This window comes from Carya illinoinensis, chromosome 8 (genome assembly GCF_018687715.1).
Source record: "Carya illinoinensis cultivar Pawnee chromosome 8, C.illinoinensisPawnee_v1, whole genome shotgun sequence".
Taxonomy (NCBI): Eukaryota; Viridiplantae; Streptophyta; class Magnoliopsida; order Fagales; family Juglandaceae; genus Carya; species Carya illinoinensis.
Window position 1 is genome coordinate 4,232,377 of NC_056759.1, and position 144,179 is coordinate 4,376,555.

General features: G+C 35.8%; 10 protein-coding genes across 20 annotated transcripts; 4 read left to right on the top strand and 6 right to left on the bottom strand.

The window, feature by feature from the left end:
- Positions 1-2,543: 2,543 nt before the first annotated feature.
- On the bottom strand, positions 2,544-3,630 carry LOC122274333 (EG45-like domain containing protein). The gene is made up of 2 exons (XM_043083380.1): positions 3,488-3,630; positions 2,544-3,292 (listed from the first exon to the last, which is right to left on the bottom strand). The coding sequence occupies exons 1-2, from the start codon at positions 3,594-3,596 to the stop codon at positions 3,009-3,011; spliced, it is 393 nt and encodes a 130-aa protein (XP_042939314.1). The 5' UTR covers positions 3,597-3,630; the 3' UTR covers positions 2,544-3,008.
- A 9,369-nt stretch (positions 3,631-12,999) lies between these two features.
- Positions 13,000-15,188, bottom strand: LOC122317874 (RING-H2 finger protein ATL13-like). Its single transcript, XM_043134924.1, has one exon. It carries the CDS (start codon positions 14,785-14,787, stop codon positions 13,303-13,305), a length of 1,485 nt encoding a protein of 494 aa, XP_042990858.1. The 5' UTR covers positions 14,788-15,188; the 3' UTR covers positions 13,000-13,302.
- Positions 15,189-24,679: 9,491 nt separating this feature from the next.
- On the top strand, positions 24,680-31,014 carry LOC122318472 (probable E3 ubiquitin-protein ligase XBOS32). Of its 3 annotated transcripts, none has more exons than XM_043135843.1 (11): positions 24,680-25,591; positions 25,712-25,976; positions 26,090-26,149; positions 26,338-26,409; positions 26,508-26,683; positions 26,774-26,934; positions 27,972-28,030; positions 28,111-28,157; positions 28,615-28,755; positions 29,602-29,693; positions 30,260-31,014. In XM_043135843.1, the coding sequence occupies exons 2-11, from the start codon at positions 25,782-25,784 to the stop codon at positions 30,766-30,768; spliced, it is 1,512 nt and encodes a 503-aa protein (XP_042991777.1). In that variant the 5' UTR covers positions 24,680-25,591; positions 25,712-25,781; the 3' UTR covers positions 30,769-31,014. The 3 variants fall into 3 exon arrangements, with proteins under 3 accessions (XP_042991777.1, XP_042991778.1, XP_042991779.1); XM_043135844.1 differs by having other exon boundaries at positions 24,680-24,895; positions 25,082-25,976; XM_043135845.1 differs by having other exon boundaries at positions 24,680-25,976; positions 28,651-28,755.
- Positions 31,015-36,413: 5,399 nt separating this feature from the next.
- Positions 36,414-38,922, bottom strand: LOC122274139 (VAN3-binding protein). 3 transcript variants are annotated; one of them, XM_043083109.1, is made up of 8 exons: positions 38,647-38,922; positions 38,395-38,466; positions 38,235-38,303; positions 37,775-38,144; positions 37,322-37,489; positions 37,131-37,180; positions 36,829-36,877; positions 36,414-36,707 (listed from the first exon to the last, which is right to left on the bottom strand). In XM_043083109.1, the coding sequence occupies exons 1-8, from the start codon at positions 38,824-38,826 to the stop codon at positions 36,490-36,492; spliced, it is 1,176 nt and encodes a 391-aa protein (XP_042939043.1). In that variant the 5' UTR covers positions 38,827-38,922; the 3' UTR covers positions 36,414-36,489. The 3 variants fall into 3 exon arrangements, with proteins under 3 accessions (XP_042939043.1, XP_042939044.1, XP_042939042.1); XM_043083110.1 differs by having other exon boundaries at positions 37,775-38,132; positions 38,395-38,469; XM_043083108.1 differs by having other exon boundaries at positions 38,395-38,469.
- Positions 38,923-43,345: 4,423 nt separating this feature from the next.
- Positions 43,346-44,267, bottom strand: LOC122319103 (transcription factor IBH1-like 1). 2 transcript variants are annotated; one of them, XM_043137006.1, is made up of 2 exons: positions 44,114-44,267; positions 43,346-43,980 (listed from the first exon to the last, which is right to left on the bottom strand). In XM_043137006.1, the coding sequence occupies exons 1-2, from the start codon at positions 44,181-44,183 to the stop codon at positions 43,424-43,426; spliced, it is 627 nt and encodes a 208-aa protein (XP_042992940.1). In that variant the 5' UTR covers positions 44,184-44,267; the 3' UTR covers positions 43,346-43,423. The 2 variants fall into 2 exon arrangements, with proteins under 2 accessions (XP_042992940.1, XP_042992941.1); XM_043137007.1 differs by having other exon boundaries at positions 43,346-43,976; positions 44,114-44,243.
- Positions 44,268-53,437: 9,170 nt separating this feature from the next.
- LOC122318732 lies at positions 53,438-56,297 on the bottom strand. The gene is given in 4 exon segments (XM_043136315.1): positions 53,438-53,498; positions 53,728-53,959; positions 55,894-56,007; positions 56,087-56,297. Coding segments are annotated over 4 exon segments (618 nt in total).
- Positions 56,298-77,910: 21,613 nt separating this feature from the next.
- LOC122274287 (very-long-chain aldehyde decarbonylase CER3) lies at positions 77,911-84,041 on the bottom strand. Of its 2 annotated transcripts, XR_006228271.1 has the most exons (12): positions 83,539-84,041; positions 83,154-83,377; positions 82,765-82,997; positions 82,453-82,672; positions 81,935-82,062; positions 80,683-80,939; positions 80,463-80,570; positions 79,640-79,846; positions 79,056-79,166; positions 78,746-78,919; positions 78,352-78,491; positions 78,103-78,245 (listed from the first exon to the last, which is right to left on the bottom strand). XR_006228271.1 is itself a non-coding variant. In XM_043083327.1 (11 exons), exons 1-11 carry the CDS (start codon positions 83,587-83,589, stop codon positions 78,063-78,065), a joined length of 1,896 nt encoding a protein of 631 aa, XP_042939261.1. In that variant the 5' UTR covers positions 83,590-84,040; the 3' UTR covers positions 77,911-78,062. The 2 variants fall into 2 exon arrangements, 1 of the variants encoding a protein (XP_042939261.1); XM_043083327.1 differs by lacking the exon at positions 78,352-78,491 and having other exon boundaries at positions 77,911-78,245; positions 83,539-84,040.
- A 27,724-nt stretch (positions 84,042-111,765) lies between these two features.
- LOC122319126 (uncharacterized Rho GTPase-activating protein At5g61530-like) lies at positions 111,766-117,252 on the top strand. Of its 2 annotated transcripts, none has more exons than XM_043137045.1 (10): positions 111,766-112,130; positions 112,665-112,733; positions 112,839-113,104; positions 113,958-114,020; positions 114,124-114,142; positions 114,480-114,578; positions 114,684-114,761; positions 114,836-115,080; positions 115,994-116,153; positions 116,645-117,252. In XM_043137045.1, exons 2-10 carry the CDS (start codon positions 112,673-112,675, stop codon positions 116,815-116,817), a joined length of 1,164 nt encoding a protein of 387 aa, XP_042992979.1. In that variant the 5' UTR covers positions 111,766-112,130; positions 112,665-112,672; the 3' UTR covers positions 116,818-117,252. The 2 variants fall into 2 exon arrangements, with proteins under 2 accessions (XP_042992979.1, XP_042992980.1); XM_043137046.1 differs by having other exon boundaries at positions 111,769-112,130; positions 112,842-113,104.
- Positions 117,253-118,597: 1,345 nt separating this feature from the next.
- On the top strand, positions 118,598-139,138 carry LOC122318134 (ceramide kinase). Of its 2 annotated transcripts, none has more exons than XM_043135305.1 (12): positions 118,598-119,324; positions 121,259-121,414; positions 121,507-121,674; positions 122,740-122,832; positions 129,306-129,398; positions 129,963-130,173; positions 130,572-130,659; positions 136,685-136,834; positions 137,144-137,245; positions 137,602-137,982; positions 138,351-138,417; positions 138,497-139,138. In XM_043135305.1, the coding sequence occupies exons 1-12, from the start codon at positions 119,127-119,129 to the stop codon at positions 138,632-138,634; spliced, it is 1,845 nt and encodes a 614-aa protein (XP_042991239.1). In that variant the 5' UTR covers positions 118,598-119,126; the 3' UTR covers positions 138,635-139,138. The 2 variants fall into 2 exon arrangements, with proteins under 2 accessions (XP_042991239.1, XP_042991240.1); XM_043135306.1 differs by having other exon boundaries at positions 130,575-130,659.
- Positions 139,139-139,264: 126 nt separating this feature from the next.
- Positions 139,265-143,643, top strand: LOC122318135 (derlin-1.1-like). 3 transcript variants are annotated; one of them, XM_043135307.1, is made up of 7 exons: positions 139,265-139,857; positions 140,361-140,496; positions 140,613-140,686; positions 141,061-141,154; positions 141,392-141,520; positions 142,658-142,818; positions 143,136-143,643. In XM_043135307.1, exons 1-7 carry the CDS (start codon positions 139,841-139,843, stop codon positions 143,377-143,379), a joined length of 855 nt encoding a protein of 284 aa, XP_042991241.1. In that variant the 5' UTR covers positions 139,265-139,840; the 3' UTR covers positions 143,380-143,643. The 3 variants fall into 3 exon arrangements, with proteins under 3 accessions (XP_042991241.1, XP_042991243.1, XP_042991242.1); XM_043135308.1 differs by lacking the exon at positions 139,265-139,857 and adding an exon at positions 139,887-140,051; XM_043135309.1 differs by lacking the exon at positions 141,392-141,520.
- Positions 143,644-144,179: the final 536 nt, after the last annotated feature.

A 144,179-nucleotide genomic window follows, 5' to 3' on the forward strand; every position in this document is an offset into this window, starting at 1 on the left:
ATCTAAAGAAAAAACCCTTCTCACTCACTCTCTCTCCCCCCCTCTCTTATCTCTACGCCGAAATCAGTCTGAGAACTCTCTCCGAAACCCTAGCCATCATCTTCAACCTCGTGCCTTGTCTTCATCCGCGTGCCTGGTCTTCATTGTCGTGCCGTCTTCTTCCTCACGTCGCGCGATCGTCTTCATCAGTTTGCTGTGTGCCGTTTGGTTAGTTTTTCTCCTCTCTCTGGGTCTTGCTTAAATGCTTTTCTACTACGTTACCTTTGCTTTGTTCAGAATCTCTGGTTTGTTTGGGTTGTTTTTGCATTTGAAATGGATTAGATGGATGATTTTTTTTAAACAGAAGTATTTTTCAAAGAGAGGTTGTAGGAGAAACAGAGGACTCTGTTTAGAGGCTTTACCGGAATATTTCTGGGTTTTCCTAGAAAATGGAAAATGACTTGTGGGAGATGACTTCAGGATTAGGGTTAAGGAGGATATATTCAATCCAACCCACGTCACCGTTGGAACCGATTCTCTTGCTGCCATAGCCAAATGGGTCAGGATTTAATGTAGAATTTAATGTATTAATATTGAGATCTTCACTATTTACAGTAGTATTTAATATTGTAAAGTTCAATAGATCTCTACCTAAATTATAAAAAATATTTTCAGTTTCAATTTATGTCTAAATTAAAATTTGAACAATATTTCTTTATTTTTCGCCTCATTCTTCTAGACCCAATAAGAAGAAAATTTCATCGAATCATTCAACACCCCTTTCATTTTTACTCTTTCCCATCTCTCTTACCTAACTTTGATCTGATTTTATATTATTTTAAATGGTTATCTGATCTGAGGATTGGATTTAATTTGCCATGGGAGATCACTGAAATGATTTGGTTACTGGGTTTGTCTTTGATCACGGGCCTTCGTTGGTGGGTCTCTTAATTGAATTAAATATGTGAACCCAACCTTTATTTTTTGTTTGTTTGTCTTAGTTGGTGATTTTGGTGATCAAGATGGGGTAATGCTGTGGTTAGTTTGATTCTGCCTTGATTTGTTATCAAAATATTTTTACCTATTGCAACTTTTTCATGAACTCCACTGGGACTCCATGATTCACCACCTTGAAGATCCCAAATTCCAAGGCCTCAACTATAAGGGTCTTGGCATCAGGGTCTGAGAGGTCCACCACTGGAATTCCAGTGAACAAGCCGGGGGGCTTGCGTGTCTGTATCAAAGAGTAGTTGTCAAATGCTGCAGGCTGAGAAAGAACCACCATAGTAGTTGTTTCTACTGTTTTGGTTTTTCAGAGAGAAGGAGGAGGAGGAAGAGGAGGAGAAGGAGAAGGAGACTCGTTTGGTTGAGAGGGTGATGAGATTGATGGATCAGGTAAGGTTTGTGCTGCGACATTCTGTGCTAGATCTGGGTTTGCTTATGAGATCCTTGTGTCTGAATGGTTCTTTGTGAATGTCACTCTGAAAACGTGTATAATTCAACACTATTTACCCATCCTCCCCATTCACACTGAAACAGAACAACAGAACAAAGCTCAAATATTTTAGTCTAGAAGATTTGCACACAGAACATTCTGCAGCATAATTTGGCTCAGTTATCATTGTTTATAATGAGTGCTTTTAGTTGTCTGTTACCTGTTATGGCATTGTAAGGTCATTTTTAATGTATTTAATTCTATCAGGTAACCTTCTTTTTTCTTTCCCGTGGATTTTTTCCCCTTTTGGTTTGCAAGCCTGATTGTCTTTTGACCTTTTTTCTTCTAACCAATTTTTGAAATCAGGTGAGGAGCTTGTCTCTTAAGACCACCATGGGGAGACCAGTGCTGTTTAGAGGCCGTTTTACCTTTTGTTCATTAAATGCGTAGATGTCACACTTCCTTCGTTGGAGAAGTGAAGCCTATTTATCTTTTTCACTTGTGCTATTTGGTGTGGAAATTAAATTACTGATTTTGTAATTTATATATTGTAATTTGGTATTTTGTAATGTAATGTATAAATAACAAATAATATAATATATAGTAGATTGTATTGTAATGCATGCATACTTGCATAGATGAATATTGAAATATTTTTTAGTTTTACATGCATTTTTATTGAATTTTGATATAAGAGTTGATATTTTTTAACTTCTAAAGTGCACAATCAAATTTTTTCTTTTGTTTTTTATAAAAAAAATTAGAGCTATATGTGAAAATATTGGATGCATTTAGGCTTTTATATGGCCTTAAAAAAAAAAAAAAAAAAAATCGGATTCAATCCGGAACCCGGAATCCGGGTTTTGAAAAATCCGGATTCATCCGGGTTCCAACCCGTTTCTGATCAGGTCCAGATTCCGGCCCCGATTTGAAATCCGGGTTCCGGTTTGGGTCTACCCAGATTCCCGGGTCGGAACCCGGATGAACAGGCCTAATGTTGAGTGACAATTAAGCAGCCTTGGCTCTGAATCTTCTTGCATGGATGAAACTTACTTCTAGACTTTGAGAAAGAGAACAACGAATGAAGGACAGAGATAGAGTTCGAGAAGAGGCAGATCGAGAGCAAATCACCAAATCTAAACACTAGACTCCAATTTCGAATTTTGAAGAATAACGTTTAAAAAGGAAAACGATCATTATACTGTAGATTCAAATATTTGTTCTGTATTACGGATTTTAGTCGTCAATAATGGGGTATAAGTATTTGCAACAGATGCTGCTCATCGCAATTGACCTATCATCGCTGCAAAAAGAAACAATGACTGTTTATTTTACCGCATTACTTTTTTCCCGACTAACGTCTAATATGAAGACCAATTCATTTCAGTCGCAAAAGGCTACATACTGCGATCGACCAGTTATTTTCCCCGTTCGTTGCAATGTTAACAGCTCCTTTTTTTTTTGAAGTTGTTGTACTAAGTTTCCGTACCTTTTTTTAAAAAAATTTTAAAGACATATATATATCATTATTCTTTATAATGCACGTTAACCAACAGAAAAACATTAAATTAATGTGCAATTGCATGGAGGCCACTTACTCAAGAGTATACTCAATATTGATTTTTCCAGCATCAGGATTAGCTATTGCAGAGAAAGCTTCTTGAAAGAGATCGATGGTTGCCTGACATCCTGTTGGACAATAATCGACTATTTTAACCACAATGCTTGTACCCTTGCAATGATGTGATACACTTTGATTTGTTGCTTCCGTGCATCTGACTCTATAACTTCTCCCACAGGCTGTCCGATTCTCCCATATTGCATCGCTTGCAGCAGCTACCATGACACCATTGTTTTGATATCCGTAGCACGAAGAGGCTGCAATCAACGATAGTACATGTATTTTCAACATTATTGACATAATAGATGATGATTGAAAAGAGAAGTTTAAGAAGAATAAGAATTCTGAAAGATATAAAAAATGTAGACATGAAAGTTCATAAAAATATATATATCTACACATATAGATGCATCGATGTTAAGTAATAGATACATATAAATGGATATACTCACGAACATAAGGAGTGTAGAAAGTAGCCGTCCCCTCTGCAGCATTTGCCACTGACGTGAGAGCAAATATGGTCATGGACACCATGATCAAAGCACGAATACCCAACCCCATCTTTTTTCCCGGCCTGTCAAAAGCTACACGAAGAAGTAGAAATAATGCCTCCAATTTATAGAAATTGGCATATTTTTTCACATGTGGTGTCCCTTTCGTCCTTATCACCTCAAATTATATTCTTTCACTTGGGCCCACCTTAATTTCTTGTGGTCTCCAGTCAACCGGCAGCGTACCGCGTACGTGACTCCTAGCTTTACAACATCACATCATCATCGTCAGAGTAGTGTGATATACAAATTTTAAATAAAAAAAAGGTTTGTGCAGGTTTTTATAAAAATAAAAAATTATTTATAAAATTGAATAATTTTTTTGATTTGTTTTTTTATAAAAAATTACATAAAATTTATTTATTTAAAATGTATACAAATCTATATCGATTTCGAGAACAGGTTTGGGAAGGACAGATCAGAGTACTGGAGGTTGCGTTTCTTTTTTATTTTTATTTTTTTTTTTCAATTTTTGGACCACAATGTGAAGTGAGAACAAATTGCCGTGCTCGTGAGGGACTCCATAATGGTTCGCGGAATATATCTAATAATATTCTTCATGAATTAATATTACAAAGAATAATGCTAAAATGTCTATAAAATGCGATTAAAATGTGTATATTAGTATGAATAAGTCATTTTTTTAATTTTTTTTCTTTAAATATTTTTTTTTGTTGAAGAATGCTCTGTTTTGGAAAACTCTTGATAATTTATTTGTGAATTACAAAGTATTTAAATAGAATTCAGATCAACTCGTTCTGTTACAGAATAATAACTCTTAACTCAGTAGCCTATACATGATCTGATTTGAATTCAAAAATAGATTACATGCCTAACTAATAGACTTTGCAGATAAGAGGTTTGTTGTAGAAGTTTTAAACTTTTGAATTTTCAGTTGAACTAGTCATGTTGACTTGTTCTTCCACACACCCCCGCAATCGAAGGGGTAAAAAGTGGACCCTGAGATTGTCATAAAGAAGTTGAAAACGCTGAGAAGGCAAGGGCTTTGTAAGAGCATCTGCATATTGATCCTTGGTGGAGATGAGCCGAACATTTAGTTAACCACTGAGAACTTGATCATGGACATAATGAAAATCTATTTCAATATATTTCGTAAGTGCATGGAATAAAGGATTACTTGTGAGATAAGTGGTTTCAATGTTGTCACACCAAAGAATTGGATGGTGTATAGCTGAAACATGAAGATCTGAAAGCAAAATTTTGATCCATTGAATTTCGGCAAGCCTTATATTCCGCTTCAGTGCTACTATGGGCAACAGTTGGTTGCTGCTTACAACTCTATGAAATTAAGTTTTTGTCAAGACATACACAATAAGCACCAATTGATCTTTTATCATCCTGGTCCGATGCCCAATTTGCATCACTAAAAGTCTGAAGTTGAAGAAGGTGATCAGGTTGAATTAAAAAGGCATGGGAGATAGTTTCTTTTAAATATCGCAAGATCCTTTTTACTGTCACCCAATGAGGTTCTTTCGGATCATGCAGATATTTACTAACTTTATGAATAGGAAATGCAAGCTTTGGCTTGGTGACAGAAAGATATTGAAGTCCTCCCACAATACTTCTATACAAATGTGGATCATGAAAGGAGGCACCCTCTGATTTGTCAAAATCTGGGACATGGACATAGGGGTAACACAAGGTTTGGACTTGTCCATCTTGCTTCGAAGAAGAAGATCAAGTATGTAGCGGTGTTGAGACAGATAAAGGCCTTTATCACTTCGAATAGCCTCTACGCCAAGAAAGAAACTGAGTTCACCAATATTTTTGATTGGAAAATCAATCTGCAATAGGCTTATCACATGATTAATGAAATTTAGATTAGCACCTGCTAATATAATGTCATCGACATATATTAGAAAATAAAGAAGAATAGAACTATGCATATAAACATAAAGAGAGTGATTTGCTTGCCTTCCTTTAAAACCGATGGCTTGCAATTTGTAAGTTAAGTGAGAGAATCACGCCCGTGGTGCTTGACAAAGGCCATATATAGATTTATGAAGTTTACACACATGCTGTGGGTATTGAGGATGAAGAAAACCGGGAGGTTGTGTCATATAAACATTCTCATGCAAAAAGTCATGTAAAAAGACATTCTGGACATCTATTTGACAAACATGCTAACCATGTGATATAGCAAGTGATAAAACCATGCAGATTGTTGTAGGTTTTACAACAGGACAGAAGGTTTCTGAAAAATCAACACCCTCCTGTTGATGAAAACATTTAGCGACAAGCCGAGCTTTGAAACGTTTAACATCTCCATCAGCTATTCTTTTAATTCGGTACACCCACTTGGAACCAACAATATTAACATTAGGAGGAGAAGGAATTAAAGTTCAAGTACCATTTCGCAGTAAGGCATCGAACTCCTTGATCATAGCTTCTCTCCAATTGGGATGTTTAATTCAAAGTTTTAAAAACCATTCCGTTCTGGCTAGAATGGCCGCAATTTTTCTTGCCGGAACAGTGACCGGTATGAGGTAGGTATCTATTCCATTTCGAGTCAAATTCCGGCTGTCCTTGCCAATTTCGCTTAATTTCAATTGAATTTCAGTATTCCAGCCAGAATAGTAATTCGGTCCGAAATTAATATTCACATTGAAGGAATGATTCTCTTGTAAATAAGTTGAAAAATAATGGACAAAATTGTACTTTTAGAATCCAAATACCCATTTTTGTGCACTAGACTCCAAACTTCTGTCAATTACCGAATTGCTTTTTACTTTTTACTTGTTTTTTACGTTTTCCTTGTCAAGTCAAAATTTATATATATATATATATATATATATATTTATATGTGTGGTTTTAAAATTCACCAAACAACCAGTTCAAACAAAAGTTAAATTTATTATAGTTTATAAAAATTCTACATGCAAGTCAGCTCTAGGGATTTACTATAGTTTTAAAAATAAAATAAATATATTAATAAATATGTGTTTTATATATATATATATATGTATATTTTTAAGATTTATATTAAAAAATATTATTAAGTTTCTTAGTATGTATATTTTTAAAACTTGCATTGATGTTACTTTGAAATATAATTTTTATATATATAATTTATTCATTTATTTTCTATCCCAAAACGATACATCGAAACGTATCGGTATCGAAATATTCTATTCCAGTGCCTCAACCGAAACGCTGAACGAAATGGATTTCAAAACTTTGGTTTAATTGCCTCCAAATAACACGTTGGTTCAGCTTCATTGTTTGTGATGGTGGCCATAAGAGATTTTGGAAGAGGGTACCTGATGTGAGAATCTGAAGGTAGTTTGGGTTTGTGGATATAATTTTTGTTGCGGGTAGTCATAGGGTGGGTATTCTGAGTTTGTGGTGGAGTAGGAACTAAAGAGGGAGGTGGTGGTTCATCTGCATGCTGAATTAGAGTGAGGTCTTGAACAAAAGTCTTTGTAGAAACATCATGATCAAATTGAGGTTCTGGTGGTGCTGGCATATTCTGTGGAAGTGGTGCTTCGGTTTGAAAATTAGAACCTGTAGAAAGACTTGAACGAGCATATGATAATTGAAGATTTGTAGGTAGAATGACAAGAGTTTCATGAGTGGTAGGAGCAACAGATTGTGGTGGTTGATAGGGAAAGAGAGACTCATCGAATACAACATGATGAGAAACATATATTTTGCCAGTGGAGACATCTAAACATTTATACCCCTGATGGCCAATGCTATAGCCGATGAAGATACAATTTTTGGATCAAAAATTCATTTTATGTTTATTATATGGGCGTAAGTAGGGCTAACAAGCACATTCAAATACACGTAAAAAATTGAAATTGGGTTTAGAATGATTGACCATTTCATAAGGTGATTTTTGCTTTAAAATAGGAGTAGGTAAACGATTAATTATATAAACAGCAGTTAAGAAGGCATCTTCCCAAAAAAATATTTGGTAAATGAGAATGAGCAAGTAAGGCAAGTCCAACCTCTACAATTTGGCGATGACGCCTTTCAATAGCGATAGCTTGTTGATGCATATAAGGACATGTTATTCGGTGAGTAATTCCTTATGTTTGTAGAAATTGATTTAAGCTGCAATATTCACCACCCTAGTCGATTTGGATGGCTTTAATTTTAGTATTAAATTGACGTTTGACTGCAGCTTGAAATTTTAGAAAAATTGGTAAGGCATCAGATTTAAGTTTTAATGGGAAGAGCCATAAAATTTGGTGGAATCATCTAAAAAACTTATGTAATAACGTGCACATGTAGTAGATAATATGGGTGCTGGCCCCCAAACATTCGAATATAATAATTCTAACGGTTTTTTGAAACAAAAATATGTGAATTGGGAAAAGGCAAAGCAAAGCATGGCTTTTGGCCATTTGACAGTGAGAACAAATAGAGCTCTTATTATTGATAATGGGAAGGGAAATTGCCTTATTAATAATAGGAAATGAAGCATGGCCAAGGCATCGATGCCACATAGTGGTAGAGACTCGAATACTAGAAAGAGCTTGCGGCTTTGCTCGACATTGAAAAATTGTAAAGGCCGTTACGAAGTGGTCCCCGATGCAGGAAAGAAAGAGGCATGAAACTCAAAGAAAACGTTATTATCTTGACAAAAATGGTGAACTGAAAGAATATTCTTTTGAATATCAGGAACAAGTAATATTTAGTTAAGAACAGAGAATTTGGGTGGGGAAGAGCGGTTGGTAGAGCGGCCACCTCGACCTTTGCCACGATAGCTATGACCACGACCGGTTAGAGGTTGGATAGGTGTTACCAGGGCGAGATTGGAAAAGAGGAGGTTGTTTTGTGGCCATATTGACTGACATAGCGACCTAAATGGTGTCATGATGCTGATTGATCCTTCTCAGCATTTAGAAGAAGGGAATAAAGCTCCTCCAATGTGATAGCATCAAAATGAGAGATAATGGTAGAGGCCAATGAGTCATATTCTTGACCAAGGCCAACAAGAACAAAAGTGAGAATTTCATTAGACTTGAGGGGTTGTCCAGCAAGCGCAAGTTCATCAGCCATGCGTTTGATGGAAAGAAAATAATCCTTGGTAGTCATAGCTCCTTTACGTGTAGTGGCAAGCTGAGTACAAAGTTGAATAGCTTTAGCATGGGAAATGGAAGAAAAATTTCGTTCAAGGGCAAGCCATACATCACGAGAGGTAGTATAGGACATGACTTGAGAGAGAACATCCTCAGTAAGAGAAGTATTGATGACGGCAAGGATTAAAGAATCTTGATGAAGCCAATGGTCATATTGAGGATTGAGTATTTTAGTAATGACACCTGTGATGGGATGAGGGGCATCTATCTCTTGTAGAGGGGGTTGGATAGTGCCATTGAGATAGCCAAAGATAGCTTGACCACGGAAATATGGTAGGGCTTGAGCTTTCCAAATAGGATAATTAGAGTGGTTGAGTTTGACCCTGAGGGCAAGAGGGAAATTTGAGAGAGAGTGAATAGGGGGAGAGAAGGCCATCAGATGCCAAGAGAAAAAAAAAAAAAAAAAAACCAAAACAAAGAGAGAGAGAGAGAGAGAGAGAGGATTAGACATTAGTCTTTTTCGGCCTCACTGATACCATATAGAAGAATGCTCTGTTTTGGAAAACTTTTGATAATTTATTTGTGAATTACAAAGTATTTAAATAGAGTTTAGATCAACTTGTTTTGTTACAGTATAACAACTCTGAACTCAGTAGCCTATACACCATATGATTTGAATTCAAAAATAGATTACATGCCTAACTAATAGATTTTGCAGATAAGAGGTTTGTTGCAGAAATTTTAAACTTTTGAATTTTCAGTTGAACTGGTCATGTTGACTTGTTCTTCTACATTTTTTAAATATCTTTAACTATTAAAAAAATAAAAAATATATAAATTCACTAATAAATACTTCTTTAATTAATAAGAATATATATATATATATGAATAGGTATATTTGATAGGCATATTTGACAGTGTTACTATCATTTTCCTATGACAAATGAATTAGTCTTGACCGAAATTCGCAAAAAACAAAATAAAATAGAAAAATACGTACTATGCTCATAGTACGTATTTTGATGTATTTTCAATGTTGTCGTGCTTATTTATTTATGGATAAATAGGGTGTTAACTTTGAATGTTTTCGTTACGTTGATCATGATATTTATTTATCTGTTTGTTTGTTTCGTTGCATTCCGATTCTAACTTCCTACTTTGTTATCTTTGTCGTTATGTTTAATTATTTTCTGGATAAGTAGGTCCTGACTTTGATTGTAGTACTTTCTCATATTAATTATCCTTATAATTCATTTTGGTTAAATTGTGATCCTATGGTAACATTTCTCAAATAGTCATCTTTCTCTCTAACTAGTAATGCCAGATAGTTTTAGGATGTATAACTCTCTCGCATTTTCATTAAAAAAAAAATGAGATTCATCATAAAAAAAACTAATTTTTTCATGTGTTTTTAAATTTGTCTATTTTTTTCAAAATAATGAACAAAATTTGCACACCGTATAACTGTATAAATAATTTCTTCTATTTAATAATTATTTTGTTCCATTGAATGCTATAATTTGAAAATAGATAAATATAATATTAAACATGAGTAATTATAAAAGATTAATGTTATTTAAAGTTAAAGTCAACTGACATTAAAATGAAATACTGTAAAATCATATATATGTTGTATTTATCCATCCATTTTAAAATCTTAAATTGATCGCTCTTCCTCCCTCCAAAGTCACAACCCCTAATTAACGATAGAAAAAGTAGTGTAAGATTCTATATCGATGTAGAAATATTAAAATGTAGAATTGGACCGACCAAGTAAGTCTCGAGCAATCCTATTTTTTTCCATTAAATTAGGCATAAGTTAGCTAGCTGTCTTTTGACTCATGGTCACTTCAGCCCAAAAGTCACTTAAAGTGAAAATATATTCTTTACGTCAATATATAGCACATACCGACGATTGCATTGTATATCTAAAAGGGAAAAAACATGAAAACCAATTTATATGTGAAAGTATTACAATTATAAAAAAATTTCGTAAAAGTAAACATAAAAATTAATATAATTTTATATAATATATTACCTCTATTTTATAATAAAAATAATTTTATAATATGATATAATACATCAAACTACGTCAATTTATAAATTTATTTTTATAAAATTTTTTGTTAAAAATATTTCTGATTGAGTCATTTATATAAGTAGTTAGTGCATTTGCCTTTGCCTTTGACTATACGGGTAGGAATGATTCGAGGTTGAAGATGGGCCAATCACAGGCCTATCCTGGTTTGAGCACAACTGGACCTCATTTTACTAACAAGAATGGTGGGCCGAGATATGGATCTCAATAAAATATTAAAATAAAATAAAGAATGATACGACCATGGTTGGAAAGAGACCAACCTGCCCCCATTATGGTGTCTTCCACGTAATAAAAGGTCTACTTATCAAATCTGTTTCATAGGTCAGTCCACATACCTATCTTACATATAGTTTATGAAAACCTACAAACTATCAAGCGTTCTCAAAATGGAAAATTATATATATCATATTATTATTTTATTTCTATTCACTTATATAAGATATTTTATATTTATTATTATTAAATAATTTTTTATTAGATAATTTTTTATCGTTCAATTATGATAAATATACTAAATCTTATATAGTGGGATGAAAATAAAATAAAAATATAGAGTATAACTTTACTCATATAAATAATGTGATAATTATAATATATTATATAATTAAAATTAATTATATAAATATCGGTTTAATTGACTTGGCATGATATATAGGACAGTCTTCAAGTTTTTATAAAATTGCTAATATTTACTCTATAGATTTTACTTTTTTCCATTTTGTGATAACAATTGCCCACCCTCATCAAGTACCTATGTGTATTCATTGGCGGTGATTTAGCATAAATACGTTAAAAAAATAAATGTGAAATGATATATACATAATAATTGCACAACTTTTTAACATAATATTATTATCCATAACAATTCTCTTATTAGATAAATTCTTTTTTTTTTTTTTAATATACATCTATTGATATGTCATATTTTGAAGAGAAATGTTATAATTATAAAAATATTATGTAAAAGTAAATATGTAAATTAACATGATTTTATATGATATGTTAGGTTTATTTTATAATAAAAATAATTTTGCAGTTTATTTAAGTGGGGTTTGGATAGTGAGTTGAGGTGAAATGAAAGTTAAATAAAATATTGTTAGAATATTTATTTTTAATATTATTATTATTTTAAAATTTGAAAAAATTAAATTATTTATTTATTTTGTGTGAAAATTTGAAAAAATTATAAGAATTAGATGAGATGAGTTAGAACCCTTTTTGTATCCAAACGAGTTCAGACTGCCTCGTTTGCTTTCAGAGATGGAATAAGATGAGTTGAAATTAAAGTTGAAAGTTAAATAAAATATTATTATAATATATTATTTTAATATTATGTTTGTATTGAGATTTGAATTGTTTATTTTATTTTGTATAAAAATTTGAAAATATTGTAATGAATAGATGAGATGAGATGAAAATTTTTGTAAAAGTGAACTTCCGGGGGCTAAAAGTACGCCAAGTCATACAACAGCAAACCCAGACCTCTCTCTATGCATGAATTGGCAAAGAAAAGCAAGAAAGTGAAAATTGAAAAGGGCTCAGTGGGTATTCGAAGCCGGCAACATCCAGTATACTCGGCATGTATGAGTAACAAGAATTAAATATGGATAGAGATTCTCTCCAATTTTCTGTCCCACAAGTACTATCTATAATTAAACATAGACACAACACTTGATGACAGTAATCCATATATTTCTCCCTTGTTTCTCTTCAGGCCGAGGCCACTGAGAACGGGTTCATTGCCATGAATTGAACCAGACAGCAGCTTCCAACCGTTCCCGTGACTTAATGCATTTGCCATTAATGCATATATGTTGTAGTCCTTTCACCCTCCATAAATGCACCAGCCTGTAACCAAAACGACCTTCCTCGGCATTTCCTACTAAGCTTTCAAATTCGATTAAGAAAGTTGAAACTTGAAAGAAAATGAAAGAGTGATACGTGTTCACTTCGGATTTGAATTTCACCCGCTCGCTTGCATTTATTTTGCAACTCAACAACCATGTATATAGGACCCAACCACACTCAAGTTTCTGTCACAAGTATTTATAAATTGTTGTTGCGTTAAATTTCTGAGATTTTTTTCTGCTTGGGATGAGAGAATGAAGATGGTATAAAGCTCACAACTTTATACATTAAAACAGAAGGACGACAATTTCCTAGTTATTCCACAATTATAGAAAATATCTACAAAAAGTTGGGTGTGTTCAACAGAGGAACTCAAAGAACAGATACAATACAACAATGGAGACAAATAATTCTAAATAGAACTGAAATAATACTTCCAAAAAAAAAAATTTATTTGCACACTTTTTGGGCTGAGACTTAATGAAAATGATAGCATTTTTTGTTTCTGAGTTTAGGAGAATATATATATATATAAAATAAAATAAAAAATTATAAGTGAAATGCAGAGTCTTGTGTGCAGTTCAGTACTTCAGATCTCTTACACGCTTGAAATCTCTTTTTTCTATTCTCTATTGCGTTCTGATTATACCTTCCATGATTAGCCAATCAAATTTAACTTAATCTAAGAAAGAAATCGAAGAAGATATAGAACGAAACTAGACATTTGATACTGAGGACGAGTGAACGACTTTGTTCTGTTTTCCCGTGAGCCAAAGTAATGTCCGCCTTGCAAAAGATGGTACCTTTGCTTGAGAATCCAAATTGTTATAGCTCTGCCTATCCTCGTCACAACACAATTCATTCCCTCCATTTTCGCGCCTCCCAATGTTAATCTCAGAAATACTCCTCCTTGCACCCCCATCTCCATTCTTGGCCTTCAAATCTTCTTCGGCTACAACACTCTGGTGCACCGGAAACCGGAACGAGACCGCACGCCTCGATGCATCTGCTGATGCATTCGGCTTCTCCTTCTTCCCTTGGAGCCAAATCTTTGAAACAGAGAAGCTCTCTCTTTTGCTCCTTCCAATAGCACTTCCATTGCCGTTGGCATTGCTGTTAAGATTAGGACCCCGGTCTGCTTCAAAATTTCCAATCGCGTCAAACCCGTTGAAGTTGAATTCCCTTCTGGATTCACCATCATATTCAGACATTGCTAGCCTGTGGCCGGGCGTTAATGGCAAAGAAAGCTTCTTGCTTGATTGCTTCTTCACTGGGGTTTTAATGGGTACTTGCAACGAAGAATTCTCATCCATTACATACTCAAATGAACCCATTGAGAAACATCGTCTTGCATCCACGTTGTTGCCGCTACTACCTTCACCTCCATCCACGTTCCTGAACTTTCCAAGCTTAACAGGCACTACTTTCTCCTTTGAATTCACCGTCACTGTTGGTCTGGGATCATCTTTTGCACCCAAATCACCGGATTTATGCAATAAATCGATGCGTGCGGACCCAAATTCAGTGACACAATGCGAACCCAGACGGGGATCGGTTCTTCCAACTGAACTGGTTCGGCCAGGAGCAGCCTCTGGGATAATCTCTCTTGAGCTCTCACTTCCCGATTCAAGAACAAGTACAACGGGTGAGCAGTTACGATTTGGAGAGAAATCAGGGAGCAAGCTAGCTCTACAAAGTGGGCAAGTGGAGTGAGATAAGAGCCATGTGTCAATGCATTCCATGTGAAAGGCGTGGCTGCATTTTGGCAACAACCTGAGCTTGTCTTCGGGCTCAAATTCACAGAGGCAGACAGCGCAGTCAAAGGGGTTCTTCAACCCTATAATGGCTTTGTAATGGAAGATAGGGAGGGTGTCTATGAAAGACTGGTCAACCCCAGCATCATGGAGGAGGAAGAGTTGCTGCAATTGCCCTTGAAAAGCCGTCACACTCTCCAAATCATGTGGGTCTCTATTTTGGGGTCTCCTGAGGAATCTAACAAGAAGGTGAAGCAAACCAGAAACAAAGAAGATGATGGCAAGAATTATAATGATGAGCAGTACGCTTGGGTTAACCTTGTCGTTCAATCTGAAGATATCAGATTGAAGAGTGGGTGGTGGACGTGGGGGTGGCTGAGAAAGGAAATATGATTGTGTGGGAGGAGCAAAGTTTCGGTCTTTGATTTCAAGTAACAGCCGTTCCATATTTTCTAAAGAATGAACACGGAAAACTCACCCAAAAATACCGCTTTCAGAACGAATAATTAAGTATGAAGAGTTTCATGCAGTACCACCAAAAAACAAATCCAAGACCAAATGGAGAAGCCCTGAAAGAGCAATACTTCAAAGGATTAGTTCACCTCAATCCTTTTTTTTTTCCTCTCTTGCTGGAGAGAGAGAGAGAGAGAGAGAGAGAGAGAGAGAGAGAGAGAGAGCGAGGAGAGAGAGAGACAGAAAGAGGCCGCGAGAGAGAATTCATTGAATTGAATGCTAGTTTTAGAGGGTAGAAATAAATGGTGCCAGAAGGTGAGATTTCAAAAGGAGTAACCACTAACCACAAATCAATCCACAGAGCCAACATAAATAATAATATTAATAACCAGAATACGACTTTTTAGCTACAAATTAGACAGTGAATCCTATTGATTGGATAAACAATAAAAGGAACGGAACAAAATGGGATCACTTTACTGCTTTGTTTTCATGAAATGGGCTATTCTGTTTGACTTCAAAGCAATCCTTGCATCAACCTCGATGCCCATTTAATACCTCAAGAACAAAAAAGTAGACTTCGGAACGTATTTTATTTTTTTATCACACGTTTCGAAATGTGAACTCAAGTGGGTTTGCTGTTTTCCCTCTTTTTAAACATTTCCTCACCCTGATCACACTTCTCGGTTCTTCTATTCCACTCGTAAATTCTAATCCGTGAAGCCGGTACCGAGGAATAAGGATCATCAATCCCTTTTCTGCGCAGGATTAAAAATGGGTGGAAGTCACCAATTAAGTTTAGAGAGAGAGGGAGTATTTGGAAAGAGTAGAAACGGATGCTTCGAATATGGAGTTTTTTGGCAATTGAAAAGTGAGGCAGTTCTCTGGAGTTTGGACCCCATATCCTGGGAAGTGGTCAGTGGAGCACTTTCCTCACCTTTCTCATATGGATTTTGATCTAAGAAATTTTGGTTGCTGCTTAAAGAGGAGTCACAGGTCAGTGCTAGAAGAAGAGGTCTCCATCTTCTGTCTCCCTGTGATAATATGCTACTTTGGCTTTTATTAACTTCAAGATTAGAGTAAACCAATTGAGTATTGATGATTAAAAAACTGGTAATGTAATAGGTAGAATTACTCCCTGCCTCATTTCCCTAAAAAAAAAAAAGAAACTCCCAAAATTCTTTTTTGAAACTAAGAAAATGAAAGGCCTTACATAACTTAATTTCTGTTGTTTTCTGAAGTTTGAGACAGACATAAATACAAATTCAACACAATTAGTGGACAGACAAACGCAAGGTGTTAGGATCTACTACAAGCTTAGAATCTGGAAGACAATTACTGCTACTGGACAAAAATATTTTAGCTGCTCTCTGTTAGGACGTTGTGGTATAGGGCATACAATCCCATTTTGAAAGAAAAATTTAGAGAAAGAGAGAGTTTTAGAGAGAAAAATAGTGAGGTTTCTTCTATATATTGTCTCTCCTTTTATAAGAAAGAGTGAGTTTTCTCCTTTTATAAGAGAGGGTATTGTCAATTGTGCTCTCCTTATTCAAGAGAGAAATTCTTGTAATCCTTTTGTTATAAGTGAAATTCTTCTATAATTGGAGTTCCTTATTATTTCTTTTATTCTTTCTCATTTCTACTTCAGTTGTAATTATATGTCCCGTACCACAACGTCCTAACACTCTCAAACTCTCTAACCATTTTTTGGAGTACTAGATGTGAATGGAGGAGACGTGTGTTAACGTGAATTAATAACAGATTCGTGGGAGAAGAGAAAACTCAAAACCCTGTACCTTTTCCTATATCCCTAACCCAAAGAAAGGACAACCTCCGCTTTAGCCATCGATTTTATAGATTCTGTCGGATTAGCAAAGTCAACCTTGCTGCATCCAAAAACGATTTAAACAAAAAAAACAAAATAAAAGGGACCATGCAGTTTAAGATTCAATACGCCTATGCATGCCTAGTCGATGTATCTCCGAAAGGAAACAGCTGTGTAGCCACGGGATTCCCACCCCCTTTCACGTACATGCGGTGAATAGAAGGATGCTTCTCCAAGCGGGTGTTATCTTTTTGTTTCGTTTTTAGTACACCAAATCGAGCCCAGAGTACTTTGTGAATAAGAATCCCCCATGACTACGTTGTCTAAGCATTTTTGCGAAAATCTATGCAAGATGAAGAAAAGTACAAGAAATACATCGCGGACATTCGTGTACAATTGTACGTCCTGTGGGTATGAATTGAAAACCTTAAGAGAAATGTTTGGATTCTGATAATGGGTCGATCATTTTTTGACATTTTTTATTTTTATTTTTTTATTTAATAATTAAGTAAGTATTTTTTTTTATTAAAACTGTTAATTTTATTTTATTTTTTAAAAATATTTAAGTGTATTTTAAAAAAATGTTTAAATTAGTTCACAATTTTACTAATATATAGTAAAACTCTAAAATGATATTTTGTTGATGTAATTTCCAACTATGCCTACTTTACCAACATGCAACTAGAACAAGAGACTTGGAAAATTCGGTGGAGGCCCACTACAAGAAAAAGGGTCTTTTACGACCAATTTATTGCAACGAAAAGACTAATAGCAACCAAAATTGGTTGCTATTAGTCTTTTCGTTGCAATAAATTGGTCGCAAAAGACCCTTTTTCTTGTAGTGGCCGATGTCTCCTATAGTTAAGTTAGAGAATGAAATTAGAATTATTTTTCTTAGTTTAGAATATAGATGGTAGGGTGTTTAAAGGAGTTGAGATATTTTATTATAATATGGGTTTTTTAAGGGCACGATTCTTGGTACTTAGTTAGATTGAGTTCGATTATGTTGTTGATAGTATTTTCTGGCAAGGATACCTCGTTCGGATTTATTCTGCAGATCTTAATCTTACAAAGATATGATTGTTCAAGATTAGTCATGATAAACATGACATCCTAATGGATCTTATATCTGAATTCGTGTAATGCATTTATGTAACTTTATCCTTTATTTGCTTGAGATCACACGATCAATCCCCTGGCCCGTGACTTCAACCTTCTTTGCTAGCTAGCTTTTCTTCACCAATGACATATCTATTCGCACCCAACCTACATCGTTGACTATGGCAGTTCAAGGAGCTAGGCAGAAATTTGTTTGACATGGAATGGAGGACAAGGAGATCGGATAACCTGTTGACCATGGCAGGCTAGAACACTTGATCGATGACATGGATCGGTACCGTCCTTGTAAATCAAATAATAAAAAAGAACCTTTAACTTTTGAGATTTTCTTTTGGAAATTTGCAGTAGCATGAAACAGATAACATATATATGGTATGAAACGCACGCCCATGTGGATGTGATGAGGCAGATTTAAGTCCCAGTCCCAGTGTCCCACCCATTAATTGCCTTTGTAACGGGTTTGTTTGTATACGACGTTGACGTGTGAGAAATCACCCATGGACCTCTTTTTTATTTTCAGAAGAGAACAACATCACTCAATTATGGTGGAAGAATATTTTATACAAAAAAGAGTACGGAAGTTACAGAAATTTCAAAACTGAACTCCTATAAAAAACTATAACTTTTAATAAAACTAGTTACAATTGAAAACGAAATAAAAGAAAATTAATGACGTAACGTAAAAGTTTTTGCATAATCCAAAGAAAATATATCAAAAATTGATATGAAAAATATCATTCTAAATATTGAAACAGGACCAAGGGGGCAACAAATTATTCTTGAACCAATTAACAATAAGAAGAGAGTCTAACTCCACAATACGATGATCAGTAATATGCGGTTGATAACATAAGACATGATATTCCAATTTCAGAGCAGAAATTTCAGTATAAATATTAGTACTACCAACGCCTAGAAAAGAGGAAAATCCAACAATAAAATAACCATCACGGGAATATAGATCTCCCCGACCCACAGCCTACAGGACCAGTGTTGCATTTGGAAGCGCCATCTATGTTTAGCTTAAACATACCAAGAGGAGAATGAATCCATTTGGCTAAGATAGGTCTTCTAGATCTAATATCGTGAGGATAAGAAAATAGAAGGTGTTCAAGATGGTAACACTAGAGCGGGATACAATACCTTTCGATTTGAGAAGAAAATTGAGATCTCTCATCCATGTTTTGACCCATGTACTCTTTTTTTTTTCACTCCTATTGATTGATTGTGCTAGCTAAGACTTCATAACGATCACCTCTTTCAAGAACTAAAGGGCTAAAGGAAGCCTAAGTTCAAACTCATGTGACGCATGCTTTAACGACTGACAATGCGAAAGTAATTACCTCATTAATTAATTCATGAGGCAAACCTAATCAACATTAAGTTTTAGTTAGGCAAATGGTGAAAAGATACTACTCTATATTTTTATAATTTATATATGATTATGTTTTAAAATTTATAATTTTCTTTATAAAAAAAAAAATCTTCATTTAAACGTAAATACTGATCAATAAATAGGTGGGCTCTTTCTTTTTTCTGATTTAAATGTCGAGATTAGATTGAAATCGATCCATCGGGCCCTAACCGACATTTACTTAATAATTAATTAATGAACCCGGCCCGCTGCCCATTACTCGATCCAATTACTTTTCAAGTTTCTATTATTATTATTATTTTGTGATGAAATTTTTGCATCTATCATTAACAATTCTCACAATGGAAGAGATTTCTCAACAATAATGATATCATGAAAAAAAAAAAAAAAGGATAGCCTTCCATCAACATTTCTCCATTATACCCTTTATGCTTATAAGTAATATTTAAGCTTATAAATTAAAAACCCAGATGATGACGACGTGTTATATGTCTTCACGTCAAAATTCAAACCTCAATATGTAATTTACCTCTAAAACCCAAAGGAATAAACATTAAAAAAAGCACGATTTAAAAACGGAAAGTAAGTAGATCTAGTTCATTTAATTTCTTGGCTAAAACACAATTGGACTGAACTTGCTTCTCTTTTATGCAACTTCAAACGCAGAATGATGGGCAATCAATGACCGGGAGGTGCTCATGCTAGCAAAAGGATATCATTTTTTCACGGGTAAAAAACGTGCGCGCCTGATATGATGGCAGGTATCATATATACTTGTGAAGTACTGTTGACAGTACTTTTCATTTATTTTTTCTTATATTCTTAAGAAAAAATAAGGCAGAATTATTTTTGTTATCTTTCTTTTAAAGCGTAATTAGTTATAAATTGAGATCGGTAGAAAAATATATAGAGAATAGAGCAGAGGAGGGAGAAAGACAGCGAGGGCTAGCTATATTGTTACTATTCTCAATTGTAGTACTAATTTACTACATCATATATATGTCTGTATTTATTGGAGAATGAGGCCAGGCCTGAAGCTAGAGAGACATGAGTCTGCATTAGGAGCACAACAGCACAAGTGGACGCGTTCAAAAAAGTTTCCAACGGCATCTCAATAACAACGATGGTAGAAGGCCGGAGATGGCTGTTCACGCTACAAGAAATTAGGTTTTTTGTAATGATTTTTATTTTGTTGTAATTAAAATTGTTGCAATAGGTGAGTTGCAGCGATTTTTATCTCATTGCAATCTTTTCATGAGAATATGTGATTTAATGCTAGTGGTCACTAACTTTATTTTTTACAACAATTGTTTTCTTATAAATAAGAAAAAAATTTCTTGCAACGGGTTATTATCGTTGCTAATATCTTAGCGCCAACTTACACAAAATACTTCTATTTTTTTCTCTGAAATCATACCTCACTCTGTTACCAAGTAGCCCCTTCTCCGCTTCAACATTCTTGCCGATTTTTCTTACCTTCAATGCCCAGGTGACCAACTTGATACACATGGCTGGAAATCTACCTCCATTGTCGATCGCGTCCTGAATCCTAACACATCCACTTCATTTTCCTTCTGTGAAAGCTACGGTCATTGTTTCCTCCCCATACAAGCTCTATTCCTCCATCGTTACTATCGAAAAAAATACCATAACCGATTGCAAATTGTATAAGAGGTTGACGTTCTCGAGCGAGACTCTTGGGTATACCTTCTATCACCACAGGTATCTCTACAACGATTTTGTTTCTCTCTCCCCCTTCATCTACGCTCGTTGCTTTACAAAAATGCTAGCTTTTTATTTGTAGACTATTGATAGTTGTTTGAATATGAAAGCATCTCCTTTCTTGCACCATTTTTAATTTTTTTTTTGGCTACGGGTTGATGTGGGTATTTGATGTTCATAATTTTTAGGTGATAGTTTTAACTTGTGTGTCATCTGATTGGTACACGTTTTGGTTGAAATCCCTAATTAGATGACTAATGGTGCAAAATATGATTTGAAAACCGTATAACTATTTCAAACTTACTCCACGTTCTCTCTTAAAAAAAGCTATGAGAAAATTAGAATAATGAATGATACTGGTTGATTTACACAATAAAGTAAATATATATGATAGAGAATAAGTCATATTATCATACATACTAGAATAGCATAAATATATTTTAAATATAGAAATATTCTAATATATATAATATTCTAATTAACAAGGTCAATGAAGTGAAAGTTTCAAGTACTTCGACTCCCTGGGATGGGAATTAGTTCCATATATAGGATATTGTTTCGAGTTTTCCATGCATATGGGGCTGGCTTTGGGTCATCCTTCCATCCTGTAATTCTGTTAAGAAGTAATAAGTTATAATTTGACATCTAACCCAAAACAAGCTCATAAGATCAGGTATAAGATATTTATGGAAAATGAATCATTTTAGATGATAAACTTAATTGGTTCAACTTGCCGGCCAAAAAAAGTTAAGGGTCCACTTTGTACTCATGCTTGAAAGCCGATCGAAGATGGCATTTTAAACTTTATTCAAAGTAATGGAAAAATTAGAGAAGTGGCCGGCCATATTGTCACATTAAGGTTTTCTTCTTCTTCTTCTTCTTCTTCTTTTTTCTTTTTCTTTTTTATTTTATTTTATTTTATTTTTGTCTAAAATATTGTAAAGAGAGAGCAAAAAAAGTAATTATATATTCTGATCACCTTGAGGGCCAATTATTCTTTCCATATCTCAGATTCTCAACCCTCAACTTCCAGACTCTATACATTGCATGCCCAGCCAAAAGATCATGCATGCCATGCATCTAGCTTGTTGCATCACCTCGTTATCTTGAGAGCCGAATTAATAAGTTCGTCATTTTCTTGTGAGCATTAGTTCCAGAGCTGGCAATCGAACGTACATGTTTGTGGTGAACAAGTTCTGCAATCATCAATCAGAGAAATAAGATCAGCACTATTTGCTTAATTTTTGGTTTCCTCTGCTACCTGTCCATCGTTTTCCAATTATAGTTCTTAATTATCTTCTTTTTTATATTTTTTTTTTTTGCTGAATAGTTCTTAACTATCTGTTCATTCCAGCGTCGGTAGAGTGAGTATATACGTACGGCAACAACCAGCTAATATGATATTAATTAATGTGTGAAGCGTTGTCCACGTAGCTTTGTTTAAAGGAAAAATTTAATTATAAGATAACTGCATATTAATATATGCATAAATTTAATGTGATTAATTAAAAAATAAATTTTATTAAAAATAGTATTAATTTAAATTTTAAATATGAATAAATTAATATTAATATACAGATTAATATGTGACTTTACTTGTATATAACAAAATTCTTATTTAAATAAAAGGCCATTGCAATTCTACAGTGCTTATAATATTAGTCATGATCCCCATCTTGATTTCATGAAGAATAAAATTTTAACATAGAATACGCGAAGATTCCCCATGTCATAACCCCGCCACGCAGCCCACCGGCATATTATATAGAAAACACCTAATATATATTTCAGCTCATCATCATCATGCTTTAGCATGTTGGCCTTTGGTTGACATTTATATATAATTCGTGTACTTGATCAAGGACACCTCTTTCTTGTAATTCATTATTCTAAGTTCATGTTGGCGTTGAAATAGTTATTAGGAACATGATAAAGCTAACTAGCAAGGATTATTTTTGGGTTTTCTATTTCTTCATCCATTTTTATGTTATGTTTTTTTTAAGAGAAAGGTACTTTAATTGTATTTTAAAATATTTACTTACAACGGAAAAATATCAAAGTTAATAATTTTAGAATTAGTAGTTGAGACTATTGATCTTTACTTTCTATGAATCGGTTTAACGAAAAACAAGAACCTCCTTGAAAATATTTTAAAATATGGAGCGAAATACTTAAGGTAGGTTTGATAAAAATATCTTAGTTTAAAATTTTCATCTCATCATTACAATTTTTTTAAATTTTCACACAAAATTTAATAAATAATTTAACTTTTTTTAAATTTCAATTCAACTTTTTCAAATTTCAAAACAATAATAATATTCAAAAATAATATTTTAAACTTTCATCTCAACTCAAAATTCTCATCTTACTTGCCAAACATTCTCTTAATATTCATCCTTTGTTTTCTTTTGAATTAATTCACAATTATAGAGAAGAAAATAGCTTTGCTGATGCTTTAGTAAATTTAGTAATTGCTGGTATAGATGCCTCTTTTTATTCAATGTTTCACTCACCAAAATACTTATATGACATATATGTTTTGGATAATTTAAGCAGGATTTCCTCATTTTAGACACTAGTTATATACTTTTATGTTATGACATACAATTTGAAACAATTATTTTTTGTTACATGAATGAGATGAGATAAGATAAAAATTAAAAATTGAATAAAATATTGTTAAAATATAATTTTTTAATATAATTTTTATTTTATGATTTAAAATAGTTGAATTGTTTATTATATTTTATGTGAAAATTTAAAAAAATTATAATAATTATATGAGATGAAACAAAATAATTTTATCTATATAACCAAACTAGACCTTATTGTCAAGATTAATTTTCATAGAATATATAATTTTTGTAAGAATTTTGATTTCGGGATTTATGTAACATCAAAACTTCTCTCTTATTTATGATTGATTTTAACACATAACCAATCATATTACTGAAGTGCACAAAAGAGTGTATAAAAATGACTTCACATAGAATTTTTACATTAAAATTAAAAATACTGCCATCTCATTTTACAAAAAATTACAAATCTCGAACGCCTCAACTATTTTGTGAAAAACACAACTTAAACCCCTTAGTGCTTTAACCTAACTAGATTTAAAATTAAGAAATAACATTACAATCTGGTACTTGAAAAGTTCCCGAAAACATTCTAAAACGCAGGAGTCGGGAAATATGACACTGTAGTTAAGGATGAAGAAAAGAGATCTTGCAAAACAATGACTCTGCCACGTACCGCGTACGATAGATCAGACGGCAAATATACCAGAAAAGCCCAAAGAAGACGAGAAGACGAGTGAGCCGTGGGTACGACGCTTTTGGTTTGTCGTGCAGTGTCGTCTTTTTTACTCCGCAGGGTAAGGGGAGGAGAGTGAGAGTGAGAGTGAGAGGAACAACCCAACTCCCAACTACCTACCAGGTGACTGGCCTAACAGGCTAGGAAAATGATAGGATCTCGTTGGGGATTCAGTTAATTTTTACCGTTTTAATTTTTTATTTTATTTTTTAATTTTTTTTACGAAGTGATTAAAAGAATATTGTTTAATAATATTGTGATTTTTTTTTAAATATTTAAAAATGTTAAAAAAATAATTTACATTATTTCTTTAACACTTTTAAATATATATTTTTTTAAAAATTCAAAATATTATTAAACAATATTTTCTTAATCATTATTTTAAAAAACTAAGAAATAAAATAAAAAATTGGAACGGTAAAAATGAACGGATTGGGGGATCCTTGGCATTGTCGAATAGGCTAATATCATCCAATCATGAGAGACGCGCTTTTGTTGCAATATGTTGGTTGGGGTTGCTGCAAAAAGTCAGTTTCCCCAATTAAACATCTCGCACTTCTGATCCTCTTTATTTATGATCCTCTTGCCTTTTTATTTTAGGCAAATTCAGCTAACCATATGACTGTACATATATGTAGGTTTTTATATATATCATGCCTTGCACCTTTTTTTGGGTCAATTCTTTGCTATGATCATTCTCTCCAGCAAAGGAGATTACTTATCTGGGTGTAGCAGATTTCATTCTTTAGGTACATCTGGGTTTGGGTATTGGGATATTCTGACTTTTGCTTGAGAATTTGGAAGTGGGTGTTGCGTAGTTTGAATCTTTTTGTTGCTTTTGTGTTTTTATAAATAGTTATTACGGATTTTTTATTTTGAGGGAAAACTTGGAAGTGGGTATCGCAGGATTTTGATTCGTTTAGGATTATGTACAGGTGGGTACAAGAAATTCGGGTTCTTGGGACATATTCACCAATCGTTGAGGGGGATTTTGGCAGTCATCGGAGATTTTGATTCTTTCAGGATTATCATGTAGAGGTGCGTGTCAGGAATTCGGATTCTTGGGGGATATTCACGAATCGTTGTGGCCATTTGGGGGCGAAAGTATAAAGGATGATTTTAGGATCGATTAAGAATATAGTACGCTGTTGAAAAGGAATTTAAAGTTGTCTGTTTTAACTTGTATGTTTGTTGGGTTTCTCGACGTTTACGAGGACTTTTAAACTAATCTATAAACAATCACATCTATGTCAATTTTTCTAATGGGTAGTTTCAGAGTGGGTTGCTCCTCATTTTCCCAAAATTGAGGATGTGTGCATGACGAAACAAGTCAGTTCTGTGTGTTTGTGTGTGTGTGGGAGCATCAATGCTAGTGGGACTCTGACCGTTACAACCAATACTTCTGCTGTCCTTGAGAGGCTTTGTCATGGGTTGTTATCAGTTTGGTAAGACTAAGAAGTTTTGTGAAGAGATTTAAGGGTTACTTTTCAGTTTCTATTTATTCCTTATGCGAAATTGCTGATGGATTAAGGATCAATGTTCTTTGTATTCCTCCATTTATGAAGATTAAGGGACATGAGCTAGGCAGCAATCTCGTTTGGTTTGGTTTGGCTTATTTGAAAATCTTTGTGGGTCATGGGGTTTCTTAGCATAGTGGGGAATTCATTCGGATGTTCAGCATCGGGGGAGCGCTTAGTTTCAGCAGCAAGGGATGGGGACCTTCAAGAAGCCAAGGCATTGTTGGATTATAATCCCCGTCTTGCGAGGTACTCAACTTTCGGTGTTCGTAATTCCCCACTCCATTACTCTGCATCTCAGGGCCACCATGAGGTACTCTATAACTTAATTTAGGCTGGAAACTATTCTTAGAGAGTCTGAAGTTGTACCTTTGTTTTTTAATTGAACAGGTTTAGATCTAATATTACGTTTTTCCATGTCTTCAGATAGTCTGTCTCTTACTCGAGTCTGGAGTTGATATTAATCTCCGAAACTATCGTGGTCAGGTAATATGAATCCTCTAGTTTGATCTAGTTCTGTTTGATTATTATATATAGTCATTTCAGTGTCTCTACGATTTTGAAACAGATTTCAGAAGTGGCATTTTGTTTAATTTGAGGACGTACATTATTTGGATATCAAAAATTAATCTTTGAGGAGTTAATAGATGCATGTTCTTCATGTTTGCGAACAGACTGCTTTGATGCAAGCTTGCCAGCATGGTCATTGGGAAGTCGTTCAGATTCTGGTTGTTTTTGGAGCAAATGTAAGACTTCTATTCCTAGTCATCTTCCTATCTTTCAGTACCTTGAGTAGTTTAGAAGGTTAATGCAATACGATCTTGACAACTCTGTGGGAATCTAGATTCACAGAGCGGATTATCTGAATGGGGGTACTGCCCTCCACTTAGCTGCTTTGAATGGTCATTCGCGGTGCATTCGTCTCCTCCTTGCAGATTATATACCTAGCATCCCCAGTATCTGGAATGTATTAAGGAAAAGATCAGACAGTGAAGAATCAATCTTAGAATTTGATGACAGGTACCTTAACCTGAAAGCCTTCTAGCACTTTTAATTTCTCTGACTAGTATACTCCTTTGATTTACTTTCTTGTTTTGTTGCTTGCAACAGTGATCTCTGTCATGTAATTAATAAGCCTGCTGATGGAGGCATCACTGCTCTCCACATGGCAGCACTGAATGGGCATGTCGAGAGTGTGCAATTGCTCTTGGACTTGGGGGCATCTGTCTCTGAGGTCACTGTGGAGGATGGAACCACAATCGATCTAATAGGTAAACCCTTTTAGCTTTGGCCTTTTTGGTCAATAATTTCTATTCACTCCTTGTTTAATCAAATGTGGTTCTCTTTCGTATTATAAAATAATATGCTTGCAAAATCTGTTGTGTGCTGCTGTTTGTGATTGAATATTCAGATGGCACACGATCTCATGAAGTGTTTTCTCTCACAATAAATCGGGCTAATTTTCTGAAACTATGCCCAGCTACCCTAAGAAGTTGTGCATCATTAAGTTTAAAAAGGTATGGCTCAATCGGGATTGAAACAGGATTTAGAAGCCTAGAAAAGTCAAATCCAGACTAGTTTGCTTGATCGCAGGTCTCATGCATGTCTAGTGAACTGCTTTGTAGAGGTTTGCTGGACCATCTCATGGGTGTCTAGTGAATGCTATATTGTATGTCTCACAGGAGTCTAGCGAAGTCCTCTGGTTCTTAATTTTTTATCCAATTTTGAACTAAACTCAGCCCAAGCTAATTACAACTCTAATAGACTGTAAGTTTTGTCATTAAAATATGCGAACAAATATTTTTACACCAGCAGTGGTGTTGGCAGTGAGTCCCACACGGGCACCCGGTTTTCTCTGATTTTCTTTTTCATCTGTAATGGTTTATCACCCAATTGAAACAATAATTTGAACTCAGGATTGAATTAGGACAATGGCATTTTTGTTTCATTTAATTGAAATAGATTATGGGAACTTTTTAGTTCATTTGATGACCATTTTCTTTCCTCTATTGCTTTAATTGCAGTTTTCTGGAGATGCTACATCCATGTGTCATATAACTGATTTTTGAATCTGTTCATATGATGAAAAAATTTGAAGCTAGATTCTTCTTGGATAAACTCTTGTATTTTGTCTTGCCGCTATGGTGCAGACACAATCTCACAATCGGTTTAGTTTGACCCATTTTAATCCTTAAGTGCCTCAGTCAAACATTTAACCTTTTCTTTTTTCCAGGCTTGTACATGGATTAAACTATAAAAATAGTATAAACATGTGCTAAAAGAGTGTACATTTTTCATGGCTTTGCAGGTGCTGGAAGCACAGCTCTGCATTATGCTGCATGCGGGGGAAATGCACAATGTTGTCAAGTATGTTTTCATTTACTCTGAATTTGAATACACCATTGGTATTTATGCTGAAGTTTCTAATTTCCTTTCTTTCTGTTCAGATTTTAATTGCCAGGGGTGCCAGTCTGACTGCTGAAAATGTGAATGGGTATGCATTACAAGTTCCTGTCACTTCTAATATATCCTATGATTTTATTCTAGTTTAACTGGGAAGATTTTTTGTTTTTTAAAACTTTTGACTTTATTAATTTGTTGTTCAATTGGTTGTGCATATGAATAAAGTGTCTGGTGATGACATGCCATTTATTCAGGACTTACTCGTGATGATTTCTTATAGTGCTTGCAGTAGTTTTATGATAAGGCTTATTGAATCTGGTTTATTCTAGACTTAATTTGTAAACTTTTGGTGTTAAAATGTCTATGGGTAATTCAATGCATTGGTGACATGCTGAATGACATCAATTTTCAGCGACTCCCCTCTAAAGGATGGATCATGGAGAGTCAGTTGAGGATAGCTCGTTTTTCATTGGTTTAATCACTATTTCTGTTATTTTCTCATCATTGCTCGAATTTTCTAAATATCCCTGTTTCTTTTCTGTTCAAAGATGGACTCCCTTGATGGTTGCTCGTTCATGGCATAGAAGTTGGCTTGAGGAAATTCTTAGAACCGAGATGGCAGAGCAGGCACGAATTCTTCCTACACCCTATCTGTCACTTCCCCTTATGAGCATTTTCAAAATTGCTAGGTGAGTAAAGGTTGTACGGTACCGACTAGTTATTACTTTTGTTTCCACGTCGATGCTCAGAACTTTGAGTTTTTCATAATTGTAAGTTACCTCAACAGCCATTCATGAGAATTGCATCACAATTGCTAATGTAAAAGATAACAAGCCTCAAAGTCAATTAAGCATATATTTCCCTATGACATTTAAAGAGTGTCTGAATCTTAACTCAATTCTTTATCCCTAGGCTGCATTCATTTCAACTTAAAAATTGTTTGCAGAAGAAACTAAAATTTTGCATTTTGTTTTTGGCTAGATTGACCATATGCAATTAGTTACTTGAAAGTTCTTTCTCCGCGTTAGTTTGAGTCCTTTCTAGTTTTGTTGTTGTCACTTTGATCTTGGAGCCATTATAAGTTCATAACCTCCTTTGACAAACATATTAGGCTATATAACTTAATGTCTGATGCTTTCCAAGCTAAATTACAACTTTAAATGCTGAATTCAGCGAGACAATGTTAGTAGTTGTCCTTTTTGCCATTCAGAGAGCTTTTATCTGCTTCCTAGAGACTCTTGTTATAAGAAGGCCGATTTACCTGTTGTGTGAAGCAAAGGCATGGATGTGTTTGAAGCAAAACCTACTATTTAATTGACATGCTATACTATTTGCATGGTGAAGTTATCAAAAATTTCCTCATTGCTAAGCACCTCCAAATTTCACAAGTTTTCTTAGGTTATTTTGTTTCCACTTTTCTTGTGTTTTGTTGAAATTCCACTCTGCCATCAAGTGGGAAAAAATGGTATTATGTCAAAAAAGGTTGAACCTTGTTAACCTTATTGCCATTTTATCTTTTTGGGCACCATTCGCAGAGAATGTGGATGGAGGACAGGTGAATCTTCAGCCGCATGTCATGATCCATGCGTCGTCTGTTTGGAAAGAAAGTGCACAGTAGCTGCAGAAGGTAAATGAACTTTTTCTAGAATAAATTCTCTTCTTTGATCATGTGCTTAGCATATACCAATTTCAAGATATGTAGAATTATTTGAAAAGATGGTGTTGATTTCTAAAACTTGTTTTTGTTGATTACCTGTTGGGCATGAACCTTGACTTTAATGCTTCTTTTGGTTGCCAAGAATACATCAGTGTAAATGCAGAATCTTTCAATTTTTTCTATTGTTACCACATGGACACGTATTTTTGCACACACATTACTTGGTTCAAGTTGCCGGCGGTGGCATTTGGCGGTGACAGTAAATAGTGATGGCCAGACTAGTTACCTGATGATGTTTCTAAGCGGTCATGACTATGAGGTGTAGGCAATGAGGTGAGTTCTGCAGGGCAGCAGTGGTGGCATATTATGGTAGGAACAGGGTTTATAATGTTCAGTTGACGATTAGGCAGCGGCAATGGTCCTGGTGGTTTTAAGCTCAGTCCTTAACATCTCTACTTTGCGAGCTACTGCTATATAATAGTCCTGTTAGTATAAATCCATTAAGCACCGACACAATAACATGTCCCATGGTGCAGGTTGTGATCATGAATTCTGCACACGGTGTGCCTTGTACCTTTGTTCCACAAACTGCACGTCAAACGTTGCTAATGGTCCCCCGGGCTCGATAGCATGTCCTCTATGCCGGCATGGGATAGTTTCATTTGTCAAGCTTCCTGCAACTAGACCAGTTGTTAAGGAGATTGCGAGAACGAGTTTGTCCCTAACATTTTGCACGTGTTCTGGCGAAGAACCAGAGTCATCTTCACTAGAGACCCCATTTTGCAAGCCCGAGCTATGTTGCTCCAGAATTTCCCCTCTAGGATCTTCTTTCCGCTCTCTGAGCTGCCAGAGGTTCCCGTCCATGAGAATTAACTATAACTTTCTTTGCAAGGGAGCTCCAGATATTTGTCGTTCTTTAGTTCCCTGCATTGTAAACCGAAACTTGCGAAGGTGTTCAAGATCAGGCTTTAGGCGATCGGCTTCTGAGGGCAGAAGAACATGGCTCACTGCTTTAAATCACTATGTAACTTCTGGCGGTGGATGATGAAAATTTTTTACTTTTACTGCATTCCCTTTTTTTGGCATTCCAAAATCCAAAGCATGGTTTCTCCTCTTTTCTTTTTTGCTCCTGATAAAATAATGAGGAACTCTTTGGAATTAAATGATGATAATTGTGCTTGTAGATCTATTAATTATGTCAGCAACTAGCTAGAGGATTCATTCTTCTTACTCTTTTTATGCTAATTTTTGAACTTCCAGAAAAATAAAGACTTTCGAATCTTTTTATTTTCTTCCTATTGCAAAACTGATCTGGACTATTCGGCCTGCATTTTGTCCCAAAGTCAAGTGATTTTAGCTGTCATTATTGTTTCTTTTTCCTGGGATTTCAACATCGAACATGCATTGCAGAACAGTGACCTACGCATGGAGAAATTGTACAAACTACAGTGAGTTCTTATATTGTCAACACTCATGCCCCTCTCTTTGTGAATGCAGAATACGATTAAACAAAAGGTATTGGACGTGTGGAACTGCACAACCCAAGCCCTTTCTTAATGCTCTGCACCTCATTTTGGCTGTTTATTCTCTCTCATTATCATTGCCTTAATCGCTAGCTGCATGCTTTTATACGTTGCAAATATGGAAACTAAACATTACTGCAACTGCAACTAAATCATGGAGATCGTCTGTCTTCTTTTATATGCAGTGGTTAGCGGGCGAATGCAAGAAACTAAGAAGTCCTTTTAGCTCATTGCCATATCTTAATTCATCGAACGTGTGAAGCTGCAATTGCCAGCTTGGTTCGTGGGTCATTATTATTGCTTTAAGAAAACGACATTGCTCAAATGAGGGAAAAATACAATCACTTTCAAATACAGCACAGAAGATAAGATTAGAATCATATATACAGAGATATGAATACATCAGATCAGATGGTGTCACTCGAAAAGCTCAGGAGGAATAGACCAAGACATATAATATGAGAGCATTGATGAGGATGGAAAGAAAGTTTAAAATTAAAAATAAATTAAAAATTAAAGATAATATTAATCTAAAAAATAAAAAGTCTTGCAAGATCAAGAAAAATATTATAAATATTTTATTTTTAAAAAAAATAAAAATAGCTCAGTGGGATAGCACCATCAGTAACTTCATCCTCCTACCTCATCCTTCATTTTCCATTTGTGGGGGAGGTGTTCACTCCCGCAACTCTCGGGTGGAGGTGAGTTTATGTTTGACAGGCAAAAACGAACAGAATGATGAAGAAGAAAAGACAGGCTTGGAGAGACTCTTGGGTTCAATGACATGAAGGCGTGCTGTGAAGTGATATATGTATGCAAAAAGGAGAGAATCGAGAGATGCTTTGTTGAAGAGATGGTCGTAGTTTATATAGTGGTGAATAGAAGAGGGAAAATAAATGAGTGTCAGAAAGGATTGACATTCCAAATATGCGTTGAGTTGGATCAGAGAGTTGAAAAGAGCACAACAGTGGACCCAAAAACCATGAATCAATTATCTCTCTCATTCCCTTAATACTGTTTGAATTGTCAGCCATTTTTATCAGAAAAATGGTGACTGATTTGAGAGAAGGGGGAACAGAGAAAGCAGTGTTCGTAATGTGACTTGAACGTCTCTGCTCCTGTCCACTGTCTTCACATCTTTTACCCTCTCAGTTACGTAAATTCAGAAGAATAGGAGCAGCATGGGAACTCGGTATCTCAAAGTTTTTTGTTTTTATAGGAAAAGAGAAGGTTCAAACACAGAATGGGGTGTAATTAATATGGAAAATATTAATATGTTGTCTCGTATTGTTATTTTATTTTGATTGTTTATGTATTTAAATTTTTTTATTTTTATTTAATAATTAAAAAATTATTTTTTAACATATTAATATATTTTTTTATTTTTAAAAATATTTTTTTATTTTTAAAAATATTTTTTTATTTTTAAAAATATTTAAATATATTAAAAAATATTTAAAAAAAGATAAAATTTGTATTAGGTAGCAGTCGGCAGCCCAGCATCACTCGATTAATATTGATGACAAATTAAAAACTTGCAATTTAGGAACTGTTCTAGTTACACAAAATAAAACAATCTCATTTTTTTTAATTATTATAATTTTTATATAAAATATAATAAATAATTTAATTTTTTAAAATATCAAAATAAAATTAATATTAAAAAATTATATTATAACAATATTTTATTTAACATTAAATAAAACATCTCTTCCTATTTTATCGTCACTGTATAATCAAACTAGGCTAATAATTTGTCTTTCCTTTTCCCGGCTCTTCGGCTTTCCTAGAAAGGCTTTATCTGACCAGAACAGTCCTTAGTCCTTACAAATTTGTTTCTACTCATCCACATGCCCAAGGAGATCAATTTCTTAGATCAATCTTATTGGAATAGGTAAACTCAAACCCATGTTTAAACTTGCTATCTCATTTTCATTTGCATTTGCATTTACTTTAAAATGCTTTTATCCGGTAAGTTTTCTTGAAGCGTATGTTTTTCTGAACTGCAAGTGCTCGTAAGTTAATAATAACAAATCAAAACGCAAAACAAACATTTTGAGAGAAGAATCTGCGAAGCTTGAATCTTTAGACATTCAAGTGGTTTTCAGATTGGATGCATCCCCGAAGAGGGAGGGCGGGAAGAAAGAAAGAAAATTTATGCATGCAACTAGGCCATTCCTGGAGTTCAGAATGAATGTGAAAGGGCTACATATGAGCCGCACCCGCTAACCCAAAAACGTATATAGCAGAGACTCCTTAGTAATGGGTTGTAGGAACACTGTCCAATGTTGAATAGACTGCAAAACAAGATCTACTGTCACTGACCCTTCCTAGAGGTTGTGCGACAGTAAAAATGCTTTATTCTATTTGGTTTTATTATTATAATTTTTTTAAAATTTTTCATAAAATATAATAAATCATTTTTCAAGTTCTAAACCATAATATCTCATCATATAAAACAGCTGCTCAAACAAGCTTACGAGTGGGAAAGTGGCCAGGATTTGGGTTCTGATTTTCAACGTTGTTTTCCTTTAGAGCATAGGAAGTAGGGTTCTATCTCGTTGACGTGCTGTTGCTTCAACTGAGCAGGAAGAAGACATGGGAGGAGCAATTATTCCAGTGTGACGGACAACACGTAAGAGAGAAATTTCTGGTTCTACTCTCAACCAAACAGGGTGGTTCTCCAACTCAAATTGCAGAGGTTGCAACAAAATGAAACGTGCGAGAGAATGACTGAAAATGGCGCGTGTGACTGAGATGGCTTAGGATCTTCTTCATGTGTTTATGTCAGCTTTTAATACGTATAATCATCATACCTCTTTGACAGGACAACACATAGTCAATCCATCAGTCTCTTCTCTTCTCCTCCCTCTGTCTGTGTCTCAGAGAACACCTTTTCCTTTCTTTCTACTTCATGGTTGAAGGCTGAAGCCGCCCACGTAAGACATATTTGAACATAACATGCTGGTATTCGTACATCATGATGATTCTCTGTGCGTCCTGCATCTGACGCGCTCACTGCGTGCCTTTGTGTCTCTTAAAAATTAATGGACTTATACAATTTAAATTAATTTATTTATTTTAATTAACAATTTTCAGATTTTACTCTATATTCATTAACTTGATTTATTTCAATATTATTTTAAAAAATTAGTAATATTAGTCTATTATATATATTTATAGAGTACTCAAGTGTTCGATATGTAATCTTTTTGTAAAAAAGTTCTTAGGTACTTTAAAATTATAAATATTATTTTTCTATAATATATATAAGAATTATTATTGACAAAAAAAATTATATAAAATAAAATCATAAATTAATATAATTTCATATAATTCGTTAGATTTATTTTATAATAAAAATAATTTTATAATCTAATTTACCACATCAAGCCATATTAATTTATGTATTTATTTTTATATAATACCTTTGTAACTAAAATATTTTTCATTATATAATTCTTTAAACAATTATTTTTAAAATTGGGATATTTTTAAATAATGTTAGTTTTATAAGATATTTTATAAAAATATTAGTAATTTTAAATTTATTTGTGTAAAACAGTTGTAAAATGAGCTGTATAAATATCATTTTCGACGTCTTTCGAATGGATTTCAAGCATATGGCCAGGTCTATATATATTATATATATATATATATATATGAGCGGTGCTACTCTGCCTCTCAGAGTGTACTGTTTATTTTGACCGCATGCATATTTTTTTAATTTTTTCTTTTCAGATTTTTTAATATATTTAAACATTTTTAAAAAAATATCAATATACTTAAAATCAGTTCCTTAATCGTTAAATAAAAAAAATTAAAATTTTTAATTTGTAACCATCGATAACTTTGAAGGGATACAGAAAGAGGGCACACAAGCATTTTCATATATATATATATATATATATATATAATTTCTCATTTTTTAAACTCCCACGACAATGAGCACCAGATTCGGCCACACTTTGCCCATGGCTAAGGACTCGGTGACTTGGCCCAAGGGCCAAAGTCGAGCCAGTTCTGGTTGGTGGTTCGGAAAGTTCCCATGCATAAACAGGGGGAGAAAAAGATGTGCGAAGCCCATATATTATTATTAATCAAGGGAAAGATTCATGTATTAAATCAGACATATGGGCTCTAATATCCGTCTGTGCCAGCTTCTTGAGAGGTCACGTAGCGTATTCCTTTACATCACACAGACTGCACTCACTGGGTAGTTGGAAGAGACTCAACATGTCAGGATTCAGCATCCCTAAGGTAAAACAGAGAAAGCTTCATTGATTTTTATCTGAAATTAGGCGAATCGGGTCTTCTTTTGGAAAATGGAAATGAGATGACATAGCTGAACGTGAAACCAGATTGGGAGACAGGTTGTGAAGAAAAGCCCACCAACCTAACCCAACACACTGTGGTGGTCCTGTCCCGTCTTTGGAAATTTTACATTCATGCAGCTCATGAAAAGAATCTTCACTTTCAGCTCCCCATCCATGCCTTTTGGCATTTTATTCTCGAAGATTTCCTCCCACATAGCTGAGAGAGAGCTGAACATAGTAGGACCCTTTGACACCAGAAAGTGGTAGTGCTACATAAGATGTAACATAAAGCAGTTCACGCATATCCAGCTGAGCTAGCAGCCATGAAGTTTAGTTTAGGAATCTTTAGTGAGTAATTAGGGGTTTAATTGTTGTTTACAGAATTAATGTTTTCATCCTCCTTCCTTTGTAACTGTCACCTTCAAAACATGTTAGTATGTTGTGTCTTATACTGGAAAAAGACTTGAAAGGAAGAGGGCAGTGTTAAACATGGGTGTATAGCAGCTCTCTCTATCACCAATGATACAGAAAAAGACATTATAGCCAGCTGATGTTTCTTTGTTTAGCATGCTTTAATCCCTTCTAATACCGGTCATGTAAGGCATGCTATATCCTGGTTTAGTTTTACTTGACTCCAAATTTTGCGTATTTGAAGGGTTCTTTTCTCTAATTAGACAGTTGGTGCTGAAGGATCAAAATCTTTCAATATTTATTTCCAAAATTGAAAACAAATTGCTTGAACCCACTTCAGCTTGTTTGTGATCTCCCCCCAGCCAAAATTCCCCTGTTTTTGTACTTCAGTCTTTTGTTTTAGCAAAAGGGCTAATTTCATGTGTGTATTGAACTGAAAATTCATGGGCAGAATTTTCTGTAGTCATAATAATTACACAAATTATTAAGTAACAACATGTCAAAGACAGAGTAACATTAATTTTTGTAAAATTGAAGCTCATATTTTGTGAATGAAGTAGAGAGCATCAGCATATGATTGATGGCCGTAGCCCAAGTCTTGTAACGCTGATAATCCTCCGCCATGTCTAGCTTGAATGTCCCCCTGCTCGTTGTTAACACAATGAGATAACATGTACTGCTTTCCTCGGTTTCTGAATCTTCATACAGCTCAGCATGCAGGTCCAGCACAATACCTTAAACCATTTCTTAATTTATTAGTATGGTTTTTTTTTCCCTTTTGCTGTTTATATAAGAGTTGTTTCTCATTTCCTATTAAACAAATCAGAAAGCGGAAAGTGAAAAAGAGAGACATACTTTCTTTTTTACTTTTCCAGAGATTGTGCCTCCTTGTTTTCAGAATAACCTGTAAAGTTGAAACAAGAAGTAACAGTTCAGATTAAGGCTGGGGCTAACCAACAGGTAGTGGCTCAGAAAAAACAATGAATAAATGAAAGTGAAACCTAGCATGGAAAATTGAAAAAAAAAATAAAGAAATAATGACAAAAAGACGCACAATTGTGACTGTGCCACTGATTTTTGCAACAAATTTACATTAGTACATATAGAACAGTATAAGCAGAGCAGATGCAAGTGAAATATTATAATGTGAGTGAGACCTTGGCCTGGCTGTTGAGGATGACTGACACTGTTTTCATCGAGTACTTCCCTGTAAACATAATTATTCACATAAAACGAGTAAATTTGAGATAAAACAAAAATGATTTCGTTGAAACACCAAAAGGACGAGGTGTCATTGTGTAGCATCTGTGCTACTACTTAATAGGAATGACTTTATATTTGAACGTACCTTCTGGTGTTTCCACACTGAGCTCTGCACCCTTTGCGAGGAGTGCCCTATACTTTTCATAGTTGAAGTCCAAATCATTCTTCTCCGCAATGGGCAGCACAGGTGCGCTCCCATTTAATCTTTTCTTGCATTCTGATCTTGCTTCGAGTGTAGCAGCTCCTTTTAATGCTTCAACAAGTTCATCAACACTTAATCAATCAGACAAAGATAACTGCCACTGCTAGAATAAGGTAAAACTTCTTGGCGAAGGCCAGATACATGCTTTTCTAAGATAATTGCTAATCTTCCTTTACATTTTATCATCCTCAATTGTACTGTTTCAAGTATCATATTTTAAATGGTTTTTTCTATTTAAAAGGTCGATCTATAAAATCAATTGAAATATAACACATTACTATGACTGAAAAATGATAATATTTAGTATGAAATATAACGTAGTTTAGAGTGTTTTACATGTTGCAGCTGAAGCTGTGAGCGTCAAGATGTCGCTTGCATTTGTACCACTCACGGCTGAAGCTATCACGCTGCTGAGCTGTTCCCTCTTTGCCCCCATTGCTTCTGCCACTTTCGCACACTGGGCAGCAACCAAAGCAGCCGCAGAGGCCACGGCGGCTTCCTTCCCTGTGCTTGGCCCCTCCTTCTTAGAGTTTTCCTCCGCAATGGCGGCAAGTGCTGCTGCCACGCCCGCCACTGATATTGCTGCATGCACTTCAGCTCTCTGTAGCCTCCCTTCTTCTTTGCGCCTTGCTTTAATTTCTTTCAACCATTTCCTGATCGAGACATTCTTGAATGGAACTATTTTCCATGGCAACTGCATGAAATGCTGTAGTTTATTACAATTATATTTTTTTTCGTAGACAAATGCAAAAGCATATACGTCAAGGTGAAAAAAGCAAAGCAAAAAAAAACGCACCCATTTCTTTTGAAAATAGCCGTTGTAGTTCAATTCAGGGTGCATTGCTTGCTGCATCCATATCCATGACTGCAGAAACATTTAAGAGTCCTGAACATCTCTATCGTTTTCTGATCATCACGTGAGTGATTAAAAGTGAATAAGTTGCAGATGTTGTTACCTTCACATCATTGGAATTCCATGGTGGTAGAGACTTGAAATCTGCATCATCCATCTTAACGCTCTTGTCTATCTTCTACAAGTTAAAACGTAATAATAATAAAAATAAGACATCTATATATCTTAGCTTCAACTTCTCTTGGTGCAAGAAGTGGATCTAAGATATAGGTTTAATTCCAATAACTAAATTCCATTTTATTTCCTTTTTCGATCCGGAGAATATTTTAATAGGGTAGCTAGCAATTCTACTTACCATGATAGGAGCTCGGGCATAGCTCTCAATTTGCTTGATTGAATTATCAAGGATAATGACTGATCTGTCTTCTAGCTCCGGTTGGAGGGCTTGAACTGCAAAGTTGCACCAAGCAAGTGACAGAAAATCCATGCTCTCGGGATGTGCATCCGAGGGTGTTGGATTGAAATTTGTATCCATGGAATTAGCTAGGAGCTATAATTATCTTAGAGATGGATCTTAGTCAATGAGCAAATGCTTCTAGGCTTCAAATTATATATGTATATATAACTCTAAATCACCATCTTATGAATGCTATAATGTGGGTTCTGAGCACCCATATAAATAGTGGTTAGTATGCATGGTATGCCTAATTCAGATGGGACCGTCGGTTGGACATTGACCCATATGATGAGAGATCATCATCAAGTCATTTAGTGATCTTACATCATGTATTGAATTGAGGTCATAAATTAAGGCCTCTGCTCCCATGTGTACCCAAAACTTTTCTCAAAAATGATATTAATGTAGAGGTGGCATATTACAGTTGGAAATAGAATTTGATTAGAGATCGAGTCCCCTAAAGATTCAGTGTTGGGAGAGAACACATGCAAACCACTACACGAGTATCGTTCCTCGTGGGAGTAAATATTATAAAATTGGTGACGGAGGCCCTATCCTTTTTAAGCTTTAAATGAAAACCATGAGTTCAGGCTAACTACGAAAAATCTGATCTAGACATGAATGAAATGGTCGGATTACTAGCTAGAGCTGTCCGGGGCCACCAGCACATTATCAACACCGGCCTTAAGGCCGCCTTAACCAAAACAGATCACTAGATCAAAAGGAAGAGCTAGCGGCATCATGAACAGGCATGCACTTGGGACCAACATTGATAAAAAGGAAGCAGACATGTATGATTGATGTGTACATTGATGAAAAGGAAGCCGACATGTATCATTGAGGTGAAGAATTAGAGCAGCATCTTCTTGATTAACTTGTTATATAATCTCGACAAAGATTAGCTTTTTCTTAATAAATAGGGTATTGAACGTTTGTTGGGTAGCTTTTCATTGTTTAGCCTTTTTTGTTGTTGGTGAAAATCTGTGGATCTCTGGAAATTTTGGTTAAAGTTGTGCTCATTAGACTCATGTGACAGATAAATAGTTTATTATCTTGAACACTATTTAATTGGTATTTCAAAATCGTGATCATGGTATTGGTCATGATGATGATCAGCATGCAGGACCACTAAATACTAGTCTAGGGTCGATGCACTGTTTTTCTTTTCTTTTTTCTTTTTTAATGTAGAGATAGGAAGTGTTTTAATCTATATATAACAAAGTAATTATGGTGTGCGACAAACATACATGAGTAATTATATAGTGATCGAATTAATGCCTCTACTGGCAATGCTATAGACTATAAGGTGGTCCGAAGATATAAGAACGTGCCTGATCAGCTGGATTATAATTTATTTTGTTAGATAAGATTATGAAGCTACCGTTTAAAATGTAGTACAATTTACTTCTCAAAGGGAATGATGATCAGAGAGAGATGCCACTTGACGACACAAAGTTTTGACGATCAGTAACTGATTAAATTGTTAAGAATAGAATATAAATAATTTATTAGATCTACTTTTTTCTGTCAGTATAACCTTTTGAGACAAATGATGATTTTATCTTCAGTTAGTCTCATCTACGCTGCTGATCATGATGATCACCAATTTCTTCCCCATTCTCAAGACGTGAAATTAAGTTGATCATGCCCCCGCCTTATATATAACCTTTGGTATGTAGCTGGCTCGATCCAGCTCTCCTCTTGTTCACCATAATAATATTATAATTATATCACTTTACAGATATAGCAAAAGAGTTACAAAGACCCATCATCAAGGCTTCAATATCTACCCTTACCTTAGTTATCTCCATTATCAGTTGATGAAATTAACCATGCAGGAAGGTCAAACCTGGGCGTAAAATTGACCTGGACCTGGTCCTAAAATTGAGAGGTAACCCATCTGAACTCTGGGCCAATAAGTAGTAGTAATACCAAGTGGATCATCTAATTGGTCTAATTAGGGGTGTAATCGATTCAGTTTGATTCGATTTTATATAAATTTTGAGACCAAACTGGTGTACACCATTTTTACATTTTCAATAACTGATCCTGGATCGATTATCCTTATAAATCCGGACTTCCAATTTTACAGATTCTGGTCAAGTTCGGTCTGATTTTTCGATTTTATTAAATTTTCAATGTAATTATATATATTATACATAAAAATTATATATCTTTAAGGTTAAAATTTTTATGTTATAAATTATAATATAAAATTTATATACATATATAAAATACTTTATATAATATTAAAAATTAATTTATATAAATATATGTTATAAACTAGTCACATCTGTTATTGAAAAGCCAAGAACCGATTCCAAATCGAATTTAATCGATTTTTAAAATGCAGAAACCAATTTTAGACCGGATGAATTTAAAACTGAGCCAATCAATCTGATTCCGACTGATTCTAGCTCCAATTTTTTAATTTAAAATTTTGCCCCTAGGTCTGTCTAACCCATATTATTATTGCGAATAATAATATATGTGGTGTATGTTTGGTTGGATTTTCAAAAGACACCGACTACATTGGGCCGCTCGAGCTTCAATTTCAATGACTTGGGCCCAAATTAGAATACAAGGCTACCGCAATTCCAGGAGGCCTAATCATTTCGTTACAGAAAGAGAGACAACTTTAATGCACCTAAGCGGTTTGTTTAAACAAAAATTTTGATATGAAGTGATTTTTACGAATTTTTTTTGTGTATTTGAGTGATATAATTAATTGTATGTTAAAAAATTTGATCTAATCAATTATATTAGTAGAATAGATAGAAAGTATGGAAAAGTGACTGTACTGTATGTCACATTACTAAAAAAAAAAAAAATCTTATTTATGGATAATTATAAATAATATTATGATAATTAGTTTGTATATATAATAATTATTTATTATTTATAATCGTCAGCATGCACCTAATTGATCACTCCTTTATTAATTATGTAGTCATGATTCTAGGCAATAAATGATATATTTTAATTTGCTCATTTTCTCATTTTATTTCATCAATTCTATAAGGTTATATACCCACCTAATTCGTATATATATAGAAGTTGTTGTTGTCCAACTCAATCCGGTGAAAGAGATGATGGGGCATAGACCGCATGCATGGCCTCACCTCCCTTCCAAGTTGCCAAGTGTCACCCACCCCATTGCCATTTTCACTTTTTTTTTTTTTTCCTGTCCCTCTCTTCCCTATATTTATCCATTTTTTGCCACTTTTGAACCCATTAATCCCGTTCGACCCATGTGCTTAATTACGTACGTGCCGTTGACGTCGTTGGATCGCATGGTGCCCACCAACCCGGCCAATAGACTGATCATAATCAGTACTACTCTTAATTTGCATTTCATGCATGCTCAAGTCAAAAAGCATGCGCTCAAATTGCTTGCTTTTGAGGATTTTATGACACTTAAATAATTAATTCAACCTTTTGAATCCAACTTATAATTCGTTGAAAGAATTTCAGGCATTGAGTTCAGACTAATTAACGGGGAAATCGAGACTACTCGTACTACTGCATTCTCAATCCTCTTATATGGACATCTGACATCAATCTAGGGAATGAAAATTTAAGATACAATACCATCAAATAATAACAATAATAATATCAATAATAATAATAATGTTATATATGTTTTCTTGGCGCCCGGCCTAGCTAGCTGATCGATCTACCGTCATAATCATGCAATATATACTGAATTATTTGTGTAGGTAGGTGCGCGCGCATGGGCGTGCGCGCAGTCGATTGATCTGGCGTTCTTGTTCGTGGATGTCAGACACCATGCATGCAATTACCTTTCGTGAAAAAAAAAAAAAGAACGAAAATCTTTTGGATGAAATCAGATCATACGTACGTATCTGATCGATTTCTGGCCAAAAACTGGCAGATGATCTAGTAGAATAGCACATGATTCTGTATAAAAAAAATGCATATATACATGATTGATTAATTGTATGTTTCTTTTTTCTGAACGTACATTAATTGAATTTCAATCACAAATTAGCTCACGAAATTCCTTTCGGCCCACCCTAAATCCCCCATTTGCCTCACGTACACTTCTCTGTTCATGTAATACGCGGTTTAATTGCATACGTTATTTACATATAATCTTATAAGAAATGTATAACCATAGTATATAAATACTTTTAAATAAACAAATCTGAGCAGGCGATAGTTGATTCGCATCACAAGTTTTAGATTATATTTGCAGAAACGATATCGTTATTTTTTTGGCTTCTTTGTAATCACATTGGAGAAAAGGCGACAATTTTGCAGAAAATCTTGTGCGAACAAAATGAAGCAATTTACATGAAATAAAAGGAACAAAAGTTGAATATTGGCTTTTCAGTAAGAGCTACGTACGTACGCATCATGAGATATTGAGAGATGAATGCAAACATAGTGAAGCAGGTCAGCCTTGACGTACATGGAGGGAAGAGGGGCAGGAAACAAAAGCTTTGAATCAATCGCTCACATAGCGATATATTCATCTGTACATGATCGCCTGTACTGCCTACCACCTTCTGTTTTCCTTCACACACACACACACATATATATAGAGTACTCTTGCAAAATTGAAAAAGGAAAAAAAAAAAAGAAACACATAAACATATATAACGAAGTAAATTACAGCTTGTTTATACCATATATAATTAGCTCGGAAGAACTAGCAATACGTACATGATCGCATTACATCAACCTGAACTCGCAGATATGCGATATAATCTAGGGTTTCTTCCATCAAAGTTGTCTCATCCATAAATTCTCCTCCGGGGACAAGACTCTTGAGAATATGTGTTCTCTTCTGAATTAATCTCTTTGCAATACAGTTGGCAAGAACCTTACGAGGCACAGTTTTTCTTACTCTACGGATTGCACTGCTGCAGCTTCTTTTCAAGATCCTCTTGCTTCTAATCTTCCGCCTGTTGCAAGTCTTGAATGGCATAGTTGAAACTCTCTTTACCAAAATTTCAGACTCCGGGCCCAAGATTTGCTCAGCCAGGATTCTGTTATCATTGTCTCTTGTAGCATTGGCAATGAGGGCACGGCTCCACGACGTTGTCCCATTTCTAGCAGAAGCCATGGCTAGGTCTGCGGACAACTTTACGACCTTGTTTCTCTCCAAGATGTTCATGTTTTTCTTTAAAGAAGTGCATCTTCGAAGAGCAATTATCCATCTTTTAAGGAATTCTTCTTTGATTAAGCTAGGATTGCGCATCCTAGCTAGGTAGAATGAAAGAAAGTAATACGTTTCTGAGAAGGAGATACTGGCAAATATATATAGAGTACTGCTAGGGTTTCATTGAGATAAAATGGTAATGAATAACAAGCAACAAAAACCGTAAACTAAACTTACGTTCTGTTGGGCCGTCAGAAGATCGAGAGAAACTCCAGGTATACGAAAGACAGCTTACAGAGTGATGCATTTCTAGTGATGCAGTTCTGTGGATACAAGGAAGTGTATCAGAATCAAAAAGAGAGAGAATAAGAAAGAGAAGAACGTGACGAACCCCAATTTATGTTCTCAAGGAAGAGAAAGTGGTGGGCCTCTGGGAGAAAGACACAGCACATGCAGGCACATGGTGTCAGTGGCCCACACGCCAAGTCATGTAAAGAATAAAGGTCCCCATAATGTAATGCAAACCTAACATTTGTAGCTTGTGGTAAATATACAGTCAAAAGTCATGACTCTGCCTGTGGCCCCTATACATGTGTAAATTGGGATGGATCGGAGACTACACGAACGAGTCGTGGAAATTTTCTCATAAATATACTGTTGTACAAATAAACTGCAAGTAAAAAAAAAAAAAAAACCGAATGCTTTAAAAATTCTTGCATACTCAAACTTATAATAATATATAGATATTATCCATATCATGTAATATATTCAATATTGATTTAATTTCCTTCATCATGTCTCTTCACCGAACTGAACAACTTTGTGTCTTTATTATTTATATGGGCATAATCTAGTACGATCGATGTTGCAGAAAGTTGATCGCCTTAATTAATGGAGTGGGGAAAGTAAGTATATATGCTGTACGCATTCCCTTTTCCACAAGGAAATGATATTTATATATTTTGTTACCTGTGTTGGGTTTTGACTTGCACCCACTTCGTAATTACTAACGATCGATCAGGCTGGCTGGCTGTTTAAAAAACAAATTCGCAAGCCTCTTGAATGATAAATTAGGGTTTGTGGTTTTAAGTGTGTTAATTTCGTCATTGATGCAGATGAGATTGAAAAGGGAGGCCGGGGAATTGACCAGATCCAGAAAACATGTTAAGGCTAATGCGTTGCCGAATGGTTTCCATATGAAGAAAAATCCTAAAGCATAAAACTTGGCTTTTTCATTGAATGGGTCGTAGCGCTAGCCTTAATTTGTGGCTTTGGTCTATCAGGTGGACTGTGGGACCTCCTTGTCAACGACCGAAATCTCGTTCCCAATGATCCCCCCCTTCTCTTTATCTCCTATGTGTTACCCTAATCAGCCATGCAGGTTTTGCGTTTCAAACCAGCATTTGGCAAAATTTATTAGCTAGGGTCATTGATCACGAAAAATTTTAAAAAGAATGTACTAAAATAAAATATACGTTTCCTTATACACTTTCACCGAAAGCTATGTGAACAGCTGATTCAAAAACTGTAGTTTCTAACTAAATTTGTGAGAGAATTATAACAGAAGTCAGAAATGAATAATATACATAACAAATTAAGAAAATAACATACGAAAAGACTTAATAATAAGAAATAGGGGAGGGGCCTGCTAAGGCCAGGAGCTGACGACACAGTTGGAAGGAAAAGGTCCAAACCGTACGTCCCGTCGAAGCAAATTAGTGAGGTAGAGAGCTTTCTGCCCCCGTAATTTACGGCTATCCTTACGTTAATTGACTCGCGCGCTGTCAGCATGCTGCAGTACAACATGTGCAACATGGATTTTATGACTTTATAATCATTATAAGTCCACGTCTCCAGGCACGTAGCATGCATATCCATGACCAATTTTATATTTATCAAGGGGTATATAATATATATATATAATATTAGCCAATATAAATATGTCTCTTCAAATAAAATGGAGATTTGTTGACCATCAAAATTGTTAGAAGTTTGGTTTCTTCTCTGATCTCCCCCCTCCTGAAGGAGTACTAGGAGTGAACCCGCGCGGTCTGCAGAGGCAAGTAGAAACTAGTATTTTCCAAATTTTATATCAGAGATTGAAGAACTCGCATGCATAAAATTGAGTGCGCGCCTTTGCCATTAACTGGAGGTGTTTGTGCATTCAACCACACACGGTAACACACGCATGTGCACACGTGGATGGGACCCCCCCCGTGTCCTAACAAAGGTTTACAGCCCTACATGCTTTTAATGATTTGGGCAATCCCAAAAACACATCCTTTCTGATGCCGGACAGGTTTGCATCACTTTCGCATGTCCAAAGTAGACTACAGTAGCCCTCTTTGTCAAACAAAGCAACCGACCCTTTGATAGAGCATTTGATTGGCTAGCCCCAACTTGCAGTCTTGAGTCACGAAAATTATATAGAAGACCGGGAAATTAATAAGCTAGGGAGATCATTTATCAATGAGGATGAGATGTCAGTCAAAGATTTAAACGGTGATTTTCGGCTCGCAATTCCAGACGGTTGAGGTCAATTAAGGAGAATGTCGCGATAAAGAGAGAACTTTGTTTTCACAAGTACTGATTATTCCAACCATGTTGATGAGGATTTTTATTTTAAACACTTGAATTTCACGTTAAAATGATAATGATCAGGCTTCCTAGCTTGTCGATCGAGATGCATGCATATATGATAATTAATTATAAAGAATTAACTGATCCTGTCCATGGTGGAAGTGGATAATTTGAAGTACTGTACCCTGAATAGCTAGACATGATATATATATCGAGTCACAGAAGTATCAGGGTCAAGTCCATTATAATAAGACATCATTAGCCATGAGAACTAATTATATAGCTTGTTTATTATCGTACAATCTTTACAGCTAGATTTAGTCCATTGCATAATTAATTACTAATTAGGTTTCTTTTGATTTTCAAAATATTTGATATTATATATGCATGATACATTTGATCTAGTGATTATTTTTTTCCTAAGCAGTCACATATTATGCCCTTAGAGCATTCTCATCCCATTTCTCATCCCCATCCCTATAATTTAACTCAAAATCACATTTTCTCAAAATTTTCCCTAAATTTTATTCATCTTTCAAAAACTTCCTACATCTCATTCCCCATCCCTATCTCTATTCTATTAAATAATATTTTTCTATTCTTTTTTTATTACTTTTTTCTTTCACGTCTATTTACAAATTTAACTACTCAATACTTTTTCTTATTTTTTGAACTATTAATCTAGTGAATATTTTAAACAAAAATTTAAATTATTTTTTTGTGAATATAATAATATTTTTAAAATTAATTTTTTTATTTTTTCGTAATTAATTAAATTATTTTTAACATTATTATTTAAAACTATAATAAATATGAGTATAAAAGAAAGTGTAGATGATTGAAAAATTATTTATTTTATATATTAGAATAAAATATTAATAAAAATGATTTAGGGAATGAATAGTGAGTCCCCAAATATGGGGACTTACTGTTTATTCCCTAAACCTTTTCCTTAAAATAGGGATCCGGATGTGGGGGATATTTTGACCAAAACCCCAAAATAAACCCTAAATTATGGGGAATATAGAGCTTTGGGGAACCGGATGGGAATGCTCTTAAATCAAGGGCTTGCATTCCAAGCCTTATAAACCATATGAGGTTCCTATATTGATCCAACGTACGCATGCAGGAAATGGCACGTATACAAAAACATTAAATAAAGGATAATGTGCGCATAGTCGCGTCATCTCTCATTCTAGTGAATTTTTTATGAGTATTAATAAAGGATACAGTCTTATAGCATACAAGTTTCGAGCCCTCCTGTTAAAAAAACAACGTGACTCAACATCATTAAAAAAATGAGATTATTCTGATGGATTACAAATTTGTCTAATTTTGAGAGTGAGCAAACCTTACATACACTACATTTGTATAAATCATTTCTCGGTTTTATTAATTAGTAATCAAGGATCAATTGATCCTTTAGATCAATTGGCAACATCTTGATTTCTCATGAGAGAACCAAGGATCGAATCACCCTCCCCCATGTATCAAAAAAAAAAATTCAAGAGTCATTCCGAAACATATGGCCAGCCGGCCAGAAGGGAGTTTGGCACTTTGTGTTGTGTTATCCCATTGTTTGGATATGTTTGAGTTGTTTTTATTGATTTTATATAAATAGATTCTTAAATTGAGAGTATCGATCTTATCTATTTCAATGGTCATTGTTATCTTTTAATTAGATCTAGAAACCTAAAGAAATATTATGTGGGTTTTGCTATCCAGCTGACAAAACCACACAACATACCTGTTTTATTTTTTATTCTTCTTATTTTCACGAAGATGAAAAATCATAGAAGATAAGACAAAAAAGAAAAAAAAATTATTAAATTAATTGAGTTCTTTTTCTTATTATTCATACATAACGTACATATTTATTAAGAAAAAAGATTAAAAAATTAAAAATTAAAATAAATAATGAAAAAGAATCATGATTAGAATTTTTCATACATGTGTGTGTGAGAGCCGTTGTCTTAGCCGGCCTGGTTATAATGGCCTGAAATGATATGAGTACCGCATGGGGAAAAGGGTTTTTTAGTCCCGTGCATGCATGCACCTAGCATCTAAATTGCTCTGGTCTTTGTAAAGATAATGACAAAAACAAGGAAACAAACAGACACTTTCGTTGCAGCGCCCATCAAATGATGTGAGAGATTTAAGAAACTTTTTCGTATTTTACAAATTACCTGACACATATAAATCTATTACAAAAATTTTATCTGCAGTTATTTTTGTATATTTTTTTATATACTTCAGTAATTTTTATGCACTCTTTTGTGCACTCTAGTAATATAATTGGTTGGATATTAAAAAAAAATTAATCCAGCCAATCATATCAGTGGAGTGCGCAGAGAGTACGTAAAAGTGACTGTATGTAGCATTGCTCAATCTATAAATATTAGTTGAGACTAAGATACGGAAACAATAAAAGAACGGAATTGCTAGATGCAGAATAAAAAAAAGTTATAAAAATAATTTTTTTTATGTGGGTCTCATATTAATTCACTTTTTTTAAAGTGACAACACGCCGCTTGCACAAACACGACTGTAAATATCATTTCTCTAAAAGAAACGTCAGAAAATGTTATCATGTGCATAATTATATGCAAGGTCCATACAGAGACGAACATTAATCCATGCAATTGGTTTTAGTTTTACCCTCTAAATTACTTATAGTACCTCCTGATCTGGTTTGCAAAAAACTAGATACGGCCAAGAGAAAGAAAGTAGCAGACAATGGTTCTTAAACTAGCTAGGGCTCAAAAGCTCTATTAATGGCAAATTGGCAATTGTATCAAATAAATAAATAAAAGGACGACTTAAAAGATGAAACATGAAATATTGACCTAATTTTCTAATACTTGAACCATATTAAAGCTGCAGATCGATCAATATATATGCAGTTAAAAGAGAAAACAAAAGAGAGTAATGTACTTAGAGATATATGCATGCAGGTGCTTGCTATATATAAAAATAAGATTCTTAATACGTACCCAATAGTACTACATGAAGTAATGATACCAGTACTAGTACTCGTAGTTGCATTTATTCACGTATGCAACGACGTAAAATACGTACAGTCACTACTACTAATTTATTGGCACATGAAGTTATAGAAATATAGCTGCATGATGGAAATTAATACATTTCTAATTCCGCAAATGGAACCTGCAGCTTTGAGTTGAGGATGATCTTGGAGTACTAGTACAGCTTGTTCTATATATTCTCCTTAGACCCCATATAAAGTGGACAGATTCTTAAGAACATTCACCTTTTCTTCTAGTAAGAGAATGTAATTTGCAACCCTTGGAAACAAGTTTTCCATATCCATTTCAAGACAACCCGGAATGATCCTTTGCAGCTGCTTGAGCTTTCTCTGAACGGATGATTTGACAGTCGTCAGCTTACTGCTTTCAACAAAAGAAAGCCTCAACTTTTTCTTCCTTCTGGTCCTCATGCGCATGGCCCCGCCTCTTCTCCAGGGAGAACACCTTCTCATAATTCTGAGAGAGAGAGAGAGAGGTGTTGATTGCCTGATTAAGGGGGTCAAGGTGGATGTTTATAAAGGAAAAAAGGAGACCCTACCTCAATCACAAGGAAAAATCTCATACGTGTGTTGAGAGAGAGAGAGAGAGAGGGGGGGTTCAAAATGGGTAGCTACGGTGATTAATTAGCATGTAAAAAGCCACAAGAGGTTTTGTTTCAATGCGAGCCATTTTTACTTAATGCCGCACAAAGACTGCATGCATGAAGTACTGGTGCGAGAAAAAGAGCGAGGGGCTCATCATTAAGGGTCGGTCATGTCTTTGATTCCATTCACTAGGGGACTAGATCGATGCTACAAACTGAACTTATCATTATTACAGCAGCTAGCCTTCAGATCAAATAATTCGATCAAATACCCCAATTATCTTTAAAATTGAGTACAAAATCTATGTTTTTCTTACACAAATACCTATTTTGGACTCACTCTTTCTCCCCCCTAATTAATTTATCTATACAGGATGTTTCACCTCATCAGTTCCAAATTCTAACAAAATACCCACACACATAGGACTCGGAATGCAAAACATGCATGTTGTGATCATTTTTTGGGGTCTTCTTTGGACCCTACATAATTAGCTAGCATTTAATGGCAAAATAAATAGACGAGCGGCTGATAAGATGCTACGTGATCAGGTGCCTCAATTTCATAAAGTGATCACGAGCATACCACATGGAGGGAAAGGTACTAACTAGCCTAGCCTACAGCCTATGATCTACTTGGTATCAAAAGTTTGCTTGTTTAAAAAAATTAAAAATAAAATAAAATAAATTCTAAATAGATAGTAATAATAAGTATAGTAGTGAAGTATATAAGTGATGTATAATTATTGTAAAAATGAGTATAGTTTATCAATTAATAATTAATTTTTTTTATGTGTGTTTTGTATTTATTTTTTTAAAATAATTGTGTAGTACTGCTTGTATATATACTCAAGACTGTAAATTTCATTTATGAAATTTTATATATATCTTTTATAAAAAAAATGAATATTACTAATAAAAATTAGTTTTTAAAATTTTTAAAATAAAATTCATTTTTTTACAAAGTCTTGTCACTACAAGAAAAATGACCTTTTGCGGTCAATTTATAGCGGCGAAAAGACTATTAACAACCAATCTGTACGAAATTGTTAGAAAAAAAATTGAAAACGTACTCCAAAAGCAATGGACATGGTGCTTATCGGTTTTTGTTGTATTAGCATTCAGTACTGATCGATTGAGCTTCAAATTTGTTCATTACCCAGAATGAAAAAACAAGAAGAAAAACGTTGAAAGGTTTGTTTGGTAACATGATTATCTTCTGTAAAGCGAAGGATCGAGTTTGGATATATATATATATATATATATATGAACTTAATTCTTTGATCAAAACATTTTTATTTCAATATTTTCCCCTTTTTTGCCACCACCCTTTCTCATGGAATATGATTTTTTATTTTTTTTTGGCTCACATGAAACCCATCCGATTTAAGTTCTGCTCGACAGACAGGATCCCCTAGCTTGGAGAACAAGTTCCAAAAAGAAAAAATAAAAACCCAAAACTTTTGATCTCCTTTTTTATTTTTTCCAAAACTTTTCTCCCATTTCATTAATGGGTGATGGCGAAGAAGATGATTCATATTTATTTTAAAAAATACTAGTGGAACTACGGCTTGATTATTTTAATTATTTATTTTTTACTTAATAGTTAAATAAGTTATTATTAATGAAATTACGTATTTTTCTTTCTTTTTTAATAATTAAGGAGGTTAAAAAAATTTTAAATATACTAGCAGGTATGCTAGCAGTATCCATTTATTTTAACGGAAAATAATAATCTTAATAAAATATTATTTTTTAATATTATTATTATTTAAAAATTAAAAAAATTAAATTATTTATTATATATATATTTTATATAAAAATTTAAAAAAATTATAATGATAAAATCATACACTGACAAATTTTATTTGAACGGGAAACGATAATCTAATCGACATACTCAGAATTGTCGGAGGATTGTATAGGGATGAATATTAATTGTACTTCTTAGCGGGAAATGACTTAGAGAGATGAATAATTGTATTGTGAAATGAAGCTCTAGCTCCATGAAATCACCTCAACTTCACTGGATTCGCCTCGGATTCTGAATTTGGATGAATGAGAAATCCAGCCTCATGTCAGTGCTGGGCAACATAAGAGTGGGACATCATTGGAGAACCGAAATGAATGTCCATCTCAGCTGATTTCGACAGCAGACTTCAATATTTCCCAGGTACTTTCAATGAAGAGACCAGGCACGAGCTTCCCGTACCAAGGGCACGACTCAAAGAAAATGGCTGTTGTTCTGGTTCAGAACTCCCGGAAGAACAAAACAAAGACGACAACAGAACTAGAAGGTACACGAAATGACGTAACAAAAACAGGGCCTAGCTAGAAGAACGTACCCCCACCCATTTAAAAATGAAAAATAATAAACACGCATAACTTTTTACAATAATTTCCACAACAATGTTTTTGTAAAATACCTTATAAAACTAATATCACTTTATAAAAATATGTTTATTTTATAACATGTGATGTGAAATCGTTATAAAATTGTGTTGGTATCTTTAAAAATAGAAGTACAGCAAAAACAGGATGAAAACACAAGCTCCTCACCACAAATGTTTGGCAGAGTACACTCTCTCAAAAGTCTCTAGCCATTCTTAACGTTTCAAGCTCAGTTCCAACTTCCTGCCAAACCATTTCACATGGTAGTGACACAGATTATTCAGCGAGCACGCAATCATTACACTTCGATCCCTCACTTCAGTAGGTCAATCGAGAGAAAATAAGCCCCAGATTCATGTCATTTTGATGTTCTGTCTAATCATTCTAAAGTTCATTTTAGTACGAAAGAAACGGATTCCATCTTCGAAAAGACCTGCTGGCTGCAGCTGCTGCCGCCCCTACGAATGACATCTCATCGTTAAGTCATCATTCAAATGATCTCCCAAAAATATATCTGTACCTAGCTCGGAAGTTCAGTTCTGGAACTGACCTCACAGTAGTCAATTACCAAAAGGTTAATGATATTTTCACAACACATTTCAAAATGACTATAACCGTCGACCGCAGCCATTATCTTCCCTTCTGAAATCCATTTCAGCACCTTGATTCAGATGAATTAGGAAAGCGACAGTCAGACATTGCATCAGCCTTCAAGTTAAAACTTGACTTCAGTCTTCAAGTTAAAACTTGACATCAAGACAGCTTACCCAAGTTCGAAAAAATGAAAGCATTGTAATAGTTGACTATTCATAATAATGCAAACTGGTGGAAAATATAACAGCCTAGGTTTTACCAACAGCCTCACTATCCCATTTACAGTAAAAATAGAACCAATAAATATCGTAAACATGACATACACATCTTATAAGTACAAGAAACAGTTCGTTAGTGCACCTTGATGTACTACTTTCTCAATCCACCACGAGTTTCCTTGGCTGTGCCTGTGAGTTGAGCATCCCCTTTCCTGTGACGCCAAAAAACCAGTTAATGCCAAAAAGACTTGTCACAGATAGTGTTTAACGTGGCATCAAAAAACTGTCAGATAAGTAAAAGATAATAAATATTGATTTTTTATTGATTCAATGCCTCGTTTGGAAACAAAGAAAGGGTGATGAACAACATTTTCTATCGAAGGAATCAAATAATGAGCGAGGAACAGACAAGCTGGAGCTTGTCATAGGCAAAGTAAGGACCTGAAACTGATGTTGTGCGGCAGTTTTTGGTTAACCATGTGCTTCGTCGCCGTCTCTCTGTGCCCAAAAGTTTGTTCTTCCAAAATGCTTGTTTCGTGTACAAAGCTTTGGGAGCTTTGATCCTTCGCCACTACATTTGATGACTGATCTCTTGGTTCATTGTCTACCATGCATGGAGACTTTCCTCTCATTGAAACTGCCATCGTCACACTTTTCACATACAAAGAAGATCCTATAATATAATAAAATAAAGAAAAACACTTTAAAAAGAGATCTTACAGGCTAAAGTTGCATGATGTACTACGTTAAACTGGAAAGCTAATTTTATTAATGTAAAATAAATATAATGTATCGTATGAAAGTCTGTCAAATTATGAATTTATTTTTATGAAATCTTTTTATCATTATAACACTCTTATCAAATATTTTATACATGTAAAATTTTTAAATTCTAAGATACAGTTTGAATAGTGAGAGAAGATGAGATAATATTAGATAAAAATTGAATAAAATATTATTAAAATATTATTTTTTAATATTATTATTATTTTGATATTTGAAAAAGTATTATATTTTGTGTAAAAATTTAAAAAAATTATAATGATAAAATAAGATAAAATATTTTTCCTATCTAAACCGGGCTAAAAAATAAAAATAAAATAAAAAACGAAGAAGAAGAATAAATTTTTTTAACAAAAAGAATGCAACATTGACTTCCTGGAGCTAACAGATGGATGGAAGCCCACAAGCATTCAGTCCATAACAGAACATAGTTTCGGGCCCAACTTAAAACAAGAATCAAACTTAGTCCGCGTTCAGATCCATTGGCGACATCAAAATACACCGTTGTCAGATGTTTAGGAGCTCTTTTAAGCCCAAATTCCATTATGTCTATCACTTTCGGCGTGGTGCGGTCCTTTTTAGTTGTCTGCTGGACTATTTGATAGTTGAAGGGTCTAATGCGATTCTCCTTCTCTCTACCCCCTAAAGAAAACAGCAATATTTTACTGTGTTATGAATAGGGTTTCTAATCCTTACAAACAGGCAAGGAATTTGAAAATTCCCTTTCATTCGGAACTGCTTTTTGCGTAATATTTATACTGGGTTTATAACATTTTATTTTATTTTTTTAATGTTTTGGTTAGTTGGCTTGGTAGCTTGCTTGGTCTGATTGTTCATGTCATTGCTAGAGGTGTACAAAAAATCGTGGAACTGGTCGTAATTGACACAAACCGGCTGCCGGAGGTTGAAACCGGCCGAAACTGACAAAGAACCGGTCGGCGAGCGATAACGTTTTAACAAATCGATTGTCGTCGGTTCAGTCACGGTTTGAGACAAGCTCAAATTGCTGAACATGCCGATGCAATAATATATAATTTTTTAAAAATTATACCAATCTGAAACGACTCGTTCCACTTAAATTTAAGTGAAACGGCATCGTTTTATTCTTTTATTTGTGTTTTAAATACAAATTAAACGACGTCGTTTTATTTATAAGGTACTAAAAAAAATAAGTAGAACAGTATTAAACCAAATGGCGTTGTTTCAATAATACGTTGTCTTCTACCTTCCCTTCTTATTCCCCGTTACGCTGCTCTATTTCTCAACCTCTCTCTCTACTCTCTCAGGCGAACATTGCCGCTAGGAAAAATCGAGAATCGACCGTGAACCACCGGAGTTGATACGGCCACTTTTTATCCTCCCCATTGACCGGTTAGAGTCGGTTGCTCCACCATTTTTCCTCTCATCGGTCGGTACCAGTTTTACCCAAAAATCTCGTTGAATGGGTCGATTTCCACCCCTAGTCATTGCTGGTCCCGCTGCTCTTTACCTACGCATATCTCCAGATCAAAAGAGTCGTTCCTCTTCCCTATTCATCCTGCTCTTTATGAAAAGTCCAGTCAATGGGAAAGAATCCATGTTCGAGTCTTTCTTGTTTTTGGTAAGGGTAATTGATTAAATGGGAGGATAGAGTTTTCATAATTATTAAACAGTATGAGCATGGCTTTCCATGAAATCAGCGAAAATCTTGGATGTTTTAGGCTCCTCGAATTATCCTAGCCCTTGCTTTATTTTCACTATTATCCGCGAGTACCCAATAGAATTCATAGAGTTGTAGTGGCATATCATAGAGAGGAATTATGTGAAGAGGAATACGAAAAGTACCTGTTGGGAGAGGACTAGTTGATTGAAGCAAGGGAGCATACATGTAAGAATCAGACTTCAAATATTCCCCAATATTCTTGAACAACTTCTTCTTCTTGGTTTCTCTGATGGGTTCTCTTACTTTGGTGCCCAAGAGAAGTAGAAATTCCAATCCATCAAAGAATATGATCTAATAAAACCCACCAGTAAACACATTAAAGCCCAAATTTCTGATCGAAAAAGGAAAAAACTTGATTACTTGGAGGAGGAGAAGAACGAAACATCTTAGGTGGGGAAGAGATGAGAGGAGCAAACATGTAAGAATCTGATATGAGATAGTCTACTAATTTCTTAAGTAGCTTTTTCCTGCTGCGCTTAATGGGATTTCTCTTCTGTACTCCGCACAACTCTCTCTTTCTCTCCATTTTTCTGCTTGATTATTTGGCCTTGGTTTGGGTGATAAAACTCCCCATCGGAAACACATGAATGGCGGTTGGGATTTTGGGTCGTTGGGAACATGTGTCTATCTCTATCGAGAGTGTTCGCGTAATCATGTGTCCTTCTTAGTCTATATTTCAGAGAAAGTGCAACATGTGGCAAACTATCACAACCCCTAGGAGGATTGCCCGGGACCACACCTCAACACAGCTCTTGGAGGGTCAAGATAGTCACATGGCTAGCCTGCAGGCATGCCTTGGCTCAAATCAGGACACGCAGCAAGCGCCCATAGAGGCTATTGGCCGCACGCAATCCCTGGGTGCAAGCATGCACATTCCCTTGTTCATGCGCCTGGGCACTCTAGCACCACGCATAAAGATTAGTGTCAAGCCCTTACAGGCACGCCATCCAATGCACAGTTCCAGCCATCGCCTTGCAATCCCAGCACCCAAACCATCAGCTTGGGCCATGCATGCCCATCGCCCAGGTCACTAGTTCGGGCCATGCAGGACCACCATCCAAGCCATTTGACTAGGTCTCACAACAGCAGCACAATACCACCTTGTGCCCACCATCAGACCTAGGCTTGGCACCATGCCATACCACCATCAACAGGCCACGCACAGCGCCATGTCATGCCCACCACCAGACCAACATGGCACCATGCCATGCAGCTAGCCATCAGACCATACCAAGACTAGCCCAATCGTGGGTCATGCACTACCCTAACCCACCATGGGCCATGCATGTCACGGCCATAGGGCCATTTATCCATTTATTATTTTATTTATTTGTTTTGTTTAATTATTTATTTTGCTAGGGACCTTTTGGAGATTTTCAATTTGTAAGCTCTATAAATAGAACCTTAGTTATTTCATTTACATCTTTTAGCATTTATCCTAGAGGGAGATTATTTGTTTAGGAGATCATATTTCGGTGCCTTTGCACTTGAAATTTTTGAGTGAAATTCGTGAATCCCAAAGAGGGGATCATCACCTTGCAATTAATTAAAATAATTAAATATGTGTACTTCAATTTATCAATATATGAGGTATTCTTTCATCTTGGTGTAATTCTTGAATTGGAGTTGAGTTTTCATGCGTGCTCATCATATTTCCATCATGTTCATCATTTTTCTTACATAATTCTCATCTCCCAATCATCAATCATGCCCAACACATTCTCATTTCAATAGCTCTATAATTCTCACATGCCATAGCCAAGATCTATAATTTCATATCCTTTCCATACACTTACTCACTTACCAAACACATATTTAGCCTCTATAAGACCCAAGTCCATATCATACCACTTCCATAAAGCCAAAAAACCCTAGATCTAACCTAAATCTACTTTCCCCACAAGCCTAGCCTAAAAACCCTAGCCTCCATAAAGATTTCCTACATTTTAGGAAACCCTAACCCTAGCTTCCAATTCCTAAATCTTAAGATCTACTTAAACCCACTTAAATCCTAAAGATCCTATCTCTTCTTACCCTAGCCAAATTCCCATAAACCCAAAAACACTTCCTACATTTTTGGATCTCATCCTACACGTCACCAACCCTAAGAGCCATTTCATACTCCCAACCCTAGGAAAACACCAAAGTGGCACCAACCCTATTGTGCCTCACTATTGTTGTGCGCCCCATCACATGCATTGGAGTTCTGTCACTTCCTTCATCATTTTCCATCATTCCCATACATCAAACCAATTCTAAACATTTAGCCTCACCTTACCAAAATTACCATCATTGCCATTGTTGAGCAATAACCAAGCAAGAGGGCTTAGGCATTCAGTTAACCCAAGGAGAACCAAAGCAAGGACAACTTAGCGTTTGGGGACTTGACGGTTCCCAACACTAAATTGGTGCTTTCATTGAGAGAATTTTTGTTTTGTATTTTTTAGAAGTTTTCACTTCTCCAAGAGGTAAATGGCGCGTTAACTCAATCCCTTATGAATTTGATTCGAAGGTCCACTGAGGACTTCGATATTGTTTATTTTTCTTGTTGGTTGTGAATTTGTTTATTGAAATTCAGGGGTTGAGGAGGTGGTCGGAGTAGTGTTACTTGAAGGGGTATGCCACCCTTGAAGATGGAGGACCAGTAGTTGGACCCGTAACTGGACCCTTGAGCTTGTGCAAGAGGGGTTGCCCACCCACAAAGATAGACAACTCAAGATTGGACTCTTGAGGCTTATTCTACCATCCAAGAGAATCCAAGTTGTTGCCCAAGTTTCACCAAATAGAAAATTTCATTTGCACGTCAGTTTGCAAGTTGTTCAAGTTGATAGTTCGCAAGCGTCATGTTTAGGAGCAATCTAGGAGCCGAAGGGAATAAGAGTTCCAACCGGGAACGTATAGAGATGCTCGAGGGGCATACTTCCAAAGTTATAGACATTATTAGTGAGGTTAACACTACAATGGCTGAACTAAGGATGACCTTGAATGCCACTAGTCGAGAGAGTTAGGAAAATATGAGAGCCATGGATACCATGAGGAGAGAAACACATGAGAGCATAGAAATATTAGAGATGAGACTTGTAGAGGATCAAGGGCAACGCCATAAGAGTAATGGACAAAAGCAAGATGCTTTTGTTGATGGTGTAGAGACAAGTGTCACCGATTCTATGCATGAGCCACCAAGAGTTGAAATGGGAAGAGGTGGTCGTATTGAGAATGACCGTATTACGGTGGAAAGATGGATCCAAGATGGTAACCGCAATAGAAGTTCGAGTATAAGAGAGAGACATCAAGATATGAGATATGAAGAGCCAAGACATGATGATGGCCATGAGGACGAGTATGATCAAGGTGAGGAAGGGCCATATGATCATGGAGACCAATTTGGAAGAGGACACCACCACCAAGGCAGAGGAAGAGGCTACCATGTGAGAAGACACTGTGATGACTGTGAGTATTTGTAACAGCCCGCTAGAAATTCAATTAAGGAATTTCTATTGACTTTAGGAACCTCGTGAAAACTCTGTAAGTTTACACGAATCGACTAATCGCATAAATTTTAGCCTGTCAACATAGTTAGTGTTATCACTCACTATGGTGCCAGAAATGCAATTTTAATTATTTGAGATAGTTAAAAGTGTCAGAATACATTATAGTCTACACCACTAGGCTTAATTGAATATTTAGAATTTTTCAGTACTAAGTTTATTACGTTTATTTTTGGAGTGAATAGTAACCTCGGTAAATGTACTGAGCGCAGTGTTTTCAAAATCATAGTGTGAAATGTCTAAATTAGGATAGCGATATTTTATTTGGACACTTGGCAAGATCTTAACCACACATAATGAATAGTATTAGATACTTGGCACAAAGAGAAACCATTAGATGGAATTGTGAAGGAAATCAAGGTGTGAGATCATGACACCTAAGCAAAATACACATTTGGAAAATATCTTAAGAATAGAGATTTAAAATACACATAGAAATATTTTAGCCACCTTACTCTTCCAAGTCTACTCCACATTTGGAAAATATATTGAGCTGATTTTTATAGATATTATTGGATAGAATATTTTGAGATAATATTTTATAGATATTTTGGGTAGGAGAAAACCACACTCAACTCTCAACTCCAGCCTTATCATCTCCCTTATCTCTTCCATAAGCATCTCCAGCCATCACACACGAACTTATCTTCATTTACACGTTTCTTTAAAAGAATATCAAACATTCTCTCTCGGACAGCTTTTAGGAGTTCTTTTGCATGCCCATTTCGAAGCTGTTGTAAGTGTTTTATCATAAAGTCTCCTTCATATAAGTTGTTCCCTTTTGAGTCTAGTTTACATGGATATCTTATTTTCCCCATTTGAAGATCATTTGGTCAGTCAAATATTGTGTAACCTATAGAAAGGTCATTCTGGGAGATAAACTGGAGAATATGTTATAGTTTGGAGTTTTTGACCAAGCTAATGGTTAGATATTGATCCGAAATTTTTATGGAGTATTGTTAACATGTATATGTGACTATTGGTTGAGGATTTTTGCATGATTAAAGGTTTTGATGAAAGATGTTCTTAGATTTAGAAACTTAGAAACTGGAAGAGGAAAAACAGTTTCTGTTTTGAGAAAGTTTAACTCTTTGGTGGTCTAAACCTATTCTAATGACGTTGATAATTTTATTGGAGGATCCTAAACATCTTATATACATGTTATATTATTATTTTGAAGATATTTGATGTTAGTTTCAAAGATATAAAATTTTATGCAAAGAGATATTCAGATAAGCCAAAGTGTGGATATTCTTGGCTAAATTTATGTTTTGGTTAATTTCTAACCATGTGATCTTGAATTAGAAGCTTGTATATGTTTTAGGACATCTTTTTAAACCATGTAATGGTTTGGTTTGAAGATCATATATTTATAAGTCATAGATCAAGAGATTTATCAAAACTAGTTGAGGAAAAAGTTCCTGTTTTTGGACTAAGTGTAAAACCAAAAACTCCAAATGTTATTTTGTGATTTTGGTGACTTTAGTTTGATGATTTAAAGCATGGTTGATGTTAGGATGATATTATGAATATGTTAGAAGTAAGATTTGATTTTTGAAATTCTTGGAGATGTTTTGATTTAAGGTCAAAACTTGTGATTCAAGTGCTTAGATCTTTTTACAAAAAAAAGTTTGGTGTTGATTATTAGATTTTTCTAAATGGATGTTTTAAGTATGGTTTTGAACTTAGGATTGGAAGATGTTTGTTGCAAAATTTTGGTTTAAGCATGAGTTTTGAAGTTGGAAGGAATTGCAACAAAAATAAAGGGAAATGACCTATGGATGTTTCGACCATAGTGTGTTCTTCATGGTTGTGTTTTGTTTTAAATTTTTATGAGTTGATATTTAAGTTTAGGACAAAATTTACATGAGGAATGTAAATTTTGGAAACTTTTGAAGTTAGTATGCAAAATCCTTAAGTTATGGGTAAAACGGTCAATTTCCCACATGTAGAGAGTAAAATGAAAATTTTACTCTTTAAGTTAGTATTTTCCATATTTCAAATTATTAGTGATTTAGTTCTAATTTTTAGAATCACTAATTACAGTTCCTCGTGATCGCACTTGAAGTTTTATAAGAAACGCGGAGATCGAGGTAAGTTAGCTTTTAACTTACTAGCAGTCTACTGTGTATGTATGCTAAGTAAAAGAACTACAGTGTATGTATGTATGTTATCATATGTGTCATGCCATGTCAAGTTATCATGTAATTGTCTATTATACAGAATTTATTCTGTCATCAATTTTTATCTGTTACATAATATATTCTGTTATGTATTACTATACATTACAAGTACGTCATGCTAAGTATGTCATCTATTACATGTAAGTCAAGTCATGTAATATTCACTGTTGCAAGTATGTCATGTTAAATATGTTGTCTATTATATGTTATGCCATGTTACGAAATGTTTCTATCTCAAGTTGGTCATGTATTCTAAGTTATGTTCAAATCACGTTATGTTACGTCAGGACTTTAGTCCTTTCGTATTCCAGTCACATTTCATCTTGAGTACATTATGATGTGTAGAATACATGGGGCCACAACAACTGTGGAGTATGTATTTAACTACAAATGTGATGCGTAAAATACATGGGGCCACAACAACTGTGGAATATGTATTTTTTATGTTGAGTCAAGTTTGTGTAGAATATATGGGGCCACAACAACTGTGGAGTATGTATTTTTAATGTTAAGTCAAGTTTATGTAGAATACATGGGGCCACAACAACTGTGGAGTATGTATTTAACTGCATTGTGATGTATAGAATGCATGGGGCCACAACAACTGTGGAGTATGTATTTACACATAGAATACATGGGGCCACAACAACTGTGGAGTATGTATTTTTCATGTTAAGTCAAGTTTGTATAGAATACATGGGGCCACAACAACTGTGGAGTATGTATTTTTCATGTTAAGTCAAGTTTGTGTAGAATACATGGGGCCACAACAACTGTGGAGTATATATTTTCATGTTAATTCAAGTTTCAGAGCAAGTTCATGCTAAGTCAAGTTGCAAGTCAAGTTCAGTTCATGTTTCAATTTAAGTTATGTCAATTATGCTATGTTGTACTCCAAGTTATGCTTTAATTTCTTATGAATTTGATTATGCATTTATGCTTTTACTGACATCCATGCATCATTAGCTTGTATGGAAGTTTTTTGTTAACTTACTGAGATTTGTAATCAAATCTCACTTTGGTAGTCCCAACTACCATTCCCCCCGAATGGTAAATCTTGTTACAGGACCTGAAGGAGAATCAGGAACTGATCAACTAGACACAGTTGACTAAGTGACGGTGCGACATAAATATTGATATAGTAATTAACGTAAATTACTACTTGTACGATTGAGTTGCATCTCTACTACTTTTTGGATCATAACCATTTTGGACTAGTGTTGTGATCTTAGTTGTTCAATGGATTTTTATGTATGAAGTATGTTTTAAGCATTTGGGATATTTTCAATTTGGTGCATAGTATTGCTAAAGACAAAAAATTTATCCGCTGCGAATATTGCATATTGTTAGATGCATGTTAGGAATATTGCATCTTATATGTCATGAACGGGGGCAAGTAACCTTGTGTTGCATGTCTCGACGCTTCAAATGTCCGTCCGATCCCAAACGGAATTTGGGGGCGTCACAGGGTGGTATCAGAGCAATACGTCTCTGGGCAGTAAATCCACATGTCCTTAGGAAATGCACCAAACATTAGGCTTGAATTTCTTAAGGTATGAAGGGTAGTATGTGGTTTTAATATATATGCTCGTGTGTTTCAAGAAGGGACACATGACTCGTGATAGAATACCTCGGAATCCTAAGAGAGATAACAATCAAGAAGATCAGAATTTCCCGATGGATGAAGAATTAGTTGAGGTAAACATAGTTAACTTTGATCTGATTGCAATTGATGGTAGTATTGCATTATTGTTATTTTGGAGTAGGTCAAGTCATTGGAGTTGGTAAATTGTACATTGTTTGATTCAAACGAGTCATTGTTTCTATTAATTGTGGTGCTTGAGAATTCAGCTTGGAAGTTAAATTGTTACCCTAGTGGTAAGAGTAACAATTTTCATTAGAAGTATTATTGTTCATACCAATGTAGATATAGAATACATTTTAGTAATATGAGAAAGGATATGTAGGATTGATGAATGGTATTCCACATGTTTGGAGAATTGTTTTGATTCTAAAAATACGATAGAAATTGTGTTTGGAAGAGTAATTTGATTAGGAGAAGCTTTAGCCTTAGTAGGATTCATTTATGATAATAGTATTACCACGCCGCCAGTAAATGATTTCTGACAAAGCACTATCTTTATGGATACATAGATCGATCTTCTTTTGAAAACTATTATATAGAGAGTAAAATATTGGTCTTGAGGATTTATGTGAACATTAGGAACAAATCATTTAAAGTTAGAATAATTGATAACTTATGATGGATAGAAGAGTTATGACAATCATAAGAGAGAAAGTTTCAAGTTTAAGTTATTAACTGGTCAGTTATCAAAGTACCACCTAGGAAGATGACTGATTGTTGCGATTATAAAGAAATAAGTTAGTCCTAGACCAGTAGAACTCCTTGAGGTTTTTATTAACTTGAAGATTACTGAGAGTTTGGATATGCATGATTAAATGCATATTTATATGAGTCATTGGATCATGTCATATATATGAAAATCCCTGAAAGAAATAAAATGGAGTACATAAAACATATACCAGAAGATAAAAACACAAATATGAATATTTGTGAAGTATTATTTTATTATCATAAAGCAAAATTACAGAAATTTGAGGCTCTTTGCCTCAATCTTTAAACGTTCTTGCTCTTCAAAAATCTGCATGCCTCTCCTATCTAAAGGAGTAGCCACTCGAAAAGAAGAGTTAAGCAAAGATTTTAAATCTCTATTCTCTCGCTTTACTGCTTCTATCTTCATGTTGGATTCCATAAGAAGCCTCTGAAGCAGAGAAATACTCTCGTGGAGTTTGTCAACCCCACCAGTCCTGGATTGCAGTCTCTGAGAATATGCGACAATGGCTGATGAGTATCGAGTACCGAGACTCACAAGCTCGTAGATAAGTTCATTTTCTGACTTATTAGTCAGATCATTATTTGATTGCATAATAGCACCTATGGAAGAAGCAGAAACAACTGGGGAACGAGGTGCAGAATACCTCATGTTTTGGCAATGAGAAGATTGCTGAGCCATTGCAAAGTGAGTAAGCAGAAAGAGATTGCAGAGTAAGAATGCAGATTAATTTCAGAAAAGTGAAGAAGATGAGATGAGAAAGAAGATGAACTGAATAATTCTTTTATAGAGAAAATTATGACGAATCACCTCTCGTGAATCATTTCCCTACAAGAGACAAGAGCAATGTAATATCATAGCTGCGGTGCCTGACAATTACAGAAGAACAAAGTAGTGTCGTAGCTATGCGGCGCCTGACAACTACAGAAGACTTATAAAAATCACGCGGATCAGAGTTGTCTGGTCTAAAACAGAGTGCCACCGATTTTGTTAAAAAGAGAGAGGTTAACGGTTTAATTTTGATGAATTCTTTACTAACTATGGTATTTACAAAAACATTTAAAGTATATCACCTATGCTTTTCTAAAGAAGAGTTTCGGAAGATTATTTACTTAAAGTTTTAGGTTTGGAGAGTATGTCGTTACAACTTGGCCAACCTTGTGCAAAGAAGTATAATCTAATTGTTGATTAAAGTAAGAGAGTTAAGGAATGACATAATCTCAAAGGCAAATATATACGGGATAGACAGTAGGTTGGTAAGCAACACCTCCTTATTAAATTTCTATTTCTTATTTAATTCGATTTCGAGGACGAAATCTTTTTTTTAGGAGGGGAGATTGTAACAGCCCGCTAGAAATTCAATTAAGGAATTTCTATTGACTTTAGGAACCTCGTGAAAACTCTGTAAGTTTACACGAATCGACTAATCGCATAAATTTTAGCCTGTCAACATAGTTAGTGTTATCACTCACTATGGTGCCAGAAATGCAATTTTAATTATTTGAGATAGTTAAAAGTGTCAGAATACATTATAGTCTACACCACTAGGCTTAATTGAATATTTAGAATTTTTCAGTACTAAGTTTATTACGTTTATTTTTGGAGTGAATAGTAACCTCGGTAAATGTACTGAGCGCAGTGTTTTCAAAATCATAGTGTGAAATGTCTAAATTAGGATAGCGATATTTTATTTGGACACTTGGCAAGATCTTAACCACACATAATGAATAGTATTAGATACTTGGCACAAAGAGAAACCATTAGATGGAATTGTGAAGGAAATCAAGGTGTGAGATCATGACACCTAAGCAAAATACACATTTAGAAAATATCTTAAGAATAGAGATTTAAAATACACATAGAAAGATTTTAGCCACCTTACTCTTCCAAGTCTACTCCACATTTGGAAAATATATTGAGCTGATTTTTATAGATATTATTGGATAGAATATTTTGAGATAATATTTTATAGATATTTTGGGTAGGAGAAAACCACACTCAACTCTCAACTCCAGCCTTATCATCTCCCTTATCTCTTCCATAAGCATCTCCAGCCATCACACACGAACTTATCTTCATTTACACGTTTCTTTAAAAGAATATCAAACATTCTCTCTCGGACAGCTTTTAGGAGTTCTTTTGCATGCCCATTTCGAAGCTGTTGTAAGTGTTTTATCATAAAGTCTCCTTCATATAAGTTGTTCCCTTTTGAGTCTAGTTTACATGGATATCTTATTTTCCCCATTTGAAGATCATTTGGTCAGTCAAATATTGTGTAACCTATAGAAAGGTCATTCTGGGAGATAAACTGGAGAATATGTTATAGTTTGGAGTTTTTGACCAAGCTAATGGTTAGATATTGATCCGAAATTTTTATGGAGTATTGTTAACATGTATATGTGACTATTGGTTGAGGATTTTTGCATGATTAAAGGTTTTGATGAAAGATGTTCTTAGATTTAGAAACTTAGAAACTGGAAGAGGAAAAACAGTTTCTGTTTTGAGAAAGTTTAACTCTTTGGTGGTCTAAACCTATTCTAATGACGTTGATAATTTTATTGGAGGATCCTAAACATCTTATATACATGTTATATTATTATTTTGAAGATATTTGATGTTAGTTTCAAAGATATAAAATTTTATGCAAAGAGATATTCAGATAAGCCAAAGTGTGGATATTCTTGGCTAAATTTATGTTTTGGTTAATTTCTAACCATGTGATCTTGAATTAGAAGCTTGTATATGTTTTAGGACATCTTTTTAAACCATGTAATGGTTTGGTTTGAAGATCATATATTTATAAGTCATAGATCAAGAGATTTATCAAAACTAGTTGAGGAAAAAGTTCCTGTTTTTGGACTAAGTGTAAAACCAAAAACTCCAAATGTTATTTTGTGATTTTGGTGACTTTAGTTTGATGATTTAAAGCATGGTTGATGTTAGGATGATATTATGAATATGTTAGAAGTAAGATTTGATTTTTGAAATTCTTGGAGATGTTTTGATTTAAGGTCAAAACTTGTGATTCAAGTGCTTAGATCTTTTTACAAAAAAAAGTTTGGTGTTGATTATTAGATTTTTCTAAATGGATGTTTTAAGTATGGTTTTGAACTTAGGATTGGAAGATGTTTGTTGCAAAATTTTGGTTTAAGCATGAGTTTTGAAGTTGGAAGGAATTGCAACAAAAATAAAGGGAAATGACCTATGGATGTTTCGACCATAGTGTGTTCTTCATGGTTGTGTTTTGTTTTAAATTTTTATGAGTTGATATTTAAGTTTAGGACAAAATTTACATGAGGAATGTAAATTTTGGAAACTTTTGAAGTTAGTATGCAAAATCCTTAAGTTATGGGTAAAACGGTCAATTTCCCACATGTAGAGAGTAAAATGAAAATTTTACTCTTTAAGTTAGTATTTTCCATATTTCAAATTATTAGTGATTTAGTTCTAATTTTTAGAATCACTAATTACAGTTCCTCGTGATCGCACTTGAAGTTTTATAAGAAACGCGGAGATCGAGGTAAGTTAGCTTTTAACTTACTAGCAGTCTACTGTGTATGTATGCTAAGTAAAAGAACTACAGTGTATGTATGTATGTTATCATATGTGTCATGCCATGTCAAGTTATCATGTAATTGTCTATTATACAGAATTTATTCTGTCATCAATTTTTATCTGTTACATAATATATTCTGTTATGTATTACTATACATTACAAGTACGTCATGCTAAGTATGTCATCTATTACATGTAAGTCAAGTCATGTAATATTCACTGTTGCAAGTATGTCATGTTAAATATGTTGTCTATTATATGTTATGCCATGTTACGAAATGTTTCTATCTCAAGTTGGTCATGTATTCTAAGTTATGTTCAAATCACGTTATGTTACGTCAGGACTTTAGTCCTTTCGTATTCCAGTCACATTTCATCTTGAGTACATTATGATGTGTAGAATACATGGGGCCACAACAACTGTGGAGTATGTATTTAACTACAAATGTGATGCGTAAAATACATGGGGCCACAACAACTGTGGAATATGTATTTTTTATGTTGAGTCAAGTTTGTGTAGAATATATGGGGCCACAACAACTGTGGAGTATGTATTTTTAATGTTAAGTCAAGTTTATGTAGAATACATGGGGCCACAACAACTGTGGAGTATGTATTTAACTGCATTGTGATGTATAGAATGCATGGGGCCACAACAACTGTGGAGTATGTATTTACACATAGAATACATGGGGCCACAACAACTGTGGAGTATGTATTTTTCATGTTAAGTCAAGTTTGTATAGAATACATGGGGCCACAACAACTGTGGAGTATGTATTTTTCATGTTAAGTCAAGTTTGTGTAGAATACATGGGGCCACAACAACTGTGGAGTATGTATTTTCATGTTAATTCAAGTTTCAGAGCAAGTTCATGCTAAGTCAAGTTGCAAGTCAAGTTCAGTTCATGTTTCAATTTAAGTTATGTCAATTATGCTATGTTGTACTCAAAGTTATGCTTTAATTTCTTATGAATTTGATTATGCATTTATGCTTTTACTGACATCCATGCATCATTAGCTTGTATGGAAGTTTTTTGTTAACTTACTGAGATTTGTAATCAAATCTCACTTTGGTAGTCCCAACTACCATTCCCCCCGAATGGTAAATCTTGTTACAGGACCTGAAGGAGAATCAGGAACTGATCAACTAGACACAGTTGACTAAGTGACGGTGCGACATAAATATTGATATAGTAATTAACGTAAATTACTACTTGTACGATTGAGTTGCATCTCTACTACTTTTTGGATCATAACCATTTTGGACTAGTGTTGTGATCTTAGTTGTTCAATGGATTTTTATGTATGAAGTATGTTTTAAGCATTTGGGATATTTTCAATTTGGTGCATAGTATTGCTAAAGACAAAAAATTTATCCGCTGCGAATATTGCATATTGTTAGATGCATGTTAGGAATATTGCATCTTATATGTCATGAACGGGGGCAGGTAACCTTGTGTTGCATGTCTCGACGCTTCAAATGTCCGTCCGATCCCAAACGGAATTTGGGGGCGTCACAGTATTAGAGGAGGGGAAACTGGGCTCTTGACCGGGGACCCAAAAGGCCAAAAGTGGACTTCTATAAGTTCAATGGGGGGATCCATATGAGTGGCTTGATAATGTAGACCACTACTTCTATGCATATAAGGTACCAAGGGATGAGAGAGTGTCTACGGCATGCTTCTACCTAGAGGGCAAGGCAAGTAAGTGGTGGAGATGGCTAAGAGATCAACATGCCAAAGAGAGAAGAAGATTGGGATGGATGGCTTTTGAGACGGAGTTTATTCTTCAATTTGGACCATCCCCGACCATTAATCATCATGGTCAATGTGATGACCCGCTTTTACGTGTATTTTCACTGAAAGGTTGTTTTTAATTTAATTAATATATTGGTTTATTTATTTTAAATTAATGTATTTTAAATTAGTTTTAATTTATTTTATGTTGTGTTTAATTTATTTTAATCGTTTTATGCTTTTTAATATCGTTTTCGGCGAATCGGTTTTTGGTTTCCGGAGTGAGGATTGGACCTCATTTCTTTTCTTTTCTCTTTTTCTTTTTCCTTTTTTCCTTTTCTTTTTCTTCTTTTTTTTTCTTTTCTTTCTTTTTCTTCTTCTTTTTCTTCCCGTTTTTTCTCTCCCCGCACAACTCTCCTTCTCTTTTCTCCTTCCCGTCGTCGTCCCTTTGACCGCCCAGTTCTCCGCCGTCCGACCACCGTTTAGTGCACCACCACCACCATTCTCTTCCCCTTCCACCAGAGATCATCCTCACCAATTTTCAGAGCCATCGGACCAGCCGTTAGCCACCACGAGCCCCTGGAAGTCACGGCACCTGCTCTATTTTTCCCCTGTCGCCGGTTGCTTTCGCAGCCCAGAACCGCCGCTCGCCGGTGGCGTGGCCTACATCACCCACTCAATTTTCTTCCCCTCTCACCGGTGAACATCCCCATCAAGTTTCACCTCCATCCAAGCCACCGTTAGCCACCACTAGCTCTTCCAAGCCACACGATGTTTTACCGATTCCGGCGCCGTCGCACCACCTCTGGCCACCATCTCTTCACAGCTTCTTTCCCCACCTCTTGCTGACCTAACCCACCCATTTTCAGTCTCGATCAGTTGCCGGAGCAGTTCTCACGAGCTCAACTCCGTTCAGCCTCTTTTTGGCCTTCGACCGCCGTTTCCACCACCACCCACGGCCAAAAATCGTTTCCCTTAACTTCATAAATATCTCAAAACCTTTCCTTATCAATTTCATGCCTTGGTTTGTCCATGTTCGAAAGTGGGTAATTTATTACCCACGACAACAGTGTAAATTACACTGTTACGTTGTTTTTCTTCCGCCGTTTGCAACGCCACGAACTTTCAAAAAATACCATATAGCGCTGTAAGTATTTTTCAAACCCTAATTTTAGATTTAAATATATTTTGCTCATTCAATAAATATTTACTGTTGGTTGGTTGATTCCGGACTGAGTCTGAGGAGTTCGGGAGTCGGTTGGATTTGAGGACGGAGTTGTTTGTTTGGTTGTTTTGAATGTTTGGAAAGTGTTGGTTAATTTGTGTAATTTTATTTGCATTGCATTGTGCACGCATATGCATGTATTAAATATTGAAAACTGGGTTTTCAAGCGAGAAATGTTTTTGGTATATATGAACGTATAAATTGATTGGTTTGATTCAGAGGCACGTGTAGGGATGGTGGTAGAGTCCCGCTTGTGATTCTTGCCTACGGTGCACGCGTAGGGATGGTAGTGAGTAGGGATGGTGGTAGAGTCCCGCCTGCGATTCCCGCCTACAGTGCTCTGATGGTTTAGTTAATGGGCCATTTTCTGGGAAAATGGCGAGACTGGTTTTTGGGTCATTATCTGGGATAATGGCGAGGATATGATTAAAGGATATATTTTGGGCCAAATGAAATTTTGGCGTGCGTGGTAACAAATATGGCTTTACGGGACACGTGTATTGGCTTTTCTTTCATGCATATTGTTTGAGTTTTATATGTTTTTATCTAGTGGTGTTTGAATTTTACTTACTTGCGGCACCATTTCTGGTACCGTAGATTTTTGGTGTAGAGATCGAGGAAGAGAAGGAAGAGGCTGAGCCTGAGGATGCGGCTCCGCCGGAGTTCTAAGTGGAGTTTATGTTTTGTATTGGGCTTTGAAATAATATTTGTGTTTTGTAATATCTTATTAAGTATGTTTTGAACAGTTTTGTATTAAATAAGAAAAATTCTGGTACTAGTTATATGACTTTCATTATCCGCTGCGTTTTCTTTTGCACATTTGTTGCTTTTACACACACTTGGCATCGTCGATAGGGTGGTGACCCGGGTTGTCATCATCCGGACGTCTCGATTTTCCTGTGTCCGTGCGTGGGGATTTGGGGGCGTCACACTCAACTTGCCAAGTTGAAACAAGATGGCAAGGTTAAGGCATACATAGAGGAGTTCCAGCAACTTCAAACTCTTGTTAGAGTTTGGTCCAAGGAGGCCCTTGTTGAGACATTCATTGATGGATTGAAGTCTTGGTTAGCCAAGGAGATTATGTTGAAACAGCCCACCAAAATCCAAGAGATCATGAGGATGGCCGAGATATTGGAGGAGAATTCCTCCTATGATATGTGTCAATCAAAGGATGTGGGGAGCAAATTCACTACATCATTGCAAACCAAAAATCCTTAGAAAGGTGGGATGCTGATGAAAGGACTTCCAAGCCTAAGCCGAATGAGGTAAAGAAATTGTCAAGAGAAGAAGTTCAAAAGAGAATTAAGAATGGCCTATGCTTCAAGTGTGGAGAAAAATGGAATAGAGAGCACACAGGCAAGTCGGTCAAAGCTTATGTATTACTTGAGGATGATGATCTTGATGAGTCATCAAGCCATGAGTTGGAGCATGAAGAGGCTGAACCTAGTGATGATTGTGGTGATGCCGAAATCTCACTCAATGCTATGTCAGGAGTCTAAAAACCCACTTCCATGAGGGTTATGGCTTGGATTGGAAAGTTGGAGGTATCTTTGTTGGTGGATAGTGGGTCTACTCACAACTTCATCAACACCAATATTATAACTAAAGTGGGATTGAAGCCGAGTGCTATTGAACCCTCTGAAGTGAAGGTTGCAAATGGAGACAAGTTTAAGTGTGAAGCACTTGTGAAAGAGGTTAATATGAATGTGCAAGGGGTGAGAATAGTAGCGGATTTTCATGTCCTAGCACTTGAGGGACTTGAAATTGTGTTGGGCAACACTTGGCTTAAAGGCGTTAGGAAGGTGATGAATGATTATGATAAGATGACCATAGAGTTCAAGCTCAGGACTAAGAAGCATACATGGACAACATTGATACCTAAGAAAGTAGAGTCTTGTGAGGCTTTGATATCCAAGGAGAACTACCTTTTGTGGACTACTCATGAGGAAGACGATTCCATGTTGATGATCTTGAGTGAGGCCGAATGATGAGTGTAGGACAAAATTAGGAAGGCCACACGCATTGATGCCCAGGCCTTGGAGATCATTGAGCTACTTGATGCCCAAGGTGGAGGAGTGGTAGGTTTCAAAGTGAGGGATGGCCTAATCTACTACTAGGGATATGTGTATGTCCCTAATGTGCTGAATATGAAGAAAAGAATTAGGGACCCAAGCCTTATAGTGGAAGAGCTTTCTAACTTTGATGATGAGGGAAGGATGCTCTTGCAACCTAGAGCGGTTCTTAAATATAGGGTAGTGACCCGAGGGAGGAAAATTAGGAAAGTATGGCAAGTCTTGATCCAATGGCAATGGGTACCAAGAGAGGAGGCATCTTGGAAGGACTATGACAATATGGTGTCGAGGTATCCACACTTGATCGTTGAGGGCAAGGATGTACTTAAAGAGAGAGGGAATGTCACAATTTCTAGGAGGATTGCTCGGGACCACGCCTCGACACAGCTCTTGAAGGGTCAGAACTTGCAGGCATGCATTGGTTCAAGTCGAGACACGCAGCAGGCGCCCATGGAGGCTACTGGTCACGTGCAATCCCTGCATGTAGGCATGCTCATTCCCTTGCGCATGTACCTACGCGCTCCAACACCACACAAAGAGGTTAGTAGCGGCCCCTCACAGGCAGGCCATCTAGCGCACGACTCCAGCCTGTGCCTTATAGGCGAGGCTAGTGGGATGCCCACTAAGCATGCCATCCAGCGCACGGTTTCAGCTTGTGCCTTACAACCCCAGCGCCCATACCATCAGCTTGGGCCATATATGCCTATCACCCAGTGTAATAGCTTGCTAGAAATTCAATTGTGAAATTTCTATTAACTTTAGGAACCTCGTAAAGACCCCATAAGTTTTCACGAATCAATTAATCGTATAGGTTTTTGTCTAACTACATAGTGTTATTATTTACTATGGTATTAGAAGTGTGTTTTTTTATTATTGGAGATAGTTAGAAGTGTCAAAATGTATTATGGTTTGTGCCATTAGACTCGGAGGGTTATTTAAGGTCTTATGGCGCAATAACATTTTTTCATATTTTCGGACAAAACGTCTGTTCAAAACTGTAGATATTATTGGATAAAAATATCTTAAACTAATTTTGTGGATATTATTGGATAAAAATATTTTAAGCTAATTTCGTGGATATTATTGGGTAAAAATATCTTGAATTGATTTTTGTAGATATTATTAGGTAAGAGAGTCCTACAATCCACTCTCACTCCGAGTAAGAGAGTCCTACACTTAACTCTCATTTCGGGTAAGAGAGTCCTATACTTAACTCTCACTCCAGCCTCATCTCTTCCATATCTCATCCATAAGTATCTCCAGCCACCCCTCCTCACGAAATTATCTTCATTTATACTTTACATTAAAAGAATATCAAACACTCTCTCTCGGATAGCTTTTAGGAGTTCTTTTGCACGCCCATTTCGAAGCTTTTTTAAGTGTTTTATCATAAAGTCTCCTTCATATAAGTTGTTCCTTTTTTAGTCTAGTTTACGTGGATATCTTATTTGTCCCATTTGAAGATCATTTGGTCAATCAAATATTATATAAACTATAAAAAGGTCATTCTGGAAGATAAACTGGAGAATATGTTATAGTTTGGAGTTTTTGACCAAACTAATGAATAGATATTGGTCTGAAATTTTTATGGAGTATTGTTAACATGTATATATGACTATTGGTTGAGGAGTTTTGCATGATTAAAGGTTTTGATGAAATATTTTCTTAGATTTAGAAACTTAGAAACTGGAAGAGGAAAAACAATTTCTGTTTTGAGAAAGTTTAACTCTTTGGTGGTCTAAACCTATTCCAATGACTTTGATAATTTTATTGGAGGATCATAAGCATCTTATATACATGTTATATTATTATTTTGAAAATATTTGATGTTAATTTCAAAGATATAAAATTTTATGCAAAGAGATATTTAGATAAGCCAAAGTGTGGATGTTCTTGGCTAAATTTATGTTTTGGTTAATTTGTAACCATGTGATCTTGAATTAGAAGTTTATATATATTTTAGGATATCTTTTTAAACCATGTGATGGTTTGGTTTGAATATCACATCTTTATAAGTCATAGATCAAAAGGTTAATCAAAACAAATTAGAAACAAAAATCAATGGAAATAGCATATGGAAATTTCGGCCCTATGGAGTTTTAATAGTTGTGATTAGTTTTAAATTTTTCTAAATTGATATTTGAGTTAAGGATAAAATATATATGAGACATGTAAATTTTGGTGACTTTTGGAGTTAGTATGCAAAATCCTTAAGTTATGGGTAAAACGGTCATTTTCCTACATGTAGAGAGTAAAATAGAAATTTTACTCTTTAAGTTGGTATTTTTCATATTTCAAGTTATTAGTGATTCAGTCCTAACTTTTAGAATTACTAATTACAGTTTCTCATGATCGCGCTTGAGGTTTTATAAGAAACGCGGAGATCGAGGTAAGTTAGCTTTTAACTTACTAGCAGTCTACTGTGTATGTGTGCTAAGTAAAGGAGCTACAGTGTATGTATGTGCGTTATAATATATGTCATGCCATGTCAAGTCATCACGTAATTATTTGTTATACAGAATTTATTCTGTCATCAGTCTTTATCTATTACATAATATATTCTGTCATGTATTGCTGTACATTACAAGTACATCATACTAAGTATGCCATCTATTACATGTATATCAAGTCATATAATATTCACTGTTGCAAGTATGTCATGTTAAATATGTTGTCTATTATATGTTATGCCATGTTACGAAATATTTCTATCTCAAGTTGGTCATGTATTTCAAGTTATATTCAAGTCACGTTATGTTACGTCAGGGATTCAGTCCTTTTGTATTCCAATCACGTTTCATCTTGATTACTTATGTATGGGGTCACAGCAATTGTGACGCATACACTACGTGAGACATAGCAATTGTGACACGTAGAATACATGGGGCCACAACAACTGTGGAGTATGTATTTAAGCAGTTAAAGAATAAGTTTTCGTAGAATACATGATGCCACAACAACTGTGGAGTATGTATTTACACGTAGAATACATGGGGCCACAACAACTGTGGAGTATGTATTTTTCATGTTAAGTCAAGTTTGTGTAGAATACATGGGGCCACAACAACTGTGGAGTATGTATTTTTCATGTTAAGTCAACTTTCAGAACAAGTTCATGATAAGTCAAGTTTCATATCACGTTCATGTTAAGTCAGGTTTCAGAACAAGTTCATGATAAGTTAAGTTTCATACCATGTTCATGTTAATTCAAGTTTCAGAACAAGTTCATGCTAAGTCAAGTTTCAGATCAAGTTCATGTCAAGTCAAGTTCAGTTCATGTTTCAATTTAAGTTATGTCAATTATGTTATGTTGTACGCCAAGTTATGCATTAATTACTTATGAATTTGATTATACATTTATGCTTTTACTGTCATCCTTGCATCATTAACTTGTGTAGAAGTTTTTTGTTAACTTACTGAGATTTGTAATTAAATCTCATTTTGGTAGTCCCAACTACCATTCCCCCTGAATGGTAGATCTTGTTACAGGACCTGAAGGAGAATCAGGAGCTGATCAACTAGACACAGTTGACTAAGCGACGGTGCGACGTCAATGTTAATAGAGTAGTTAACGTAAATTACTACTTGTACGATGGAGTTGCATCTCTAGTACTTTTTGGATCATAACCATTTTGGACTAGTGTTGTGATCTGTTCAATTGGTCTTTATGTATGAAGTATGTTTTAAACATTTGGGATATTTTCAATTTGGTGCATAGTATTGCTAAAGAAAAAAATTATTCGCTGCGAATATTGCATAATGTTAGATGCATGTTAGGAACATTGCATCTTATATGTCATGAACGGGGGCAGGTAACCTTGTGTTGCATGTCTTGACGATTCAAATATCCGTCCAATCCCAAACGGAATTTGGGGGCGTCACACCCAAGCCACTAGCCCGGGTCATGCAGGACCACCGCCCAAGTCACTTGACTAGGCCTCACAACAACAACATGGCACCACCCTATGCCCACCATCAGGCCTAGGCTTGGCACCATGCCATGTCACCATCAGTAGGCCACACACAACGCCATACCGTGCCCACCACTAGACCAATGCATGACACCATGCCATGCCATGCAGCTAGCTATCGAACCTGACCAAGACTAGCCCAGCCGTAGGCCATGCACTACTCTAACCCACCATGGGCCATGCATGTCACGGCCATAGGACCATTTATCCATTTATTATTTTATTTATTTGTTTTGTTTAATTATTTATTTTGCTAGGGACCTTTTGGAGATTTTCAATTTGAAAGCTCTATAAATAGGACCTTTAGTCATTTAATATACATTTTTTGGCATTTACCCTAGAGGGGGATTATTTATTTAGGAGATCATATTTCGGTGCCTTTGCACTTTGACTTTTTGGGTGAAATTCGTGAATCCCAAAGAAAGGATCATCACCTTGCAATTTATTGAATGTGTAATTCAATTTATCAATATATGAGATATTCTTTCATCTTGGTGTAATTCTTGAGTTGGAGTTGAGTTTTCATGCGTGTTCATCATATTTCCATCGTGTTCGTCATTTTTCTTACATAATTCTCATCTCCCAATCATCAATCACGCCCAACACATTCTCACTTCCATAGATCTATAATTTTCACATGTCATAGCCAAGATCTATAATTTCATATCATTTCCATAGACTTTCTCACTTACCAAACACATATTTAGCCTCTATAAGACCCAAGTCCATATCATACCACTTCCATAAAGCCATAAAATCCTAGATCTAACCTAGATCTACTTTTCCCACAAGTCTAGCAGAAAACCCTAACTTCCATAAGGATTTCCTACATTTTAGGAAACCCTAACCCTAGCCTTCAATTCCTAAATCTTAGGATCTACTTAAACCCTAAATATCCTATCTCTTTTTACCTTAGCCGAATTCCCATAAACCCTAAAACACTTCCTACATTTTTGGATATCATCCTACACGTCACCAACCCTAAGAGTCATTCCATACTCCAAACGCTAGGAAAACACCAAAGTGGTGCCAACCCTATTGTGCCTCACTATTGTCGTGCGCCCCATCACATGCATTGGAGTTCCATCACTTTCTTCATCATTTTCCATCATTCCCATACATCAAACCAGTCCTAAACACTTAGCCTCACCTTGCCAAAATTGACATCATTGCTATTGTTGAGCAATAACCAAACAAGAGAGTTTAGGCATTTAGTCAACCCAAGGAGAATCAAGGCGGGGACAACTTAGTGTTTGGAGACTTGACCGAAGTTTCCAACACAAACATGGATATTGTAATTGTTAGTGAGGTTTTTTTTTTCTCAAATTGGAGAGATAAAATGATTTATTAAGTTTCTCCAAATCTAACGTATTTTCTTGAATGGTATAAATGGTGTATTTTTTTAAAAATGAAATTTATTATCAAAATTTTAATTTCTTTATATAAATTTTAAATTTATTTTTATTTTTTAAAATACGGTACATACTCGATCTATAACTTAAATATCATTATTATATTATCTTAAATAGGTGGCACAACTTGTTTGCGTTCGCTTACATATAACTATTAAATGGCATTTTGTTGTCCTCTTTTTTTTTTGTTAAAAAGAAAAATCCACTGGTTACAACAATTGCTTTCTTGCTTTCATTGAGAAGTTTTTGCCTTGGTTGATGAGACAGGCCTAATACCGTGCTTCAATGCAGAATCCCAGACGAGGTCGATCCGGTCGACGTCAATCGCCCCGACTTCGTGGTGAGTCCAACCTTCGAGAAGATGAACCACTCCCCCGGCATGGCATGCATGCACCACTCCTCTCTCCATCGTATACTGTTTCCACGCACGTACAGATTAATTAGTATTATAATTACTAGCTAGGATGATATGTAAGAGATAATGTTCTCATGTTAGGCACATGCAGCATAACAATACGTACCGTCCATCGATGGTCGATGTTCATGGCTGGTTGAGTGTGGAAAGCATCACAAAACCAAAAAACAAAATGAAAGATGTTTCGGTCGGGAAAGATTTTGCTCGTTGTTGTGAATCAAATGGGGCTTAGTCCTTCATCATGATCTTCCATTAAGGAAATGAAATAATGATGTTATCAAATTAGACGACTTTGGGACATTAACAATTGAAGAGTTTAGATATTTGATCTAAGAGTACTGTGAGAACTCCGTTAAAGATCATCCCATGTTTTTTTCTTGTTTTAAAATCGAATTTCAACCTCATCAGCTGCACTTCACATGCATTGTATGAGTAGGTTTGTGAAAAATTAGCCATGCCCGCTAACACAAAAGAAGAAAAATCAAGCGAAGTGTTCTCACCTCGCAACATCCAAGCTCTTGGACATCGTCAGGTAATCTCATGGCTGCAAGATCAGAATAAATGCAATCTCTTCTAATGGGCAAGATTGGAGGGACAACGAATTGATGGAAATGTGTTCCACGTGGCGCCCAGCTTTGTTGCCTTGGTGTGATCCATTTCCCAACAATCCACGTCTGCAAGTAGTGATCAATAATCATATAAAAATCACAATCATTTCAAAATCGAGGGAGGCTTATAACTACCTTTCATATATATTTAGCTTAAAAACATAACTCATGATCGAGGAAATAGACGATGTGATCAGAATACCTTGCAATTTCGTGCTGCTTGGTGCTTTGTCACTTGTACTAGGTTGCTCTGACAATCCATTGGAGCCTCCTTCTGTACTTTTTGAAATCTTTCTCCCGATGTTGTCAGCATCTGCAATTTTTCTCATCGAGTAAGAATTCATGATGTACGTAATAATATACCACATACATATTTATATAGCCTCACCATGTCACTTGTACGTGCTACAAGAAAAATAGATAATTGTAAATAATTTTTTGTAATGAAAATAATTATTTGTGACAAAAACAGATTCATTATAACTAGAAATAGTCATTTCGCTAAAAGTAATTAATCACAAATAATTAATTTTATTATAATTACATAAGTTTGAGCGTAAATATATATATATATATATATATATATATATATATATTATGCTTTGGTAAAATTACATCAGTCATAAAACAAATACAGAATACACTTTTCTAGCCATGCTAGACGTTGATGTATCGGGTTTCTATATATACGAAATGTTTGACCCGTCAATAAATAGGTTTGTGAATATAATTTGAAGTGTCGATCATTTTGAATGTGTAAGGAAACTAACAGGAGATAACACTTACAAGGACTCTTACTCTCCTTCGGCAAAGGTAGAGGGCAATGGCTCTACCGAGCTTCGAAGTAGCGCCTGTTAAAAATACCTCTTCCACATCCTTAGGTAGGTCATTGAGGATAACAGCCGCCGTCAAGGTGTTTCCATGGACAACTCGAACTTTAAGGTTTGGGTGGTTGTTCACGAACAGTGTTCCACCCCCGTTGAGAGCTTCATTCTGCAAAAGTATTTGATGAGAGAGAATGATTTATACTTGATCAGTGATGAAAAGAAAAATATTAATTTACAATTCATTTAAGAAAATTTTATGATGATTTAGGTCTGATCGAATATCGATCTCCAAGTTACAATTAATAACTATATTTTATAATTAAAATAATCTATTACATAAAGTCCTAAAGCATTTAATCTTATCCGTATGAGATTTCGAGGACTATATATAAACCTATTTTACGTTTAATACTTTCTAATTTCTTCACAAAATTAAACATTTTCTTTCTAACTGCTGTTTGGCACGCATTTTCTCGTCAATATCAAGTTTTTACGGCCTGGTATAAGAGTCGGAATTGAATAGTAGACGGCGCTGTACTTAAATGAATTGGGACGGTGTACGTCTAGAAATTAGAGTGGCGCATGGCTTGATGTAGGAGGAAATTAAGGTTCACCGACGCTCTTATCTTGAAAATATTAATTTCCTCCAACAACCATTATCAGAGAGATGATCATGACTAGAACAGATCTCCCAAAACTTTTCTTTATTTTCAAGTAGTACGTACGAAGAGGAATTAATATTAGACAAACAGCTAGCCAACGTCAGGCTAGTAAGTACAAACCTTGTTTAATGCAGCAAGGCTAATGACTTTAACCCCAAGTTTATCTGCCCTGAGAATGGCCTGCTCAATGTGCTTATTGATGCCCTCACTTGCAAATGGTAAGAAATACTGCATAAAATAAGCAAGCACCGGCTCATGATCACGATCAGATTGATGTTAAAACACGTACATGAATGGTACGTCGTCGAGAGATTCTAATTTTTGATGTTAAAAAGCAAACCTGGAAGCCACACCTAGGCACAACCCATGTCTGGTGCAACCGGCCTCTGAGTTGGTAGAAAGAGTAAACAAAAGTTTTAGACCAAGCCCACATCATGAGCACTACCGAAAGGGTGCCGGGCCACAACGGGATTAACAACAAATTCGTCGAGAATGGCATTGCTGCAAACGATCGGAAAACGAAGGGCGCGTGCAGAGCGGCCGAGACATCCACCACATGGGCTAGGAAGACAAAATCCGGTACTCTTGCAGATTTGCCTGCAGCAAATATTAATTATTTTTTTTTTTGAAATAACAAATATTAATTATTTATGTGGGTGAAAAGTTAGTACCTCCAACAACTACTGCACGTGCATTAAAATCTGAATACAGTCGTGAATTAATGGTGAATGTTGTCAATATTACTAGTACAGTACTGCGCGTATTTGGTATATCATGTCTACTTTTCATAATTTCAACCATCCAAAATAAATATATATATATATATATATATATATAACTGATGAATATGTGTAGCCATTGGTGTATGTTTTCGCAGGCCGACAACGTAATTGTCGATCGAGTGGTTAATTAATTGACGACCGAAGTTTATTAATATATATATCAATTTAATGAATTTGTAAATTTTATTAAAAATAATATTAATTTAAATTTTAAATATAAAAAAATTAATATTAATATACAGATTAGTACGTGATTTTGTTTGTACATAATAAAACTTATTAGTTAAATAATAATAATAAAATTCAAAAATTCTACTCATCATCCTCACGACACGCACCGCATAAATTTTTTTTATTTTTTTCTCTTATCAAATATATGTATAATATTGGATGAATAATTAGTGAAAGAATTTAATTAGTTTATGAAGAATAAAATTAAAAAATAAAAGTATGGTGTACGTGTAGTGTATGGGGTTAATGATAAGTAACAAAGCTCAATATAAAAATCTTTTTTTTTTCACCTCCTTCGTAATATTTTTGAAAACTTCATCATTGACACATATACGTGCCGTCAATGTGAACTTATGCTATATAAATTTATATAAACATAAATTATTGATATTTTGACTCCTTTTATAAATATAATAGATTCTATAGTAAGGCGTGTGATATATATTATACATTCGACCTCATGTGTAAATAACATAATTTATTTTTTAATTATTTAATCACATAAAGAAGCTATATTTAAAAGAATTATAATGATTAATATGAGGATGAATGTCATTAAAATCAAAGTACCGAACACACCTAGATTTGAACTTATTTTCTTGTGCAATTCCCATGATTTGCCGTTGAGTGTCTTCCAAAATGAATCAAACAGGGGCATAAAAAGGCAGAAATTGGTACGCATATCTTGGTGGTGTAAACTGTGGTATCTGCACAGCATGAATAATTATAATTAGTAACTAAATCGGTAAAATTAACCATCGTATGATAATTAACTACCAATTAACATGCAGCAGCTCCATGATTTAAAATGAGAAAAAGTTACTGTTATTATTGTTATTATGATTATTATTAGGTGATCTTGTAGATGGAAGTTTCCTAAAGCATTTTCTAACCACCGTATTCATGAAGAAACCATTTGTCAGATGAGAATAGCAACCACAGATGGCTGATGGTAAATGCAAAGTAAATCTAGATCTTATGCATGCCTTAAAGTTCATTTCCTTTTTATGAGGGGTTGTAGATAGATAGGCCTACCGTATTCATGAAGAAACCATTTGTCAGATAAGAGTGGCAAAATTGAATGTATAATTGCTTACGTTGGTGTATATATAAGATATCTCAGAAAGGGAATGGTCTCGAAAATTTGGTACGGAACAACTTCGACATTGCAATGCCCCAAACATCTCAGAAAATCAAAGATTAAAACATAGGCATAGATCATGCTTATCGATCCATATCCCATTAAAGAAGCCCCGAGTATCGGAATTCCAATAATTCCGGTTAATACAAGATGCTCCAACAATGTTGCATTTCCAGCTGCAGTAAAAAATAGACAAAGATAAGTAAATAATGATCTAGTTGAAGAAGGGAAAAGAATTGCTCCTGAAGTAGTTTTCTTTAGCTGTCACCTGTAAAGGGCTGGGGAACAGGAGACGAATGGTGAAGGTAATGATAATGAGTAAAAAGATGGTTCCCATGGAAGCACCTATGCATCCAGTAATAGAGAGGCTCTGAAACAGCCATATGGAGTGTCAGAAGAGCAATAAATCCTTTTGTGTTCCAGAGGGGAAGATTTTCAAGGAATGGAAAAATGTAGCAGGCGATGGAGGCAATTAATGCTTGAAGAATAATGAAATTGTCCCTGTAAATTAAATAAGAATATAAGTTCAAAACTAGTTTGAAACTAAAATAAAATTCAGCTAAATATATATCATTCATATGCTGCAAACCCTTTTCATAGATCATAAAACTGGATTATTGATCAAGCTTCTTGATATCTAGCTAGGAACATACGTACCAGTCCCATTCCATGTCAATCTGCTTGAAATCAACCCCTTGATGAACAATCCTGCGATTTCTCTTCAGGAAAAGCATGTTACTGTAAGAACTCCATAACTGATGAATTAAACCTCTTAGTGCACATATTATCAGAATATGGAGGCACCAATTACTATCTTCGGGACCATCCTCTTGAAATCTCGAACGCACAACTTTTGCAAGAAAAGGTCCATATAGTAGATACTTCAACATATAAAAGAGAGAACATGTTAGGAAATTAAACAGAGAATCATGAAAGACAGCATATACTGATCAATATAAGACGTAAATCGATCAAAAATTCAACACTAATAAGGGCAGATCAAAACGCAACTCAAACCTTCTTTCGGTTTGCAGTTTCATACCTTGAAGCGGCCAAAGTTCTCCCAAGGCCAAGCTGACAAAGGAGCAACCATTTTACCCTACAAAACAACAAACTCAACCTAGATTCTTCCGATTCCTGGCCCTTGTCGCTTCCTTAAACGTCTCAAAAACGTGTCGAAGAAAAATAGCAAGCTGAGAATAACAGAAATATTGAAAAGAGTGGACAAGCAAGAGGCCGCGCTGCCAGGTGTTGGGAACTGATCCCTGGAATGTAGGAGGAGGAGGGGGAAGAAGAGAGGGGGAGGGGGCCGGAAGTGGGTGCAAATCTAATTTGATTATCTTTCTTCTAAGAAATGGCCGGCGCGGGGCCAACAATACATACAGATTTTATTTCCGGTCCCAGCACTCCTCCTCGAGTCATCTACTTATAGGCCATAGACCATCCCAAGTAGTGTTGCACCGAATACTGTAGATCGAGCTAGACCATGATCTGTATCTCTGTTAATGATCATAATTTATTACAGCTTTCGTCAACAATGGAATTAGGTATAAATGTTTGGATGTCACGGCATTGGCAATGAGTTATGCATCTTCATATCTATCTTTATATTTATATAATATTTTTTAAAATTAATCTATATTAAATTATGCATATTTAAAATTTTACATAATTATAAATAATATTTCTTTAATAGTTATGAATGGTATTTCTTCCAATTTGAATAAGCACAATTCATTCTTTAAATATTATTTTATTATTTTTTCTCTCTCCTACTCATTAAAATTAATTTTGTAAAATTTATATTAAGATAATTTTGATATATTAAATTTATACTAAGTTGATGATACAAAATATTTTTTTAGTATATATTAATATTTATTAATAAATATGGTCATTTTGATATATAAAATTGGTAATATATAGATATATAGAATTAGTATTTTTGAGCACATTGTGCTTATTGTAAATTATATAAAAATAATCATGTTAAGAAAATAAAAATAAAAATAATAATATTTTTTTTATTATTTGGTTCAAAAATACATAATCTAATGTGAAAATTTTTTTTTATATATAAAATTAATCTTCAAAAAATATGATTTTAAAGATAACATATAAAAAAAATCAATGCTAATGCTCTCAACTCGTCTAATTTTCACATGCTCAACCGATCATCATCGAGCATAACTGTAGGCACTGTAGGTATGGCCAGCAGAAATTAATGCATGCTTTCCTCATATGGTTGGGGAGCAGCGGTTGGCGTTGATCACTAGCTGTTTCGTGGCTTGCTTGAATTGTAATTTCGAGCGTTCAGATCACGCGGTCGGTTGCCTCCTAATAATAATAATAATAATAATAATAATAATATGGAATTAATACAAAGAAGGAGCTGACTTTAATGTATAGTTAGCTTTGGGTTGGTTTCATTATTAATTAACATGGTTTGAAGACTTGAAAGCATGGCAGATTTCAGCTCAACATCAAGAGGTCATTTGGGCCTGTCAGATCCGGCTATAACTATAAGCACATGGACATGCAAGACTTTCCGATAAATACATGGATAATAAGATCCCTTTACTAGTATTTGAAATTTTTATTTATTATTACTATTTTATTTTTAATATTTTTTAAACATCCTTCAATAATTAATAAAATATTTTAAAAAAATATACAGTTTCAATAATAACCACTTTCTTAATTATTAAATAAAAATAAAATAAAAAATAATAATAAAATAATAGTTAAAAGGTAATAAATTTTTTGTTATTCTAAACAATAAATTAATGAATTTTGCTACATACAAGTACAGTCGTGTATTAATCTGTATGTCAATATTGATTTATTTATACTTAAAATTTAAATTAATATTATTTTTAATAAAATTTATTTTTTGATCAATTACATCACATTAATATATAAATTAATACATAATTATATTTATAATTATATTTTTACTAAATTAATATATAAAAGATGCTCCACTACTGCTTGGAGTTTTAACCTCAGATGTCAGACCGTGCAGTTTCTTAATGAGTTTTGCAGCCTTTTTTGAATATCTCTTGTTATAAAAAATAATAAATAAGGAATGAATCGGGAAAGCTTTCGACTGGGCGACCTAAATTGCCTGCGTCGCCCTTTTTCTCATTAGTTCTGGTTGAACAGCCATTATGGTCATCAGCCCCAACCGGACACACAACATAACAAGAAGCCGATAACAAATTGACGGCATGTTCAAATCTTGAAGACAATGATCTCTCTCCGAGGCTAGATCGTTTGTATTTTAATATCTTCTCGTGTGTTTATATATATATAAACAGATATATGTCCCCCGTTCTCTAATTTTTTTTTATCTAGAGTGCATTCACCCAAATTTTATGGATTCTAATTGGAAGAATTAGTTAATGATAATTGATTTTTGTATTATTAATTGGGAAAATATTGATTTTATTATTTGAATTATCTTCTTAACATTTATCTTATGTGTGGGTCAAACTCTTTCAATAATGAATCTAATACGTAAAATATTTAATTAAATAAAATAGAGTACAGAATCGAATATTCGAATTCAAAATTTCTACTATAATATTATAAGTAGAGTATAGATTTTATTAATTGTACCATAAACACCTATTTCAATTTTGCGAAAGCCCACGTCATGAATCCATCCTTCACTTTGAGACCATGAAAATAGTATGAGATGGCAAGTTAAATGCCTTAATCTGCATAATAAAATATGACGGTAGAAACTAACAATAAATAAATATGATGCCTCATTTGTACTAAGGCTGTACAAAAAACTAAAAAATAGCAGGAACCGATCAGACAAGGAACCAGCTTAAACCGGCAGGGAACTGGCCGAAACCGGCAAAGAACCGATCGACTGGCAGTAAGATTTAAGCCAAACCAATGTCGGTCGATTCGATTCGTGGTTCAACCTAGGGAATATCGTTGAACCGGCCGACATTAGCTTATATATATATTTTTAAATATACTTATATAGAATGACGTCGTTTCACTCATTTAAATGAAACGGCATCGTTTTTAGGATGCAGTGTGTCAAAAACATATGTATAAGTCAAATGGCACCGTTTTAAATTAGGGTAACTATATCCCTCTCTTCATCGTCTTCAATGTGCATTTGGAGTTGCCAGCAGCTTCTACACTCCCCAGCGGCAGTCACCCTAGCCTCTCCCTCTTCGAGTCTCCGTCGTTCCCCAGCCACTGCGTTCTAAGGGCTATATGGCTAAGCCTCAGTCTCGTCCCTCGCTTTCGAGTTTAGATTTCTCTCTCTCTCTCTCTCTCACGAGCAGCGCAGCCATGGCCAACCTCTCCAACGATGTGATTCGTTACATCAAATCTTACTTCCAACTTCATTTTTTTCTTTTTCTTTTTTATGGATTGTGTTTGGAAAGCCTTCTGGTTTATAGATTGTGAATGGTGATGGGAAACCGATTTTCAAATCGCAGAACCGACCGATGCGAATCTATTGAACTACGGCCGATTCCCTTCCCCTCTGTCGATCGGTTTCGGTCGAGAAAGATGAAAGTTTTAGGTGTCAGTGGGTTTTGGACCGATACCGCACCGAAGGCATCGGTTTTCAGGCCTAATTTGTACGCTAGAGCAAGTTGTTGTGAAATGGTGTAGTCAGACTATTTTTGGTAGAAAATGGCATAGGCAATGTCTCCTTTAGTAAGGACGTGGACATAAAGTAGGCTGGGTTGGTCTTGGGGTGGGCGGGGGCACTTGTCTCTGCCCGCACATGGTCCAAATCCGCCTAAATATTCACCAGTTGACCCAGTCCAATATATATAAATAAAACTTTAAAATAAAACCATGCCTTTTTTTCTTATGTTTTATTTATAAAAATAAAAATAAAATAAAATAAAATAAAAAAACCCTCCCCCTTGTTGACTTCTCTTTCTGTTAACTAAGGGCCAAACTCTCTCGCCTAACCCATGCGGGGGTAGGGTCTAGAGTTGCCACCTAAGAGGTGCTATCCTAATATGCACCTATGGAGGGAGATTTCAAGTATGTAAGATGCATGCTCTCAGGTCACTTGAAATTAATTAATGTTAGGAAATATATTTTCAAAATTTTCAAAACATTTAACATCACACTCAACAAATCTATTTTTATAATGGTCTCAAGAGTAATATTGTGTGTTGTGCTTCATGTTGAGCCTGGTTCTATTCATGTGCGACCAATTTGATACCCCGACTTGACAAAGATTTGTTGTGGTTTTTTTGTATATCTTTAATGAGGCTTTTTAACCCCTTTTTCTCTTAATCCTATCCAATCCACTAATTATGATTTACTATATATTTTAACCTTTCAATGGCCGCTGCATTATATTCTTAATTTTTATTTAAATAAAATCATCTACAGCTTCGTAGACGTAGGCACATTGTTGAAACACGTAAAATTTTTGCTATGTGTGATTGATTCCTCTTTTTATTTATTTTTTTCTTATTGTTGTGGACACGACTCAACAGTGGCTAGTTGTTAGTTGTGTTTATAGTTTTGTGTTGCTGGTTGATGGTTCCAAATATCGAGTTTTGTGTTGCCATTGCTTTCATTGCTGGCTCTACACCTCCAAGTTACTTTTGTGTGTCTACAACTTTAGGTTTTGCATTGCACTAGTCGTGGCAACTATTATATTTGCACTCCCAATCACTCGTGCATTTGTTGCTCTTCTGCATGCACTTAATGTGGCTACAGGAACTTGTCCGCTATGATATGTTGTTAATGATTCTCCATGTCGTTTTCACCTATTATGTGCTATAATATTTATGCATTCTTTGTATTCGTTTTAAGCAAAACTCTTCTTACAATCGGATCGGATAACCGCGACACAGTTACAATCTACATGGAACAAATGAAACGGTTAGTTTCATTCAAACTAACAAATGGTACATTTTCGTTTTCCCCCATCTTCTCCGTGGGGCTTATCTTCTCCCCTTTGAGCCCTCTTCCTCTCCAAGGCCTTATCTCCACATCATATCAAAATCCAAAAAAGAATGCACAAAAGAACTATGGCCATGAAGGACAAAATTACTTCCGATAAAAGTGCTTGTGAGACAACCTATTCTTCTTCTTGTAATGGTAAGCCTAGTAGTGCGATTTGGTCCAAATGCAAACTCCTCCAATGGCAACTTCCTTTATTTTCTTGTCCCCATCTACCAACAACTATAGGTGCTCTCTCTCTCTCTCTCTCTCTCTCTCTCTCTCTCTCTCTCTCTCTCTCCCATATTTTCTATGTTTGTGTCTTGAAATTTAGCCCGTGGAAAGTTCTCTGTAGGTTTTGTTGGTTAGCCTTCTAGGTTTCTTAGGTAGTTCTATTTTTTAGGACTCTTCAATATTGGGTTTTGCTCCTGCTAGATATTTTTCTCAACCATTTGGCTCGTTTAGGACACCTATTTCTCTGTGCTTTTCTCTCTCTCTTCGATATTTATGGTTGGTCTTGAATTTGGGTTTATTTTGCTACTCACATGTTTTCCACCCATTTAGCTTCTGTTTTCAGCATCCTTGCCAAAGTCTCTACTTCCATATCTCTCCAATATCCTCACTCTTTTCCCTTGTAATTTTGTAAACGAGGTTGATGTAAATCCATGCCGTTAGTGACTCGTTGAGTCTACTCACCCACTCAGTTTTTCTTGTAAAGCATTACGCCATTAGATTTCAACTGATTTATTTTTGCCCTTTTCATTTCATTCTCCAAAGAAGTTCATCACTCGGTCTTCGGTTAGCTTCAAAATCCACAAAGAAATAGATAAGCTCCAACCCATGAAGAGAATCCACAGGAAACAGATCAAAGAGAACCCATCGCTCATTACGCATGAAGAGAATATAACCCAATTACGTATGAGAAGCTCCACCCACGACACCCATGAAGATGAAGGGAGAATCCACCTACGAAGATGAAGAAGCTTTGCATTTATGTATTTCTCTTATTGTTTTCTATTTTTATTTTTATTTTATTTTGCTAATTAACTCTATTGATGTGGCATTGTCGATTGCTCCACAATTACGCATGGCGACTGTTATAGAAGAGCTCTTGTTCCAAATATACGAACAAGTGTGATTAAAGCCCATTAAGGCGTTGAATCCTCTCAACAAGAAGTCATCTTATATTCATTTTTACCATTCATATTAGCAGAATGATTCTCTCAAAAGAAAATATTACGGTATGCAATAAATTTTATAAAAATAAATTAAATGATGTGAGTTCATGTGATGTTTTAAACTTATTTTATATTAAAAAAATTTTATAATCTTATTTATCACGTTAATTTATATTAAATTATGAGTTTATTTTTATAAAAAAAAATTATGATAAATATTTGTCATTTGAAAGTCATCTCATATTATTTGTATGAATGGTCAAATAAGAATAACACATGATTTATTGTCAGAAATGATTCAATGTACTTAAGAGTAATGATTACCCCAACCTAACGAGAGGAGTCTTTCTACCGTCACTGAATGTACTCTCGAAAAAGAATAAATCTTCCCAACCCCCAACCCCCAACACCCCACCTATTTTCTATTTTTTAATATTTTTTTAATATTTTTTTTTAAATTTATTTTTTTTAAATTAATTTAATTATTTTATTTATTATTTATATATTAAATATTTGATAAAAAATAAAATAATAAAAATTAAAAAATAAGTGAAGTATTGGAGGGTTGGGGAGTTGTGTAGCATAATCCCTCGAAAAAACGTTTTAAATTATGCATTTCATTTTTTTTTATACATTTTTTTAATCATAGTAAACATTTAAAAAAATTACAATATTATTTAAAAAAAACCTTAATTACTAAGTAAAAAGTAAATAAATAAATAAGAGAAATCGCAACACACATTCGAGATATTTTTTCTTTAGAGATAGTATTTCTCTAACGAGATTGGTAAATTTTAGAAACTTTTCGTTTATCTCTTTTGCTCCCTTTTTTGTCTACCCAACCGTAGGTATCTCGACTGCCTCTTTTTTTTTTTTTTTCTCAAATGATGCGTGTTCCTCACATGTCATTACACATATTGATGATCTTTCGTCAGTATATCGACGTATCTTTCGATTGTTACGTTTTTATATTCAAATTTTTTCTAAACGATGATTAAGAAAAAATGATTTTAAAATCCTCTTCAGCAATGCGAAATAAACAAGCTGTAGCACACTCAATTTTACAGTAATTTTTAGTTGCAATCTATTAATCTATTTATCATACTATTCTAAAATTATTTTAAGTGACTTTTTCTTAATGAAAAATGAGTATGAGCTAATTTTTACTCCAAATCTCTCTCTCTCTCTCTATTTATTGATGTTGTGTTTTTTCATTTTGAAGTGATTGTTGAGAACTTCTCTTATAAAATCTTGTATCATGTAACCATATGGTTTATTTATAAAATTATTTATTTAAAAAAAAAAAGAGAGAATAATGATTACTAATATATTTCACAATACATTAAACATTTTACATGTATTGTATAACGTGAAACGTTTACATTATGTCAATTTGTTACCACTTATTGATTGTCTTTATGGACTTCACGTGAAAATTTTAGTTCTCTTTGCGAAGGATTTTTCAGACAATTAACATTAATATCGTGGAGATGTACGTATTGAATGATCACATGCCTCCTCACTTCTGGTACGTCAAATATGTCCGTCTTTACCGACACATGTAATTGGCATTTACCGTTGTTCTCATGCTCCTCGATCCTCATAAATACTGTGTGTTGAGTTTTACTCTTTTTTTGAGTCCGACGTTGATAGTAAGAAGACTCATTAGTTATAAATAAGAGATTTAATATTTTAATTTAAGTATATCAATTAAATGTTTAGTTAATAATTTTTAATTTTAGTTAAATTTTTTTATTGTCTATTTTTATAAAATGAAAAGAGGTATAAATTAAAGTTTTGTTAGTGAAAAAAGTTTTGTAGGTGTGTTTGGGTAAAGAGATAAATTATGTAATTGTAGCAATTTTTTATATAGTGAATTTTCTTCTCTGGATCTCTTGGTTTTTCTCTTGTTTTGAAATTTCCACGTAAATTTCTTGTATTGTTATTATTTCTTTATTTTTCTTGTTATTTCTGCAAATGGTAAATCTTAGAGAGTGAATTTGGAAGGTCTAAATTTTCAACAATTAGTATCAGAGCCACTAGGTTCTTTTTTGTGGGGTGGAGTTTTGGTGTGATAGTGTGGATATGTACAGTCTAAGAAGGTTCTGTCTAGAAGATTGAAAATTTTAAGTATGACCATTGTGACCCTCCAATCTTTCTTGAGAATTGATTTAGTGAGGTACTATTTATTTTTACAGTAAAATTTATCAAAATAATGTCAGGAAGTAGGGTTTTAAATCTTATCAGATTTGACATGGAGAAATTAGTTTACACAAGGCATTGAAGGCAGATCAACCTCTGAAGTCAGCAGTGATCCTAGCAACTGGTGAAACGGCTAGTACAAGGAACGGATTAGGCAAGTGGCTCCAAGTCAGTAAATAGAGATACTGATATTAATGCTAATGTTGTATCTCTCTCTATAAAAAAGAGACATGTATATCCTCATGTCATACCGCTAATTCCTAAAGTTGCCATAATAGAGGATGTGTTAATGTTAGCGGATCCACAAGTTTGCACATAGATATTAGTTTGGCATTGATGCATGGTTTATAGTGAAAATTCATGTCGATGGCTGATGAACTTCCAGGAAAGTCAAATGTGAAAGTTACACCATAATTTTCAGCAAGATTGTTTTCAATATGGGCCAAAGTGAAATACTTGGAATTGGTTTATTCTGAGTGTGTATGCTTTTATGGTGCATTGATGCATGGTTTATAGTGGAAATTCATGTCGATGGCTGATAAACTTCCAGGAAAGTCAAATGTGAAAGTTACACCATAATTTTCAGCAAGATTGTTTTCAATATGGGCCAAAGTGAATACTTGGAATTGGTTTATTCTGAGTGTGTATGCTTTTATGGTGAAGCATGAGAGTGTAAGCTATAAAAATCTTCATTGAGGTGGAATTTTGGCTGTAGGACCAGTCAAAATCGTAAAGTGGAGATTGTTGAGTTTTGCTCTCTGGAGTCCCACATTGGTAGTGAGTGAAGAAGAGGCAAGACTCATGAGTTATAAATAAGAGGTTTAACCTCTTAGTTTAAGTGCACCAGTCAAATGCTTAGTTAGTAACTTTTGACTCTAGTTAAATTCTTCTACTGTTCATTTTTGTAAAATGGGAAAAGGTGTGAGTTAAAATTTTGCTAGTGGGGAAAGTTTTGTGAGTGTGTTTGGGATGAAGAGAGAAATTGTGTGATTGTAACAATTTTTCACATAATGAATTTTCTTCTCTGAGTCTAGTGGTTTCTCATATTTTAGAGTTTCCACATAAATATCTTATATTTTTATTATTTTTTTATTATCTTGTTATGCCTGCAAATGGTAGATCCTAAAAGGATGAATTTGAGAAGTCTAAATTCTCAATACTGTGCGATTATCCATCAGATTGAAAGTATAAAATGATAGAAATTGAAATGAAGAACCTCGAGGAATGGAAAGGAGATATTTTAATCGCTACATTTTGCTATTTGATATAAAGTATGGATCCTTAATCTCAAGGTGAAGAATTTAAGGATATTGAATTTGAAATTTAAGTGTAGTTTTTATATACATTAATTGTTTGCCGATGAAATGATGAGAATTTAATATTCCATTATATCAGGATCAAATCAAATTCATAATTTAATATTACCTTCAACACGGATTCTCTTGTGACGTTCAAGCATTTTTCTTTTTTAATGTTCTTTAAAAATAAATCTTCCCAAATTTAACAGAAAAATCCGCAAAGTTTGTAATATATATCATGTAAGTTAACTCGCATTTGGAGCACATTCCACACTAGTTTCGGTACGCACTACGTACCATCGATGGATTGACAGATAAGTAACTTTATCGATTACATATTCCACAGTATGTATAGAAGCATTTTAAATGCAAGCACGAGTGTGAGTGTGCGTGTGCATGTATATACGTGTACAGTGTGTAGTCTCCACCCATGGTCGAGATTCGACACTGATGAATGATAAGGTGTGTCATCAGCTGTGAGTCTCCACCAGCCCAGTACCATTGCTGAAGCTTTTAATGCAAATGTCACCTCAAACAACGTCCCCTGCAACTGCGCAGCCACAAAACTTTAAGAGCGGTCCTCGCTTAAGCAATTGACCGTTGGATGTTATTGTTAGACTAAAATATCCTATCATTTTTTTAATATTTTAATTTATAATTTTTTGTCATTTTAAATTATTTTTAAAAAATATAAAAACAAATAATTAAAACATTTATAATCACTTTCTTTAACTATTACACTAGGCCACGCGTATGGTCGGTCTGTAAACACGTATGGTGGGTCTCAAGATTTTAATTCGCAGCTGAGGCATTAAATGCTCATTATTTTTCGAAGAAATTACACATGTTTGTTAGGAAAAAAAAACATGGCTGTGTTGTACCAAGAAATAATTATCCCCGTTTGGATGCTAAGAAAATTAGGACTCTTTGGATAAACTTACTTCTGTAAAATTCTTTTACAGACCGACCATATATCTTTACAAATGCATCCGTCATGAAACTAAGAAAAACTTTTTAAATGTTTTTTGATTGATGGAAAGAAACTTATGGCCAACGTGGATAAGAAAGGAACCAAACTCGTTAAACTCTAATGAGGCAAATTTGTTGTTCAATTTAGATCCATAATATCACTTGCTTTTTAGGGTCCACTCCTAATTCATTGTCACTTTGGAATTTAGGCTCCATTTGTTAAATCAATTACTTTCAAGTATTTTTAAATATTTATAAATACATATTTCTTAAAAATCACTTAAATATAAAATATTTTTAATTTTAAATATTTATTTTTTTAATCTAATTATTATCTCATCGTTATAATTTTTCCAAACTCTCAAATAAAATATAAAAAAATAGAAGAATTCTAAATATTAACAGCTGTTCATTATACACCATTCACCTAATGTCGCTTTTAATTTCTTATATTTACCTAAAACGCGTGTTTTACGTTTGCGTCTAGAAGAGGGCCATTTCGAATTTGAGGACAGCTTCCGTCCCGCGTTTGCCCCTCCACTTCTCTGCCCAACGCCCGCCTCATTCCTATGCCCTGAGTTCACCCCTTCCATTGATAATTGCTAGTCAAACTTCTTGCGTTTACATCCCCTATAGCACAGACTTCTTGTTAGTCAAAATGATAAAAAAGGTTGTATAATTATCAACACAGAGTATGATAAAACACAAACATAGTACTATATCACAGATCCAAAAATAATTATATAAACAACTTGAAGAAGATTTTGTAGTTAGGAAAATTAATATTACCGCAGCGAGATGCGGATATGGATGCAGGGACGTGTTCTTAGTTTTCAAATGTATGTGTTTACCCTAGAATCACAGAGAAAAAAGAAATAAAGAGATAGAGTGATAGAGTGATAGAGCAAGGATCATGCAGGGCTTTGCCCTATAATCGACTTTTACTTCGACTATTGTGCATCGGCTCTTTCACTTCGGCTATTGTGCACAATGGAGTCCAACCCTCAATTGGATCACATATATCTAGGAAAATTTCATAGAAAGAAGAGGGGATGAGATTTTGGAGCATAAGCCAATTTTGGAATTTTAGGGCAAAGACAAATAGATTTGGAAATTTTAGGGAAGTCTATGCTTTGTTTGTCTCAGTAAGCAAGGAGGGGAGATTCACAGAAGAGATGAGACTTCAATTCCACATGGGGAGGAACAATTGTGAATAAGAAATGTAATAATTTCTTAACATGGTATCAGAAGAAATTAGGGTTTCTTTCTAATTTTCTCTTTCGTTCAGCTTTCCTCTTTCATTCAGCTTCCCTCTTTCGTTCAGCTTTCCTCTTTTGATCATCTTTCCTCTTTCGATCATGGCTGATCTTGATAATATTTCCAATACTTCCACTAATAATGTTGAGTCTGATCCACGAAGTCCATATTTCCTCACAAATGCTGATCATCCTGGAGTGCTTTTGGTGAGTGAAAAATTAAGCAACAATAATTACCATTCGTGGTCCCGTTCTATATTCTTATCCTTGAAGGCACGGAATAAACTTGGATTCATTGACGGATCCCTTCCTATTCCAGACAAGGCTGCTGTTTTGTTTCCTTCTTGGAGTAAATGTGACACCATTGTGTTGTCTTGGTTACTTAATTCCTTGGCTTCGAAGATTGCTCAGAGTGTAATCTATGTTGATTCCTCTCGTGCAATGTGGCTTGAGTTGAAAGAACGTTTCTCACAAGGTAATGGACCTCGGATATTTGAATTGCAAACTGCTATTGCTGCATTACGCCAAGAGAAGAATGATGTTAGCACATATTTCACAGATTTAAAGGTACTATGGGATGAACTTTTGAATTATCAACCCTTACCTGTCTGTCATTGTCATGGTTGCACATGCAATTCTTCGAAGATTTTTGCACAAAATCATCACCAGACCTATGTTATGACTTTTCTCATGGGGATCAATGATGTTTTTGATAATGTGAGAGGTCAAATCTTGATGATGGATCCTTTACCTTCTATTAACAATGCATTCTCTCTTGTTATACAAGAAGAGAGGCAGCGACTTGTTAGTCATCGTAATTCTTCTTTTGCCTCTGTTGAATCTGTTGCTTTGGCTGCTAAATCTGAGAATTCCTTTAGAAATTTTAAAGGAAATGCACGTAGCAGACTTCTTTGTAGTCACTGTGGACTTGCTGGACATATTGTTGACAAATGTTTTAAATTGCATGGATATCCCCTAACTATAAGTTTAGGGATAAATCCAAAACTGGATCTGTCAATTCTGTTCAACAATCCTCTATGGTTGCTGATAATTCATCCACAACTTTGCCTATCACTGTGGATCAATATCAACAATTGCTGGCTTTACTCCAACCATCCCCTGCTGTCACTCCTTCAGCCAATATGGCTTTGGTTCCTAATTTCTCAGGTAATCTTACTTCTTTCTGTTTTGCTGCACCTTTGATTGGATCATCCTCTTGGATAATCGATAGTGGAGCTTCAGACCACATGGTACATTCTTCTAGTTTATACACTACCCCACCTACTGTTGTGTCATATTCAGTTCAATTACCAAATGGTACTTATGCTGATGTTACATACATTGGTGACATTATTCTGAGTCCCACCCTCACCTTAACCAATGTACTCTGTGTCCCCACTTTTTCATTCAATCTCATTTCTGTTAACAAACTCACACAATCCTTAAACTGTTGTCTAATTCTTAAATCTGATAAATGCTTTTTGCAGGACCTAGTCACTTGGAAGATGATTGGGATGGGTGAATTGCACAATGGCCTATACAAGTTGACATCCACTTTCCCTGCTATACACAGTGACAATTCTTCTTCTACTTGTGTTTCTGTCCAATCTAATGCAGCCTTGTGGCATTTTAGATTAGGACATCCATGTTTTTCTCGTTTACAGCTTTTGAATAAACACATTTCTGATTTGTCTTCTAAGTTTGATTCATGTACCACTTGTCCCATTGCTAAACAAAAACGCTTACCTTTTCCCACTAGCACTAATAAATCTACTGCTTCTTTTGATTTAGTGCACTGTGATATATGGGGTCCAATGTCAATTCCCACAAAAGATGGATTTAGGTATTTTCTTTTCATAGTAGATGATTTTTCTAGAGCTACTTGGATATACCTAATGAAGTCTAAGTCTGAGACCAGTTCTTTTCTGCAGTCCTTTTTTGTTCACATAGAAACTCAATTTTCTGCTCGCATAAAAGCCCTCAGATCTGATAATGGACCCGAATTTGCTCTCAAGTCTTTTTTTGCTTCTAAAGGGGTACTTTACCAATTGAGTTGTGTTGCCACCCCACAACAAAATTCAGTTGTGGAGCGTAAACACCAACATATTCTCAATGTGGCAAGGTCACTTCTTTTTCATGCCAAAATTCCTATATGTTATTGGGGAGACAGTGTACTTACAGCTGTCTATCTCATTAATAGAATTTCAAGTCCCCTTCTTTCCAATAAAAGTCCTTTTGAACTTTTATATAATAAAGTTCCTTCTTATTCACATCTTAAAGTGTTTGGATGCTTGTGTTTTGGCTCCACACTTTCTCATAATCGATCAAAGTTTTCACCTAGAGCTATCAAATCTGTTTTTCTAGGATATCCTTTTGGTGTTAAGGGTTATAAGTTGTTGAACCTAGAAACTCAGACATGCTACATTTCTAGAGATGTAGTATTTCATGAAGATGTGTTTCCTTTTGAAACCTCTTCCTCAACACCATTTCTGTCTCAACCTCAAAACACTTATTCACTCCCACTTTCTGCTCCAAACTCTGACCTTCACATTTCACCTTCTACTTCTGATTCTATTCCCATTCTTGAACCTGAGACTTCTATTTCAGTCCCTTCACAACCTACTCAGCTCGATCCTCCTCGAAGATCAACTAGAGAAAGACATCTTCCTTCATACCTTCAGTCTTATCATTGTCAACAGGCTGCCTTGCAATCTTTTCATCCCTCTCATCACCAAGCTGCTGGGTCTTCTTCTCAGATCACTTCTCATCCTCTAAGTAAGTTCTTGACCTATGACAAATTGTCTCATTCCCATAAGCATTTTGTTCTTCCACCTCCACCTTCTTTGAACCCAAAACTTTTTCTCAAGCTATTTCCTATCCTGAGTGGAGAACTGCCATGCAATCAGAAATATCAGCCCTAGAGAAAAATCATACATGGGATTTAGTTCCTTTACCTGTTGGACAGCACCCTGTTGGTTGTAAGTGGGTGTATAAACTGAAGTTTAACTCAGATGGTAGTGTTGAAAGATGTAAGGCTCGATTGGTAGCTAAGGGTTATACTCAATTGGAGGGTTTTGATTACCATGAGACCTTTAGTCCAGTAGCTAAGCTTACCACAGTTAGGCTATTTCTATCAATTGCTGCTGTCAAAAATTGGAACATTATTCAAATGGATGTGAATAATGCTTTCTTGAATGGTGACCTCCATGAAGAGGTTTATATGTCTCTGCCTCCTGGTTTTGACAGCAAGAGGGAGTCTAATCTGGTTTGTAAGCTTAAAAAGTCATTATATGGCTTAAAGCAAGCTTCAAGACAGTGGTTTGCCAAGTTTTCTTCCACTTTGATAGCCACTGGTTTTATTCAATCGAAATCAGATTATTCCCTTTTCTCTAAGGTTGAAGGAAGCTCAGTTATCATGCTTTTAGTCTATGTTGATGACATTTTAATAGCCAGCAATGATGTTGCTTCTATGGCTTCTTTAAAAGCATATCTGAATGAACACTTTAAGTTGAAAGACTTAGGCTCTTTGAAGTACTTTTTGGGTCTAGAGGTTGCTAGATCTTCTAAAGGGATACATCTTTGCCAAAGGAAGTATTCTCTAGAGATTATTGAGGATTGTGGTCTGCTTGGTTGTAAACCAGCAAATTCTCCAATGGAACAAAATCTGGTTCTTAATTCCAGTGATGGTGATGAATTGGAAGATCCTTCTCAATACAGAAGATTAATTGGTAGATTGATCTATTTGACTATTACAAGGCCAGATATTACTTTCTCTGTGCAAAAGCTAAGTCAATTTATGCATAAGCCTCGAAAACCACATATGGCAGCAGCTCATAGAGTAGTTCAATATGTCAAAAACACAATTGGTTTGGGCCTATTTTTCTCTACTGCTTCGACTGATCTTCAATTGAAAATCTATACAGACTCAGATTGGGCAGCTTGCCCTGACACTAGGAGGTCTGTTACTGGTTATACTGTATTCTTGGGTGATAATTTGGTTAGCTGGAAATCAAAGAAACAACACACCATTTCCAGATCTTCAGCAGAATCAGAATATAGGGCAATGGCAGCAGCTGTATGTGAAGTGATTTGGTTAAAAAATTTGTTGTCAGATTTTGGTGTCAATCATTCTCAAGCTGCTCTGATATATTGCGACAGTCAAGCTGCGATTCACATTTCATCTAATCCAGTTTATCATGAACGAACCAAACATATTGAGTTGGATTGTCACCTTGTAAGGGAAAAGCTACAAGATGGGGTTATCAAGCTATTTCATGTGAAGTCTAATAACCAAATAGCAGACATTTTAACCAAAGCTCTTGGATTGTATCAATTTAATCATCTCATTGGCAAGATGGGACTAGTAAATATATATAGTCCATCTTGAGGGGGAGTAATAAGTTTTACAATATAGAAGTTTTTCTATTTTCCTGCTTTTACACGTGTACATAGAAAGGCAGTTAACTTACTATTATTATATTTTGCTTAGTGGGTTTGGAAACAGCTTTACAGCTCTGTATATAAAGTTACTGTAATCACAATTTTAATACATAGCAAAATATTCTTTTACTCTGAAAATTAGATTTTTTAACAAAATGGAAGATCTTGGAGCGAGAAAGAAGAGCCAATTTATTTGATAATGAACCCAATACCTACTTAGGGTGTGGGGTGTAAATTAAATAAATCAGCTGATATAAGGAATTTCTTTAAAAAATAATATAACTTTTTCAGATTTTAAACACAAATATAATATTAAAAAATTATATTTAAACAAATTTTTAATTTTATAATATTTCTATTCAAAATTTTCTCTATTATATCTCAAAATTCAATAAAATATATTAATTCAAACTATTTAATTACCATTTATAAATATACTGAAATATTTTAAATATTCAAACGGATTTTTAGAATAAGAGTGAGCATCCTGATCCAGGTTCATGTATTCAGATATATCAAATTTAGAATTGAGTTTTAAATTCGATCCAAATATTCGTTATAGCCAGGTCGATCCGGATATTCGTCGCAGCCGGCTCAAAGATAAGATCAATTGTGCCATTACCTAAGCGCCACCTTATATGGAAGGCCCCTTAAATGAAACTAAATTTTTATTTCTATTTTTGGTTTTTGAGAAAAAACAATAAAAGCCATTAAATTAAACTAAATTTTAAATAAAGACAATTCTCAATATTTTTAATATGTGCAAGGCTACAAAATTTTATATCTAAATCAATGAATATTTATATTTTTAAATAATTTACTTAAATTGAAATTTGAGAGAAAATTTACAACAAGACCTCATTTTAAATTATTACATTAAATATAAACTTTAAATTCTGACTAAGCCTATTCTATTTAAAAATTTTAAATGATAATTTACATTTTATTATATTATAAGTAAAAAAAGTCACATTTTAAATTTTATCTTAGACCCTATTTCTAGTGAGTCACCTTGATATTCGTTTGGAACCTAGGTTAACATGAGCTAGTACTCGGATGAATTCAAATTTTGAAACCCGTCAACCTACTCGTGAAAGTTGCAATACCGTAATTATAAATTAAATTTTTAAGAACTTATTTGGATTAAAAAAATATCTTATTTCATCATTATAATTTTTTTTTAATTTTTATACAAAATATAATAAATAATTCAACTTTTTCAAATTTCAAAACAATAATACGATTAAAAATTAATATTTTAATAATATTTTATTCAACTTTTAATTTTTATCTAAAAATATTTCATTTTATATCTGAATCCAAAAACTAAAGAAGGATCTAGAAATGTTAATGTGTTGTCTTGGGTAAAAATTAAACTTGTTGGATTTTCACTTGGTATACACGTTCTAAAAAATGCTATTTATCATTTTTATATCACATATTAATATATTTTTTTATATATTTTTTTATTTAAATATACATATTTATATATCAATATATGTACATTTAAATACAAATTTAAAAATAATAAGTTAGTACGTAGAATAGAAAATAATAAATATAATTTTTCACATCGTTTTCCTAGTTTGCTCACCACGTCTGCTCCACCTGTTATTGGAAATTTGGAAGGCTGCTGGTCATCCACCTTTCGCTCGAAGCCTAGCCACGTCTCCTTCCTGCGCCTGTTGTTTGAAGGCTGCCACGCTCTCAACACTGTATATACGGAGGCTGTTCACAGTCTTCACCCCTTTCACTTTTTCTTTCTCTTCAATCAAATTCGAGCTAATTTACAGAGAAAATAAATGTGAATTTTTATATACTATTTAGTTATCAAAATTTTTTATCTTAAATATAAAATTTTTATTTTATCATTATAATTTTTTTAAATTTTTAAATAAAATATAATAAATAATTTAACTTTTTTTTAACTTTTTTAAATCTCAAAATAATAATAATATTAAAATATAGTATTTTAATATTTAATCTTAAAATTTAAAATTCTTATATAAGAAATTTCAGTAGTCAAGTAGAACCTAAATCTCACATTTTCTTTTTGATCTCGAGGAGTTCTAAATCTGTCTCATCTCATTATTATAATTTTTATAAAATTTTATATAAAATAATAAATAAAATACTTTTTTTTTTAATTTTAAAATAATAATAATAATATTTAAAAATAATATTTTATTTAACTTTTAATTTTTATATCGATTAATTTTTTTTCTAACTTATTATCCAAATAAAATCTTTCGTGTTTTGATTTTCATCTGCACGGAATAAATTGCTTTGGTTATTTCTTGGTTTTTGGATTTTATATTCCTACGAATTTGTACTTCATTTGACCTTGCTTGGCCGTGGGGGAGAATGAAGAATTGAAAAGATTTTCGACCTTATGATCGTTACTTTTCATTGTTCTCAAATAATGCAATATCATTAATAGCAGTAGGCCGTCTTTTCGAGTTAATTAAGAATGGTTCGTCTGCTCCACCTGTAATTATTTCCCCACTAATTGAATCAAATACCATTTTGACGGAAGTACTGGGAAATTCTCTTGAGGCTTGTCTCAGGTCAGTACGTTTGGATAAGAAGTTAGCCTCATCTCATTTTAATAATATTATTTAAATATAAATATTTTTTATATTTAATTAAAATTATTTTACTATTATTTATAAACTATATCATAGTTATACACTTATTTTTATCTTATCTCATCTAACCATCTAAACGAAGTATCAATTTCTAAAAAGAAACATGGTTTCTATTTGACCCAAGAGACATAGTCTCAATCGCTCTTTCTCTAAATTTAGAAACCCAAAAACTATACATCATCTAATCGGATATAGATGAAATACTATTTGAAAATATTTACATAATACATTATTCATATGACATAATTTTATTTATAAGATTTAAATTTTAAAATTTACTTTTTAAGTCAAATTATATCACGTAAATAATATATGATGTAAAAACTTTTAAATAAAATTATTCATCGAATTATCGACCACAAAATTCAGGCTAAAACCGTATCCAAAATCGGGTTACTTGAATTCCTATACTTCTATTTAGACCAGTGAAATTTTAAAGAATTAATAATGTATTAGCCGGCATGTTCGAGGTTGAAGGCGTAATGGAGCCTTGCAAATCTCGTTGGAAATTAATGGTTTGAAAAGTTAAGGCCTATTGATTGTGGATCCAATAATATTCCAATTGCTGGTCATATTCGCATGGGAAGTTAGAACCTATCTCCCAACTACATAGTTGAAAAAGTAGGATGACGATAAGTGATGAATAATCAATTTATTGTACTTGTTATGGAAAAACCTTTCAATAAATGTTCTGTTTTTTTTTTTTTGTGTGTGTGTGTGTTCTTGAGCTCAATCAATCTCTTAACAGGTAACTAATCCATCAATATTTCGTAAAAACAACAAATTCAAAACATAAAACTAAGCTGCCTGTTGGTTTTATGCGACTTGGGACGAAACTAGGTTACTAGAGGACATGTATTGATGCGTGTCGTTCCATGTCAAAAATGCTAGAACTATGATAGCTTGCGCCCTAACTCTCGAGTTGTGTTGGAATGTTAAAGAGTATGTTAGATTATCTATGAATAGAAAGTCCACTGGAGAGTTTTGTGTCTACTATGGAACCCATCTTGTGTCATAGGATTCTTAAAAGCAACTCACCATTACCCGCTTGTCCACTGAGGTTGAATATAAAGCTGTTGTAAATACAGCTTGTGAGTTCTTATGGATTCAATCTCTCTTAAAGGAACTTGGACTTTACTTGCCTAACCCACCCACCTTGTGGTGTGACAACTTAGGTTCAACATACCTCTCGGTAAATCCAGTTTTACAGTCTTGCACCAAACATGTTGAGTTGGATTATCATTTTGTACAAGAAAGGGTAGCTACCAAATCACTTCAAGTCGCATTTGTTTCCACCAAGGACCAAATTACTGATATCCTCACCAAGCCTCTTTCCACCTCTCGCTTTCTCCTACTTCGATCAAGCCTCACCTTGAGTCTCACCTTGTTATCGGTACTGCTTAAATCGAGAGGGGCTTTTAAGGAGAAAGATTCATCACAAACACAAGCTGTCATATCAGAAGGAGACCACATCGACTACAATACATGCACAGGTAGAGAATTTCAGCCTGAATTATCAGATATTTATAGAATTTAGTGGTCCGATAATTGGATGAATAACTTTATTTAAAAGTTTTTACATTACATATTATCTACGTGATATAATTTGATTTAGAAAATAAATTTTAAAATTTAAATCTTACAAATTAAATAATACCATATGAATAATGTGTTATGTAAATATTTTCAAATAGTGTTACTCTAATTGGATATCTATATCCGATTAAAGGATGTTGAAACCTACAAAATTGAGTGCGCATAGTATGTTTTGGCAAAATACCTCAACTGGAGAATATTTTTAAGTATTCTGAACCACTACATATCGTGCTCTTTACATTCCAATATATAGACAAAAACTAATAACAACATATTCTATACAAAAAGTGACACTTGTATTTTACTGAATATTCTCTCAACATTGTATACCATTCTAGACTATTCTGAGGCCAAAATCGGGTTACTCGAATTCCTATACCTCTATTTAGACTAGTGAAATTTTAAAGAATTAATAATCTATTGGCTGACATGTTCGAGGTTGAAGGCGTAACGGAGCCTTGCAAATCTCGTTGGAAAATAGTGGTTTGAAAAGTTAGGCATAGTGATTGTGGATCCAATAATATTTCAGTTGCTGGTCATATTCACATGGGAAGTTAGAACCTATCTTCCAACTACATAGTTGAAAAAGTAAGATGACGATAAGTGATGAATAATCAATTTATCGTGCTTGTTATGGAAAAACCTTTCAATAAATGACCTTCTTTTTTGTTCTTGAGCTCAATCAATCTCTTAACAAGTAACCAATTCATCAATATTCCAAAAAGACAACAAATTCGCAACAAATAAGCTACATGTTGGTTTTATGTGACTTGAGACGAATCTAATCATAAATTATATATTATTACAGCTTAGTAAAATTGCATGTCGTTTGTCACCTTGAATAACAACATGTCGTTTGTGTTATGTTAGGTATGTTTTCTTTTATTCTTTTTCATTCTTTGTCAAGTAGTGCATAGTTGTACATAAGTCATGCATAGGAGTAGTGCATGGCAGAGTGGTGTAGTGCATAGCTGCATAGCGTGGTGAATGGCATGGTAGTGTAGTGGCTGTGTAGTTCCTCTTTTTGGCTAGTAGTGTACATGATATATAGTGTCGAAGATGTATAGAAAAATTGTGGCGTGTTAACATAAGAATTCAACAATATACAAAAGAGAATTTCTCTCTTCTCTGCTTCTTCTTTCCTCTTCTTCCTGTTAATTTTTTTCTTGCATGGTACTAGAGCAAGGTTCTCACTCTTGCTGTCGATTTACTCATGTTATTGATATTATTCCCTCGGATTCATCATGGAAGAGAACTCCACAAACACATAAAACCAAAATCCCAACTCCACAAATACAGAAAATCGAGATCCCAACTCAAACACACCTTACCTAAACTTTTCACACCCCAACAACCTTCATCGGGTTGAAAATGGTGACAACATTGCCATTTGTTCTTGTTGTTGGCCTTCTTACAATAGATAACTATGCTACTTTGTTTTGGGCAATGTGTTGAGCATTTAGAGCAAAGAACAAATTTGGCTTTATCAATGGAAGCATTTCCAAACCAGCTAACATGAATGACCCTTTTTTTGATGTGTAGGAGAGGTGCAATGACATGATGGTATCCTGGATTCAAAACTCAATAACTCTTGATATGAAGTCCAGTGTGGCCTTTGTTGATGATGCTCGAGTTATCTGGGAAGAACTGAAAGATTGTTTCACTCAGCAAAATGAGCCTAGAATGTTTCAATTGAAGAGAAACTTGTCCAACCTCAAGTGGGATCGTGACTTTGTAAGTACCTATTATGGTAACCTTAAAACTCTGTGGGATGAAATTGCTATCTATGATCCTGTTCTTATCTACACTTGTGGACAACTTAGTGTTTTGAATGATAGATATCAACATGACTATGTTATATAGTTTCTAATGGGATTGAATGACCAATATGCTAACTCTAGAGACCAGATCATGCTTATTGAACCTCTTCCTACTGTCAACGAAGTTTTCTCTCTAATCCAGCAACAAGAACAACAAAACCTCCTCACCACTCATTCTCCATCTCTTGACTTAATGGCCTTGGTTGCCAAAACCCCTTATCCACTCTTCAAAACCAACACCAAACCTTACCAGAAGAAGGATAGGCCATATTGCACCCACTGCCATATCCAAGGTCACTCATTGGAAAACTATTTCAAGGCTGGTAATGCCCAAGCTCCCGCTTGTGAACATTGCAACATGACTGGTCATGTAGCTGAGAAATGCTACAAGCTCCATGGATACCCCCCAGGACACAAAATGGATAAAGGAAATGGACTAGTTTATTCTGCAAATCAGACAAGCCTATCTAGTGACTCTTGTCAGGAGGAAGCTCGTGAGGACACAATTAATTTCACTAAGGAATAGTACCAGCAACTCATGGATTTGCTCCAGCATAAGGATCCTCCTACTGCCTTTCCCTTAGTTAACCAGACTCAAGCTACTCAGAAAAATAGCATTACCATTCCCAAATTTTCAAAGATCTCTAATATAAACCTCATTCACTCCTCCCTCACACATGAGTTTGTTTTTTCCACTAATGCTTCCTGGGTTATTGATTCAAGTGTTACAGATCATATAATCTCCATCCCCTTCCTTTTCACCTCAATCACTACAGAGGTCTCATACTTAGTTAAGTTACCTAATGGTATTTGTATGCCTGTCATTCACTTGGGCACTGTCAAGGTCAGTGAAAAGCTTGTACTCCTAAATGTTTTGTGTGTGCCTTCCTTCTCATTCAATCTGATTTCTGTCAAAAGACTCACTGAAAACCAAGCTTGTTGCCTAATATTCTTGACTAATATTGCTTTATTCAGGACCTTTCCACTTGGACCACGATTGGGATGAGTGAAGTGAAGTGCAGCTTGTATCACCTTTTAACCACCAGTGTTTCTCCTAGTGCTATGGCTAATGCTCTACCCAATCAATCCCCTATTTCTACTTCAATTTCTTTTTCTGTTAGGAACAATAGGAATGATATTGATCTTTGGCACTGTCGCCTAGGTCACATATCCAATTCTAGACTTGGTTTGATTGAGGGTCCTAAGTAGCCAAGAAAGTTACAATTTTAATACAAATGCTCCATGTTATATTTCTCTCATTGCAAAACAACATAGACTTCCCTTTCCTACTAGCTCTCATAAGTCCACTGTTACTTTTGAAATAGTCCATTATGACATATGGGGGCCATGCTCTACCACTGCCTATGATGATACAAGATTTTTCTTGACCATTATAGATGATTTTTCTAAAACCACATGGGTTTATCTACTACAAGCCAAATCAGAAACAAGAAATTGTATTGAATCCTTCTGTAGCTTAGTAGAGACTCAATTTGGAACAAAAGTAAAAATCCTTTGTCGTGACAATGGTGTTGAGTTTAAAATGATAAAATTTTTTTAATCAAAATGGAATAATTCACTAAAGGACTTGTGTTGAGACACCTTAACAAAATGGGACTATAGAAAGGAAACACCAACACTTTTTGAATGTGGCAAGAGCTTTGTTTTTCCAATCTGGTTTACCTTTAATTTTTTAGAGTGACTGCATTTTGACTGCAGTCTATCTCATCAACAGATCTCCAACTCCATTACTTGCCAACAGAACTTCAACGAAACCCCCTATGAAGTTCTGTTTGCCATTAAGCCTAGCTATTCCCACTTCAAGGTATTTGGGTGCTTATGCTTTGCATCCATACTATCTCAAGGTCGAAAGAAGTATGATCCAAGAGCCAAGAGATGTGTTTTTCTGGGTTATCCATTTAGGGTCAAGGGATACAAGTTGTTGAACCTAGAGACTCGAAACACTTTCATCTCTAGAGATGTAATTTTCCATGAAAACATTTTTCCATTTCAATCTAATCCTTCCATCTGTTGCTCCCATTCAACCTAATTATATTCCTGTTTCACCTCAATCAGATTCTATCTACCATTCTTTACCTACTCTTGAACATGACATTTCTGATCCTGTCCCATCTCCTGAGCACTTAGTTGATAACTCCTCATCTCCTGACCTTGATGAAGCTAGTCCACATTCTTCTGCTCACCATGAATTAGCTATTGACAGAGACCTTTGAACTCCATATCAACCTACCCTTAGGAGATCATCTAGGACTAGAACAGCTCCCAGTTACCTTCAAGATTTCCATTGTTAGCAAGTTGCACTCACCTCACATTGCCAATCTATGAACAAGGTACATTCTCCTCACACCAACTGTCCATTTCCCTTGCATGATTATTTATCTTATAAGTCCTTCTCATCTCAATTGCAAGCTTTCTCTTCTAGCCTTTCGAGTGTATCTGAATCTACTCCATACTCAGAAGCTGTAAAGGATCTTGATTGGTGTGATGCCATGGATGCTGAGTTATTAGCTTTAGAATAAAATAAAACTTGGGTTCTCACAGATTTGCCTCCTAATAAAGAAGCTATTGACTGCAAATATGTTTACAAAACAAAAAGGAATTATAATGGCAGTGTTGAGAGGTTAAAGGCTAGGCTAGTTTCAAAAGGGTACACCCAATAAGAAGGGTTGATTATAACGAGACATTCTCACCAGTAGCCAAGATGACTACTATGAGATGTCTTCTCTTAGTTGCTGCAATACAAGGCTGGCATTTGCACCAATTTGATGTCAATAATGCCTTCCTCCATGGTGATTTAGAGGAAGACATTTATATGAAAAGACCATCTGGATACACAAAGGGAACCCCTCAACAGGTATGCAACTACTCAAGAGCTTATATGGGTTGAAGCAAGCCTCAAGGTAGTGGTATGCAAAGCTGATCTCTTTGGAACTTGGTTTTACTCAATCCAAGGCAGACTATAGCTTATTCACTTTGGTAACTAGCAACTCTTTTACAACTTTACTTATATATGTGGATGACATTTTGGTTGCAAGTGACTCACTAAACTCCATTGCTGTCATAAAGGACTCCTTACATAATAAGTTCAGAATTAAGGATCTTAGTGTTCTAAGATACTTCCTTGGGATAGGGATAGCTTGATACTCAGAAGGTATCCATATTTGTTAACGCAAGTATGCTCTGGACATACTTGCAGATTCTGGTGTTTTGGGTTCCAAACCAGTGAAAATCCCTATGGACCAGAACTTGAAATTAAGCAAAGTTGTTGGCTCCCCTCTTGCAGATCCATCCATCTATCGAAGATTGATTGGTAGGTTGCTTTATCTCACAACTACACGGCCAAACATTAGTTATCTTGTCCAAACACTCAGACAATTCATGGAGCAACCTACTACAACTCACTTGGCCTCAGCTCAAAAGATCCTCAAGTATATCAAAGTTGCTACAGGCCAAGGTTTACTGCTATCATCCTCCTTAGATTTGCAACTTAATTCTTATTGTGACTTTGACTGGGTATTCTGCCTCGACACATGAAAATCAGTGATAGGATATTGCATTCTTTTGGGCCAATTTTTAATTTCTTGGAAATCTAAGAAATAAAGTACTGTGTCAAGAAGCTCGACTGTGGCAGAGTATAGGGCCATGGCAGCCACATGGTGTGAACTCACTTGGCTAGGATTCATCCGCACTTATCTGCAAGTATCACATCCAAAACACGCTACACTCTATTGTGACAATCAAGCAGCAATCCATATTGCAGCAAATCTAGTATTCCACGAATGTACCAAGCATATTGAGCTGGATTGTCACATTGTCCGAAACAAGATACTTGAGGGTTCCATTGCCACAGCTCATGTCCCTTCTCATCTTCAATGTGTAGACCTCCTCACCAAGGCACTTCCATCATATCTGATTCAAACTCATATAAGCAAGATGAGAATTGTCAATTTACATTCTCCATCTTATTGGGGGGGTATTACAGCCTAGTAAAATTGCATGTCGTTTGTCACCTTGAATAGCTATATGTCGTTTGTGTTATGTTAGGAATGTTTTCGTTTATTCTTTTTCATTCTTTGTCAAGTAATGCATAGTTATATAGAAGTCGTGCATGGGAGTAGTGCATGGCGAAGTGGTGTAGTGCATAGCTGCATAGTGTGGTGAATGGCAGGGCAGTGTAGTGGTTGTGCAGTTCCTCTTTTTGGCAAGTATTGTACGTGATATAGTGTCAAAGATGTATAGAAAAACTGTGGTGAGTTAACATAAGAATATAGCAATATACAAAAGAGAATATCTATCTTCTCTACTTCTTCTTTCCTCTTATTCTGGTTATTTGCTATCTTGCATATATGTCTCATTGATGTGTGTCGTTCCATATCAAAAAGGCTAGAACTTGGGAGCCTAACCTTTCTCTAACTATGATAGCTTACGCCCTAACTCTCGAGTTCTATTAGAATGTTAAGAGTATGATAGATTATTTGTGAATGGTAGTAAAATATGAGTTTTGCTACGTACAAGCATAGTCGCGCACTAGTCTGTATACCAATACTGATTTATTCATACTTAAAATTTAAATTAACACTGTTTTCAATAAAATCTATTTTTTGACCAATCACATCACATTGGTACACATATTAGTGCATAATTATGCTTGTAACTATATTTTTTCGTGAAATATATAGTTTATGACTAGTAATGAATAACTTGTAAATAGTAATGAATTATTGGTGAATAGTAATAAAATAATTTGAGAAAATTTGAGAATAGTTGTATTCTCAAATACGGCCTTAAAATGGAACGCTTTCCCGAACAAGTGGGATCCACCTTCATCCTCACAAACTACTCAAATTACAAATACTTCAGATTGAAAATTTCATGCGCTCTAATGTATCATTTGAATAACAAGTTATTAGAGAAAAAGATTATTCAATCTATATTCCGAATTTAAGAACTGAAAATGAGAATGAGATGTATGAAATAAGAGATTTTGAATTCGAAGAGTAACCGATAAAGAGATTTTGATGTCCCATTCAATGGGAGAGGAGGTCTTGGGAATTGGTGATTGATGATGGCCCATTGCGTTTCTTTCCTTGTGAGGTGAGAGTGAGACTTGGTCTGTTGGAGAACTCTCTGATATGGTGATCTGAAATGTGAACGGGTCCATTAATTGCCTTTCTTTCTTGGCGATAAAAGTCCATCGTCTAATGGGCTTGGATTACTTACCCCAAAAAACGAACTAAAAAGAAAAAAAAAAAATTAACAGAGGACGTTTACTTTTCATTTAGCATCTGCCATAAATTAATCAAGAAAATAGTTGGTGTGATTTCGTGCCACGTAGTACTTCCATCGTATGATCTTGTTTTAGGACATTCAAGAAATGACATCTGTGTACAAACAACCATGGAATTCATGTCTAACTACAACTTGTCTGTTTTTTTTTTAGTATCTCTTTTCTTTTGGTCCACTCACCGGTATTGAAGGAGGTATGTTGTTTAGATGACCTATCGATAAAAATTATAGGAAATTTTATTAATTACACTTACATTTCACGTTTATCCCATGAGCCGTTATGATAAGATAATATTTTTAGAACTTTTTTTAAGAAAATAAAATATTATTAAAAAATAATAAAATATCATATTTTTTTATAATAAAATAAAAATAATATTAGAATATGGTGTACAACTTTCCACGTTAAAATGATTCAAAGATTAGTCAAAGTTCAATTATTTTTGAATATATGTAAATTTAAAAGGAAATAATTTATACAAGTTTTAAATATAAAATTTATTTATTTAAAATTTATAACTAGCGTTACTCAAATTTAAAATTCAGTTATTGGCCGACAAGAGGGGCTTTTCAAGGTTCAAGATATTGACGGAGAATTGTACTTTTCTAACCTTTGACTCTCTCTCTCTCTCTCTCTCTCTCTCTCTCTCGCTTTTACTTTTTGATTGGCTGTTCGTCCACAAGTGGCTGAAACATCATCATTCATCACCTCGGTGAAACCGGCACAGATTGTCGCTGGAAGTTCCGGACAAAACCCCATACACCGGACGGGAACGCACGCCGATACGCGTGCTCACCGAGAAACTCCCACATGGCTTTATTTCATTGTTCAGGCCATCGACCAAATTCCTCGGCGAATGACTCTCTCTCACTCTCTCTCTTTCTTTAACCTCGTCTGGGCTTTCGAAACTGGAACTTGCCGAAGCTCTCTCACACTAATTTGCTTCAGCTTCTCCAATTAGTCGTTATATAAGGTATATTTATCTCTTTCTATTCTCAAATTTAGGGTTTCTCTCTTTTTCGTTGTTTATTTAACTGTTGATGATTATTGACAGCCAACTTCTCTGGAATTTTTATTTTTTAAATCTTCGTGATAAAAGTTTCCTATCATAATCTTTGATATTCTGAACAAATTCCGTATCATATAATTTTCTTGTTTTCGGTCCCTATTCATTATTTATTGAGATATCTTGAGTGGTTGAAGTATTGGTGGGAAGATATCTGTAAAAATTTTATGATTTTAATTGTTGTAGTATGTGACCAAACTCACCTGCATGGTTGCGGAGGAAATATTATGAACTGACGGCGACATGAACGAAATCGACCTACTAAAACTATGATTTTTTCCCCTTCGTGATCGAACAGAGCCCAAAGTTTTTTTTTAAATGAATATTTCCTATTTGTAAAAGAAAGAAACATCTCGGAAAATAGTACGGCCAATCGTCATTTACATATTCAGAACAAGCTTATCCGGAAGTCTTGTTTGAGCTCGATTCTGGTGATTGCAGTTGGTTCAATGCCGTCCGTCACATCGCCTCAGTTGCATGAGAAGGCTAGCGGTTTCTTCTCTTCGTCGGGTATGAAATTGATATACATGCAAACATATATAGTTGTACTCAAATTTTCTTAGATTCCACCTTTATATGCTTGTTTGGTTATATACTAACTTCAAGTTTTTAAAGCAGGTGTAAAGCTCAAAGAGGCCCGGCAATCAGCCGGGACATTTGTGGGGGAGGTTACAAAGGATGCAAAAGATAACTTAACTGATGTGGCAGAACGTGTTGGCTTGGTGGTGAAAAGTCGATGGGCACTTCTACAGCAGCCATCGACAAGGCGTGCTGTTCAAGAACGTCTTATATGTGCAGCTGCTTCCACTGGTACATTGCTTAGGAAGGGTGTCACAGAGACAAAGGGCAAAGTTGTCGTTGGGAAGACAAAAGTTGAAGAGGTAGTTTTAGTTAAAGAGCCAGTTCTTGTACCTTACACCTTATTAGGTACTTAAACTATATTGTTTGTTAATGTTACTTGTCTCAATAAAATTTTTATTCATTAAAAAAAAACTATATTGTTTGTTAAAAATTTTGTAATCATTTTCTTGTTCAAGTCATGAAGACTAATTATTGTGAAAGTTAAAACTGAGTCTAGGTACTGGCATTGTTTTATTTGAGGTGTGAAGAATTTTAGAGGCTTATATAATTGATTTTTGCATTTCAAGCTATCATTAGTGTTATTCTTTTTTTTCTAACCTATCATTAGTGTTATTCATCACTGAATGTAAGAGATTAGTAATTTGGGACATGTAACTCAGAAATGAAATTCTAAAGATTATGTGACCAGATCAGACTCCTTCATTCATTATTTTGTGTTACAAGTATGTGGTCAAAATTGTGGAGCTACTTTTACATATGCAATATGGCTAAAATTTATCATGCCCTACGTCTAAAATTGGTTCAAATGCATAGTAATTAGTTTGGGAGAATATAACTGAAGACTACTTGTTATCTGTCTACTTTTTCAAGCATTGGAGGTCTTAACGTTTCTTTCTATATCCTTCTGCATATCTTAAAATTTGGTTGACTTGTTTAATACTAATACATGTCATTAAAAAACTCAATGTTGTGTATGATATGGAATTTTTGTAACTAAGGTCATCTTTGTTTCTGGCGGCCTATAGCTGACCTGTCTTCAAGAAAATATCTTCTTTTTGATAGGTTTGCATTCAAGAAATTTTTTTCTTTCTGATAGGTTTGTATTAAAAAAAATATTATAACTGACACCTAAATATGCCGAGTTTGTTTCAGGTTGCAAAGAAGACCGCACAGAGAAGTAAGACTCTCTTGACTGACATTGAACGATGGCAGAAGGTATAGGATTCCGAGGCAACTAGTATTTCCTCTTCTTGTTCCCCTTACTTTTGTTTTTCACTACTAAGTTTCAAATTTCTTATGTTGTTTTGGTCATGTGCAGGGAGTTGCTAGCACTGATGGTAAGTTGCTTAAAACTTTCTACATATTTGCTGAGCTTTTCATTCTACCTCCTGTTGGCTGAACATGATTTAACTGTTTCTAGAAAGACGTATTGGATAGGAGATGTTCATTATTTTCGTTTGATCAAGTTGAGATAGTGAACAAGGGTTCCCCTTTCTCATAATATTGGAGTCATTTGTCATGGAGTTGACATTTTTTGTTTATCGTGTTATTCATTTATATTATTGTGGTGGCTGGAATATTCAGTGCACTTCATGTTGCTTTGTATTCTTGTTCTACACTACCACTCTTATACTGGCAGATATTGCCTCCATTTATAAATTTGTTCTTTCCTAGTATTTGGTGTTCCAATTGAGGTCACGGTGCAGCGGCAACAATCCAGCAGGCCCATTCCCTATGTTTTGGTCAAATGTGCAGATTATCTTATATTATCTGGTAATTGAATTTGGATTAAGTATACTTATACTTTCCTGAAGATACATAAACTTTAATTTTTGTCTGGATTCCGAGAGTAACTTGTTTTATTGTTCTGAGTTTAAGGACTAAATTCACCCGACCTTTTTAAGTCTGAGGGCGATAAAAAGGTCATTCAACACTTGGTTTCGGTATACAATCAAGGTATCTGCACAGTTGTCTTCATTTATTCCTTGTGGATGATATTATAATCTAACGCTGTTATACTTCGATTACAGATTCTAATGCGCTGTTGCCAGAGGGAGTAAATCCAGTTGATGTAGCAGCTCTAGCAAAATGCTACCTAGCTAGCCTCCCTGAGCCACTAACTACATCTGAGCTGTATAACGAAATTAGGGGTGCTCATTCTAGTATACATGCAATGAGAAACATACTTAAGAGGCTTCCTAGTGTAAACTACACGACACTGGAATTTATCACTGCTCTGTTACTCCGGGTTAGCCAGAAGTCACTTCTTAACAAGGCATGAAATCTCTCTCTCACACACACACACAAAACCGTGAATTGGGGCTGTTTACCTCGGTTGTCTCTTGTAGTTGTTGGGGTGTGGGATGAAGCACTATCTTATCAGATTATTAGATATGAACTTCTTGCTTCATAGAGGATCGCATCTTGTATTATTTCCAAACATCAATAGGATCATTTAGTTGGTTATTCTATCACTCTTTTTTATGCATTAAAGTCCTATTTATAGAGATAAGGCTTCGTCTGAAGGAAACATTTAAAGCATCATTTTTTTCTTGATAAGTAAGAAGATATTTTATTGATACAGAAATAGGAATAGCCCAAGAAACATGTGATTACACTTAGTTATGAACTAGAAACGGTTAAAGCATCATTTATTAAGCACATTTATGACTTTTGGTTGGTTCTGAAAAATTTTTTTTTATTGTGCTAATCTAAGCAAAAATTCAAGAACGTTACTTTGAAATGTAGCATGTCGACTTATGCAAGCATGTTTCTGATGAATAAGCACTCCATATCTTTATACGTATTGTGCTGCTTGCTTGTGTCCTACCTGGGATTAATGATGGGTAAAAAGCAATTGGATGGTCAAAAGAAAAAAAAAAAAAAAACTATTCCCTTATTAATTGCCTCTGTTCAGTTAGGGAATTCATCATAACCATGACTTATTTCATAGTTAACTTGCTCCTCCATTTTGACTGTGAGATAGATGCTGTAGTTTTTTTCTGTTGTTTGTCAATATTGGAAGCCTTTATGTTCATGTGATTACAGAGTTCTTCATCTAATTTATGAGGGCCATCTGGTCCAAATATTTTTTTATTATTTTAGTTTTATTTTTCTTTCTGCATGAGCTACTTTGTACAGTGCATAAATTGTTGTCCTGTAGGTGTAATGGTTGTTAACTTCTACAGATGGATGCCCGAAGCCTTGCCATGGAAATAGCCCCTGTCATTATTTGGCAGAAGGGAGGGAAACCAGAGTTCTATAGGAAATATTGGAGCCAACCGTCCAAAGGTTCTTCCAAGAACATGGATCCCCCACTCAGTTACAGTGCATGGGACATGCTTGCTGGTGAGTAGTCCTATTTCTTACAGTTTGCCTACCAACTTTGTGCCCAGGCTAGTGTGCACTTGCATCTCACAGTCTATGACTTCAGTAGATTGAATGAAATCTGTGGGGGCAACAGGCTCAGTTTCATATGCTTCACACATGTGAATGTTAACGGCCATTGCCATATTTGGGATGACAACTTTTGCTGATGTTATCAGATCAAGTATTGGATTAAAATGACTACTTAATTTGAGCTCTTTACACCTCAAGACTGGGCCATGAATTTTTATTTATTTGGGACCTGCAGTGAACACAAACTGAGACTATTTGGACTAAGTAGAAAACATTGAGTATGACATTGTTGAAGGTTTTTTATATTAATATGTTAGGTGTAACTGCTGATGATAGTTGTCAAGCTTTTGTAATAATAATAAAATTTTATAATGTCAAGTGATTTTTCTTTTTTTTTGAATCAACAAGTCCTTAATCTTTTCTTAACCTTTTGGATACAGAGGAGGGTGAAGCAATCGATGCATCCTCTCTCATTCCTTTGGATGATGGCATGACAACTGACTTTGGTGCCGATGGCATGACAATTGACTTTGATGCCATTGAGGTGGTTGTGTGTCTTATAGAACATCACAATGCAATTTTCACGGATGCTAATGAGACTGTCTGGAGATGACTTCAAATGGCTTGTGCCATCATACATCATGGGTTTGTTTGAGTAGGGTTGAATTCCTAATCTAGTCATTGATGATCACAGTGCTATTGAGGAGGTTCACAGAGTGAGTTTGAATTCCTAATCTCGAGGAATGGAAGTGCATGGCGCATAACTTCGGAAGATTGGTCAATTCAATTCTTCACCAATTCAGGGTTTGTAGCTGTGAAATTCATGTGGTGTAAATGCAGTGAATTATGGTTTGCTGGTTTTGTAAAAAGCTTTACATTAGACAGTAGCTGCATGTGATTAAAAAAGCACGAAAGGCTGTGTTTGTTCTCCAGTAATAAGCACTCCATATTTCTCTCTTTCGTCTCTGTAATATATACGGTGAGAAAAAACAGCCTTTGGAAGATTTATCTTTTATATCAGCTTACAAATATAAATTTTCGCTAACAATTTGTTTTTTCCTCTGCCTTTTTAAAGCTCTCTGTTTGGTTTGGGAATGGTTAAAATGGATGAAATAAAATTATAAAATAAAACTCTGGACTCTTTCAAAGTTTCAATACCGGTGTATCAATACTGTGCATTGTGCACCTTCATTTAACAAATTACAACAAATTTTCCAAGTATAGGACGTAAGAAACATATTTTCATGTCGCAGGTAGTGACAGTCTTTTAAGAAAAATTCTACTTATCATATTCTATACCATACATTAATAAGTGATTTATGTAAATGTATATGTTTAAAAAATGATAAATTACATATTCGTGTGTGGTGTGAAAATGATAAGTAGAATTTTTACCAAACTGGTCGTAGCTAGTATGAATATGAAAACTAATGTGCATTAATGGAGTTGCAAAATCAACCAAATACACGAATTTGGTTCAAGATCAAAATCAACCAAACCAAGGGTGAAAAAATAAATGCTCCATACAACCTACTCTTATGTTACTGTGATAAAGTGTCACTATTAATCAATTACATATATATATATATATATTAAAAAGGAAATGATCTTTAGATTATTCTTTTTTTAACAAAATTGGCCTCGTTTGGATAATGAGAGTGTTTAATCTCAATGATCTTATCTCATTATTATAATTTTATCAAAATTTCATACAAGATATAATAAACAATTTATTTTTTTTCAAATCTTAAAATAATAATAATAATAATAATAATAATATTAAAAAATATTATTACAATAATATTTTATTTAACTTTCAACTTTTATCTAAAATCATCTCATCTCATCTCACTACCGAAACCGTCACCTTAAGAGATAATTCATGAGTTTTTTTATGTACAAGCGAATTCATGTACCAATCAACGTACCAATACTGCTGTCTTCATATTCAAAATTCAATTTAGCACAATTTTTATTAAAATCTAACTTTTTGACCAATCACGTTGGATGAATGCACATATCGGTACGTAAAATCGTTACAATGAAATTTTTTCATAATTTATTGATGACATAAAGTATCACATTTATTAAGTAAGATGAGTATTTAATATGTAGTAAAAAGAAAAAAAAATTGAATCTTGTCTAGATATAAATATATAAAAACAAAAACTCACAACATTGCTGTAGGACTATTTTATAAGTCTATCACATTGATTCAATCTAGGGACTAAAGTTCGTATATAAATTTTAGAGATCAAGATTCCACTTGACTATTACACCCTTTTATGTCATAGTTGTACTTTTACTTTTTCTACGAAAACAGAGAAGAATTAAAATGAGAGAGAGGTACAATTTTTAAATTTCTATTTCAGCAAACCATTGCTTGAGTTGAAATATCGGAATAAAGTAATTATACGAGGTCCGTATCTTTTTGGGTATCTTAGAAGAGTTTGAGATTTGATCCCCTGTCCAAGACCCCTAATCTTGTCCACGGGACACACGGGGAGGGAGATGCCAGCGGGCTAGAGGTCTGCTAGCAGTTACATCTTATGTGTGATTTTATGGTCGGATAAAAAAACAAGATCCATAGCCATACGTATCCAATTCCGAAATAGAGGAGAAAGGTGGATGCTTTTTTACCTCCTCGCCAAGGTCACGCGTAATCTAGGACATGGGAAAAACTTCACAGCTGAAACCAGACGCCTTCGTCACGTAGAAGATCAATAATCACGACAAGACATCTTGGGCGCGTGTCAGTTAAACGCGGCTGAAAACATTAGGCGGTGTTCTGACTTGGCCTTCTCCTGACCCAACGCGGTTGAAATTTCGAGCCGACGATGGACGGTATTCGGGTATTGTAGGAGGAAAACGACCCCAATAAGAAGAATCAACGGTTCGCATAGGAATTGTTCAATCTGGCAGATGGAGAGAGACAGAGATGATGGTATTGCAGTTAAAGGAGAGAATCCAGCGGCACTTGCAGTTGCAGATGCAGAGGTTGATGGCAAAGCCCAATCGTCGGCTCTGAGCTCGACCCTCTTCCTGGATCGTGTTGGCCAGGTCATTCTGACCTTCAATTCAGATGGCTTGTCTTGGAGCATGGTCCAGTCCTTCAATAATGTAGCTGCTTTGTCCCTTATCTCTCTCTCTCTCTCTCTCTCTCTCTCTGTGAATAATTTGTCGCTTCATTTTATTTTATTTTTACTTATATCAACCGCACGGTTTTAACTTTTAAGTTATTTCTGATACCTTTCTGTGAGCATTTGGGTGATGTTTTGTTGGGTCGGGTGGACTAATTCTGGCCTCTTCTCTAGTTATTACGCTTTTGTCTGATACGATTTAGTACTTGGGTGTTTGGCTGCAACTGGCCTTCCTGAAGTCAAGGGGAGACTTTAAAATTTGAAATATCGGACTTCTAATTCTATGGACGTTTAACATAGAGATCTGTATCGAGATGAACTGTTTGGTTTCTTCAGCATGCTTTAAAATAAAAAATATGGCACGTCAAGTACTGTTCTTTTGATAATAGCATATCTTGATTCTTTATCCCATAATCGTTCACTACAATAAACTCAAGTTGATCAAGTAGAACATCACTTCACCATTTCTTGAGGGCCAATTTGGAGTTATTGCACTCTAATCTTCCATCAAGTGGAAGGGAAGATAATTGTGCCTTCTAATAAAGGAAGCTCTGGGGTTCGTTCATTCTAAAGCTTCTTAGATGCTTGATAGCGGTTGAATTTCCGTCGAACAATATTTGGCATAAAAAGCTGACAAGGAAAAGATCTTTCTTTGGATGTATGGTTCCTTGGATAGAATATTGGCAATTGAGACTAAAAGAAAAACATTATGGATATATGTTGTGTGTATACGAATTATGGTGAGATGGTAGACCATCTTGTGTTGTGATGGAGAATTTTGGTTTCCAGCTTTATCTTGTGTTTGGTGTGCATTGGTTGATGCCTAAGACTGTTTCATACTTTGAGCAATGTACACTGATTCTTTCTTTGATTTCTTTGTTCTTTTGATTTTTTTATTATTGTTGACAATCTTCAGATAACTTCTAATCATCTCATGTTTTGATTTTTTATCCTTTTTAGTTGATTTTTTTATTTTTATTTTTTAAGTAATAAACTTTATTGATCGAATGCAAATAGGCAAAGCCCATGTACACAGGAAGTATACAAAAGAGACACCTAATTACACTCTAGCAAGCTGAAAGGAAATAAAAAATTCATGAACATCCCCTCCCTTTAGTACAATGGCAGAAAACCATTGGACCAAAGAAAATACAAAATGGTTCCAGATTTCCCCCACTGTACTCTCCTTGTTGTTGAAGCATCTCTCATTTCTTTCCATCCAAAGGCACCACAGTAAGCACAAAGGAATCATCCTCCACATCGCAGCTAGCGGTGAGCTTTCATGATGCCTCTTCCAACATGCTAAAAGATCCACCACGCTCTTGGGCATGACCCAATTCAACCCAGCCCTTCTTATAATGCCATCCCAAAGCTCCCTCACCACTATGCAGTGCAGAAAAATATGATTGGTCGTTTCACCATTCTTCTTACACATTTAGCACCACTCAAACACAATCATCCCTCTTTAGTAGATTTTTTGTTACTTATTAAAAAAAGCCTCATTTTTTCATCATTTATTAAAATCTCCTTAGTTGGCATTATCATCTTCCAATAAATGGATTTGGTAAGGGGTGTAACAAAATAAAGAAAGCCCAAGTCACATCCGGGCCTATATTTTAAAAAGACAAGTCAAAGTTACAATTTGAGCTCCTATAATTATGGCAAGAACTTCTTACTCCCGGACAATATGGAATTCTTATCCTCAATCCGGGGTATTACAGTCTGAATATTTTTTCATAAATTTTTGTTTAACTCTTCTGGTTGTGTTATCACTTTACTTTTGGAAATAAACTGATCATATTATCTTATGGTTGATCGTGTGTGATACGAGTAGTTTAAGAATTGTTTTTCCAACTGTCAATTACTAAGGCGGTTTTTTTCCGCCTTCTTTCTTTTATATATTTATTAAAACAGGATGAGTCAAGTTGTTTGGGTGTCAAACTTGCTCCTAAAGTTGTAACTGAGATCAAATTCTCTGATGTTTATGCTGTTGAGCTAATTGACTATGGCTTGGTTCATGAATCAAATCTGCCAAATGCTGGAAAATTTCTTGTTGGTCATGACAATGAGGTTTGTTTGTTTTCATTACTATCTTTTATGTGCACTTTAAGTCCATTTTTTGGAAATAATTTTCAGGTTGAAAATTATTTCCTTTGATGCAGATGTACTGGTTTAAAGTGCATGGTTTCCAAAGGTCAAAATCTCAGCCTTCTCTTTGGGTCTTGTCTCTATTCACATTTGGTCATAATGATCCACAAATGTGTCAGATGTGGGTGAATCGAATTAATGCTTCTCTGAACCTTGAAATGGGGAGACCAAGAAATCTTCTGGTGCGTTTTTTGAATTGTTCAGTGTGTTTTTATTTTGGTTCTTTGGATCTTGGGGAAATTGCAATTTACCTCCTTGTGCCGTATCTTAATTACAATTCTTTTGGTCTCTTTTAAAAATTGTTGTAAAATGTTGTTAAACCTCCATATACTTTAAGTTTGAATTAAAGCCATTACATTATATGTCTATATTAGCTGCTCCAATGCACGTGAGAACCTATCTTTTGATTCCACATCTTCATGTAATTTGTACCCTCAATGTGTTGAATCTGTTTGTTGTAAGTTAAGTAGAAAAAATTATAATGAAAGTTTGAGATAGAGTGGGAGGAAGGAATGGTTGGTGACAGCCACCATAGCCACCTCTGTGGTAAGCCCTTCAAAATTGTGGATCAGTGTACTGGATATAACAAGTTCAATTATTCAACATTTGAGCTTTTTTTGTTCGTAGCAAGGTTGGCCTCATAAATTTTTGAGGAGATGGTTGGGTAAAACCAGAGACCTATGACTCAAAAATCGATGGAAATGATTGATACGATAATGAAATCCACAGATCCTTTGTCCAATCAACCACTCTACTCTGCTGCTCAACATCTGGCTTTTTTTTTCTCAAAGTTCTTGCTCACTGACCTCTGATTTGTTGCCAATTTCCCTCTCAATTTCAGCATCGTTTATGAGATCCCAATTTGCTTTAATCTCTCTCTCTCTCTCTCTCTCTCTATATATATATATATATATATAAAACTTAAGTTATGAAGAAGAATTAAATGTGTACACTGGGTGCAAATTGTATGAAAATGTGGCCTTGATGACTGGCTTAACAAGGCATGTGGCTTTTACATGTGTGATTGTCCTTAAATTTAATGAAACATTGATATTTCGAATCAGATATACGGTATGGGCAGGTTTAGTGTCACTTTCCAAAAACAGAGGGAGGTAAACTGTAATTAGGATACGACAAGGAGGTAAATTGTGAATTTTTCCTTGAATCTAATTGTCTTATGGTAGGTTGCTCAAAATGCACAAAGCGTGGTGGTAAAGTTTTTCCAGTTTTTACTTCTGATTTGCTAGGTTTTTGTTCATCCAAGGAGTGGGAAAGGGAGTGGCTGTAAAATCTGGGAAACTGTGGCACCTATATTCTCACGTGCTAAAGTCAAAACAAAGGTATTCTCACCATACTAGATGGCTCTGTAAATAAATACTTTTGACTGACAATTACTCATTTTGTTCTCATTCCTACGAGTTAGATTCACAACATAGTGTGAAGATATTATTTTATACTTCTTTAGGCTGTTTCTGTTATGTAATGCTACTTATCAGAAAAAAAATGTAATGCAATGCCTTATCTAAAAGTGCATTAGATGTTTTTCTCTCTTTTATTTGGTTTATTGTCTTTCTTTTGTTACTGTTAATTTTTTCGGACTGAATCATTGGTTTGCCCTAAAACGTTTCTCTGATTGAATGAGCTTTTAAGATCCTATTTGCATTTGCTCCTGTCAAAAAATGTTGCAGAGCTGATCTCTCTTCCTCCACCCCCTTACTCCCTCATCATCCCTCCATCCTTTCTTTCCCTTTCCTCTCTCCCCATCTCTCTATCTCCCCTGTTTTTCTGCGATGGACAATGTTAGGCATTTTTCAGTGGAGTCCAAATCTTTTGCTTTCTCAAAGGTGGGTGCAAACTGTTTTCATATTCTTGAGAAAAGCAAGCGCATAGCTACCTTTCTTTTAGTCAATGAGGCAGTGGCTGCATGGGTCGTGAAAGTGGTGGTGGAAGCCACCGAGACCAGGTGGCGCGAGAATTTCTTCAGGAAAATGAGGGTCGGTAATGGGTTTCTCACGCTTCATCTACTCAGAAACACTAGGGGCTGCTATCTCCATCTGGAGGAGTTCATCAATGGGAGAAGAAGAGGCTCTTTGATCATCCCCGAGGGCGTCAAGAGCTGTGGATGGGAGGGGTTCGCTTATAATCTCAAAAAGGTGGCTGAACGTGAGTCTCCAAGACGGGTTGAGGAGCTCGGTTTAAGGCCGTCTGCCTCGCCGCCGGTTTCCTACTCCGCGGTCTTGTCTGGTACAGCGGCAGAGTGCAGCTCTGCCATGGAAAAGTTGGGAGACAAGGCTGGTTTTTGCTCAGTGGGCTCGGAAGGGACTTCTGACAGTGGTACTAATCTAGGCGATATAGAAGGGGTGTTCTGGGATGTAAAAGCCAAGCTTACCGGTGTACTCCAAGATTTTGCCTTTTTGATGAATAAAGTTGATATGGGACTCGGCATGGTGATGGGACGGGGTAAGGGGTTCACGTCTACCTCTCTCCAGTTAGTTCCAGAAGACAGTCTTCCCATTATGGGAAAGAAGGACCCTGCAGGCGTAGAGAAGTATAAGGACTCAGGGGCCTTAGTCATCTCTCGGCCACTTGGGCCGTTGGCAGGCTCTGGGCCCAAGCCTCAGAGCCCTCTGAGGTTACAGAGCTCTCAGCCCCCCCCCCCCCCCCCCCCCCCCCCGGTGCGGGCTTCGAGCCCACGGCCTCAGGCCTTAGGCCCACAGTCGCCGGCGTCCTCACAGGTCGACCCCCTCTCTCGTGTTGGGTCTGGGACCCGGCAGGAAGGCCTCCAGCCTCCCCTCACACGGGCTTCGAGCCCACGGTCTCGGGCCCCTCAGGCTGGACCTCCCACCCGGGTCGAGCCCGTGACCCGGCAGCCTTCATCGCACAGGCCCTCCTTGTGTCGGTCCCGAGACCCTTCTTCCAGCACCGTCGTCCATACTCCGCCGGCACCTTTGCCGGCATCCACGCCGGCATCACAGAAGCGGCCGACGGACTCCGGCGTACCTACCGGCGTAGTCGATGCACGGTGTAGGGCCACGACAGCGGTGGTTTCGACCCTGGCAGTGTCGCCTGAGGTGGAAAACGACGTCCCAGTCGTTCCTCAAGCCTCCGGGAGCCCGACGCCGGCACAGATAATCCCGATCTGCCCCTTGGAGTCTTCTGGGCTTTCTTCCGGTGGCAATCTGCCCCCACGGGGTGGGGACCACCCCTTCCCAGCAACCTGCGCAGCTTCTTCCTTGGTGGTTTCAGGGCTTACTTCCAGGGTCCCTTGTACTCTTGAAGAAGAGGTAAATCACGGTTCTGGAGGGGAGGTAGAAGAAGTGATAGAGCTTGGCAATCTGTCCCCAACCTGCGCAGCCCCTTTCTTGGTGGGAACTTCAGAGTTTTCTTCCAGGGTCTTTTGTACTCTTGAAGAGGAGGCAAATCATGGTTTGGAAGAGGAGGGAGAAGAAGTGGTAGAGCCTGGATCAGGTTCTTTGGTCCCTTTCACTGTTATGGGCAACGAAGGGGATGATCCCAGTCCACTTTGCTCGTTGCCCCCAGCACTTCCGTGGTCTGACCCACAAACAGATTGGGTGCTGAAGAAGGTAGAGGACATTCGGCTTTGTGCGGGGATTTCTTGCACCGGCTTTGAGGATCAACTGACAGCACTGTTCACAGCCATTGCAGCAGAGCAGTCTCCCAACCTCCGATCCGCCAGCAAAAGGGAGAGGGAATTAAAGAGACTCTCATGCTCCGTAAATTATGGTAGAGAAGGGAGCACTAGCAGGGAAAGATTTACTGATAGGGCGAACTTGGGTGATCCATGAAACCCAAGATCCTTTCATGGAACGTTCGGGGTTTAAACAACCCGAGCAAATGCCTTAGAGTGAAGAACCTAATCCGGGATTGGAAGGCGGACATCCTTTGCTTACAGGAGACTAAGTTGAAGTACGTAGACAGGAAAATTATCAGAAGTTTGTGGAATTGTGCTTATGCGGGATGGACCAGCTTGCCCTCCAAGGGCGCATCAGGGGGCATTATTGTGATGTGGGATAAGAGAGTTGTTGATTTGGTGGAAGAATTCATTGGCGAGTTTGTGGTTGCATGTTCCTTTAAATCTTTGGAAGACGGATTCGGGTGGGGTTTTGCAGGTGTTTATGGTCCGAATAATGATAATAACAGGAGGCTCCTTTGGGACGAGATTGCGGGTTTGTGAAGCTGGAGGGAGGGTCCTTGGTGTATTGGAGGCGATTTCAACATCACTCGTTTCTCAAGTGAAAGGTCGGGGGACTCCAACTCGGGATCAGCCATGGCTGATTTTTCAGCCCTAATCTTCGAGCTAGACTTGATTGATCTTCCCCTAGGGGGGGGCAACTATACTTGGTCAAATGGGAGGGCATGGTCTCGTTTGGATAGATTTATTGTCTCTCCTTCCTGGGAGATACATTTCCCCACTCTTTGTCAGAAGCGCCTCCCCAGGCTTTGCTCAGATCATTTTCCACTTTTGTTGGATTGTGGAGGTATTCAAGAGGGACGGAGATATTTCAAATTTGAGAATATGTGGCTGAAGGTGGAGGGTTTTATGGAAAAAATTAGAGCTTGGTGGTCCTCCTATCAGATCTCGGGCACCCCCAGTTTTGTTTTAGCCGGAAAACTTAAAGCCTTGAAAAATGATCTGAGAACATGGAATTTGGAAACCTTTGGAAAACTAAATGACCAAAGATATACTTTTTTTCAGGAATTGTAGCTTTTCGAGGATAAGGAAGCGACTTCGGCCCTCACGGCCGAGGAGAAGGAAAGGAAAACGAGGGTGATAGCTGAGCTGGAAAAAATCACGCTTATGGAGGAGATATCCTGGAGACAAAAATCACGAGCCCTTTGGTTGAAAGAAGGGGACAAGTGCACTAAATTCTTCCATCGTGTCGCCAACTCCCATAGACGAAGCAACGCTATTGAGGTTCTACATTCCGATGGGCGGATTATCTCCAACAGGGCAGCCATCAAGGAACACATTGTTCACTTTTACGATCATCTGCTTAAAGAGCAACATTCCTGGCGACCTAAGGTAGATGGTTTGACATTTGACTCTATTGATGCATCAAGTGCAGCGTGGTTAGAAAGGCGGTTTGAAGAGGAGGAAGTTCTCAAAGTTTTAAAAGGGATGGTAAAAGACAAGGCTCCAGGCCCCGACGGTTTCACTATGGCTTTCTTTCAAGCTAGTTGGGACATCGTCAAGGAGGACATTATGAAGGTATTCTTCGAATTTCACACTTTCTTGAAATTTGAGAAAAGTCTCAATGCCTCCTTTATCGCCCTTATTCCGAAAAGGGCAGGCTCGGTAGAGGTGCAGGACTTTCGCCCCATTAGCTTGGTGAGTGGGGTTTACAAAATTATTTCCAAGGTGCTAGCCCAGCGGATGAGCACAGTTATGGGGAAGATCATATCGAAGTCCCAAAATGCCTTCGTGAAAGGGAGGCAAATTCTTGACTCCGTCCTTATTGCTAATGAATGTCTGGAAAGTCGGGTCAAAACCGGCATTCCCGGTATCTTGTGCAAGTTAGACATGGAGAAAGCTTTTGATCATGTTAACTGGGACTTCTTGATACACATAATTGGCAGGTACGGTTTTGGAGAAAGGTGGTGCCAATGGATAAAACATTGTATCACAACCGTCCGTTTTTCCGTTTTGGTGAATGGCACTCCCGAAGGCTTCTTTAATAGTTCCCGGGGCTTGCGACAAGGAGATCCCCTATCACCTCTCCTTTTCATTTTAGTGATGGATGTTTTAAGCAGAATGTTGCATAGAATGGTGGAGGGTGGTCACATCTCGGGTTTCTCAGTGGGAGGCTCCACCCATGGTAATTTCTCAATCTCTCACCTTCTCTTTGCTGATGATACTTTGGTCTTTTGCGAGCCAGATCCTGATCAGATCCGCTCCCTAAGGGCTCTATTGCTATGTTTCGAAGCTGTCTCTGGTCTCAAGGTCAATCTTGCAAAATCTGAAGTGGTTCAAGTCGGAGAGGTCGGTAATCTAAGTGAATTGGCTGGTTTGCTGGGCTGCAAGATATCATCCTTACCTATGAAATATTTAGGTCTCCCTTTAGGGGCCCCTCATAAATCCAAAACAATGTGGGATGGGGTGGTCGAGAAAATCGAATGTAAACTTGCAGGTTGGAAACGACTTTACCTATCCAAAGGTGGTAGAGTCACTCTTATTAAGAGCACTCTATCCAACCTTCCCACATATTTTCTCTCCCTTTTCCCCTTGCCTGTAGGTGTGGCGCATAGACTGGAAAAAACCTTCCGTGATTTCCTATTGGGTAGCTTGGAGGACGTGAAAAAGTTCCATTTGATCAAATGGGAAAAAGTATGCACACCCTTAACCAATGGCGGATTGGGGCTCTGCAACTTGAGAACTCACAACAGAGCATTACTTGGCAAATGGCTATGGAGATACCACAGGGAACGAGACGCCTTTTGGAGAGAAGTTATCGACAGTAAATATGGAAGCATGCGAGGTGGTTGGTGTTCCAACCCAGTGAGAGGGGTTCATGGTGTAGGTTTGTGGAAATTCATACGCAACGGTTGGGAAGCTTTTTTTGCTAATTGCAGACTTGCGGTGGGAAGGGGCAATCAAGTTAGCTTCTGGCACGACTCTTGGTGTGGCGAGTCTGCTTTGAAGACCACTTTTCCCTCCTTGTACAGGATTGCATTTGATAAGGAGGCCACAGTTGCTGATAATTTCGACAGTTCTTCTACCTCCACCCACTGGTCAGTAAGATTCTCTCGAGCGGCACAAGACTGGGAACTGGGAGTCATTGCTGATTTTTACAGCGCGTTACAAGCATCAACTTTACATGCCGATAGAGAAGATCATCTCCTTTGGTCGCCCACAGGAAATAAGCGTTTCTCAGTACATTCTTTTAACAAGGTACTCTCGGCACATCCCTCCTTTGTATTCCCTTGGAAGTGCATTTGGAGGACTAAGGCTCCCTTAAAAGTGGCTTTCTTCGTATGGCTAGCATCTCATGAGAGTATTCTGACTATTGATAAATTGAGAAGACGCGGCCTCTACTTAATGGATTGGTGTTTTATGTGCAAACACAATGGTGAGATAGCAGACCACCTTCTCCTTCATTGTGAAGCTGTCACGGCTTTATGGGATGACATCTTCACAAGACTAGGCTTGGCGTGGGTAATGCCTAGAAAGGTGATTGATCTTTTGGCTTGTTGGAGAGGAATCCGGGGTAAGGGCCAGATTGCAAATATTTGGAAAATGGTGCCACTTTGCCTAATGTGGTGCACATGGAACGAAAGGAACAGTCGCTGCTTTGAGGACAAGGAGCGATCTCCGGAAAGCTTTAGGGATTTTTTTATCACACTTTAGTTCTATGGGCATCCTCTATTGTAATGAATGACACTTCTTTTATTGAACTTTACGCTGCCCTTCGCAGCTCTTAGCCTGTAGCAAGGCTCTTTGTATACCCCCTGTGTACTCAGGCCTTGCCCTTTCCTTGTTCTAATATATCTCTTTTTACTTATCAAAAAAAAAAATTTTTTCGGACTGAATTTTTGGCTAAATGGTGGTCAGTTCAGCATGAGAATTGTACTTCGGGCACTGTCTTCTAGGCTATTTTGTTCTTTATGTTTGAAGTCTCATCATCCGTGAAACCATTGATTGAAAGGGTGAAAATGGCATTATTATTTTTTATCTGCTCTTGATTGGAATGAAGATTGCGCTCATTTTGAATTACAAAGGTCCCGAGGAACACATTTAATTGAGGTAAATGTGATTAATATCTTCTTGAGTAGTTACTTTTAATTCCGTTATCAGGTCACTGTGACACAGAAGGCAGGACAGGCATTTCATGTGATGGCTTCTACTTCGAACCAGGAGCTTTACTCATATGATGGTGTTGTAGCTGTTGTAAGTAATAAGATCTCTTCACATGATTTTTGCCTTATGGTTGTAGTAACCAGTAAACTTTGAACTATTCAGCTGATCAGCTAGTAATGTGTATCAACTTCCTCCTGCTCATAGTAAGAGTGCGTGCGTATGTATGTTTCAGGTTCCATACCATATGATTTGATGATTTGTAGCTTTATGCTAGCAGATGAACTGAGTTAGGGACTTTTACTGCATATCGTTCCAGCTGCTTAGTAGTTTGATCATATAATGTATAAATGATACCTATCAAAAATATGTATAAATGATGGGCATGCCTTTCAAAATGAAAAAAAGGAGATTATATGACCGAACACGGGGATTTAAACTTGAGTTAGGAATACCTATTCTCAACTTTGATTGAGGGAGGAAAAAGAGAAGCTTTTTCAAAATATGGCTACTGGTGGGATAGTATTAATATCTTGGGTATGTGGTATATCCATCATGAATTAGTCTATGTTGGCATGCACGTACATGTTTATTGTTCATATGGGTTAGGCTCGTTCTATTTAGTTATTGGAGTATTCACAAATGACTTGATTTCAGGGTGGTGATGGTTTCTTCAATGAAATTCTTAATGGGTTTCTTTCTTCAAGGCATAAAGCTCCTTACCCACCAAGCCCAACAGATATTATTCATTCTGCTGATGGACATGGCAGTTCCTTGGTTCATCATGGTTCAAGTGGTACAGTTGCCGAGACTTCTTATCGAAACGAAGATGGGTCACCTCTTCTCTCAAGTACAGTGCAAAATTTCAGTACGTACACAATAACCTGTTTTCCAGACAACCCATGTTGATTTGATTGCCATCATAATTGGTGGTTATCTATTTATCAAAAAGTAAGCAAATAATTGGTGGTTATCTGATATATCACTAAGTCTATCTAAAATTAAAGAAACTGAAGTTCTTGCAGCGTTGGTTAGTTTATTCTATCTCTACGATTATATATTAGTATGCTGAAAATGGTTGCTGAGACAACCGGCCCCCCCCCCCCCTCCCCCCCCCCCCCCCCCCCCCCCCCCCCCCCCCCCCAAAAAAAAAAAAAACACCCAACAGCGGTATTCTTTTCTTTGAACTTACCTTTTGTCCATCATCTATATTTGGGTAAATCCCAATTTAGTGATAACTGTTTTTCTCTTGTTGTGAGGATTCAGCAGACCAAGATCGTGACTTTCCCTTCTCTGAAGAACAGTTTAGATTCGGAATCATTCCTGCGGGTTCAACTGATGCCATTGTGATGTGGTATCTTATTTCCTAATTATATATTTTCCAAGCTATTGTTTTTTCTTCTTAATAAAGAGAAAAAAGAAATTTCATATATAAGTCTAGTTCAGTACACTATTGTGCAGTTCTTTTTTTTTTTTTTTTCAGAAAAGTAAGAAGGTATATTAATAAAAGAATAGGCAAAATGCCACGTTCAGTACAAAGAATGTCCAAAATTACGTAGGATCAATAGAAATAAGAAAATCATGTAGATTTTGGCCATTAAAACTAACAGCAATAGCCCAAGTACAAAGAGTTCTAAAAAAGAAGACTTTCAGCTCCTCCATTGATCTCTCTTTATCCTCGAATGTCCGTTCATTGCGCTCCTGCCACATGCACCACATAATGCATATCGGAATGATCTTCCAAATTGCTTCAATCTAGTTGTTGCCTTTTAGACCTGTCTAGCTAGCAAGAACTGCCACTACTATTTCCGGCATAACCCAACCCAAGTATAGCCTACAAAAAACCTCATTCCATAATCCTCGAGCTACCTCACAATGTAATAAAAGATGGTCCACAAATTCACCCCCTTCCTGTACATACAACAACAATCTACGATGATCACCTTTCGTTTTCTCAAATTGTCCATTGTGAGGATCTTGCCCAGGGAAGCGGTCCACACAAAGAAGCCACTTTGAGAGGCGCCTTGTGTTTCCAAAATTTTTTTCAAGGAAACTGAGAGGGTTGCTTGTGTTAGGGCCTTGTAAAAAGCACGGACCGAAAACAAGCATTTTCCCGATGGTACCCACCACAACAAATCTAGAAGCTGGTTACTTGGTTTGGTTGAATACAAAAGATTGAAAAAGGCTTTAAAAGTGTCCATTTCCCAACCTTATGCCGTCCTGCTAAAACTGATGTTCCACTGGATTTGCTCCCCCACTACCACTATGACTTCCGCCACTGATTTCTTTGTCACTTGCAACCGAGAATACTGTCGGGAATAAATCCTTAGGCGCACAATTACCACACCAGGTGTCGTACCAAAATTTGATCTTGTTCCCCTCTCCTAAACGAAGCCTAGTGTAATGAGAGAAGACCCCCCATCTTTGTCTGATATGTTTCCACAATCCCACACCATGCGCCCCTCGCATTTCCTTAGTACACCATCCACTCTATAATCTCCCATACTTACTTTCAATTACCAACTTCTAAAGAGTTTCTGGTTCTCTATGATATCTCCATAGCCACTTTCCAAGTAACGCCTAATTAAAGATTCTCAGCTTTCTAATGCCTAAACCCCCCTTCGAGATAGGCCTACAAATTTGTTCCCACCTGAGTAGATAAAACTTGAACTCCTCTCCTCTTTTGTTCTACAATAATTCCCGTAGTAATTTCTCAATGCGAAGTGCCACCCTTGCTAGGATAGGAAACAGGGATAGGAAATATGTTGGAAGGTTAGAAAGAGCACTCTTTATTAGCATAATCCGGCCCCCTTTTGATAGGTACATTCTCTTCCAACCTGCTAAACGTCGCTCTACTCTCTCAATCACTGTATCCCTGAGCACAACTGCTCTTGAGAGGGGTCCCAACGGAAGGCCTAGATATTTCATGGGGAGTGTAGCAATCTTACACCCTAGAGTATTAGCCAACTGTCTTAAATGCTGAACACCACCAATAGACACCATCTTTGATTTGTTCAGATTCACTTTCAAACCTAAAGCTACCTTGAAGCAAAGTAGAAGTGCCTTCAATACTCGAACCTAGAGTTGATTTGCCTCGCAGAAAATTAGGGTGTCATCTGCAAACAACAAATGAGAAATGTTAATACTACCCCCTCCTGGGGTTCCAATCGAGTAACCAGCCATATGCCCATTTGCAACCAGGACTGAGATCATTCTGCTCAAAGCCTCCATCACAATGATAGAGTAACGGGGACAACGGATTTCCTTGTCTTAGGCCTCGTGTGTTATTGAAAAATCAGTAGGGCTTCTGCTTATTAGGACTGAGAATTTCACCATAGTTATACACCAGTGGATCCAAGAACGCCATCTCTCCCCAAAACCACACTTCCCCAAAATGTCAATAAGAAAGTCCCAGTTAACATAATCATACGCCTTCTCCATGTCTAGCTTGCATAGAATCCCTGTATAGCCCGCTTTCAATCTACTGTCCAGACATTCATTAGCAATGAGTACTGCATCTAAAATCTGTCTATCCTTTACAAAAGCATTTTGGGGCTTTGAAATTATCTTTCCTACTACCTCACTAAGGCGATTTGCAAGTGCTTTGGAAAGAATCTTGTAGACCCCATTGACTAGGTTAATGGGTCAGAACTCCTTAATATCTTCTGCCCCCACCCTTTTTGGTATCAAGGCTAGAAAAGTGGCGTTTAAGCTTTTCTCAAACTTTCCAAACGAATAAAACTCCTGGAACACCTTCATAAAGTCATCCTTTAAAACCTCCCAACAAGTTTGGAAAAATCTCATAGAGAATCCATCAGGACCTGGAGCCTTGTCTCTAGCCATTTTCCTTACCACTTCTAGCACCTCCGCCTCTTCAAACGGCCTCTCCAAACGGTTGGCATCCAAAGGCCCAATGGAATCAAAAGCCAACCCCTCTAGCTTAGGCCTCCACCCCTCCTGCTCAGTAAGAAGCTGTTCAAACAAACTAACCACGTGATTGTTAATCTCTTGCACATCCCTACAATTTGCCCCATCAATCTTCAGCATCTCAATATTGTTGGATATCTTGTGAGAATTAGCTACCCTGTGAAAAAACTTAGTGCTACAGTCACCTTCGTTCAACCATAATGTTCTAGACTTCTGCCTCCACGAGATCTCTTCTAGTAGGATGATCCTCTCGAGCTCTACGACCAATGCTAGCTTTTGTGCTAATTCCTCCGGATTCAAAGGCCTTGACTCTTGAAACCTTTCTAGCTCTTGTATCTCCCTTAGGTTTATTTTCTTAAGCTGCCTGATATTACCAAAGGACTACATATTCCAAAGCTTTAAATATTGCTTTAGAACCTTTAGTTTTCCGGCAAAAACGAAAGTAGGAGTAACCCGGATCTGGTATGAAGACCACCACTGTCCAACTCTATCCACAAAGCCTTCTGATTTCAGCCACATGTTTTCAAGCTTAAAATGCTGCCGCCTTCTTTGAATCCCCCCACAATCCAGCATGATGAGCCAATGGTCCGAGCACAAACGAGGCAGTCTCTTTTGCCACACTTCTGGATAATGAATTTCTCACTTCGGAGGGATTAAAAATCTATCTAATCTAGACTAAGTCTGATTATTAGCCCAAGAATATATTCCCCCCGCCAGTGGTAGGTCCACTAGGTTCAACTCAAAAATGCATTCCAAGAAATCGGACATTGCTGGACGCATTCTTCTATTTCCAAAACACTCGTTTGTGAATCTTGTTACATTAAAATCACCACCAATGCACCAAGGAAGATCTTACCAGCTGTGTAACCCAGCTAGTTCATCCCACAGTAATCTTTGGTCACTGTCTATGTTAGGGCCATATACACCTGCAAAGGCCCACATATACCCATCGATCACACTCCTAAAAGAACATGCTACTGAGAACAACCCAACAACCTTCTCTAATTTCTCCACCACTCGTTGGTCCCATATCACCAAGACTCCTCCCAAGGCCCCATTAGCTGCCAAATACACCCAATCGACATGGACACAGCTCCATATACTTCGTATTATTTTTGTAGTGACCGTTTTCAATTTCGTCTCCTGTAAACAAATAATATCCGCCTTCCACCAATGCCGTAAGTTTCTTATTTGAAGATGCTTACCGGCATAATTTAGACCATGGACATTCCATAAGAGAATTTTTGGTTTCATTTATTGGAAGAAGCTAGCCCATTCCCTTTAGATCTATTCCTGCTTGAGCTACCTTCAGAATTCATGGACCATGGTAGCTTATTGAGTTCTCGCTGTTTGTTGGACCCCGTTTTCCTTTGTTGTTGGTGACCCACTTCAATGGCAGTAAGTAATGCCATGAATTGCTCTTCATAACCTTCATACTTTAGTCCCACCATATCCTTAATATCATCACTATTTGGAATACCCAATCTGATACGCTGGATGAATCTGGATACATATAGTTAAGAGGAATTGGATTTTGCACCCTAAACTCTCTCTTCCCCTCCGAGTTCACTTCTCCAATCACTAAACCAACTTCCCCTTCATGATCATTAATCCCCTGTAATAGCCTCTGTGAACTCTCTTTATCAGGCAGGAAAAGATCACTGGCCGAATCCTTTGCTTCACCTTCCTCGTTGTTTTCCACAATAGCCAGATAGCCAGTTCTGTTGCCGTCGCGACGACGACTCAGGTGGAGGAAAGCCTCCTTCAACTCCGTACCCGTGACACGACTCCTTTCCCATGACCCGTGCCTTCCATTCCTAACGGGCCGAGGTCTTCATCTTGTATTGGGGCCCATGTCCAGCCCAAAACGAGGGCCTTCCATTTCTTTCCTTTCCCGTAAACCTTCTAGCGTGATTATGGGCCATGGGCTTTGGCCCATAGCCAGCCCAGCCGGATTCCTCAACTGCCCTCCTTAAGTTGTTTCGGGCCATGGGCTTACCCAGCCCAACTCCATAGCCCGAAGCCTTTGGCCTCTAATAGGCCTGCTTGCTATCCCTTAAACTCATCGTTTCATCCTCTACCTTAAAAGCCTTGACCACCTTCCTCAGTATGGACACTCCCCCTGCAACTTCTTCAATTGAACTTGCAGATCACGTACCAGGGACAACGTCTCCCTCACGTCTCTTCCACCCTCTCTCTCCCTAGACTGACCTCGAGGGGCTCGATGCACAGCACCCCCTCCGACACCAGTTTACAACGCATGCATCCCCTCCATTGTTAAAGCTTCTTTGTAAGACTTCACCTTATCATCCCCTGGTCTCTTCAGAGCATCACCAAACTTGCCATGGCTGCTTCTTACCACCTGAAAACTCTCCCTCAACGCTTCTTGCAATCTACTCCAACCATGACCACCCTCCTCTTCAGGGATAAAAATGGAGTTGTTTCGTCCCTCATCGCCATAAACCGCCACCTTCACAAAACGGCCACGACTATTTGAGGACCTCTGAACGATAAAACTCCGGTATCCCTCCCTCTTGGATAACTAAAAATCTTCTCTTTCATCTTTCGCACAGCCCTCCAATGCTCCCCCTAGCCATTGCGCAGTTCCCAGTCTGAGCAATAACTCTTTGAACCTCCTTCCTCTCTTAGTGATGCGGATCAAGCCACCCTCTCTAACGACAGAAAATAACTTAGTGTCAATCACGAACTCCCGAATGAAGCCCATCCCGAACCACCGTCGACGTAATAATCACACTAACTAAAAACCATCCTTGATGGCGAAACGAAATAAAGAATTTTTTTTCGCACATATGATGAGTTTCTTACTGAGTCATTTTTTTCGCACAATTTCAAACTAAAGAAATTGTGCAGTTCTTATCGATGCATTTGTGTTTGATGGCTTATCAACTTTTGTGTTACCCTAGTTTTATCTTTTCTATATAATATATGGCTCACACCTCAAGGCTCAGATTACACTCGAGGAATGTTCCATACCTCAGCCACCTTCCACCCCCCCCCCCCCCAACACACAAAAAAAAAGGAACAAAACCCACAAACACCTTCCTTTTTTCTTTCAATATTTTGCTAAAACTATACAATTAGTTAAGCCCATTAGCATTTTACAAAAACTCCATAATCTTTCCCATATATGTTTTAAGGATTTAATAATGCTATGGACATTCAGAGTAACTACTTGTCCTGATGTCAAGCCTAGACACTCACAGTTGTCTCAAGTTATTTGTTGGTAGTTGGTTTATTTGTTTAAAAAAACACATGGAAGGTATGCCTCTGTATATCGGACTGAGCAAAGCCCACTGACCTAGTTTAGTTTTAAATGTCAATGTTTCTGTCAGTGGAACTTAATTTTAAATTAGTATCATTCAATCTCCTGTCTTGGACTTGGTTGATATAATTGTTTTATTAAAGCAGTGTATTGGGCTTCTCTTTTGCAGTACCACTGGAACTCGAGATCCCATAACATCAGCATTGCACATTGTACTAGGTAAAAGGGTATGCCTTGATGTAGCTCAAGTTGTAAGATGGAAAACAACCTCTGCATCAAAACTTGATCCTTGTGTGCGATATGCAGCTTCTTTCGCCGGGTAGTGTCTCATTATTTTTGATGTGGTATTTCTAAACTGGATGTCAAATTTTCTTTTTAGTAAAAAGAGTTGTCCAAAATTACACAATTATACCTAAGAATTTACTGGCATTTTCATGCATTTCTGGTTGATTAATGGAAATTGAATCATTGGTAAGAGGGGTATTATTTGATACGATATACTTTCTTATTGAGGGCCACATGTAATGGGAAGAGTCTCCCTCCATTATGCTTTTGCATTTATACCAAACCATTTAATATTATGTTTATGGGATGCTCTCTCATAAGTCCATCCGTTCAATACTATTAGGTATGGGTTTTATGGAGATGTCATAACTGAGAGTGAAAAATACCTCTGGATGGGCCCCAAACGTTATGATTATGCAGGAACAAAAGTGTTTATGAGGCTCAGGTACGTCTGAATAAAATTTTGCTCCCACTGTCAGTTGCTTAAACTTTTCAACATTGATTCTGTCGACTTTTATGTTTTGTTGTATTTGAAACCAACTTTCAGTTTGCTTCCCATTTTTCGGTTTTGTGAATCAAATAATAAACAAAGCAAAAAATCCGAAACAGAGCAGTGGTAGTCTTCAATTGCTGTTTTTTTGCGTGTAGTGTGAGTTTTTGTTATTTGTTGCTTACTCTCCTGGTTTTGATGTGGGACCCAAATCCAACATGTTATTATTTTTTCAAATATTTGTTACCGTGATGATAACTACCGATGCAAATGGTGCTAAAGGGTGATTTGTGATCTATGATATTATTCAGGTCATATGAGGCAGAAGTAGCTTACTTAGAAGTCGAATCGGGGGAAGCAAATTCAACATCTGGCAGAGGTCACGTGAGTGGTAGCATACGAGCATTGTGGAGTCCGAATAAATCTGAAAGAGTGGTTTGTCGTGTAAATTGTGCCATTTGTAACGACAAACCAATTCATGTATCTATGGGAGATCCCCAAACTACCACTTACTCACGACCAGAAAAAACAAGATGGTTGAGATCCAAAGGCCGTTTTCTTAGCATTGGTGCTGCTGTAATCTCTTGCCGAAATGAAAGAGCACCAGATGGTTTGGTGGCTGATGCACACCTTTCGGACGGTTTCCTGAACCTCATATTGATTAAAGACTGCCCTCATGCTTTGTATCTATGGTATGTTGAGAAATTGATAACATCCTTCCTCAATGCTTGTCCTCCCCAAACCCAAAAAAGTAAGGGTAATGCAGAAATCACTATTTAGTTTTAATAACTTTTACTGAGAACTTCAACAGCTTTGTAGTAATTCATTTTCATATGCTTATCCTAGTCACTTGTAAGAACTTCCACCGTCCTTAGGTAACATTGTAATTGGGCCATGTTATTCTCGCAACTCATCTCTATGAAGCTGCCTTTGATGCTATTGTGAAGTTTTCCTCTACTTATGTTACTGTCTGCCCTACATTCGTTCAGTTTTTGCTTAGCTTTTATCCTAGAAGACTTCCATTCTAGAACCTAATGTCATGTTTGAACAATACATACAGGCACCTTACCCAACTTGCAAGGAGAGGTGGAACTCCCCTGAACTTTAAGTTTGTTGAGCATCATAAGGTATGTTCTATACTGGTTTCATTTTTTGTGTGTGTTTTGGGAATATCTCTTCCATTACTATTTATTTTGTTGTGCGCAGACAACAGCTTTTGTGTTTACTTCTTTTGGCAATGAGAGCGTTTGGAATTTGGATGGTGAGCCCTTCCAAGCACACCAACTCTCAGCACAAGTATTTAGAGGCCTCGTTAGCTTATTTGCATCCGGTCCTGAAGTTTAACAGAAGACCTCGCAAAAGGGCTTCCAAAAGAAGATCTTGCTTATGCCTATATATTACCAGTCGCCTTGTGATCAAGTTATTCGATCAATATGGCTTCGTACAAATGGCTTCTGGGTATGGTGACAATTAGCAAACATTTCAGGGGGCCTTGTTTTGAGAGAGGCAGATTAAACCTGCACCGGTGATGTATTACTTTGCAAGGAACTAGGGTGGGAGAAAAAGGAGTCTTGCAATCCTGCTGACCAAACTTTCTTTCTCAGAAGTAGTCCATAATTTACAAAGTGGTCCATTTTGTAATGCAAATTCGTACGTGAAACACAATCAACTGTCATCTTTCTTGCTCCATACCATCTATCAGCCTTTTGTTTATAGAAATGAAAATATAAGTTTGGACCGATCAAATCTAGATTGTTAACGGGTGGACAACAGTTTAATGTTGAGCCAAAACTCTATTATCGAAGGGCAAATAAATTTGGACCAAAACCGAGGAATAATATTTCGTAATATGTGGTCCATTCTTTACTTTTCTTATTGCCTGCTTAAAATAATAGAAAGTATTTTGGATGCACAGGAAACCCAAAGCGTGGGTTGGAATATTCTTTAGCTGAATTTGTGTCTAAAATATGGCAACATTTTGATACGTCAAAGCAGCCAATCACCTTCGGCAACTATATATGTGAGAGAGAGACAGAAAGACAAGACAGACAGAGAAGCTGTGATTGGAACAGAGATGCATTGTTGCGGATAAAAAAGAATAGAGATTGAGAGTTGACTCGGATATAAAACCCATAACGAAAGGCATATCAAACGCGTATAGCCCCACCCGTGCCGTATGGAGAGACATTAAAATTGCCTACCGTTTCTTTCACGCGGACTTTGTCCATGACACGAAGAAAATCCAAATGCCGAGCACCCATTTTCCAAGCGCATTGAAATCGTCGTCCAAGACTCCAATGAAAAACTTGGAAGTTTGAAGACTTCCTGCCCCACCATTTATTGGGATCCAAAGTTTTCCCTTCTGAATTTCCAATGGCTATCGCTTTTAATCTTTTATCCAAATGCATATTTTCATTGCATCTTTTGTTACGCATGAGCCCTTGAATATTGAAACTACTATTATCACCACTATTCCCATCTTCTGCAACACCACCTTTAATCTAACAAAAACCAAACCACCACCATCACGTATCTAAACCATTCTGTGCAATGTCTACACCAGCAGAGTAATCTCTCTCTCTCTCTCTGTGGCATGCAAAAACAAACACTTCCGAATGGCCACATCCTTAAATGAACTCTTTGTAGATTTGCTAGTTGAATGTTACACAACCCTTTTTCGGTTATTTGTCTGACTCCTAATTGGTGTTTTTTTGGGGGGCTGTGTGTGTGTGGATATGGACACCTGCTACTTTTTGTAACTGTAAAAATCTTAAATTTATTCCTTTTTCCTTTAATCTTCGTTTTTTTTCCATCTATAGTTATGATATCTTTTGGATTTCATCCCAAACCAACTGGATTTACAGAAAATTCCAGTTAGGTTTTTCTTCACCTGTTGCAGATTCTATCTTGGTTACTTTTGTTTCCGATCGTTTACTTTTGGACCCATTAAGAAGGATTCAGTCTGATCATTATTTTCACTAGGCTTGCAATTTTGATACACCTGATCATGAAGTTCTATAATCTTTTTTGTTGCTTGAAGAAACTGATTTTCCTCCCCCAATATGTTCAGATACTATCGATCTCTTCCACCTGTGTGCAAGACCTATGGAGTGGCCTGCTTGATGACCACATCAGCATTCTATCTGGGACTTTTCGAATATTACAGCATATCATTGGATTATGGTCTCGTACTAAAACATTTTCAGGTAATTATTTACTAATTTGTAGAAATCCAAGAGCTCAAATTCATTACTGCTCATTGGATTGTGAAAAACGTGTCATGATAAAGTGAAATCACCATTTGTTCATACTGCATGCGCAGGTTTGGAGGCTTATCACGAATTTCTTCTTTCTTGGGCCATTTTCGTTTCCCTTTGCATTTCTGCTGATAATAATGTAAGATATCTAATTCTATCTACCCTCTGGAATCATATCAAATGAATGATGCGTTTTGGTGAAAGGGTAGGAGGAACATTCAAAAAAAAAAAAACCTTTGGGACGAACCATATTGGTGATTAAAATTATCCATAAGAAATTAGGCTTTAAATGATAATAAAAATTATTCTAAGCCATTGTTCTCCTAATTTAAGCGTATAATTGCTGGGAATGATTAGAGAAATAGTTAAAAAAAAAAAATATGGAATCAATTACACGATATATATTCACAAAGGACGTTGTAGATACTTTGGTTGTAAAAATAGCAAAACAGGTTGTATAAATTAATATAATTATTAAAAAATTGAAGAACTTTACCACGCTGACTTTCATAGAGCGAAATATGGTGTTGCACTCGAGAGAGGGCCCTTCGACAAGAGAACAGCAGACTTTGTATGGATGCTGATCTTCGGAGCGCTATCACTTCTTGTAAGTCATGATACCAATCATCTATGCATGCATGATTTCTTTCTCTTTTTAATTCCGTCCAATAACATTTACTTAACCAGTGATTAAGATGTTTAAATTTTTCTCTCCAGACGCAACCTTAACGAATATCTTCCAGATCTATATATTTACTCAGAATTAAGTCAAACAGAACATATATATAATGTACTAAGAAGATAGCATGAAAATAACGACAATGGTACTGTTACTTGATCTTAGGTGATGGCTGCTGTTCCATTTCTGTCGTCTCCTTTCTTTGGAGGTTCCGTAGTATTTATGATGGTCTATGTCTGGGGCCGTGAGTTCCCCAACGCGCGCATAAGCATCTATGGTGTTGTTACATTAAAGGTAATGCATGCTACCTATTATGCTATGAAAAATACTATAGCCACGAATGAATTATATAAAAATAGACCCATAAATTGACGTGGCTTGATGTGGTACGTTAGATTGTAAAGTTACTTTTATTATAAAGTATATCTAATGGATTTCATAAAATCACATCAATTCGTAGATTTATATTATGTAATCTGTTTAAATTTGTATCAGTTCTCTTATGTTATATATCATGCTGCATGTGTTTTTAGTTTTACCAGTACTTATCCTTGTTCGTGGAATATTGATATGTACGTGTGTTTGTTTTGCTGTATATAGGTTTTGAGATCGGGCCTCTTTGTTTCTCATAGCCTTTGATGTGGGTCTACTCATGTTGTTCGTTCATACAGATCATCAAAATAGCTTTAGGATTATCTTGAACTTCCCTTTTTAAGCTTCAGCACCCTGAATTTTCAACTTTCTCTCAAATTTTCCCTACATAATTACTAACCAAATAGCTACACTTAACATCTTTATCAAACTCTGCCTTTCTCCCTCTCCTTTTTTTCTCAGGGCAAAAAAGACACAAAAATTGTCAATTTTGGCAATTACCCTCCCAAACTTATATCAAAAGTACTATTTACAATATGTCCCATTTTCCCTAAAAAGAAAAATTACCCCAAAAATTCGATCTTAAAAAATTAAATAAAATACCCCTAGTAAATTAAACAATTAAAATTTGTTTAAAAAATTCAATAATATTTTTTTGAAAAATATAAAATAGAATATTTTATGATCTTCTTTTTTCTGTTTGGTTTTTTTGAGTTTTTTTAAGGATCTTTAATTTTTTTTCTTATTTTCTTTTTGTCTAAACCAATCTAGTTTTGAATATTGCAATCTTATAAGAAGTATTAAGATTATGTCATATCACTTATTTTTCATTAATCATACAACAATTAAATCTCGACTTAATAATTTGTTTCAAATTGGAGGATTAAATGAGAAATTACTTTGATAATTTTAGTTGTTACGTTATATAACGTCAAAAGTAGTATTGTTACTTCATCAAGAAGATAAAGTGTGGATGTTTTCATATAAAATATACAAAATGCAAAGATTAATCTCAGTGGCTTATTTTAATTATATTCTTTTTGATTTATTATCCTTCAGGGATTCTATCTTCCATGGGCAATGCTAGCACTGGACTTGATATTCGGAAATCCTTTGATGCCAGACATGCTAGGGATAGCTGCGGGACATTTGCATTACTTCCTAACAGTGCTTCATCCTCTTTCCGGGGGGAAGTTCATCTTGAAGACTCCTCTTTGGGTGTATCCTTTCTCTATTCTTTTTTTAGTTTCGCAATGAATGCATGGATGCATGCATTAACCTTCCCCTCAAAAAGCTCTTAACCCATCATTTTCGAAAGTTTTTGTTCAATTTTCCTGGTAGTATTCTTGGACAAATCATGAGCATTGAGTTCCTCAAACAAGTGGAGGATTTCACCAACCCGGCCAGTAAAATATATACCAGTACTGTGTTTGTGTCCCTGTGTCAGGGGACATGATCATTAGTGTCTTTACATGTTCAAATTAAATTAGGAATTTGTTCCTGAAATGATTTTTGTTTTCCTAAACAAAATTTCCAGTCACAAACTAGTTGCATTTTGGGGTGAGGGAACACAAATAAATTCCCCAGTGCAGCGTGATCCCTCAACCAGTGTTGCATTTCGGGGAAGAAGCTACCGTCTAAATGGATCTCGAACAAGCAGATCAAACAGTACTCCTGCTACAAATCAGGCAGGCGCAGATAGCTCTGCACAGCAACCGGCCGACCGAGGCGATGGATCAGTTGCTTTCCGAGGCAAAAGCTATCGTCTCAATGGCCGTTAGATGTAATCAATCTTCGTTGGTCATTCACAAAACCAAATCCTGAAATTGCGTTTGTGTTTGGGAGGATGCATTTCTTTATGATATATTTTAGTTTCTTAACATTAATGAGAACTTATATCTCATTGTATTAGTGCCACGACAAAAGGGAGAAAGAGAACTTGTATCACTCTACCTACACATGATTCGCTTAACTTATCATAAAATGACATGTCGTAGAATTCGTAACGTTTATATAAATAATTTTAATGACATGTTATTTTTTAATTGGATAGAAGTATTACATCATTTATATTTTTAAATTATATAATTAATAAGACAATTAAGAAAAGATACATTTAAAATTAATTAAAAATATTATTTTTAATCACAATTAGAATTGACTATGGATAAAAGGATTATGCAACGGATATTGAATTCAAATGTGGTGGCTAAAGCAAAGCAAAGCACTGTCTTAATATAATATCTCGTAACTTTCTTTGAAGGGTTCGTAAGGATCGATTACCGACAAGAGAAAACAGCTGTCAATTTCAATTTTCATAGGAGAAACTTTGACTAGTCAAGTCTCCCAAGTAGTCAGTCAAAGGTTGCCTCGGACTCGATCCCCACCTTCCCAACAACGTGAAATGGGTTAAGCACCATTCTTCTATTTCTACAGTCTTTCAAACCGGGAAAATATCCTCATAGTGTTTTCATTCCCTTTTATCAGTCAACTTTTACACCTTTTACAAGCACAAAATACCACACAGACGATGATCTCCATGCACGTACAAATTTTAAAAAACATTATCTACACTATATAT

What these genes read in the sequence shown, in the direction of transcription:
- LOC122274287 (XM_043083327.1), bottom strand. Translation starts at nt 83,589, where the DNA reads ATGGTTGCTCCTTTGTCAGCTTGGCCTTGGGAGAACTTTGGCCGCTTC. An exon ending in GCCTTGCTGCATTAAACAAG is followed by an intron (nt 79,847 to 80,462) that starts GTTTGTACTTAC and finishes ATACTTTTGCAG; the next exon opens with AATGAAGCTCTCAACGGGGG. An exon ending in AAGAGCTTGGATGTTGCGAG is followed by an intron (nt 78,246 to 78,745) that starts GTGAGAACACTT and finishes GCGTGGAAACAG; the next exon opens with TATACGATGGAGAGAGGAGT.
- LOC122318472 (XM_043135843.1), top strand. Translation starts at nt 25,782, where the DNA reads ATGGGGTTTCTTAGCATAGTGGGGAATTCATTCGGATGTTCAGCATCG. An exon ending in ACTGCTGAAAATGTGAATGG is followed by an intron (nt 28,158 to 28,614) that starts GTATGCATTACA and finishes TTCTGTTCAAAG; the next exon opens with ATGGACTCCCTTGATGGTTG. An exon ending in AGCATTTTCAAAATTGCTAG is followed by an intron (nt 28,756 to 29,601) that starts GTGAGTAAAGGT and finishes CACCATTCGCAG; the next exon opens with AGAATGTGGATGGAGGACAG.
- LOC122318135 (XM_043135307.1), top strand. An exon ending in TCGTACTAAAACATTTTCAG is followed by an intron (nt 140,497 to 140,612) that starts GTAATTATTTAC and finishes CTGCATGCGCAG; the next exon opens with GTTTGGAGGCTTATCACGAA. An exon ending in GCATTTCTGCTGATAATAAT is followed by an intron (nt 140,687 to 141,060) that starts GTAAGATATCTA and finishes TGACTTTCATAG; the next exon opens with AGCGAAATATGGTGTTGCAC.
- LOC122319103 (XM_043137006.1), bottom strand. Translation starts at nt 44,183, where the DNA reads ATGCATCACTCTGTAAGCTGTCTTTCGTATACCTGGAGTTTCTCTCGA. An exon ending in TTCTGACGGCCCAACAGAAC is followed by an intron (nt 43,981 to 44,113) that starts GTAAGTTTAGTT and finishes CATTCTACCTAG; the next exon opens with CTAGGATGCGCAATCCTAGC.
- LOC122318134 (XM_043135305.1), top strand. Translation starts at nt 119,127, where the DNA reads ATGGAGAGAGACAGAGATGATGGTATTGCAGTTAAAGGAGAGAATCCA. An exon ending in GGAGACCAAGAAATCTTCTG is followed by an intron (nt 121,675 to 122,739) that starts GTGCGTTTTTTG and finishes CTGATTTGCTAG; the next exon opens with GTTTTTGTTCATCCAAGGAG. An exon ending in AGTTTGTTGAGCATCATAAG is followed by an intron (nt 138,418 to 138,496) that starts GTATGTTCTATA and finishes TGTTGTGCGCAG; the next exon opens with ACAACAGCTTTTGTGTTTAC.
- LOC122317874 (XM_043134924.1), bottom strand. Translation starts at nt 14,787, where the DNA reads ATGGAACGGCTGTTACTTGAAATCAAAGACCGAAACTTTGCTCCTCCC.
- LOC122274139 (XM_043083108.1), bottom strand. Translation starts at nt 38,826, where the DNA reads ATGGATACAAATTTCAATCCAACACCCTCGGATGCACATCCCGAGAGC. An exon ending in CACAGCTTCAGCTGCAACAT is followed by an intron (nt 37,490 to 37,774) that starts GTAAAACACTCT and finishes AACTTGTTGAAG; the next exon opens with CATTAAAAGGAGCTGCTACA. An exon ending in CTGGAAAAGTAAAAAAGAAA is followed by an intron (nt 36,708 to 36,828) that starts GTATGTCTCTCT and finishes AAATGGTTTAAG; the next exon opens with GTATTGTGCTGGACCTGCAT.
- LOC122274333 (XM_043083380.1), bottom strand. Translation starts at nt 3,596, where the DNA reads ATGGGGTTGGGTATTCGTGCTTTGATCATGGTGTCCATGACCATATTT. An exon ending in TTTCTACACTCCTTATGTTC is followed by an intron (nt 3,293 to 3,487) that starts GTGAGTATATCC and finishes CGTTGATTGCAG; the next exon opens with CCTCTTCGTGCTACGGATAT.
- LOC122319126 (XM_043137045.1), top strand. Translation starts at nt 112,673, where the DNA reads ATGCCGTCCGTCACATCGCCTCAGTTGCATGAGAAGGCTAGCGGTTTC. An exon ending in GGAAGACAAAAGTTGAAGAG is followed by an intron (nt 113,105 to 113,957) that starts GTAGTTTTAGTT and finishes AGTTTGTTTCAG; the next exon opens with GTTGCAAAGAAGACCGCACA. An exon ending in AGATTATCTTATATTATCTG is followed by an intron (nt 114,579 to 114,683) that starts GTAATTGAATTT and finishes TCTGAGTTTAAG; the next exon opens with GACTAAATTCACCCGACCTT.